Source organism: Podarcis bocagei (genome assembly GCF_964188305.1).
Source record: "Podarcis bocagei genome assembly, chromosome: 5".
Taxonomy (NCBI): domain Eukaryota; kingdom Metazoa; phylum Chordata; class Lepidosauria; order Squamata; family Lacertidae; genus Podarcis; species Podarcis bocagei.
Window position 1 is genome coordinate 24,611,984 of NC_138129.1, and position 121,896 is coordinate 24,733,879.

General features: G+C 46.2%; 5 protein-coding genes and 1 long non-coding RNA gene across 10 annotated transcripts in view; 4 read left to right on the forward strand and 2 right to left on the reverse strand.

Annotated features, from left to right (window-relative positions):
- The window catches only part of LOC308588320 (neuritin-like), an 11,278-nt gene extending 5,905 nt beyond the window's left edge, over window positions 1-5,373 (reverse strand). Inside the window, exons 1-2 of the mRNA XM_081196797.1 lie at window positions 5,160-5,373; window positions 3,626-3,791 (exon numbers count right to left, since the gene is read on the reverse strand). Coding sequence (XP_081052923.1) covers window positions 3,626-3,791; window positions 5,160-5,202 — 209 coding nt within the window. The 5' untranslated portion in view covers window positions 5,203-5,373. The remainder of the gene's footprint in view (window positions 1-3,625; window positions 3,792-5,159) is intronic.
- Window positions 5,374-11,967: 6,594 nt separating this feature from the next.
- Window positions 11,968-26,766, reverse strand: TP53TG5 (TP53 target 5). Of its 2 annotated transcripts, none has more exons than XM_081196767.1 (5): window positions 26,595-26,766; window positions 17,630-17,698; window positions 16,964-17,100; window positions 13,754-14,081; window positions 11,968-12,070 (listed from the first exon to the last, which is right to left on the reverse strand). In XM_081196767.1, exons 1-5 carry the CDS (start codon window positions 26,628-26,630, stop codon window positions 12,062-12,064), a joined length of 579 nt encoding a protein of 192 aa, XP_081052893.1. In that variant the 5' UTR covers window positions 26,631-26,766; the 3' UTR covers window positions 11,968-12,061. The 2 variants fall into 2 exon arrangements, with proteins under 2 accessions (XP_081052893.1, XP_081052892.1); XM_081196766.1 differs by having other exon boundaries at window positions 11,968-12,103.
- Window positions 26,767-26,838: 72 nt separating this feature from the next.
- On the forward strand, window positions 26,839-36,680 carry LOC308588373. Of its 2 annotated transcripts, XR_014008668.1 has the most exons (4): window positions 26,839-26,938; window positions 29,721-29,796; window positions 35,912-36,004; window positions 36,214-36,680. It is a non-coding gene; the product is annotated as an uncharacterized lncRNA (long non-coding RNA). The 2 variants fall into 2 exon arrangements; XR_014008669.1 differs by lacking the exon at window positions 26,839-26,938 and having other exon boundaries at window positions 29,301-29,796.
- A 20,717-nt stretch (window positions 36,681-57,397) lies between these two features.
- Window positions 57,398-86,889, forward strand: DBNDD2 (dysbindin domain containing 2). The gene is made up of 4 exons (XM_081196770.1): window positions 57,398-57,675; window positions 76,416-76,571; window positions 76,697-76,843; window positions 85,935-86,889. Exons 1-4 carry the CDS (start codon window positions 57,633-57,635, stop codon window positions 86,135-86,137), a joined length of 549 nt encoding a protein of 182 aa, XP_081052896.1. The 5' UTR covers window positions 57,398-57,632; the 3' UTR covers window positions 86,138-86,889.
- A 5,832-nt stretch (window positions 86,890-92,721) lies between these two features.
- PIGT (phosphatidylinositol glycan anchor biosynthesis class T) lies at window positions 92,722-105,169 on the forward strand. Its single transcript, XM_081196286.1, has 12 exons — window positions 92,722-92,940; window positions 93,713-93,890; window positions 95,122-95,249; window positions 96,423-96,523; window positions 96,772-96,858; window positions 97,126-97,213; window positions 97,299-97,396; window positions 98,431-98,596; window positions 98,893-99,093; window positions 101,486-101,651; window positions 101,952-102,035; window positions 103,417-105,169. The coding sequence occupies exons 1-12, from the start codon at window positions 92,769-92,771 to the stop codon at window positions 103,667-103,669; spliced, it is 1,722 nt and encodes a 573-aa protein (XP_081052412.1). The 5' UTR covers window positions 92,722-92,768; the 3' UTR covers window positions 103,670-105,169.
- Window positions 105,170-107,592: 2,423 nt separating this feature from the next.
- BLCAP (BLCAP apoptosis inducing factor) lies at window positions 107,593-120,559 on the forward strand. Of its 3 annotated transcripts, none has more exons than XM_081195555.1 (3): window positions 107,593-107,612; window positions 110,684-110,815; window positions 118,720-120,559. In XM_081195555.1, the coding sequence occupies exon 3, from the start codon at window positions 118,856-118,858 to the stop codon at window positions 119,117-119,119; it is 264 nt and encodes an 87-aa protein (XP_081051681.1). In that variant the 5' UTR covers window positions 107,593-107,612; window positions 110,684-110,815; window positions 118,720-118,855; the 3' UTR covers window positions 119,120-120,559. The 3 variants fall into 3 exon arrangements, with proteins under 3 accessions (XP_081051681.1, XP_081051680.1, XP_081051682.1); XM_081195554.1 differs by lacking the exon at window positions 107,593-107,612 and adding an exon at window positions 107,690-107,809; XM_081195556.1 differs by lacking the exons at window positions 107,593-107,612; window positions 110,684-110,815 and adding an exon at window positions 107,775-107,809.
- The last annotated feature ends 1,337 nt before the right edge of the window (window positions 120,560-121,896 follow it).

Below are 121,896 nucleotides of genomic sequence, written 5' to 3' on the forward strand. Positions count from 1 at the left end.
GACACGACTAAACAACAACAACAAATTCCCACGGCTCAAACTCCAATTCAGGCACAATGCCCCTTAGAGGTCACCTTCCCTTCATCTTTCCTCCCCCAAGGCTTTCTTGTTTCCTTCATTAACCTCCTGCCCAACCCTACAATATGTCTTTGCCCTCTCCCTAATCTGGCTTCTCCTTTTGCTGGTTCCCTATTCTTATTTATTGCTTTTTCTGCCTTTCTAATCTCAGCATCTTTTCTCTTGCGGAGCTAGCTGGTTTTATGCCTTCCCAGAGCTTCGCCTCTTCCTTGATTGCATTCCTGGACAATGGCACCCATTTATCTCAGCAAACTTTTTATCTCTTCCATCTCCCTTGCTCGCTTTTAATCAGGCCCAGACCTGCTCCGGGCTGAGGGGCTTGGTGCTTTGGAACCTGATTGCCTTCCCATCTATCCTGATTTGATTACAAGTAAACAAATGGCTGCATATCCACCTTAACCTCAAGCTTCTCAGTTTGAAGCTGCCCCTCCTTGGAAAGGCCAAATGGATTCAAGACTGACTTGTGTCTTTTTTAGGCCTCTGCCCCGAATCAGTGCATTTAATTGATTATTACTATCCATAATTATTACCACATGTTTTATTTATTTGCTTGCAAGCTCTCTGACCCACCCGTCACCATAAGGCCCGAATGTGGGTTACAACTATAGAAAATACAATTATAAAAACAGATAAAACAATGGCAATGATAAAAAAATATAGAATTGTTCTAAGTGGAAAAGAACAGATGCAGAGGACTTTATACATCCCAGAAATGCAAGGCATAGCTCTTAGTTCCTATTATCCTGATAAGCAACTGAGGGACAACCTAGATTCCTTCTTCTGCCAATGTCATTATCCCAACTTAAATCTCCCTCTCCCCTGGTCTCCCTGCAGAGGGATAAAATATAATTAATAATAATTTATTATTTGTACCCCACCCATCTGACTGGGTGGCTTCCAGCATATATAAAAACATAATGAAACATTAAACTTTTAAAAGCTTCCTTGTACAGGGCTGCCTTCAGATGTTTCCTATATAAATGCTATATAATTTCCTATATAAATGCTATATAATTACTCATCTCCTTAACATCTGATGGGGGGGCATTCCACAGGGTTGGTGCCACTACCAATAAGGCCCTCTGCTTGCTTCCCTGTAGCTTCACACATGGGTATCTATCTATCTGTGCCCCCTGCAGCTAATATCACCTCTGAAGGAAAGACGTGGGGCCTAATTTCATGATGCTCATAAATAAACAAACAGCTCAGAGGAATAAGAGTAAAATCTCTCCGGCCTCCATGTCACCTCTGACACCACAATGCTACACCCCTCACCAAGGTAATTATATTTATATCTTATTTTTAGAATATTTATAAGCAATCTTGATGAGCAGAAACCTTCTCAGTAGGCAACTTATTCATAAAGCTAAAGGGTGACCGACTCTGGGGTTGCGGCGCTCATCTTGCTTTACTGGCCGAGGGAGCTGGCGTACAGCTTCCGGGTCATGTGGCCAGCATGACAGCCACTTTTGGCAAACCAGAGCAGCGCACAGAAACACCGTTTACCTTCCCGGTGGAGCGATACCTATTTATCTACTTGCACTTTGACATGCTTTCAAACTGCTAGGTTGGCAGGAGCAGGGACTGAGCAATGGGAGCTCACCCCATTGCGGGGATTCGAACCTCAACCTTCTGATCGGCAAGCCCTAGGCTCTGTGGTTTAGACCACAGTGCCACCCATGTCCCGTTTCATCCTTATTCATAGGATCCTTTAAACTGTATTTCTGCACTTCCCAAATTCGGGGGTGGGAGGGAAATGCCAGGTGTCCCCAGCCCCACTTTCCTTGAAAAGAGGCAATGGGGGGGGGGGAGGCAGTGAACAACTTAGTAAAATCAGGGTGTGGTGAGATGGCAAGAGCAAGGATTTATTAAATGGGGCTAGGAAAAGAAGGGAAGAAACAAGAGGTGTATGGTGTACATGAAACTGCAGCGTCAAAGCAAGTGTTATCCCACACTTTCTGGTGTAGTTTTCCATTTTGGAGAACCGGGTTTGTTGCCCAAGAGCTCCAAATCTGCTTTAATGGTGCAACCTGAATTTGCCAGTGTGTGTGATTAAATCCCACTTGAAAAGAATGACTGTTTGCATGCAGTCTTGAAAGTTTCTCAGGCATATCTCTGCCTCTGGTGGAGGCCTCAAGCCTCTGTGAGGGTAGAACATGGCAGCTGGCTTCTCTGTGGTTCCTTCTCCCTTCCTCCTTTTCTATATGCTCCCCATTCCTCTCTCAATCTTTTCGGAATCTCCTCAGGCATGATCCTCCCTGCTCTTCCTTCAACATCTCCTCAGACCACCAATTCTTCCTTCTCGTACAATAGCTCCTGAGGGCTGCCACCCCTGGGCTACGCTATAGGCATCCCACAAGAGTTGCATCAGGGACTCTGCCCCATGTGCCACTGAAGCAGTCCAGGAGGGAATAAACAGGATCAGAGGGAAACACTTTTCCTCCTTTATTAATTACCCATCAGAGTGCTGTGAAGAGGGCAGAAATCCTAACAACCTTAGAAGGGGGAAACTGAGATTTGGAATGTGTGCATCTAATCGCAAGGCTCCCTGACCCCAATTTCTCTGGGCTGAAGGCATGCCACATGCTTCCTTTCAGCCTAACGGGCACATAGCAGATGGAGCGGTTATACCCATGCTCTTTTCTCAGACGTCCGTGTGTATATTAAACAAGCCATTGTAAGAACACACGAATCTCCTTTATACCAAATCAGATCACTGATCCACCAAGCTCAGCATTGTCTACACTGACCAGCAGCTGCTCTCCAGGGTTTTAAATGTGTCTTTCCAACCCTACCTAGAGATGCTGGGCGTTGAATCTGGAGCCTTTTTGCATGCAGAGCAAACTGAGCTATGGTGGTGCCCCTGGATATGCAGGAAAATGTGCCTGCTGTCTGTGTGGAGTCTCATTTTCCTGTCCTAGATGTGGAGTCACCCACTTAATTATGGGAGAGGTCTATGTTTGGAGTATTTAGAGAATATCTGGGGAATAATAGGTAAAGGGACCCCTGACCATTAGGTCCAGTCGTGACCGACTCTGGGGTTGCGGTGCTCATCTCGCTTTATTGGCTGAGGGAGCTGGCATACAGCTTCCGGGTCATGTGGCCAGCATGACTTAGCTGCTTCTGGCGAACCAGAGCAGTGCACAGAAACACCGTTTACCTTCCTGCCAGAGCAGTACCTATTTATCTACTTGCACTTTGATGTGCTTTCAAACTGCTAGGTTGGCAGGAGCAGGGACCAAGCAATGGGAGCACACCCTGTTGCGGGGATTCGAACCGCCGACCTTCTGATCGGCAAGCCCTAGGCTCTGTGGTTTAGACCACAGTGCCACCCATGTCTCATTTTCCTGTCCTAGATGTGGAGTAGATATGGAGTCACCCACTTAATTATGGGAGAGGTCTATATTTGGAGTATTTAGAAAATATCTGGGGAATACTTGACACCAAAATTCACAGTGGAGAACAGGATTTGGGGGAGAGTAGCACTGAATCTGGAAGCAAGATGTGTCAGCGATGGATGGATGGATGGTGTTATATGCATGCTCACCCGCAGACAGCATACAGTCCTTGCATCTGGTCCCTTTCATCTTCCTCCTCCTCCTCTTCTTCCTCATAGATGGCCATATTCTCTCCTAGTTTTAAGATGCAGTCAGATAAATCTTGGTAAATGTTTTCACACTGGGCTTCTGCAGTCAATGACCTGAGCAGGTACCCTGCAAATGGAAAGGGGATCCATGTAACTTAATAGAATCACAGAATGGTAGGGTTGGAAGGGATCCCGAGGGTCATTTAGTCCAACCCTCTGCAATGCAGGAGTCACAACTGAAGCATCTATGGCATGGCCATCCAACCTCTGCTTAAAAGCACAGTCTACCTCCTTCTGATTGAGTTTGTTCCCCTGTCAAACAGCTCATGATGCAAGGAATCTCCTTCGGGCACCCTCATTTCAGATTCAGAGCCAATGCCTTTGAACAATCCTCCTTCCCTAAGGTTTGGATCTGTTTAATAGGCATCATATGAGAGCCAGCATGAAGTTGCTGATAGTGTGCAGGTACTTAGACTTGGGGGTCTTGATGCAAGCTGAGGATCTGGGCTGCCTCTTAGAAACTAACCTATTCCGGCATAGCTAGGATTTATGCTAGGGAACAGACTTTATGTTATGGGTGGACAGAACCTCAGTTAATATTTTTTTATTGATTTGCTTGATTTAGGGAGACGCAGTTGCCCTCCTGCCCCCCCCCCCGACTATGCCCATGCCTTACAGAGGTGTTGTGAGGATAACATGGCAGAAAGGGGTCCATTCATTTTGCCCTGAACTCTTTGGAGATCAGGCAGCATAAAAATTTAGGTGAGAAATATTTACAGTGGAAGGCGAAATGTGACCTGCCCTGAATTTGGTTGTCTGCATTTGCAGAACCTTACAAAGTGAGTTCAGAATCACAGAATTGTAGAGGTGGAAAGGACCCCAGGGATTATCTAGTCCAACACCCTGAAATGCAGGAATATGTGGCGGTCCCAAACGGGGATCGAACTTGCAACCTTGGCATTATCAGCACTACACTCTAACCAACAAAGCTATCTAAGCCATGCAATACATGTCTAATACACGACCTGTTCATTGTGATGTTTCCTCTGGAGCTGCTGCCAAGTATTCAAACATGCCTAGAACTGGAGTTTGCCAACTTCCCTGCCCTGAGCTCCTATGCCTTTAACAACTACCCAAGATGCAGACATTTAGCAGGGGAAGCTTCTCCCATCATTTCCTCTCTATAGGAGGGTGTGTGTTAATTTTTTTCTTGAAAGGTTGTTGTTAGTAACGACACGGGAGCACTGCCTGGAAAAACAGTTGGCAACCTACTTAGGGCACAGTCGAGATTTTTATGTCCCCTTTTACCGATGTTCAAAGCAGACGGAGGCTCAAAAGAAATGCGAGGCGGTAGCTAACTAACCCTTAGAACTAGAGGGCGCGCACCTCCGGGATGGAGAGAAAAGACTTTCAGCTGGGCTAGTTACTGAGCTCCATGATCCGGACCCTCTCCAAATCGAAGCACGACCCCTACGCCGGGAAGGCTGGTACTCACCCAGCGCGACGAGTAGGAGCGCCGTGCCCATTCGCTGTCCCATAGCCGCCGCCTCCTGCTGCCGCCGCCCTGCTCAGGGGCTCCGGCTGGACTCCACCCCTGACATCAACAGCATGCCCCCAGGAAGCCCATTCCCCCGCCAGCAGCACCCACAGGCGCCTCTTTAGCCTTCCTCCTCCCGGTGAGGAAGCAAGACGGCGCAGGCGACCGCCGAGGTAACTTCGAGGGCTCAGCTGGCTCGGTGCGCCTTGCAAGCGCTCAGCTCCCTCCTCCCGCGCCCTCCCGGGGGGAGTCTGCTCAGCCCATCTGGAGACGCCACTTCTTTCCCTCCAGCTGCCTCCCGGGAGCCCAGACCCTTTCTCCTTTCTCCTTTCTCCCCCTGCCGAGAAAGGTGGTTTAGTCCAGGAAGGCGCAGCGACCGCGCTCACCGGGGGAGAAAACGGAGAGGTCTGTCCCTTGCCATGCTTTGGTGTTGAAGGGGCTACTTTGACGCTTGCAGAGTGGAAAGTGTCTCGGGTAGGGAGCTCTCTCTCTCTCTCTCTCTCTCGGGCTGCATGTGGGCAAAACAATCCTAGGAATCTCTCTGCCCTAGTAGGGCTCCCTTGCAAATCACTGTGCGCAGAGGATTTCAGCCTGAAGCATTTGAAGTGGAAATCTGGGCGGATATTTTAAAAATCCGGACTAGCCACATCTGAAAGGCCACAGACGCCTCACTACAATTCACACACGTGCGCCCTGGCTAGTAGAATAGAGAGGGACTTTCTTTCTCATTTGACAGAAGGTTTACTCCAGGAAGCAATAGTCATGGATGGCTTGAGATGGGATGACTTCTGCTAAAAAAGAAAACCAGGTCAGCTTTCTTCCCTAACCTGGCACTCTCCAGATGTTTTGGACTACAACTCCCATCAGCATCTGGAGGGCAGCAAGTTGGGAAATGTTGGGCTGGGTTTGCCTACTTTTAGCAACTTGTCTGTGAAACTGACACAATGGCAAGCCCTGCTTAAGGATATTAAAAAGTTCTTTGCTCAGCAGGACTCTGAAGATAATAAAAAAGTTAGGGTCTGGGTGTCGCAAAACCTCAAGCTTACCAGTTTTATATGTACTGTATTTTCTAGGATTTAACTCTTAACTTTCAAAGTCTTTGTGACTGCATTCTTTTCATATATCCAAGGTTAAAGGGGTCTGTCCCTTCCTGCCCAATGATTGCTCTCAGCTCTGAAGTATAAGAATGTTGGTCTCTGCTCCTATGTCCTAAACAGCAGCTTGATCTGTAGATCATGCTTAAACACCACAAAGTGAAAAGTTTCACTGGCTGATTTTTGCAGATCAAGCTGCTGTTAAAGACACAAGAGCATGCTAGGCTATTGTGATGTTTATTCCCTTTTTCTTTGCCAGCTGGCAGCCCTATTCTGAGGGTGTTTTTGCATAAGGTGCTTAAAATCACACTTGAGCTTCTTCGATGCTATTTCTGTCCCAAGTGAGCGATGCTGATGTAGGAGAGAAATCAATTGTACATTCTGGTCTAAGCAATCACATTGGACAAGGCAGCTATACAGGAAGCACTTTAGCTTCTCATGTGTAAATACCCTAAAATGCTGGGCAGTTTTGAAAGTGTTGTTGGAGACTTGGGACATTTTTGTCCCATTCATTTATTGATGAATAACATACACATTGAGCTTGGCTGTCTAGCGAGCACTCAGATGTGTAAAGGAGTATCAGTTCCCCAGGACAAGTGAAGTTACACAATCCCACAGCTCCTTCTCCAACGGTGGCTGCAAAACTCAGACTTGAGGCTCTTTGGCAACTACCAAGTGCTTTTTCAGCCCCTGCTTGAGACCTGACTTGTATGCCAGCCATCAGTCACCAGCCATCAGTGCTAATTGAAGAAAACACATTCTAACCATCAAAGTTCATTGAGCAGCTTCCTTGAGCTGAGCATCAACTTTATTATTATTTTATCTATTGCATTAATACCCCACCATTCTTCAAAGAAGTTCCAAGTGGTGTTGATGCTTTTCCCTCTCTAAATTTTATCCTCACGAAAACCCTGTGAGGTTGCTTAGGCTAAGAGATTATGACTGGTCCAAGGTCTCCCAGTGGGCTTCATGCCCAAGCAGGATTTTAACTCTGGTGTCCCAGTTCCCAATCCAACACTCTAACCACTATACCACACTACATCATCAACTGACAATAAACAACTTGGGACCTGGCTGTCTGAAGGACCACCTTCTTCCATACAAGCATGCACAAATCTCCAGGAAAGGCTTTTTTTCTCTGCCCTGCCGACTTCTGGGAGAGTACCGTATTTTTCGCTCTATAACATGCACCCGACCATAACACGCACATAGTTTTTAGAGGAGGAAAATCCGTAGGCATGCCACCCGTAGGCATTCCCCCCATAACACGCACAGACATTTCCCCTTACTTTTTAGGAGGAAAAAAGTGAGTGTTATGGTGCAAAAAATACGGTATATGGTGCAAAAAATATGTTGAGGACTTAGAAAGAAGGCCTTTTGGGTGGCTTGGGAACTTAGCCAATCTCTAGTGATCTAGTTCTGACAACAAGGCTTTTGGCCTGTCAGACTGACCTGTTTTATTTGTTTCTGCGGATGTTTTTAACTTGAATGATCTGGTTTTCTACCTGTTTATAATGTATACAGTTTTGCTTTTTTTAACCGTGCACATATGCAATTACAGATAATAACAGATGCACACTGCATTTTATAGAACTGTTTTAGATTGTATTGAATTGCTTACTAATAAACATTATTAAGCAAAGAAGCTAAACAAAAGGTGGCAATATCTTTACTTGGCATACTACATTTGTATGTTGCAAAGGATTATTGCCATCTGCTGGCTTTTTATTGTAGTCCACGAAGAAATCCAGTTACTTTTTTCTATATTGATTTGCAGGGATGGGTAGTGTGGTCTGTTGGACAGGGTTACAAGGTATACAGCAGGGTTGGGGAACCTGTGCCCCCCCCCCAGACTGCAACTCCCATCAGCTCTAGCCAGCATGACCAATGGTGAGGGATGATGGGAGTTTTAGTCAAGCATCATCAGGAGAGTGACAGTTTTCCTACCCCTGTTATCTAGTATTCTCAGTATTAGTTCTTATAAGTATGCCTTTTGTAGGTGGTATTGGTACTAAAAATGCAGTGTTTACAATATTACAGGGGTCTAGAAATCCTTTAGGCTTGGCCTTTCCATTATGCAAAACCAAGCAGACAATAAATAGCAAATTGTTTGCTAATTATTATTACCGACGTTCTTCTTTCTCAACTAGGGAAGAGTGTTTGTAGGATTTTCTTCCTTAGGTGCAAAAATAAGTTGGCCATCTTTGGGGATTTTGCATCTTGAGTCAATGGGGGTGGGGGACACCATTAGCCATTCTACCTCAGGCATCAAATTTTCTTGAGCCACTACTACTGAAAATATCCACCCCACCATACCCGGGGGTGGGCACTTGTCCTACAAGCCAAGATCAAAAGGCAGATTAGCTTTAACAGGTGGCAGTCACCTGATATCATTGTGACATTAAATGATTGACTGCTGGGTGGTCCTGCAGTTGGCCCACAGAGGCAGATCTGGATCATGGGGACAAAAAGTTTCCCCATTGCTGCTCCCAGGTTCAGTCCCCACCATCTCTCGTTAAAAACATCAGGTAATGGGGAAGATCTGTGTCTGAGGCCTTGGGAAACAACTGCTAGCCAAAGTAGACAATACCGGGCTGGAGGGACCTAAAACTGAGTTGTAGCAACAGCATCATTGGTATCACCATATAGGCTCCATCCTCTTAATTAAACGTTTCCTATCAGCCCACATTACCATGGAATGAATGAATACAGTGGTACCTTGGGAGGCGAATGGGACCCGTCCGGAGCCCCGTTCGCATCCTGAACAGAATGTAATACGCGTCTGCGCGTGCGCAGGTCGCGGTTCACTGCTTCCGCGCATGCATGTGACATCATTTTGACTGTCTGTGCATGTGCGAGTGGTGCAACCCGGCAGTAACGTGTTCTGTTACTTCTGGGTCACCACGGAGTGCAACCCAAAAATACTTATCCTGAAGCATATTTATCCCATGGTATGACCGTATAAAGAAACCCCTTCTGTGTCTCCAAGCCAGGGATTTCTTCACATCTGGAGTCCCCAACCCTGGAACTGCTGGGCACCATAGCACCCTCAGATGCACTTTGGCACCCTCCAAGGCCCCTGACACTCCTATTTTCTATATATTTTTAAAAAAAAAACATTGAGGCTTTTTGTTTTGTTTTGTGGAGAGCTGTTTGGTTGAGAAGGGATTACCAGCTTTTCCCCCTGATAGGTGGAAATCTAGGTTTTCTCCCTCTTTTGTGGGGAAGAATGTCTGAACATTGCCGGTTTTTCTTCTGTGAAATGTGTATTTTGTGGTGCCCAACACCATTTCTTAGATTTCCCAATGTTCCTCTGAGCATAAAAGGATAGGGGACCCTTACTCCGCACCATACAAGTGCTCACAGCTACTAGGACAGGTATCCCCAGACTCGGCCCTCCAGACGTTTTGGGACTACAATTCCCATCATCCCTGACCACTGGTCCTGTTAGCTAGGGATGATGGGAGTTGTAGTCCCAAAACATCTGGAGGGCCGAGTTTGGGGGTGCCTGTACAGGGATTTTGCTGTGTTTGTTTTTCCACTGGCAGGCTAGTTGAATCCTTCATCATTTGCTTGTGTTTGCTGTTCTATCTCTAATTAATGTACAGTGTTTTAACTGATGCTCCAGCAATATAACTCTTTGAGGAGGATTTGCAGCTCCTGACTACAATATCCAGGGATGACACACTGTCCCCATCCCTATTATTGTCTTTGTCCTCTCCTTTTCACCTTCATTACTTAGTTCCATCCTCTCTAATTAAAAGAGTGAGAACCAACAGAGTACGTGGAATGCATGATAAAGCAGGAGGTGATATATATTTTGTGGGGTCTGGAAAGAAGATTGTGAAAGGTGGAAAGAGACTGTGAAATCTGACTCAGAGTAAGACTGAGATGACATCCCAAATTACTCAGAGCTGCTAGGCAAAGAGCAGCACGTACATTTTAAAATGAAGAAATGCTTTTCTTAGGCATCTGGTTGGGCCACGGTAAGAACGGGATGTTGGATGTGGATGAGACATTGATCCAGCAGAATTTCATTTATGTTCTTGATACATTTGTAGATAGAACTTGCTTTCTCAGGGAATCAGATGAAAAGAACAGAAGGGATTTCAAAGATTTCTTTGATGTCATATAGTAACGACGGCCACAAAGTTTTCTTCAGAAAGACTGAGAAAACTGAAATTTTCTGTTGTGTTCCTGATGTCTAGGGATGAAATTAATTCACTTTGCTACAAGTAGGGTCCTTTGCTATGGCTGTGAATAAGAAGTGTTGACTAAGGTGAACTAACCACTAGTTTAGTGTTTCCCAAACTTGGGACACTGGCATTTTTTGGACTACGATTCCCATCATCCCTAGCTATCAGGGCCAGTGGTCAGGGATGACGGGAATTGTAGTCCAAAAACAGCTGGAGACCCAAGTTTGGGAAACACCGCTCCAGTCTCTTGCAAGATGAATGTGATTTATAGCAGAAGTCTTAGATCTTTCTCCTTACACACCTCCTCTTAACACTGGTGTGTTGGTGGGGTACATGGGTGGCATACAGAATGTCACACTAATACTAGTCTTCAGATACCCAGCCAAATTCTACTTTTCCACCAGTTTCACACTAAGATGCCATTGTTGATCCAAGCAAAACTCCCGTTACCTGAATCTCTTCGAAGTATCTCACATGGCTTCATGCCAGTGTGGTAATATGTGCAGTAGGTCGCTTCACCTTTGGGTGGGCCTTGGTGGGCAGTAATGGACAACTGCTTCAGAATACATCAGATTTCTGGGTCTAGCCACCATTTTAATTTTCCCACAATGCCCCTGAAATAGTACATTGCTCTGGAGCATTGTGGGAGAAATTTAAATGGTGGCTTAGCCCAGCCACCTGCTGCTCTCAAAGCACTGTTAGTGGTGGGACCTGCTGAGGTGCTTTGGTGTTACTAGCTGCCCAAAAGAAGCTGGGTGCTGATGCCTGCCCAGACTCTGTCTAAGTTGTGCTTCCATTTGTGTCATCCTCTGATTATATGGCTATTCTACATAGTCCCACCACCACAGACCTCTTGTAGAAGCCATTCAAAGTGTGAACAAAGGCAGGGCTTTTATCAATATAGCAAAGAACTGTGGTTCCTTTGTGGGTCTAAGGCATGGCTGTACGGTTATTCATTCTAGTGACATCATAACTACAGAGAGGGTGATTTCAAAATGTATTATATTGGCTGCTATTTCCCCCTTTCAAATCACCTCCCCCCCCCCCCGGGGTTTCTTCTTCAGTCTTACACCTGGAGATAATCAGAGGCCTTCTTTTTACAAATATGTAATGACAGGTCTCCTCTACTTGCAATGCATTGACAGCCCTTCCTGGAACATTAGCAAACCCCTTGGAGTTTTGAGTCTGCTTTCACTTCTTTGGGATCAAGCTCTGTAGCAGATGGAGGTTTATTGTGAACTAAAAAAGGCAATTTCTTCTGTATACAGAAGTCTCCCCAGGAGCAACCATGGGCAACTGTTGTTCCAACTAGATCTGTAGCAGCTGTATTGCTATATTTCTCCATGAGATGGGGAAAGTTGTCAATCTGTAGTTTTCATGTTTGCAAATGAAATGCATCTGCTTCCTTTCCTCGTTGCTTCTCCCTGCTTCTGGCACATACACTCACACACATGTTTATTTCAAGCCAGAGACAAGTTTTGTGCTTGAAGGATGCTCAATATCCCCTTTATTGCAGGAATATGAATCAACACGCAATAGATCTATGTCTTCCAGGCTCCTCTCACTATCTTCAGAACCTCTGAAATGAGAATCATTCCAGTCAGTCCCGGCTCTTAAAAGACAAGATGAATCAAGGATTTTCAAATGTAAGAACTCCCAATTTAATATTCCAAAATACTACTATTACTTCTGTGTGGTTATTGTTATTATTACTATTTATTACTACTGCTGCTTAAGAGGTTTTGGCCCCTTGGGATCTTCTGTTCCACTTTGGAAATTAAAATAGACTAAACCCGCTTCCTAGGGACGTGGGTGTTGCTGTGGTCTAAACCACAGAGCCTAGGGCTTGCCGATCGGAAGGTCAGCAGTTTGAATCCCCACAACGGGGGTGAGCTCCTGTTGTTCGGTCCCAACTCCTGCCCACCTAGCAGTTCAAAAGCACATCAAGTGCAAGTAGATAAATAGGTACCACTCTGGCGGGAAGGTAAACGGCATTTCCGTACGCTGCTCTGGTTCGCCAGAAGCGACTTAGTCATGCTGGCCACATGACCCGGAAACTGTCTGCGGACAAACGCCGGCTCCCTCGGCCTATAGAGCGAGATGAGCGCACAACCCCAGAGTCGTCTGTGACTGGACTTAACTGTCAGGGGTACCTTTACCTTTAAACCTTTTTCCTAGGCCTTGCCAGATGCTCATTCCACCCTGCTTGGCCTACAAAATGCCCTAATTATCAAGTTACCACCTTGCAGCAAGGCAATCCACCCAAGCCTTTCCATTTATCCCATGCTAAATAAATTGCAGGAATAAATAAATCGTGGAAAGTCTAAAGTGCAGTTTGGGCTCCTTTAGACAGTGTGTGCAAGAAAATTTTTGCTTCCTATTGCCAATGTCATTTCAGAAATCTGTTTACTGGAAATGAGAACAAACTCACAGCTCAGGGAGACAGCTAGTGGATTTCTTGCCGGGGCTTGTGACCTAAACTTTCCTAAACCTGATTTATCAAGAGTAGTGGAGGAGAGGGGATTGTGAGCTGGTATTCTGCCCCCCCCCCCGCGCCCCCGCTTACTCCTGCTCTATCATCATCTGCCAGAGCACTCGGTTAATGGGCAGATTCGCCTTGCTCTGGCCACTGAAGGAGGGGATGCTGAACCTTGCAAGTTTGTGACAGTTTAGCACAGTGAAAGTCAGAGGATGAGGGAAATTATGAAGCAAAGGCTAGATACTTATCTCCTTTTCTTTGATGAGATTTCTACTTCAGGCCAGCAGTTTAAACAGTAACGCTTCTTTGCAAGATTGTTTCGATATTTAATTAAAGGCTAAAAGTTGCATTTAAGCTGACTGAAGATACTTTGTTAAAGCTCACATAGGATAAGCCTGTGAAGTAAGCTCCACTGAGCTCAATGGAGTTCCCAGGAAACTATGAACAGAACTGAAGCTTCTAACAATAATGGATAGCACAGCTACCTCCATGGCAATGAAGGCTTCTCCCACTCTTCAAAATTTACCACTACAGCACTGGCTAACTGCTGTTAATCAGCCTAAATTCTGTGTTGAATTAAACCCACTTGCCTAAACTTCTGCCTACAGTTTCTGGATCCATGCAGCAGATCTCTTCAGGCCAAAGCAGGACTAGATCTGGGTTTAGATCTGGTATTTAGGAGAGACCCGATTGCATACACTCAATCGACCCAGAGGCAAACCCCCACAAATTTCATCTCTGCCCACCTCCCTGGCAAAAACAATTGCAGTTTTGCTTGCTTACTGGGTGCCGCTTCTGACATTCTGAATAAGGGATGGTGACGACATGCTCCAGAGTCTCACTACATGATCGTGTGCAGCACGGCTTGACCCATCTCAAATTCGATGGTCTACAGAGCACTCTGCGCGCAGGCATGTGAATCCGGTGGGGCAAGCCTTTCAAGGAGAGCGCCTCATACAATTCTGAAGAAGCCGCCTCTGGGGATGTTGCCTCAGTTGACGATTTAGGCTCATCTAACTTGTCTATTATAGCAACTTCCTCAACTTCCATGGCAGGCTCATCAATCACGCTGACATTAGGTGCTGGAGGTTCCTCAGAGGGGGTGCACACCCTGTCACATGAGCGGGGTAGAAGCATTGTTATGGATTTTCATTGTTTTAGTTTTTTCTTCCATTTACAGTCATACCTTGGTTTTTGAACAGCTTAGTTCACAAACAACTTGGAACGGAAAAGCTGCAAACCCAGAAGTAGGTGTTCTGGTTTGCAAACTTTGTCTCAGAAGCCGAATATCCAGTGCAGCTTCTGTGGCTTCCGATTGGCTGCAGGATGCTCCTGCTGCCAATCGGAAGCTGCGCATTGGTTTCCGAACATTTTGGAAGTCGAACGGACTTCCAGAACGCATTCTGTTTGAAAACCAAGGTATGACTGTAATTTCGGGCTCACCCACATCTGAGCATTATGTAGCTCTTCATCCACTCCCCCTCCCTTTAGAATTAAATGAATAGTTTAATATTTAATCTATTTTAAATTTGTACATGAGGAGCAATTTTGGCCTTTCCCATTCATACCAGGAGGCATTCCCCTTTGTGTTTGTCCCTGCCTTATAGTTTGTTGATTCTGTCATGCCAGTGAAATACTCACAGGGCCCATGTGCACCTTGTTCTGTTTGGTTTGGTTTTTTAAAAAATTCCCTGCCCAAGAAGAGTGGAAATGCATTCAGATAGGCAATGGTAAATTTGCTTGTGCTGTTTCCTAGTTTTGTACAAACCTGAGGGATGAAAAGACAAGAAGGGTTTTTCCTTTCAGGGCACACTGGAAATAAAAAATAAATGAAAGCACTTGAGAAGTAGTGGGCAAGGAAGAGGGGAGCTGCAGAAAGTGGCAGTTGATCCAACTAACCAAAAACATCAAAACAAATAATCTGTGACCCTGAGAGGAATTTGGAACCCAATTTTCCCCAACACTGAATTATCCCCATATCCCAATATCAGGTAAATCAAGGGGATGATCATCAAATTTACAGATGACACCAAACTGAGAGGGGTAGCTAATGCCGCAGAAGATTACCTTGACAGATTGGAGAAGGGGGCCAAAACTAACAACATGAATTTCAACAGAGACAAATGTAAGGTTCTGCACTTAGGCAGGAATAACTAGCTGCACAAATATAAGATGGGGGACACCTGGCTTGCTTGTAGTACATGTGAAAATGATCTAGGGGTCTTAGTAGATCACAAGCCTAACGTGAGTCAACAGTGTGATACAGCAGCAAAAAAAGCTAATGTTATTCTAGGCTGCATCAACAGAAGTATAGTGTCCAGATCAAGGGAAGTAATGTTGTTGTTGTTTAGTCATTTAGTCGTGTCCGACTCTTTGTGACCCCATGGACCAGAGCACGCCAGGCACTCCTGTCTTCCACTGCCTCCCACAGTTTGGTCAAACTCATGATGGTAGCTTTGACAGCACTGTCCAACCATCTCATCCTCTGTCGTCCCCTTCTACTTGTGAGGGAAGTAATAGTACCGCTCTGTTCTGCCTTGGTCAGACTACACCTTGAATACTTTGTCCAACTGGGGGACCACAATTTAAGATGGATGTTGACAAGCTGGAATGTGTGCAGAGAAGGGCAACCAAGATTATCAAGGTTCTGCAAACCAAGCCTTATGAGAAATGGCTGAAGGAGCTGGAAAAGAGGAGACTGAGAGGAGATACCGTAGCCACCTTCCAATATAAAAATGGCTGTCACATGGAAGATGGAGCAACCTTGTTTTCTCCTGCTCCAGAGCCAATGGATTCAAGTTAGAAGAAAAGAGATTCCAGCTCAATACCAGGAAAAACTTTCTGACCGTAAGAGCTGTTTGACAGTGGAATGAGCTCCTTTTGGAGGTGATGGATTCTCCTTCCTTGGAGATTTTTAAGCAGAGGTTTGATGGCCATCTGTTATGGATGCTTTAGATGAGATTCTCGCATTGCAGGGGATTGGACTGGATGACCCTTGGGATCCTGTCAGCAAAGCTCAGATGCTGACAGGAGAAGAAGAAGCAGGCATAGAGAGAGAACAGTTAAAAGCAGAAGGCAGAAAGGAGGGGGAGAGCAGCTGTAATCTGAGCTCTGAACAAAGGGGAGGTGAAAGACGGGGCCAGAGTGACAGGCTGCTGCATGAGAGCTCCAATAGTGAGTCAGACATTGGAATGCAGAAAGCATTCTCTCCCAAATCTCGTAGGATCTCAAAAGTGCTCTAAAGATCTAAAGTGTTATGTACTGAAGTTCTCACCCTGGGCCAGCAGGGGGATACTGTAGATAGTTTCCACTCAGGTCCACATATGCAAATAGGGGATTGAAAGTGACGTTCAGTGATTGGCTAGTTACAGAAAGTTGCTATTGTAGCGTTGTAGGGGAGCTCTATATAAGCAGGCTGGCTGAACCCTTCAGTTCAGTTCTGTTCTGTTCTGGCCAGTGAATAAACAAGAGCTGTTTTGAAGAATCGCTGTGTCGTCTGATATGTTCACCCACAACTTAACATAAAGAATCTAAAGAGCTCTAAAGAAGCTCTAAAGATACCGGAAGAGAAGGTGGGGGCTTTCGTGCTGGGGAAGGGGGAGGAGCTCAGTCCGGGCAACTCCATCTTCTGGGGAGGACAATGAGTAGAGGAGCTCCATCCTAGTTTGTTGTTTCAGCAATATACCGTATTTTTTGCACCATAACACTCACTTTTTTCCTCCTAAAAAGTAAGGGGAAATGTCTGTGCGTGTTATGGAGGGAATGCCTACGGGTGGCATGCCTACGGATTTTCCTCCTCTAAAAACTACGTGCGTGTTATGGTCGGGTGCGTGTTATAGAGCGAAAAATACGGTATCTGAAATAATTAACAGGCAGAGTCATCTCACGTTTGTGGGAGAGACCAAGCCATAACAGATCCCTTCCAGTTCTATGATTCTATGATCATATAGTCACACGCACACTTTCAGAGGGCCCTGTTTGTTATATTCTTACCCAGAGCAGGAAGCACCTGAATCCAGAGCACTCCCAATCGCTAACATCTTCCTGTACTTGTGCGCTAATTCACAAAGCCACTCGATTCTGCGGTTTGGACTCTTGAGCATTTTGAGGACAACCAGTTTCTTTATTATCTGTGCAGGTACAGAAAATATAGAGAGCACACAACATCTGAAGAAGTTGCCATAGAGTGAGCCCAGCCTGCTTCATTATTAGTATTATCTTGAGACTAATGTAGTTAACTGTTTACTTGTGTGAGGTCAACAGGAAAAATACAGAAATATTTTTAAAAATAAAAATTCATTTTTAAAATTTTGTTTCGATACGATATTATACACACATTCCAGCAGGCTCCAAAATGCCTAAGGTTTTTAGATTTAATTTTATGTTTGCTTTTGGCCTAGTTCCTTAAGGCTGGGTCCACTGTGGAGCTACATGTTGATATAATATGTTGGTTGCCTCAGATCATCTCTGTGTTGGGGTTGGGTGTGTGCTACTTTCTTCTTGGGTTAGCATTCCATCCCTGACAAAAAAATATATTGCACCAGTCTTTAAACTGGTAGACATGGTGGGGCTTTTGACAAGGAAGTTGCATCTCCCCAAATGATGCTAGCTAACTTTAGGCTTTAGACCTTGCAACAGGCAAACAGAATGGCATCTTACCCTCCTTAGGTGGCTCCTTACGTGTACCAAATTGCTTGTCTGAGATGCTCCACTCTCCACATCAATGATCTGAGAAAGACAGAGCAAAGTTATGGGGACAACAAAAGACGTCTTGTCCTCAACGCACTTCATTTGTGGCACTTTGTCTGCTTCATCAAGAGGAATTAAATGCAAATGGCCATTGAACTATACCCTTAGGATAAAGTCCAATTGATCTAAAATTGGGCCGGGTGGCAGTTTTAAAAATAATGCTATAATGTGGTATCGACTACTGTGGTGGGTGAATAAGCTAGACAGTGTGTAACAGGCCTCTGCTTGCACCCTGCTATTGTGGGATTTTATGGGGGGGGAGAGGGGTACCACAAAAACTGGCCCCATGCCCTCTGCTGTGTACTCACTGCCATCCTTGTGAAATGCCTGAAGTAGGGAACTTGTGGAGGAGACTGCATGAATTGGACTGCTGACTCAGCCACGTCAAAGCCACTAACAGAGCCTACCCTTTGAATTGCAGTGTTTTTATAACTTGGTTATAAAGAGCAAGAAGCAAATATTACACAGAATGCATGAGTCGCTCAGAAGGAGCAGCCTATTTATATAACTGTTAAATCATGTCTAGAGCCATTATTATTTAGGGATAGAGAGACTGCAAATAAAAATACATGTGAGAAAACAAAGTTGGCCAAAGGGCAAGATCATATACATGGGCCTGCTGAGTGCCTTAGAACTACGCATGGGTCTCCATCATGTGATTCAGATTACAGATCCCCCAAGTGCCCCTATATTCTAAGGACATCCCTGATTTAGAGAAGCCGTCCTGGTTTCTGATTTGATCCCGGAATGTCCCACTTTTCCTTAGGACGTCCCTATTTTCATTGGAGAAATGTTGGAGGGTATGGAGTTATCCAACCCTCAAGCTGTCTGAAGGCAATCCTTTATAGGGTAGGGGTGTTTTTTTTTTAATGTTTAATGTTTAATTATGTTTTTATATATGCTGGAAGCTGCCCAAAGTGGATGGGACAACCCATTAAAATGTGTGGGGTATAAATAGTAACATTATCATTATGGAATGAGACGTCCCTATTTTCATCTGAGAAATGTTGGAGGATATGAGATCATTGGCGGGGTGTGTGTCATGTGAGTTAGCCCCTCTCCGACATGGAAGGCCTGAAGGGGGAAAGCCTGGTGAATGTGTGGTCTAATTAACAAATAATTAAATAATTAGGCTTGTAGGCTGAAGGTTCCCCACCACTGAGGGTGGCTGGATAGCATGGAAGTAGGCCCAGTGGGGGACATAAACAGCAGGGGTAGGGCTAGTGTTCATGTCCCACTGCCTCTCTCCATGCAATCTGAACTGCATAAAGACTGTGTAAATATTATCACCTTCTCAGCCTCTAGCATGCTCCCAGCACTGGTGTTTAAAGCCATGTGGTCACAAAGAGTCGGACACGACTAGAACGACTAAACAACACATATGACATTAGTCATACGGCATCTAGCACAGAACATTAGAATTGCTGCAACAGGCCTGTATAAATTATTAAGTGGTCCACCAAAGACCTTCAGCAATTTTCAATTTGTTTATGCAGCAGGGAAGTGTGTGGGAACCACTTCAATAATCTACTTTGCTTTCATTGTGATTGTCTGTATGTTTTAACAGATCTCATTTATCTATCTATCTGTCTGTCTATTTATTAACGTTCAATCATTCTTTTAATGATAGTTCCCCTGAAGAAGAAGAAGAATCCTACAACTTCTTGAGAAACAGTCCTGTTTAATGTGATTGTTATTCCAGTAACTGTTGTTTTTAATTGCTCTCTGTTCTCTGTGTGTGAGAGAGGAGAATGGCTGCTGAGAGAGCCTTCTCAGGATACTGCTTTTTTTTTTTTTTTTTAATAAAGTTTTATTGCTTTTTTCCAGGGTAAAAGAAAGGTATATCATCCATAGCACATCAAAAGCAGTTTTACAGAAAAGAAAAGAAGTTATAAGAGAAAAAAAAGAAAAGATTCACATTTTTCACATCCATTTTCATGATCGATCAGACTTCCCCACGTCCCCCATCCCCTGTTTTCTTTACAATAAAAATAAACAGCAAATTAATACCTTATTTCATATGTTTTTGTGTTTTCCTTTAGTTATATAGTCCACAATTTATACATTTCGAAATCTTAACTTAATTTTCAACATTTACCAAATTCAATACTGAAGCATGTTTTTCCAGAACATTTAGCAAATTCTCAACATTCATATAGCTTATAATATTTTTGTAAATAGTCCTTAAATTTCTTCCAGTCCTCTTCCACGGCGTCTTCTCCCAGGTCTCGGATTCTGGCTGTCATTTCAGCTAATTCCATATAGTCCATCAGCTGCAAATGCCATTCTTCCAGCGTGGGTAACTCCTGTGCCTTCCAGTGTTTAGCTATAAGAATTCTTGCTGCTGTGGTTGCATATAGAAAGAAAGTTCTATCTTTTTTTAACACTCTCTGGCCCACAATGCCCAGGAGGAAGGCCTCTGGTTTCTTGTGAAAGGTGTATTTAAACACCTTTTTCAACTCGTTATAGATCATTTCCCAGAAGGCCTTCACCCTCGGGCATGCCCACCAGAGGTGAAAAAAGGTTCCCTCAGCTTCCTTACATTTCCAACATTTATTGTCAGACAAATGATATATCTTTGCAAGTTTGACTGGGGTCATGTACCACCTGTATACCATTTTCATGATGTTTTCCTTTAAGGCAGTACATGCCGTAAATTTCATACCGGTGGTCCATAACCTTTCCCAGTCTTCAGACATAATGTTGTACCCGATGTCTTGTGCCCATTTTATCATAGCTGATTTAACTATCTCATCTTGAGTGTTCCACTTAAGCAGCAAATTATACATTCTTGAAAGCACTTTCGTCTTAGGTTCAAGTAATTCTGTCTCTAATTTTGATTTTTCCACCTGGAAACCAATTTTTTTGTCTTTTTTAAAAGTCTCTAAAATTTGGGCATAATGAAACCAATCTCGCACCTTTCCTTTCAGTTTTTCGAAACTCTGCAACCTCCAAGTGTCACCATCTCTTTCAATTATCTCACAATATTTCAACCAGCCAGTCTCCATATTACGAAATTTTACGGCCTTAGCCTCTACCGGTGATAACCACCTCGGAGTCTTACTTTCGAATAAGTCTTTGTATTTAGTCCAGACAATAAGTAGAGCTTTCCTGACAATATGGTTTTTAAACAGTTTATGAGACTTTGCCTTGTCGTACCAGAGATATGCATGCCAACCAAAAGCATTGCTATGCCCTTCCAGATCTAGGACATCAGTGTTTTCTAACAAAAACCAATCTTTCAACCAGCAGAGGGATGCAGCTTCATAGTACAGTCTTAGGTCCGGCAGGGCAAACCCCCCTCTTTCCTTTGCATCTGTTAATATTTTAAATTTTATTCGGGGCTTTTTGCCCTGCCAGACAAACTTCGCAATGTCCCTCTGCCACTTTCCAAAGCATTCCACTCTGTCCACGATCTGAAGGGTTTGAAACAGAAACAACATTCTTGGCAATACATTCATTTTGACTGCAGCTATTCTGCCCGACAAGGTAAGTCTCAGTCTCGACCATGTTTCTAAATCCTTTTTGATTTCCGACCAACATTTTTCATAATTATCTTTAAACAAATTCAAATTTCTCCCAGTCAGGTTAACCCCCAGGTATTTCACTTTTGGAACAACATTTAATTCTGTTTCCTTCTGAAACCCATCTATTTCTGAAGGTGTCAAGTTTTTAGCCAAAACCTTGGTTTTTTGTTTGTTCAGCTTAAATCCCGCCACCCGACCAAATTCAGAAATTAGTTCTAAGGCTCTTTTTGTACTAGCTTCTGGCTCCTGTAATGTCAAAACCAGGTCATCTGCAAAGGCCTTCAATTTGTATTGTTTTTCCCCGACCTGTATTCCTTCCACCCGCTGGTCCTTCCTAATCATATTCAGCAACACCTCCAGGACAGAAATAAATAACAAGGGTGATAAGGGGCACCCCTGTCGTGTCCCTTTTTCAATTTTAAACTCCTCAGTCACCACGTTGTTTACTATCAATTTAGCTTTTTGCTCTGAATAGATTGCTTCAATACCATTTTGGAACGCCCTTCCCACTCCCATCCCTTCCAAATTTTTCTTCATAAATTTCCAAGATATGTTATCAAAGGCTTTCTCGGCATCTATAAATATCAAAGCTGCCTTCGTGTTCAGATTTGTCTGTAATAACTCCAAAACATCAATGATATTCCTAGTGTTGTCAGACATATGCCTGCCAGGGAGAAAGCCTGCTTGGTCTTTATGAATTACTTCATTCAAGACTTTTTTCAATCTGTTTGCCAAAATGTTAGCAAAAATTTTGTAATCCACATTTAGGAGTGAGATAGGGCGATAATTCCTGAGTTGAGTCTTTTCAGATTCCAATTTAGGAATCAAGGTGATGAATGCCTCTTTCCACGATTCGGGTGCCCCCTTTCCTTCCATAATTTGGTTACATACCTCCATTAATGGCTGAACCAAATATTCCTTCAATGTCTTGTAGTATTTGGAGGTAAGCCCATCTGGACCTGGAGATTTGCCTAGTTGCATGTTCTGAATGGCACTTTCAATCTCCTGTTGTGTTATTTTGTAATTCAGGGCTGTTTGCTTGTCTTGTGTTAATTTTTGGAGGCCATAACTTCCTAGAAAATTATCTATCTCAGTCTCCACTTGGGGTCCTTGAGTAAACAATTTTCTAAAATATCTCTGGAAGCACTTTCTAATATCTTCTGGTTTCTGAATACATTCTCCCTCAACCTCTAGATTGGTAACAAAGTTCAACTTTTGTCTCTTTTTCAGCTGCCATGCCAGCAGCTTCCCACATTTATTTGCCGATTCGAATGATCTTTGTTTCATTTGTTTAATTTTCCATTCAACTTCTTGATTTATCAATTTTGCATATTGTGCTTGATGGAATTTTATTTCTCTTAAAACTTCTTTTGATTTTGGGTTTAGTCTCAACTTTTTCTCGCCATCTCTTATCTTCTCCAAGATCTTATCCTTTTTACCATTCCAGAGTTTTTTCTTGATAGAGTTCTGCTGTATCAGAAATCCTCTCATCACAGCTTTACTTGCGTCCCAGATTGTTTTCTTTTCCACCAAAGTATTCAAATTTATTTCGAAATAATCTTTCAGCGTTTTTTGGGCCTTCTTCACAATCTCCTGATCTCTAAACAAATAGTCATTCATTCTCCATCTGAAGGATCCAGCTGGTGCCAGTCTTAAATCTATTTTCAAGGCGTTGTGGTCAGAGCAAGTTTTAGGGCAGATCTCGACTTTTTTTGTCTTAGGTGCCAGTCCTCTAGATGTCCAAATCTGGTCGATTCTTGTCCACGAAAGATGGGCCTCAGAGAAAAAAGTTCCCTCTTTACCTAGAGGGTTCTTTGTTCTCCAGATGTCAATCAAGTCCATATTGTCTGTAAGTTCAAAAAAAGTCTTTGGGAGTCTGCCATCTTTGGTCAAGTTCTGATTTTGAGACTTATCCATATGTGTGGAGACAACTCCATTCATATCACCCATCAGGATGATGTTAGTATAGTCAATATAGTCCAACATTGTCTCATGTAGCTTCTTATAAAATTCCGATTTCCCATCGTTTGGTGCATAAATTCCTACAATCAAAAATTTCTCTCCTTGTGCTTGAATTTCAATCGCCAAAATTCTTCCTTGTTCATCTTTAAAGATCAATTTTGGTGCTAGAGTCTCCTTTGCATAAATCACTACTCCTCTTTTTTTTACCTTATCTGATGAGATAAATTCTTGGCCTAGTCTCTTGTTAATTAATACTCTCCTATGGAGCCTAGTCACATGCGTTTCTTGAAGGCAAATAATGTCTAATTGTTCTTTTCTCAAAATATGAAAAATCTTTTTCCTTCTTTCGGGAGAATTTGCGCCATTAATGTTCCAACTGAGAAGCTGTAGAGACATCTTGGACTAATTATTTACCTGCTGGGGTGTCTCCTTTTTCGTTTTTTTCTGGGGGTGGAACCGGATTCAATCCAGGCGGAGGAGGTGGCCAGGCACCTGCTATTCCTTTCCGAAGGTCTTCCCCGTGGTCGTTTAGGAACTTTTCTTGCTCCTCTGCTGTTCTGATTCTTACCCTCACCCCTTTCAAGGTAAAAGATAATCCTTGAGGGAATTCCCACCTGTATGGGATTGTGTTGTTTCTCAGTAAGCTTGCTAGGTCTTTATATGTGGCTCTTAAGTCCAGAAGTTGTTTTGGTATATCTCTAAAAATTTCTGCCTTTTTTCCCTGGATCACCAATGGATTTTTAAAATGCAAGCCGAGTATGGTTTCTTTTTCTTGCCTAGATCTGAAAATGATCAGGCAATCTCTTGGTTTATCCTTCCTAGCCACTCTTCCTAGTCTGAAAGCGGTGACAATTTTAAAATCTTTTTCCTCTGCCACACCCCAGAATTTGGATAATTCTGTTGTCAAAAATCCAATCAAATCCTCCTTTTCTGATTCTGGAATGTTTCTAATTCTGAGGTTATTTTCCCTATTTTTCAGCTCTGCAAGGGACAGATACACTTGTTGTTCAGTCACCTGTCTACTCAGTGGTCTGACTTCGCCTCTTAATTCCTCTATCCTCTTTTTATTTTCGTCTGCTTTTGTATTTGCTTCCTGTGCCAGTTTCCGATTTTCTGTTGCAGTCTTTTCAATATTATCTATGGCCTGAGAGTTTTTAGAAACTTGGTCTGTCAATTTGTTAATTGAGGCTGTTACCTGGTCAAGTTTAGCAGCTTGTTCATCAAACCTAAGTGCTTGTTCATCCGCTTTCTTGTTCAGTGCTGCCAACTGCTCCAATATTTCTTTAGATACGGAGTCTATCCCTCCAGCAGCCATCTCTCCAAAAGTAGGCTGTATAGCTTGTCCTTCCTGCAGGCCTGTCACAATTGGGACAGATGATCTGCGTGGCTGCACAGGCAGAGTTAATTGCAAAAGTTCAGTTTGTTTTGCTTTTTTTCTTTCTGCAGCCCTTGTTTTTGCTGTGCCACTCATTCCACAGCTGTCCCAGTATCAAGGTCAAATTGTAAATCCCATGGGAAAATTAATTCCAGAAAAAATAAACATCCGGGCAGGAAAATTCCAAGACTAGTAGCAGTTCTCAAATACTATTAAGTCCACAATCCAGCAGGGGGAGCTCCCTAAAAATTAGGGAGAAGGATAGGAAATTTCCACCAAAAGTTCCCTTTACACACAAAAGAAAAATATTATCCAAAACAAGGGGGGGGAGCCCCTCTCCTTAAGCTTAAACTGCAGAGAATAAAAGTTCTTTACCAAGGTGCTTGCAACAGTTCCTTTTCCCGGTTACAAAGTAGCCCAATGTTACTTCTAACTTTGTCTACAGTTACTGCAGACCGATGTTACTTGTATCCAGTCAGACCGAGAACAGGGTTTCAAAAATTTGTAATCCACAAGGTAAAAGAAAGAGGAACATAAAATTGTCACTTATAAAACTGTTATGTCCTTTCTTTAACTTTTAATCAATCAAGGTCGAATTTGCAGATAAATTCCAACTCTTTTAAAATTCCTTTCAGCGCTTCAGCTTTAAAGGGGCTTTGCTCAATACTTTAAACAGAGCCGGGAGACTGACTTCCTTTTTAGCGTCTCCCGCTTTCAGCCAAATTTCTCCAAATTTAGTTCGTACAAAGCTTCAAATTTCCTACTCACGAGTAAGTTGTTTCAGTTCGATTGTTGAAGGAAGAAAGGTCAGCGCTGATCAGCAGCAGCCGCGCGGCTTCACTTCCGCGGAAAGAGCGATGGATCCACAGCACCGCTACCCCCTTCACGTTCCGAAACCCCTTACGGGGTCCCTTCTGCGTTTCGGAGGTCGCTCCTGGTGCCCGCCGAATCCCACGGCCACTGGCTCACTCTACCAGTGGTTTTTCTTCATGGGTCGTCGCTGTGCCGCAGCGCACGACCCTTTTCCGCGGAGCCCCTCTTCAGCAACTGAAGAGGACCGCCATTGCTGAGCGCGCCGCCTCCGGAAGTCCTCAGGATACTGCTGAGGAAAGTGTTGTGTCAGTGTGATCTGTCTGAAGTGAAACAGACAGAGGGAGAACTCTAAATCTGCGCAGGAGCTCTCTGTAAGGAACAAAGAGGATACTGCTGAGGTGAAAGCAAAACCTTTCATAAGAAACTGTCAGGCCTGAGTGAGGTGCAAGTTTCAATGCAGTTTTGTTTATAGGTCTAAGGAAGAAGACTACAATTCAAGTGAGAACGTACCCATGTTTGAATAAGCGTGAGATTGTAAATATTCATCTCAGTTATATGTTTATGAAAATAAAGCTTTTTTGAATATAAATAGTCTGGACATTGTATAGTCTTTACAGAAAGGCTATCACTCACCTAGAAGAGTTATTTAGCTTCCTAGCTGTAAGCTACTCTGTTACTTTGCATATCATCAAAATTTAATTTATATACATAACACTGCAGGCAGGGGGTGTCTTGTTTTTATCGATTAGCATGTAAGCCACTGCAGGAGCCTCCGTGGCTCAAGAGTAGCATACGAATGCTTAAGTAAATGAATAAGTAAATAGGCATCTGTATAGCCACTGTAGGGAACAAGGGGCTGGGATAGATAGGTCTATGGTTTGATCCAGCCAGGCTCTTTTGATGTTCTTAATAAAAGCCACGGCTTTAGAAGCTTTTGAACTCACTGCTGCTTTATCCTCTGTGGGATCTATAGCTGCTTACAAATATGTAGCACTTGGATCAGTATGAAAGGCTGCCTGCCAGGGAAGGATAGATTCTCATAACATTTTTTGTAATGTACCAGAAAATTCCACTACTTTCTGGGGGTTTTTTAAACCCACAGGCCAATTTTCAGCATTTCTCTCGCCCCCACTTCACCCCTCACTTTGAGCCTTGAGTAAATGATGCCAGCTCCTGGTTTCTTAAGAAGATGAGATACCTTTGGACATTGTTTCTTCTCCTCCAAGGCTTTCATATTCACTCAGGTGGTTTTCTAAGAGCTTCAACAACAGGGTTTGTAGCAGACAGGCAAGATATATGAGAAATAGGTGGCTGCTTTCTCTGGCTCTGAGATGCTACTGCCCCTTTCTGGGCTTGGGGAGCCATGAATGATGTGAAAGCTTAAGTGCTGTGACATAATTTATTTGTGATGTCAGAAACCAGGTGTCAGCAATGACTGGGGTGGGGAGAGAGTCACAGTCTTGGAGGCTGGAAGAGGGTTAGAGGAGGAGGATTGTGGGAAACCTATGTCTAAACAAGGGCTTTTCTGAGGGACCACAGAAGGTGTGAAGGCAGCAGCAAAGGAAGCAGAAGTGATCCTGGTTACTTCACATTGCATCAGGGATGTAGTATCCCTCTGCCCTTTGTGTCCACAAATCCTTGTAAAGGATCAACCAGGGTGCAATTGTGATTGTCAGAAGCTACTACTTCTCCCTGGTTTGAGATAATGGGAAATGCCTGCTGCATCAGAACAAAGGCCCATGGAGTCAAGTAATCTCTTTCCATCACCAATGATCAAGTCAGGGGCCTCTAGAAAGCCCCCAAGCAGAGTATGAAGGCTACAGCCCCTCCAGCCTTGAATGTCTGCTCTTGCCCCCAAACCGTCTGTGGGACTTTGACAGGTGGTTGGGACAACCAACATCATACCCACCCACCTGTCCCACTGGAGTAGGAAGAGACTGCTGGACCAAAGTTGGCCTGCTGGAACAAAAAATGTTCCCCACCCCTGTGCTAGACCATGATTTAGTGCTATGACCCTTGGGCTGGCACCCTCTCCCCCTCCTCCAGTGCAGCCATTATCAGAAGCTTCCATTTCCATTTTAGATTAATCACAGTTAACAATGGCTACTGTTCATGATGGCTCTGCTCTGCTTCCATGGACAGAGGCCGTGATGGTTCTGAATACAAGTTGCTGGAAACCACAGGAGGTGAGAATGCTTTTCTGCTTGGGTCCTGTTACAGGTTTCCCATGGGTATATCCACTTGGCCACTGTGGATTCTGGACTCGATGTCTGTTGACCTGATCCAGCCAAACTCTTCTCATGTTCTTAATGTCCTCTGCAGCATAGTCTCATCCCCCACTCCTCCCACTCAGAGTCCTTGTCCTCAAGAGCTTCTTGCTCCTGATCTGAGTCAGGGGGCTCAAAGAGACAAATATTTTATTGCTTCTCATTTGATGCAAAACATTTTCTTATTTTGTACATAAGTTGGAAAAATAACGTCCATGGTGGTGGACTTGTTTTTGAGGCAAAGTGAGGCAGCTGCCTCAAGTGACAGATACTGGGGGAGGCAGTGGCATCCAGCCAGCTTTCCCCATTCTTGGATCTCCAGATGCTACTCCCATCATGCCTAGCCAGCATGGCCAATGGTTAGGGACCCAGTATTGAAAAAGCTGCCCTGAGCTAGCCTGCTATTCTCAGGTGCTGTGGCCATCATCTGTCCAATTGGACATGCCAGTCCAATCCAATTATGTACTTACAATGGTGGGAGGGTGCTGTATGGTCCATTTTTAGCCACCCAAATTCTGTTGTGACATAGCAGGGCTGTGGAATTACCTGCTTTGGAATATAAGTGCACCAGACCTTCTCAGCGACTTCAGGGGCATGTTTTCAGCTTCTTTGCTCATGCTCATCGTTGAACATTGTGGTGGCTCCGTCTTTGTACCTAAGCTGGAAAAAAAGCACTCACATTTATTATGGCTACATTCACCCTATACATTTAAAGCACCTTATACTACTTCAAGCAGTTTGGGCTTTCCCCAGATAATTCTGGGAGCTGTAGTTTGTTACAAGTGCTGACACCTATTCCAGATCTCCAATTCCCAGAGTTTTCTTTGAAGAGGGATTGACTGTTAATTCTGAGAATTGTAGCTCTGGGAGGGGAAGAGGGAGTCTTCTAGTAACCTTGCAATGCAAGGTTAACAAACTGAAGCCTCAGGATTTTTTTTGGGTGGAAACCATGACTGTGGGATCATAATGCTTTAAATATGTGGTATGAATGTGGCCATATGTCTGCAGTGCAGTTCTGTTGCAAAGGTAGAAGTAGCATATGTAGCTCTTATATGAAGCCCTCTGTTTGAAGGAGTCCTCTGTTTGGAAGACTGTCTGGTCCAAGTTTGGTTTAAAGATGAACAACTATAAGAAGAGAGAGAGTGGCAGGAGCAAGTCGTGAAGTTGCCCATCAACTGTTATCACCTGACTAAGGAGGCACCTGGCCATATTCCTCCCCACTATGGCAAGTTAGGCTGTATATCTATTAAAATTATAGTAATTATTTCCAAATTTTGCATCTCTCTCTAATACATTAGCATGCACACATTTTTAATTTTTTAAATTCTTTTAGCTGTGCAAGTGGCCACCCTAGAGTGGGTGCCTGGGATTGTGGGTGCCATGCAGTGTGCATGGCCCTGGTACCCAAATTTGTGGGTACCTGGCCCCTTCATGGGAAATTATGTGGGTGCTTCAGCACCCAGAGCCTCAGGGAGTTGGCCCCTATGCATGGGGCTGATCCTTCTCGTCTTAAATGAAGGCCCAGCAGGGCATCCTCTACGAAGAATGGGATTTGGGTAGATGGGCAATCTCAGTTGCTGAGGTTTTAAGGATTCAGTGAATGGTTGAGTCTTATTTCCGTTTCACTTTGTGAGTCCCTGCTTTTAAGTCCCTCTTAGGGTGCTTCCTCCTTTCAGAAGAGGGGGAAAAGAAAGAAGGAAGCAGGCATGCAAGCAAATGGAACAGAAAACCCTAAAGAAACAAATGAGGGCACATATTGTCCTCAAGATCAGAGCAGTAAAAGGAGCAGCCACTCTACATCTATTTGTGGTTCCTACAGATGTGAAGCAAAATCACTAGTGTGTCATCTAGCCATATTCCCAATTAGGCATTATACCCCTGTTAAAAGGACAATTTGAAGAGAAGGGAAGAGTGGATCTCGGCATATTAGAATGGAAACGGATGAGCTCAAACAGGCAGTGCTTTGTTATGTAAATTGATTATGATTGAAAGCGGTATTTAGTAGACCACTGAGGCTCTCTGCTAAAACCGCAGAATGCTTCTCTATGTTTCATCAGCAGGGGGCAGTATTGCTCGGTTCTAAGTCTAGACCAAAATCACCATGGAAACTACAATGCTTGACTGGCAGATAAGGTAAAAAGAACGATGCATTTTTATTTTATTTTTTAAAAAGAGCTGTCATCTAAGTAAAAAAAAGAAAAAGTTCATTCAATCAGCTGTCTGGATTTCAACAGATTGGTTCATTATCAGTTCAAATTCGCACTACAGCTGATGCTTGAAAGACATTTAAGGACGTAAGGCGAGTCCTGCTGGGTAAGGCAAGGGTACCATCTAGTTACATCTGGGATGCGGGTGGCGCTGTGGTCTAAATCACAGAGCCTAGGTCTTGCCGATCAGAAGGTCAGCGGTTCGAATCCCCTCAACGGGGTGAGCTCCCGTTGCTCGGTCCCTGCTCCTGCCAACCTAGCAGTTTGAAAGCATATCAAAGTGCAAGTAGATAAATAGGTACTGCTCTGGTGGGAGGGTAAACGGTGTTTCCATGAGCTGCTCTGGTTCGCCAGAAGCGGCTTAGTCATGCTGGCCACATGACCCGGAAGCTGTACGCCGGCTCCCTCGGCCAATAAAGCGAGATGAGCGCCGCAACCCCAGAGTCGGTCACGACTGGACCTAACGGTCAGGGGTCCCTTTACCTTTACCTTTACCATCTAGTTCAACATTTTATCAGGCAGATGTTGCCAGGAAGCCCACAAACTAGGCATGAAGTTTAACACTCTTGCCCTGTTGTTTGCCTGTCAGCAACAGGCATTCAGAGTTACTGCCCCCTCCCCAAACGGGAGATTCCATAACTGGAGGTTTAAAAACATTGATTGCTTTTCCCTCCATAAATTTGTCATAAGCAGCTACCTTATACTGAGTCAGATCAACAGTCCACCTACTTCAGTATCATCCACACTGACTGACAGCATCTCTCCAGAGTTTCAGGCAAGGGATGTTCTCAGGCCTACCTGGAGGTGCCAGTAATTTCCATCTAGGTGACTGGATTCTAGTCCTTCTGGGGAGGGGGGAGGGGAATCTGGATAATTTTGTAAACTTTGCCATGCCCCTCCTTTGCTATCTTTCTCTACTGTCAAAAGCACCTAAAACAATAGCTTTGGGGTGTGTGTGTGCAGGGAACGTACTCTTCCCAACCTCTTAATAATTTTATTTGCCTTTTTCTAACACCTTTTCCAACTTAATGGTATCATTTTGAGATGGAATATCCAGAACTATACACAGTATTCCAACTACGCTCACACGATAGCTTTATGTTATAAAGGGCATGCTGGTTGCTTTGTTTTCAATCCACTTCCTAATACTATTAGCATGGAATTTGCCTTTTGGGCTGTTGCTATGCACTGAACCGAGGCTTTCATTGCGTTATCCATGACAACCATATGAGGTTATCTGGATCCTCACACCCACTTGAGACTCCATCAGTGTACAGCATGTGTGGTTGAGACGGAACGAGGATAACGTTGTGATGGCATAGGCAACCTTGTATGTGTTTATACTCTGCCACTGGAGTGGTATGATGCTGAAGCATGACATCACATCATGCTTTACATAAACACCCTCCCTATGTTCTTATGGGACGCGGGTGGCGCTGTGGGTTAAACCACAGAGCCTAGGACTTGCCGATCAGAAGGTCAGCGGTTCAAATCCCCGCAATGGGGTAAGCTCCCATTGCTCGGTCCCTGCTCCTGCCAACCTAGCAGTTCGAAAGCACGGCAAAGTGCAAGTGGATAAATAGGTACCGCTCCAGCAGGAAGGTAAACGGCGTTTCTGTTCGCTGCTCTGGTTCACCAGAAGCGGCTTAGTCATGCTGGCCACATGACCCGGAAGCTGTACGTCGGCTCCCTTGGCCAATAAAGCGAGATGAGCGCTGCAACTCCAGAGTCGGCCATAACTGGACCTAATGGTCAGGGGTCCCTTTACCTTTACCTATGTTCTTATACTATAGCACACAGGAAAAATAAGCCATGTCCTGAGCCCATGGAAAGTCAGGAAAGTGTACCAACACCAGGGCAGGCATCCTGTCTCAGGCATTGTTCCCTGATTTCTCCCCAGTGCTACCAATGACTGAATGGCAGCCTTGAAGCTTCACTGCTCCTGCCTTTTTGCAGCATTTTTCTGATATTGCATTGCACCGACGCAAACTTCTTTTTGCATAGGCAGTGACCCAGTGGGTTTCTCTAACCACAAGGCTGCTGATGATTATGAGGCCCCATCCAGCTTCCAGAACATCTTCAATCTGAGCTGTCTTTGTGACGTATTTTCCTAGTGCTATCTTTGCCATCTTTCAGGTTGCCAAGTGAAGTTTGGGTTTTTAATGACATTTCAAATCCTTTTTTGTGATTTTAGCTGTTGGTTTTTGTTCCTTTGTTATGGACTGCTTCTGCTGTTTTATTGTTGTTGCTCTTGTGTCAGTTGCCTGAATTTTATTGCTTTTATTGACTATTGTAAAAACCACCTTGAAGGTATTTCGTTGGATGCTGTGCACAAATCCTATGAACACACACTGATACACACACAAAGGTATGCTGACTGGGGCTTAAAGGCACAATGGCTGGTTGAGTCTTTTTTTATGAAAAGCATTTGTGGGGTAGGGTGATTTTAAGCAGAAGAGTAGGAGAAAGGCTGTGAGTCAGTGCTATCTAGGGAAGGCTGAATGCATCAGTTTTAGTTTTTGTCTGTTTCTCATTCTTCCAGTCTTAAGTTCAACTCTTCACATTTTCACATCAGTTTGTGATCTTTTAAAAAAAAATCTTGAAAATTAATCAGCATTTTTCTGCAGATTTCTCTTACTATATACATTTTATATGCAGTTTTGCCTAACATCAACATTGCTGCAAGATAATTTTGCAAGTTTTGTCCCCATCCTTCTCCCCGAAAGGACATTGCAAGATAATAAGGTAATGCATGTTATTTGTATGTTATTTTCACTGCTATATGCCTTTATTTGATTTGTATTCACCCTTTAATATATACATTTTTATACACATTGCTTGGCCAGAGAACTGCACTGCAAAATTTGGAGATGTGTGAATTTTGAAGGATGGCTGTGTTTCAGTTCGCATGTTGTTTCAGAAAAGTATGAATTTGTATGAATTTAAATATAGACTGCATCAAATTTCTTCCCACCCCCAGACGTAGTAGTAAAGGTAAAGGTAAAGGTAAAGGGACCCCTGACCAATTAGGTCCAGTCGTGACCAACTCTGGGGTTGCGGCGCTCATCTCGCTTTATTGGCCGAGGAAGGCGGCGTACAGCTTAGATAGATAGATAGATAGATAAATTTATTGTCATTGTCCGTATATACACAGTATACACAACAACGAAAATCAAACACCCACCCAAAGACCGGGTTCACATATACATTTGCACGTATCTCCGACACTCTCATCCTATTCAGACATAATCTATAAAACATAACATAATCCAGAATATAACATGACCTATTAAGGCATAACATAACCTAAGACCTAAAACATAACCTAAAACCTATCTCATTCCTTCCTACTCTCTGCTTGCTAAACCTTGCAACTGGCCCTGAGATCATTATTTAGTGCAATCAGAGCTCTTGGATAGAAACTATTCAGAAGGCGTGTGGTTCGTGTTTTCATTGTCCTATATCTTCTGCCCGAAGGCAATAGTTCAAAGAAGTTGTGAGCAGGATGGGTGGGATCTCTCAGGATATTATGTGACTTCTTCAAAATGCGAGACGTTAAGATCTCATCCAGGGTTGGTAGTCGGAGCCCAATAACATTCTGGGCAATTTTAATTGTTCTCTGTAAAGCTTTTTTATCCGTTTCAGAGCTGCTCCCATACCACGATAATATACTATAGGTTAAGACACTCTCAATGGTACTATGATAATAGGACAGAAGTAGGTGCTGGGATAGATTCAGTCCCCTGAGCATTCTCAGGAAATACAACCTCCCCTGCACCTTCCTCACAACCATATTAATATTTACAGTCCATGAGAGGTCCTCCGAGATATAAATGCCCAGGTATTTAAAACTACCAACCCTCTCCACTTCCTCGCCATTTATGTGCAATGGTAAAAATACACTTTTCTTTCTCCTAAAGTCAATTATGAGTTCTTTGGTTTTTTTGGTGTTAAGCATAAGATTATTTTCTTTACACCATTGAATTAACCCCTGTACTTCTTTCCTATAAGCAGTCTCATCGTTCTCACTGATGAGCCCCACCACTGTTGTATCATCCGCAAATTTGATGATTGTGTTGGACTTATACAGTGGGGTGCAATCAAATGTGTACAGGGAATAGAGAAAGGGACTTAGCACACATCCCTGGGGGACTCCTGTGCTTAATACTAGAGTAGAAGAATAGTAAGGTCCCATTCTCACTGTCTGCGGCCTATCAGTCAGGAAATTCCTTACCCACAGACAGATCTTCTGATGTATACCCAAATTGGTCATTTTAAGAAATAACCTGTCTGGCAGAATTGTATTGAAGGCAGAACTGTAGTCCACAAACAACAGCCTTGCGTAGGTTCCCTGTCGTTCTAGATGACTCAATACAGTATGGACAGCGATGGAAATAGCATCATCAGTAGATCTGTTTCTTCTGTATGCAAACTGGAACGGGTCTAAAGTGGATGGAAGACCAGCCTTAATATGATCTAGCACCAGTCTCTCAAAACATTTCATAACGACAGATGTTAGGGCTATTGGTCTATAATCATTGAGAGATACCACCACTGACTGCTTGGGGACTGGCACTATAATCGATGTCTTCAGGCAGGTAGGGACAAAACCCTGCACCAGGGATAGGTTAAAAATGTCCGTAAATACGCCAGCTAATTCTGCAGCGCAGTCCCTAATAACCCGTCCCATGATTCCATCTGGTCCAGCTGCCTTCCTAATGTTAATGCTCCGAAAGGCACGTTGTACGTCACAGGTCTGTAATAAAAATGGTTGTCTATCAGTAGTAGTTTCTGATGATGTGCTGGTGGCCAATGCTGTAGTGACGGTAGTTCCAGTTCCCTCCTCAAAGCGGCTAAAAAATTGATTCAGTTGATCAGCCAGGTGCGCACTGCTGCTAGCCAATTCGTTTTTAATATTTTGCCCTGTAATTTGTCGCAAGCCTTGCCATACTCGACGAGGGTCGGAGCTCTCAAAATGTTTTTCGATCCTCTGGCAGTACATAGCTTTGGCGTTCCTAATGCCCTTTTTCAATTTGGCTCTGGCTTCTCTATACTGTTGCGCATCACCAGAGTGAAAAGCAGCATTCCTTGCCTTTAACAGAAGATACACATCCCTGTTTAGCCAGGGCTTGTTGTTAGGGAACACCCGTATTTGTTTGGTGGTAGTGACAACATCAATGCAGCTTTTAACGTAGAACAGTACTGTTGAAGCATATGTGTCCACATTATTCTCCACAAAAAGCGACCACTCGGTGCTCCGAAAGCAATCTTGGAGTTGCTCAGATGCACCTACTGGCCACACTCGTATCTCTCTAGTTGATGGTCTGATTCTGCGTACGAGAGGTCTATATGATGGTATCATGTGGCCGGGTCATGTGGCCAGCATGACTAACCCGCTTCTGGCGAACCAGAGCAGTGCACAGAAACGCCGTTTACCTTCCCGCCGGAGCGGTACCTATTTATCTACTTGCACTCTGATGTGCTTTCGAACTGCTGGGTTGGCAGGAGCAGGGACTGAGCAACGGGAGCTCACCCCGTCGCGGGGATTCAAACCACCGACCTTCTGATCAGCAAGTCCTAGGCTCTGTGGTTTAACCCACAGCGCCACCCGCGTCCCTAAGACATAGTAGTAGAGCTCAGGAATTGCATGCAAAAGGCCCCAGTTTCAATTCCTGGCATCTCCAGGCTTTGCTAGGAGAGACCCTGGAACACCATTGCTGGTCAGTGTAAACAACGAGCTAAATGGACCAATGGTCTAAGTATTAAGGCAGCTTTCTATATTCCTATGAGAGGAGAATAGGATTGTCTAAACTGTTCCTTGGTGGGCCAGGTCTCTGTGTCTCTTCTCCAAATCATGGCCTTCTCCAATCCCCATAGCACCTTCCTCCTCTGACAGATGCCAAATGTGTGTTTACCCTTGCATGTAAAAAGAAGAAAAAGATTTGGAGCACAGCATCTGGCAAGGAAAAGGTTATGCATTTCTCTACCACCACCATTCCACTCTCCTCCTCCTCTTCACTTAGAATGTCTCCCTGCCCAAGGCAGTTTCTCCTTGCAGAAAGTGACCATCCGGGTGTCAGGACTGGGACATGGTCTGAGCTGAGAGCAGTGAGGCAAAGCAATAGCTAGGACCTGTGAGTATGTTAGAACCAAAGGATGAAATCTGGAGAAGGGATGTAGCTGGGTGGTAGAGCATCCACCTTACATGCCGAAGGTCACAGGTTCAATCCCTGGTGTCTCCAGGTAGCGGTGGGGAAGGCTCCTGCCTGAAACCCTGTAGAGATGCTGTTAGTGAGTTAGAGTGGACAATACTGAGCTCCAACAATCTGATTTTGTAAATCAGGAGGCAGAGTTGGAGAGCAAGGCAGAATCGGGGACGAAATGACACCAGAACTTGGGATGTCCTTGTTGCCCATGCAAGGGCTCAACTGGAACAGGAAGACTTCTTCTACTCCATCCTGCCCAGGAGGGTCCAGTAGCCCAATGGAGCAGACAGAGTCAATCCAGGAGACTTCACAGAGAAAATACCACCTGAAGTCCAGCAGTTGACCACCACCTGGGGTGGGCGTCCACAGATCTCAGCAGTTACCAACATGGGTGCTCATCTGAATATAACATGTAGCTCGCCCCTGAGCCAAAGGGGTCAATCAGGCCATCCTGCTCTCTGCCCCCTTTCCTGCCTTCTTGCTTCTTCAAGATCAGCACACTTAGCCTGAGGCAGCAAGGGAGGCTCCATAAGCTGCCCTTCCCCCAAATAATACTTAGTACACTGCCTGAATAAAAAAAGACGCAAATAAAAGACTTACAAAATTGTTTACGTCAGCACTGAACTTTCTCTTACAAAGGACAGCTTTGGTTAAAACCTGGCTTTAATTCCACCTTTTAAACCTGTAGTGAATCAATTCGTGGCTGGTGATTACTGCTTTTATGCCTTAACTCTTTCCTTGCCGTTGTTAAGAGGCAGATTCTTGGCATGCTCAAAAGCGGTCCCTGCCTACTCAGCTGTGTTTGTTGTACATCTCGGTTCAGAAAGACCTGAATAGGCCCAAACTGGCTCAGTCTGGAGACAACCCCTGCCTGCTCCTCTCCGTATTCTATCCAGCTTGAGAGCACTCATGAGTTTTTGGTATCTTCCAGTGGTGGCTGGTGCCCCCTGAGACTGGTAGGGCAGAAGGCAGGGAAGCCCACAGTAGCTGGCTCCCCCTACAAGCTCTGAGACTTAGGGAGAAGGAGGCTGATAAAGAGTGCTATCCGCTGGGCTTGTTGTAAGTAAGAAGGCAGACAGACAATGGTGACTGCCTGAGGGCAGACTGAAACTGGTGAGGTAATGCCCATTTGCCCTAAGGGCATCTTCACTTTGATCACTACACTGCAGCCATCTTCTTTCAAACATCCCCATTTATATCTGCAAGTAGAGACCTGGGTCCCTACTTTCTGAAGTCAAAGATGTACAGGCAGAGGCCAGGAGGGCCTAGGACCCACGTACCTATGGGACCACCTCTCCTGGTATGCCCCGCGGAGGACCTTAAGGACCACAAATGACAACATTTTGGAGGTTCCAAGTCACAAGGTGGTTAGATTGGTCTCAGCTAGGGCCAGGGCCTTTTCAGTATTGGCCCCAACTTGGTGGAAGGTTCTGTCACAAGAGACTAGGGCCCTGAGGGACTTGACATCTTTCCGCAGGGCCTGCAAGACAGAGCTGTTCCACCTGGCCTTTGGTTTGGACTCAGTCTGACCCTTATGTTTCCCTGCCCTTATGGTTTTGATCTATGGGCTATTATTTAAAATGAGTCTGCATTTTAAATTGTACTTTTAACCTGTATTTTAAATTGGCCCCCCCCCATTATGTTTTATTGTAATTTTACTGGTGATAGCCACCCTGAGCCTGGCTCTGGCCAGGGAGGGCAGGGTATAAATAAAATCATCTTCTTCTTCTTCTTCTTCTTCTTCTTCTTCTTCTTCTTCTTCTTCTTCTTCTTCTTCTGCTTCTTCTTCCCAATGCATTTTGCAGCCTGAGGCAAAGGGCAAGATGGTGCCCCAAACATTCCATGTACAGAAGCTGACTGGGCTGGAAGCCGACTCTTGCTTCAGCACGGGTGATGGGACAGTGTCCACCACTTGGGAGCAGCAGGCTAGCATAAGGGGTGCAGTGCCAGCTGTCCTCCAACAGAGGGGGCTCAAGTGGAATGGCAGGGGGCTGCCACTGCTGCATTCCCACCGGAGTTGCTACTGCCTGAGGCAGCCACCTCACTCTGCCTAATGATAGGGCCAGCCCTGGCAGCTTCATAGGAGCAAGCAATGAATCCAGTCCAAAATTAGGGAGGCAGCCTAAAGGAACAGAGTCGTACATAAGCAGGCAAGCAAGGAGGCACAGGAAACTCACAGGCAAGCAGATAGAAAAGAAATCTTAACCAGAGCTGGCAAAAGAGGCTGATATTATCAGGTACTCTCCAAGGACCACACACCTCAGCGGGGAACACCCAGAAGACACCACCAGAACCAAGAAGGACAGCAGTACTGGTAGATCACAGTTGCATGTATTGAAGGAACAATCAGGGGGATTTTAAATGCTTCTTAATACTAGTTGGGGCATAATACTAGTTCTGCTGTCTTTTTTATAACCCACAACCCACTCCCAGAGTCCCCAGGCCATGCTGCTGCTCCTTCTGCCATTGCTGCCTGCTTTCTCCCTTCTGGCCTAAGGCCAAACAGAACTACACACAGCCAGTGATTTCAAACTGGAACGTGTCCAGAGGAGGGCAACCAAAATGGTCAAAGGCCTGGAAACGATGCCTTATGAGGAACGGCTAAGGGAGCTGGGCATGTTTAGCCTGGAGAAGAGGAGGTTAAGGGGTGATATGATAGCCATGTTCAAATATATAAAAGGATGTCACATAGAGGAGGGAGAAAGGTTGTTTTCTGCTGCTCCAGAGAAGCGGACACGGAGCAATGGATCCAAACTACAAGAAAGAAGATTCCACCTAAACATTAGGAAGAACTTCCTGACAGTAAGAGCTGTTCGACAGTGGAATTTGCTGCCAAGGAGTGTGGTGGAGTCTCCTTCTTTGGAGGTCTTTAAGCAGAGGCTGGACAACCATATGTCAGGAGTGCTCTGATGGTGTTTCCTGCTTGGCAGGGGGTTGGACTTGATGGCCCTTGTGGTCTCTTCCAACTCTATGATTCTATGATTCTACCCAGGACACAACATGTTGTTGCTCTTACTGAAGGAGAGACCTACAGGAGACCTGGAGGTTGTATAGCAGGACACAGAGTGACATAGGCCTTCAATTGTCACATGACTCTCTGGCTTAGGAAGGTCCTTGGTTGGCAGTTTCCTAGTTGGCTTGTTTTGCCTGCAGCTCCCATCTTCTGATTAGCTATTCTGGCGGCATAAAGACTAGGGAGCCAACGCCTGGATCTTAGTCTAAATTCTGTAGTGTGACAGTGATGTTTCTATGTATGCCAACTAATATGGCAGAGAGGAGGGAGAAGGTGATCAGTGTGGAGTCAGAGCACTGGCCAGCAGAAGAGTGCTATGAGCCACTCTAAGATGCTGGAGCTGAAGCCTTGACAGTGAACCCCAGTGGGGCAGCCAGGCGATTTTAGACTTTATGGTTTACATAAAGTCCCTCTTTCGATGGGAATGTGTGTATAAAATGTGGTTATGCAGTCATGTTGCATTTTGGGAGGGAGCCCTGCTCATTCTACGCCCTTCTGCTCCAGAGCTTTCTTAGCTACTCATTCTTAAGTTAGTGGTGACACAGGTACTGGACAATAGGTACTGTGTATGAAAAGCATGCCAAATTCTTTCATTCTCAGATAGCACTAAGATGAATAGGGAATGTTTTTATTTGGGGGGGGGGTTAACATAGAAACAGTAATCTGAATGGACAATGACAATAAAAATGGATGTTGGTTTCTCAGTCGTTTTTAGTTTAATTTTCCATTAATTGATGCAGATTCAGGGGAGAAGGAGAGATTCCTTCCAAGACATGGTGGGGGATCTGAGCACCTCACTTTCTGTTCCCTCCCTCACTCCCCAATTCTCTCAGGCAGTATAGCTTTGCTTTGAGGGCACAGAAGGCTGTGGAGGAACATCAGCAAGGGTTTCTTGGCAACTGTAAATGCTCATCCTTCCACCCGCTTTGCCAATGAAAAGCCATAAATCCACATAGAAAACAGAAGTGGACATAATGGTCATGGGGCAGGGTGGCAGTGGGCAGCTTCATTACTCAGCAAAGAGTTCTGTATTGGGAAACTGCCACATAAGCCCCGGATCTGCTCCTTCTGAATTTCTGTATTAATTTGCAGCGTTCATTCCCACTGCCTTGCAAGATTCATGGAGCTAATGTGCCTCATCTGAGCCCAAGCAATTTCTACCATTCCAAGGCTGCTGCTGGTATACTTTTATGATTTTATGGTTTCCATTATTACACTGCACATTTCCTTCAAAGGGTGGTGTCAGAGCTGCTTCAAGATCCTAGCTCACAGAGGATCACGCTAGCCAGCGGTCATTAAGTAAAAGTCTTTATTGAGTTACAGTTTCCATTCTCAAGCTGCTACTTGCAACTCTACGTCTAATGGCTAGATCGGCGAAGCTCCGTCTGAGTCTCCGCCCCTTGTGCACCAACTTAATATCCTAGCCCTGCTCCACCTTTTCCGCCTGACTGTCCTCCTCTGGGTCCCTCTACCCCCCGGGGTTTCTTCCTTCCTGGATTCTTCTGACGCTGACCCGGACCCTCCTGCCTCCTTACGCCGGGCTTTAGGACCTGGTTCCCTTTCCGGGCTGCTTACTGCGCCGCCTTCCTCTGCATTTGAACTTGGCGCGCGCGCCCAGCCTTCCACTTTCCGCTTAACCGTTTCTTCGCTCCCCGATGGAGGTGTGGCCACTCCTGACTCATGCCCTCCCTCCTGTGGTGAGCTGCCAGCGCTTGCCCCCTGGCTCCCTCCTTCTTCCCTGCTCCCTGGCGGTGACGCTGGTCCCGATTTCCAACTGCTCTCCCCTGAGTCCCCTCTGGCTCTATCTTCCTGGGGTGCCCCCCTAGACTCCCCCCTTGCCCTGGCCACTGGTGCTCCTTTCTGTGAATCCTCTGATTCACTGGAAAGACTAGGAGATCTCGGGTCGTCGTCATCACTCATCTTTTCTTCTGCCTCCTCCCCTTCGCTCTCTGTTTCCTCCCTTGGCCTTGCCTCTGCTCCTAAACCCCTGACATCCATCCCCCCCTCGAAGCCCCCCATTCCCCCCTCCCCTCCTTCCGGTGCTGGAGCTGGGTGCTGCTGTTGCAAAGGGACGAACGTCGGATATCGTTCGCTTCCCGTGGCGGGCCTCCATCTGAAGTCTCTCGGGTCTTCCTCCCTGCTCTCGTCGACGACGGTCACCTCCGCTTCCATCTCTGTGCCGCCGTGCTCGAAACCAGGGTCGTCCCCGAAAACGTCCATGTCCGTTTCTCCCTCACTTCCTCCTGGCGGCGTTGCTCGTCCTGGACCTTCCTGCCACTTCCTGCGCCACTGCTCCTCTGGTCTATCGTCCCACCAATACGAGGGTTCTGAGGCAGATCCCGAGGGTGACCCCTCCGGGGAACGGGCGTCTCGTATCGGGTCCTCGTCCGAGTCAAACCCCCGGAACGTGCTGGCAGAAAGCGTTGGCGTGAAAAGCCAGTCGTCGAAAAGGTCTGCTGGCATAGGTCTATGTGGGAAGAGGGCATGAAACTCGTCTTTGAGTAGAGGTTCGTCCAAGGCGTAGCCCGGCACCCAGCTGTTCGCACTGGCCGGGGTGCCCTCCTTGGCGAGAAAGTATTCTACCCCCTCTTCCCCCCATCTGGAGTCCAAAATCTCCGTGACTTCGTTGATGCGCTCCTTCTGTGCCACTCCCGCGTGCCCTGTTCTGTCTCTGACCGGACTCGGCGCCGTTCCTGGTTCCTGGAACCTGTGCGGTGCCTTGTAGGGAGTGAGCACCGATCTGTGGAACACCGGATGCATTCTGGAACCCTCCGGAAGTGCCAGTCTGAAAGCTACCGGGTTGACCTGCTCTTCGACTTGGTAGGGCCCCAGTTGTTTATGCCCTAGTTTCTTCTTGGCCAACGACCTGGCCGGCACTGCGTGGGCTGCTAACCAGACCCAGTCTCCCACGTGGAGCTCTTCGCCAACCCTTCTGTGTCTGTCCGCTTGTACCTTGTATGCGTGTTTGGCCAGCTCCAGGTGGCGCCTCAGCTGATCGTGGACTTCCTGCAGCTCCGACGCGAACGCATCTGCCGTCTGCGGCTCCCCCTCCCCCATTCTTTCCAGTCCCGGGAAGGTTCTGGGGTGCCTCCCGTTGTTGGCGAAGAACGGCGTGACCCCCGTGGACACGTGCTTCGTGTTGTTGTAGGCGAACTCGGCAAGCGGCAGATAATCCACCCACGTCGCAGGCTGTTGATTCGCATAGCATCTCAGGTACTGCTGCATGATGGCATTGACCCGCTCCGCTTGCCCGTTGGTCTGCGGGTGCCTCGCCGACGCCAGGTTGATCTTGACGTTTAGGAAGCCCATCAGCTTCTGCCAGAAATTCGAGATGAACTGCCGCCCGCGGTCGGACAGAATAGACCGTGGCAGACCGTGAACCTTGAACACGTGGTCTATGAACAGTTTGGCGGTTTGCTCCGCCGTGGCCACCTTAGCACACGGAATGAAATGGGCCATCTTGGAAAACAGGTCCACCACCACCAGCACTGCCGTCTTGCCCCTCGAGCTGGGCAGATCCGTGACAAAGTCCAGAGCCACCCTTTCCCAAGGTTCGACCGGAGTTTGCAGCGGTTCCAACAGTCCGGCCGGCGGTCTGTGCACTGGTTTGGCCCTCTGGCAGGTGTCACACCTCGCCACGTAGTCTGCGACCTCCCCTCTCATTCCAGGCCACCAGAAATCCCTGGCTACTAATTCCACCGTCTTCTCCTTGCCAAAGTGCCCGGCCGTGGGCGCGTCGTGCAGCTGCTGCAGCACCTTGGCGCGAAGGTCGTCTCCCGGCACGTAGATGGCCCCTTTACGGATGAGCAATCCATCTCGTAGCTGGAAACCGTCGGCCACAGCCTTGCCCCTTTGCACCTCTGCCATCTTTGCTTGCGCGAAGGAGTCATCCTGCAATGCTCGTCGCACCGCCTCCAGGTCCACGGTGGCCGCGGCGCACGCCCATACTGTTGGTGCGAAGATGTGCATGGCTGCCGCTGGCGTTGCGTCCTCCAGATACTGTGGCTTACGGGAGAGGGCGTCCGCCATGATGTTAGTGTCCCCCGGGACATACTCTATGCGGAAGTCGAAGTTCGCAAAAAACTCAGCCCAGCGTATCTGCCTCTGGTTTAGGAATTGTGCCGTGCGCCAGTGCTCTAGATTCTTGTGGTTCGTGCAAACCTGCACCGTGTGCTTGGCGCCGATCAGGAAGTGCCTCCACGCTTTGAACGCTGCATGAATGGCCAGCAACTCCCTGTCCCAGATGGTGTAGTTCTGCTCGGACTTGCTGAGCTTCCTGGAGTAAAACGCTCCCGGTCGCCACACCCCCTGCTGGTCCTTTTGCAGCAGGACCGCCCCCACGGCTCTGTCCGAGGCGTCTGTCTCCACCCTCATCGGCCTGCTGGGGTTGACGTGAAGCAGCTGCTCTTCCGACGCGAAGAGACGCTTGAGTGCCTGAAAGGACTGCTCCGCCTCCTCTGTCCAAACGAACTTCTTTTTCTTGGAGCTAAGCGTGTCTGTGATGGCCGCTGTCTGCATAGCGAAGCCCTTGATAAACTTGCGATAGAAGTTCGCAAAGCCGACAAACCTTTGGACCTCTTTCCGGTTGCGTGGGCTCTTCCAGTCCAATACCGCTCGAACCTTGGCGCTGTCCATGGCGAGCCCCTTGTCAGACAACTTGTAGCCCAGAAAATCCACCTCCGTCACGTCGAATTGGCACTTCTCCAGCTTGGCGTAGAGCCTATGTTGCTTTAGTCTGGTCAGCACTTCCTTGACGTGCCTGTCATGCTCCTGCTGCGATTCCGAAAAGATCAGGATGTCATCTAAGAAACAGACGCACGTCTTGTAGAGAAGTCCCGCCAACACGTGATGCATGAAAGCTTGAAAAACGTGGGAGCCATTTTGCAGTCCAAAAGGCATAACTCTGTATTCGTAGGTACCCAGTGGCGTGAACATGGCCGTCTTCCACTCATCTCCCTCCCGCATGCGAATGAGGTTGTACGCCCCTCGCAGGTCTAATTTGGTGAACACTTTTCCCTTCCGCACCTTCGCCAGGAGGTCGTCGATTCGGGGCATGGGGAAGTCCGACGGCTTGGTCACACTGTTTAAAATGCGATAGTCCACGACCAGTCTTTTTTGGGGCGTGTCTCGCTTTTTAACAAAGAATACAGGACTGCCCCCCGCTGCCTTGGACTCTCGGATGAAACCGCGCTCCAAATTATGATCGATGAACTCTTTGAGTTCCTGCAGCTCGTCCTCCGACATGGAATACAGTTTCCCTTTAGGCAGCGCCGCCCCCGGCAGCAGGTCAATTTTGCAGTCATATGGTCTGTGAGGGGGTAGCCTGTCCGCCTCCTTCTCGCAGAAAACTTCCAAAAATTCTGCGTACTTGTGGGGAATCGCTTGCAGCGTGCCTAGCAGCAGCTGTGACTCCTCTTCCTCTCCTTCCTGCCGGTGCACGATGCAGTGTTCAGCACAAAAGGAAGAGCCGAAGACCAGCTGCCTCTGGTACCAAGCCAGCGTTGGGCTGTGCTTGTCCAGCCAACTCATTCCCAATACAATGGGCGTATCCGATAGTTGAGTGACATTGAAGCTGATGATTTCTTTGTGATTCCCAAGTCGCATCGCCATTGGCGGCGTCTGCTTCACCACTTGCCCCCCTAGCAACTCCCTGCCATCCACCGTGACAACCTGCAGGGGCAGTGTGGCCGGCAGCAACTGTATAGCGTGCTTGTCGACAAAGTCCTGCCCTATAAAGTCCGCGTTGCTGCCCGAGTCCACTGTGATGGGCACGTCCATGGTGATTCCATTGGGCAGCTGGAGAGATGCGGTGAGCCTCACCACTGGTTTGGGCGGGAGGGGGTTCACGGGCTGTAAAATCTCTGGGGACTGCGGCACTAACACGTCTGGCTGGGCCCCAGGGCCTCTTCCTCCAGCCAGACTGCTTCGTTTCCCTGCTGTGTTCCTCCTTGCTGCGTTGCTGCAGTCACCATTGCCGAGGCTGCAGTGAGCTTGTGGAGCCTCTGGGGACACTCTTTCGCCATATGCCCTGGCTCCCCACAGACGTAACACTTCCTGTTCCCTCTAGGAGGCTTCGCTTTCACTGCTGCCGGTGCTAGGGCTCTGGTTGCTGACTGAGCCCTTGCACCTCCAACCTCCATAGGTTCGGCTCCTCCTCCTGGCGGAGGCGTGGATTGCGCCCGCGCTGCTTCTCTGGGAAGGAAGGAGGGGCCCCTGGCTGGTTCGCGCCCTCCACGCCCTTCGTCCCTGCTCCACGGGCGTTCTTCCAGCCTCACCCCCACTGCCAGTGCCCTCTGAACGACCTCCTGGGTGGTTCGGGGTCTCTCCCCCCTCGCGATCTCATCTTTAATCGAGCTGTGCAACCCCTCCCAAAAGAGGTCTCTTACAGGGGCCGAATCTCTGTCCCACTCCAGGGCACTGACCAAGGCGAAAAAGCGGGCATGGTACTGCCTGACGCTGGCCCTCCCTTGTCTTAGCCCATGCACCTCCTTCCGGGCAAGATCCACGTCAATGCTTGATAAAAAACACCCATCCATCGCTTTAATAAAGGCATCTGCATTCTGGAGCGCCGGATCCTTATCTCTCCATAAATTGCGTAGCCATGCTTTAGCATCCCCATGCAAATGAGACATGATGAATCCCACTTTCTCTTGCTCATCTCTAAAGTCTTTATGCAGCAGTTGCAGTGTGCACAGTACGTCTGCTCTAAAGTTGGGATACTGTTGCAGGTTCCCATCGAAGTGAGAGACCAGCCCGCCTGTTCGTCTCGCCAACCCAATTCCCTCCTGCCGGGGTGTCTGCTTTGTCAGCACGTCTAACCTGACCTGGAGATCCCTGCAGGCGGCAGCTGCCTCCTCCTCTCTCTTCCTGGATGCGAGAGCCTCGGCAGTCAGTTGTGACACTGCTTTTCTGAGTTCCTCTATCTGCTGCTCAGCCGTCATGTTGTCTGCCGTTTGTGAGCTAGCTAGTAGGCACCTGCTTCTCTCCTCTCCTCGAGGCTGTAGATGCCCACAATTTTTGGGAGACGGAGCTTACTGTCAGAGCTGCTTCAAGATCCTAGCTCACAGAGGATCACGCTAGCCAGCGGTCATTAAGTAAAAGTCTTTATTGAGTTACAGTTTCCATTCTCAAGCTGCTACTTGCAACTCTACGTCTAATGGCTAGATCGGCGAAGCTCCGTCTGAGTCTCCGCCCCTTGTGCACCAACTTAATATCCTAGCCCTGCTCCACCTTTTCCGCCTGACTGTCCTCCTCTGGGTCCCTCTACCCCCCGGGGTTTCTTCCTTCCTGGATTCTTCTGACGCTGACCCGGACCCTCCTGCCTCCTTGCGCCGGGCTTTAGGACCTGGTTCCCTTTCCGGGCTGCTTACTGCGCCGCCTTCCTCTGCATTTGAACTTGGCGCGCGCGCCCAGCCTTCCACTTTCCTCTTAACCGTTTCTTCGCTCCCCGATGGAGGTGTGGCCACTCCTGACTCATGCCCTCCCTCCTGTGGTGAGCTGCCAGCGCTTGCCCCCTGGCTCCCTCCTTCTTCCCTGCTCCCTGGCGGTGACGCTGGTCCCGATTTCCAACTGCTCTCCCCTGAGTCCCCTCTGGCTCTATCTTCCTGGGGTGCCCCCCTAGACTCCCCCCTTGCCCTGGCCACTGGTGCTCCTTTCTGTGAATCCTCTGATTCACTGGAAAGACTAGGAGATCTCGGGTCGTCGTCATCACTCATCTTTTCTTCTGCCTCCTCCCCTTCGCTCTCTGTTTCCTCCCTTGGCCTTGCCTCTGCTCCTAAACCCCTGACAGGTGGCATATGTTCTTTTCTCTCCTCCTCCCCCCCCCCCATTATATCGTCAAAACTCCCCTGGCAGTTTACGCTAAGAAACAGCGACAGTTTACAGTGACTGGCCCAAGGCTTTATAGCCAACAAGGAGTTTGTCAGCCCGGGTCTGACATTCTAACCCAGGCTTCTTCAACCTCACCCTCCCAGATGTTTTTGGCCTACAACTCCCATGATCCCTACCTAGCAGGACCAGTGGTCAGGGATGATGGGAATTGTAGTCTCAAAACATCTGGAGGGCCGAGGTTGAGGAAGCCTGTTCTAACCACTACAATGCAGCGGCTCTTAATAGCTTTGATCATTAAAGTACTAAACAGCCTAGTACTGGGATTTCCAAAGGAAAACCTTCCTTCATATCAGCCTGATTGTGCATTCAGATCATCAGCTGAGGCTCTGTTTGAACTGCTCCATCCTTTGAGGAATGGGTGGGCTGTAAGTGGTTATCAGGGGCAGGGCTTTCTCAGTGGGGGTACCCTGACCACAGAACATCCCCCTTCCAGACATGCTCACTTGATTGCTGCAATTGTATGCTGCATATTTAATTTTGAGCTATTTGATTGATGGTAGTAATGCTGGTGCTGAAGGTGTGACTTTTTACTTGTGGGTTTTTATTTGGTTTTTAGATGCAATATACTGTAATTTATTTGTTCTTCTATTGTCTTAGAGGTCACAAGCAGAATGGAGGGGTATACATTACTTAAACAAATGAATAAATGAAACTGTACGAATCTTCTCCCGCCTCTTCCTAAAAAGTAATCTCATCAAAGAGGAGTAGAAACATTTTCACTGTGTTTCATATAGCTCTGGGCTTGATTGCACTAAATTGCTGTGCTGTGTTTTATTTTATTTTGAAGATTAATTCCCTGCCTTACAATCAAATTGTCTGCATGGTGGCTTACAACAGTCTGCAATAATAGAACAAACAAACAAATAAAACCCAGACATCTACCCATAAACCTCTGGCGGAGGGATGGAGTTCAGAGTGTTCTTCCCTTTGATTCTGTGGTTCCCCCAGAACAAATCGGTTTCAAATCCCATCTGAGCCATTGTTCACTAAGCAGTGCTAGGAAAGCTGCTCTTTCTCAGCCTCTCATATGCAATGTGGAAATTATGATTCTGGCCTATGTTGAAGGGTTGTGGTGGTGGTATTTATATGTGCGAAAGCTGCCCCAGGCCATTGGACCCTTGAAAAAAAATATAGTTCTCTTTTTCTCTCCTAGAAAAGACTGTGCAAGAGTTTAAAGCATAACACATTGATTTAGTTAGTATACAAAAACATATTTACATGTATTTTTATATATATATATATATATATATATATATATATATATATATATATATATATATATTTGCTTTCGTAGATTTTCACGGGTACAGGAATGCAGGTTTTGGTGTCTTCGGGTGTCTTCCCGTGTAAGAGTTGGGGTGTCTAGGCGACGTTTCGACGAGGTCTCACTCGTCATCTTCAGGCTGGTGCTTTCGGCTTCTTGTTACTAGAACAGAGCAGGATCTCAGTGTTTGAGTTCCTATAAATACTGTTGAGGGGGTGTGGTGTATAGCCTCCAACGTTCTGGGCAGAGAGGGAGTTCCCAGGTTAGTGTGCCTTTTCTTCTTTTGTTCCTTAACAAAAGAAGAAAGACCTGAGGAAAGACAACAACATAATCATTCTCCCAGCAGACAAAGGTAATGCCACTGTTGTGATGAACACATCGGACTACCAAGCAAAACTATCAAATCTACTCCAAGACCCTACCTACCAACCTATAAAAACAGATCCCACCACCTATCTGGAAAAAACCACCAAATCCAAAATAAAAGCCTCTCCTATCAGTGAAGAAATCCAGCTAAGAATCATCCCCAGAGAAAAATCATCCAGATGCCCCAAACTCTACGGTCTCCCCAAGATACACAAAGAAGGAACACCACTCAGACCAATAGTCAGCTCCATAGGCTCACCTCTACAAAATCTCGCTAAATTTCTCGCTAAGCAACTTCAGCCCTATGCAGAATCTATCGCTTCACACGTTACAAACTCCTTCCAGTTCATAGAAACAATAAAGAAGCAAAACCTACATCCCGATGACCTACTTGTGAGCTTCGATGTTGTATCTCTCTTCACACAAGTGCCCATTAATGAAGCCTTGACAGCCATTCAAAACAAATACAATCCCCCCGAATACATCCTGGACCTGACCAACCACTGCCTAACCAACACGTACTTCATCCACAATGGACAAAGATACAAACAGATAGAAGGAGCACCTATGGGATCACCCCTCTCTCCGGTCATCGCAAATCTGTACATGGAACACTTTGAAACCAATGCTTTAGACAAGTCAGAACACAAACCCAAACTTTGGCTCAGATATGTTGACGACACCTTTGTAATTTGGCCACACGGGAAGGAAAAACTAGATAGCTTCCTCACACATCTCAACAGCCTACACCCCAAAATACAATTCACTATGGAAATAGAAGCCAACAACCAACTTCCCTTCCTTGACGTCCTAATCTACAAAAAACCTGATGGCTCCCTAGGACACACTATCTACCGGAAAAAAACACACACCAACCGCTACTTACATGCACAATCACACCACCACCCTGCACAAATAAACTCCGTAGCCAAGACTCTCATCTCCAGAACCAAACGCCTGGCTGACAAAGACCACTTGACAACTGAGTTACAGAATCTCTCAAATGTGTTAATCGCCAACGGATACCAGCAAAACAGGGTTACGAAGCTAATCCAAAAAGAAACACCCCCCAAAAACCAAGACACAGAAGAAAACAATGGCATGGCCCTCCTTCCTTATATCAAGGGCACTACAGATAAAATTAGCAAAATCCTCCATAAACACAATATCAAAACAGCCTTTTGCACCAACCAAAAAATAGCCAATATCCTCAGAAACCCCAAAGATAAAATCCAGCTAGAAAACCAAGGGGTCTATGAAATACCCTGCAAAGTCTGCCCAGCCACGTACATTGGACAAACAAACAGACGAATAAATGCACGTATCGCAGAACACAAGAATGCCGTCAAAAAAGAAGAAAAAACTTCCTCTCTTTACCAACACATGAAAGAAACAGGACACGAAATTAATTTTGCAGATTCCAAATTGCTCTTTAACATGGAACATCACCACAAGAGAATAATCATGGAAGCCATCGAGATAGAGAAACACCCTCACAACATGAACAAGCGTGACGACACGTCCCGCCTGCCAGACATCTGGAAATTAGCCCTCCCCACAAAAACCGACACCAGAACCAGAGGCACACAGAACGCCATCTCCAATCAACCACACCAGACCCAAACCCAGACCCTCTCCACAGATAAATTACAGACACCATCCAGTAACCAAACCATAGTGGCACCTCCGGATGCTGCACCCCCCTGCAATCCCTACACAGATCTGGCTGGCACAGGGCACAAAACCACAGCTCGCCCCTATACACGAAGCCAAGCCAGAGCACAACTATTTGCAGTACAACCATCTTCTCAGAAAAACTATTCACAAGCTCAAGAGGTCAAGACACGAAAGCTTTAGCAACTAATCCACACCTAATGACCCTCCTAAGTGGTACTCAGAATATCACTCAAGAAATCACTCAAGATATCCCTCAAGTAATTAATGAACAAAAGAAGATAAGGCACACTAACCTGGGAACTTCCTCTCTGCCCAGAACGTTGGAGGCTATACACCACACCCCCTCAACAGTATTTATAGGAACTCAAACACTGAGATCCTGCTCTGTTCCAGTAACAAGAAGCCGAAAGCACCAGCCTGAAGATGACGAGTGAGACCTCGTCGAAACGTCGCCTAGACACCCCAACTCTTACACGGGAAGACACCCGAAGACACCAAAACCTGCATTCCTGTACCCGTGAAAATCTACGAAAGCAAATATCTCACCTCTACGGGGAGGAAACCTTCCAGCTGACAAGAACCTACGAGAAACTAGAAATCCGAAGAGCCACCATCTTATGTGATCTCTTGTTCCTACGCAACTGCCGAGACAACAACTTAATTCCCACATGCTTCCAACTTAAATTCCACTCTAAAACCCCAGCTACCGAAAGGATCCTGAAACGAGCTGAATTATCCCTAATCAGAAACGAACTACATAAGAAAAGATACCTACTAAACCAAACCAACAAAGATCTGCTCACTCTTCACCTCAAACTCTGTAACAAAATCCACCCTGCACTCTGGGACAAATGCAAACAACTAGCCGTTTGGAGAGCTGAAACTGAGTCCTCTCACAAGACAGACACACACACCAACAAACTCCACAAACTAGAGAAACGCCAGAAGCCCAGCCACCCTCCACAACAACCCATGAAACAAACAGTACATAACATATCAGACAGGATCCTCACCTCAACTGAAACCAAAGTACTCTCCAAAGGTTTCAACTTTGCAGTCGCCCCGAAACGCATCCCAACGGAAAACATCATATGCGGAGTCGAAGCTAGCCTAACCAAAATCAACCCAGATGAAGCCAATAAAATCAGACTTGAAGTCACCAACATCCTCTGCTCCAGCAAACCACCCAGAAGCAATTTACACAAAGAAGAACGGAAAGCACTCACCAACCTGAGGAAAGACAACAACATAATCATTCTCCCAGCAGACAAAGGTAATGCCACTGTTGTGATGAACACATCGGACTACCAAGCAAAACTATCAAATCTACTCCAAGACCCTACCTACCAACCTATAAAAACAGATCCCACCACCTATCTGGAAAAAACCACCAAATCCAAAATAAAAGCCTCTCCTATCAGTGAAGAAATCCAGCTAAGAATCATCCCCAGAGAAAAATCATCCAGATGCCCCAAACTCTACGGTCTCCCCAAGATACACAAAGAAGGAACACCACTCAGACCAATAGTCAGCTCCATAGGCTCACCTCTACAAAATCTCGCTAAATTTCTCGCTAAGCAACTTCAGCCCTATGCAGAATCTATCGCTTCACACGTTACAAACTCCTTCCAGTTCATAGAAACAATAAAGAAGCAAAACCTACATCCCGATGACCTACTTGTGAGCTTCGATGTTGTATCTCTCTTCACACAAGTGCCCATTAATGAAGCCTTGACAGCCATTCAAAACAAATACAATCCCCCCGAATACATCCTGGACCTGACCAACCACTGCCTAACCAACACGTACTTCATCCACAATGGACAAAGATACAAACAGATAGAAGGAGCACCTATGGGATCACCCCTCTCTCCGGTCATCGCAAATCTGTACATGGAACACTTTGAAACCAATGCTTTAGACAAGTCAGAACACAAACCCAAACTTTGGCTCAGATATGTTGACGACACCTTTGTAATTTGGCCACACGGGAAGGAAAAACTAGATAGCTTCCTCACACATCTCAACAGCCTACACCCCAAAATACAATTCACTATGGAAATAGAAGCCAACAACCAACTTCCCTTCCTTGACGTCCTAATCTACAAAAAACCTGATGGCTCCCTAGGACACACTATCTACCGGAAAAAAACACACACCAACCGCTACTTACATGCACAATCACACCACCACCCTGCACAAATAAACTCCGTAGCCAAGACTCTCATCTCCAGAACCAAACGCCTGGCTGACAAAGACCACTTGACAACTGAGTTACAGAATCTCTCAAATGTGTTAATCGCCAACGGATACCAGCAAAACAGGGTTACGAAGCTAATCCAAAAAGAAACACCCCCCAAAAACCAAGACACAGAAGAAAACAATGGCATGGCCCTCCTTCCTTATATCAAGGGCACTACAGATAAAATTAGCAAAATCCTCCATAAACACAATATCAAAACAGCCTTTTGCACCAACCAAAAAATAGCCAATATCCTCAGAAACCCCAAAGATAAAATCCAGCTAGAAAACCAAGGGGTCTATGAAATACCCTGCAAAGTCTGCCCAGCCACGTACATTGGACAAACAAACAGACGAATAAATGCACGTATCGCAGAACACAAGAATGCCGTCAAAAAAGAAGAAAAAACTTCCTCTCTTTACCAACACATGAAAGAAACAGGACACGAAATTAATTTTGCAGATTCCAAATTGCTCTTTAACATGGAACATCACCACAAGAGAATAATCATGGAAGCCATCGAGATAGAGAAACACCCTCACAACATGAACAAGCGTGACGACACGTCCCGCCTGCCAGACATCTGGAAATTAGCCCTCCCCACAAAAACCGACACCAGAACCAGAGGCACACAGAACGCCATCTCCAATCAACCACACCAGACCCAAACCCAGACCCTCTCCACAGATAAATTACAGACACCATCCAGTAACCAAACCATAGTGGCACCTCCGGATGCTGCACCCCCCTGCAATCCCTACACAGATCTGGCTGGCACAGGGCACAAAACCACAGCTCGCCCCTATACACGAAGCCAAGCCAGAGCACAACTATTTGCAGTACAACCATCTTCTCAGAAAAACTATTCACAAGCTCAAGAGGTCAAGACACGAAAGCTTTAGCAACTAATCCACACCTAATGACCCTCCTAAGTGGTACTCAGAATATCACTCAAGAAATCACTCAAGATATCCCTCAAGTAATTAATGAACAAAAGAAGATAAGGCACACTAACCTGGGAACTTCCTCTCTGCCCAGAACGTTGGAGGCTATACACCACACCCCCTCAACAGTATTTATAGGAACTCAAACACTGAGATCCTGCTCTGTTCCAGTAACAAGAAGCCGAAAGCACCAGCCTGAAGATGACGAGTGAGACCTCGTCGAAACGTCGCCTAGACACCCCAACTCTTACACGGGAAGACACCCGAAGACACCAAAACCTGCATTCCTGTACCCGTGAAAATCTACGAAAGCATATATATATATATATATATATATATATATATATATATATAGGGCTTTACAGGCTTATTCTGAGGCACATGGCAGCATAAAACAAACTTGCAATCTGAAGTAGTACAGTCCATTCTACCACTTCATTTTATTTATTTTATTTATTTTGGGATGCGGAAAGGAAGCTTTGGGTTTCCTGCTTATAAGCCACTAATTAGCATGTGATAAAGAAGGTTTCTCCTTTGCAACAAAAGCTGCTATATGTAGGGAAAGGTATGTAGGCAGTATTGCTGCAAATTGCCCTAGAGATCTGAAAACACAAGAAACGCATTCTGATACGGGTTTATAATGTTTTGTATTACATAAGTGTGTTATTTTAAGAAGATCGTTGCACACTACCCCAGTCTCTGAGTGGTGCGAAATTCCAGGCATTTACCCAGGGATCATGTTTCCTTTGGAATGAAGTACAGAAGAGACTGTGGTGTCTTTGTGAGACATAGTTTATTTAGACATCTATTTATTTGCCCGAGCCTACGATGAAGGGGTTTATGGCATTAACACCCCAAGACGGTCTTGCTTCTGCCATAGCCCTAGCCTTGGATTCAAGCAGAAATCAGGCATGGCTTTGTCTCCTAGTTGTCCAGCCTGCAGCCTTGCTTCTTTCTAGCTTCTAGCTCACCTAACTCAACTCTCCACCCTTGCCTTTGTCTTTCTAACTACCAGACAGTTGAGGGAAGGGGGGGTTGTCCACCCATTTGTACTCTGGCACAGAGCCACTTCCTTTGTTACCTTAATGACCTGCACTTGGGCCATTACCTCACCAGGAAGCTAGGCTGGCTATTCCAGGAATCAAATCTTTGCTTAGATTTTAACACTTGCTGGATCCAGGAACTAGAAGTGTCTTGGCAAACAGCCTACCACCTCCCCCAATTTTGTGTTATTTCACACATTAAAGCAGCCATTTTGTGTTATGCCACAAGCTCATGGCAGCCATTTTGTGACCTGTTGGCATCCATGTCAATTTCTAAATTTGCCCGCTGGCCTGTAAAGGCTTGCAACCCCTGATCTAGAGATTATCGGTAGTGGCTATTGTTATAACCCACACCAACACCCAGTGCTGCTGGGAGAATGGCAGTGCCTGTCTTCATCTTACAATTTCTGGAAAAACAAGAATGGAAAGAGGTTAACTTGACTGTGATCAGCTGGGAATGCGAAGCAGCAAGTCTCTAGGATGCAGGCATGGCTGGGATACAGTGCACCTGCCTGAAAGTCCTGCACTGCCTGTCCAACAAAGCAGGAGCAAATCATAGTGGGAAGTGGATTTCTTACATCCAAATTTTTAGATTTCCTTACAAATCTAAAAAAATGTAGTTAGCCAGATTTTTTTTTTTTTTTTTTTTTTGGCAACAGGCGAAGCCTCCAGAGGGGTGCCATTGAGGCTCCCAGTCTCTCTGTGTGCATACACAAATCCTCATGGGGGGAGTGCCAAATAGGGTCTTTAACCCATGTGAAATAAAGCCTAGTTTTGCCCCTGCAAAGAAGGTAGGGGTTCCCCTACCTCCATATTAGGCTGCTGAAATGGATAAAGCTTAACAGAAAACCAGGAATAGATTTAGGTGTAAAAAGATTGTTCTGGTATTAAAACAAATGCCTGGGCTCTGTATATGTGTGTGTGTGTGTGTGTGTGTGTGTGTGTGTGTGTGTGTGTGTGCGTGCATGTGCATACTCAGAGAAAACCTTAAATTTAACTGCATACCGCCCCCTGCCCCCCATTTTTAATTGAGGGACCTTGCTTGTGGTCTATTGAAAAACTAACACAATTTCTAGGAAGCATGAATTGTGTCCACCCCTATACTATACCACGCTGGTTTTCCATGACTTTGGGGGGATGGAGTTCAGGATTGGGCCCCAAGGCACAGATCCCAAACAGGGATAAGTACATAAGAAGAGCTCTGCCATGTCAACGGCCCACCGAGCCTAGAATCCTGTTTCTCTCAGTGGCCAATCAAATGCCTCTTGGTAGCCCACCAGCGGCTCACAGAGGCAGTAGCCCTCTCAGGCTGTTGTCGACTGGCATTCAGTGAATGCGACTGGCATTCAGCGGCTTAATGCTCTGAAAAAAGGGAGCCCATATAATAAACACTAATACCAATTGAAAGGCTTACAGTCCATTAATGTGTCTGATCTGCTTTGAAAGTGATCAAAGCTGGTGGCCATAAGCACAGAATCCTGTAAATTAGGCATGGTGGGAAGAACTTCTTCAAACCAGTCAATAATACGACTGAGGTGGTTTGTAACAAATGTAGCTCAGGAACAGGATTTCTAGAGCAGGTAGGCAAGACACAAAATAGGCGATTAGGTAAAAATGGACTCCCAAGGCTATTAGCTGCTTAGAACCATCACGTATCTATCATCACATGCCCCATGCGTTTTAAGCACTCAGCATTCTTTACCGATATCATCCTCAGGCAAGCGGACAGACCTTGATTTTCCACTTACAATGTGGCGCCTGCCCTACATGCTCGGATTCCCTCTGCAATGGGGTGTGAAGGTAGAAAGTGAATACCTCCCCTCTCCCCCGCGGTCACCCAATAAATGTGAGACAGCCTAAATCATAACTCGTGTGTGCTGCTAGGTCATTGAAAGACTGTGCAAAACAGCCCCGTGATGCAAATTTGCATAACGTGCACATCCCAATTTATATGTACAGGTGCAAATTTAGGCTGACTTTCAGAGGCAAAGCTGTCCTGTTAAGCAAAAGGTTTGTGTGTGTGTGTCTTAAAATGTAGTTTGAACAAGGGGCATAGCAAGGTATTGTGGCAGAGATGGGGAACATGTCGTTTTCTCATCAGCCCCAGCCAGTATGGCCAACTATCAGGGATATTGGGAGTTGTAGCCCAGCAAAATCCTGAGGGCCACAGGTTCCCTGTCCATAAACTGTGGTATACCTAGGAATAGTGTGAAGCAATGCTGTTCACTCATGGGCGCAGGGTGAAGGCTCACACTGGAAGCTGCATTGCACTGAGTCAGACCGCTGGGCCATCTAGCTTAGTACTGTCTACACTGGCTGGCAGCAGCTCTCCAGGATTCCAGTCGTGGATCTTTCTTAGTTCCTCCTTTAGATGCAGGAGATGGAACCTGAAGCCTTCTGCATGCAAAGCAAATACTCTACCCCTGAGCGACCGCCCTTGCAAAGAACATCACGCTGGCAGAACCACAACTTCGGTTTGCCGGGGTGGGCATTGTCGTCAGGCACTGACAGTAAATATACACCTCCACTAAGATCCCAATTCTCTAATGGCTGCTGCTTCTCCCCCATCGGCTCCTGCCTCCAGCTCGCCTCGTTTGCGTGAATCGTGGTTTCCCTTTCGCTGCTGCCTTTCTGCTGCCGCGGAGCCGAGTCTTTTCAAGTCGCAGGGAGTGGGTGCTCTGATGTTCTTACTTAGGGGATTTCTGCGGCAGACTCAACCGCCAGCAGTGAAACCAAAACACCCACCTCCTCCTCCCTGCCTCTTCCCTCTCGCTTCTGATCTTGCCAATGGTACAGGCAGCGTAGGGAGGTGGGGGAAAGCCCCTTTGAGAGCTGCGCCTCCCCCCCCCCCTCGCTGATAAACCACTTGGTACGCTCTGCCTGAAGTCCCAGCCAGCCCTTCCCAAGCCAGAGCTGGAAGGGAGACAGGCAGGCAGGCAGCGTGAGTTCCTCTGGCGGCCAGAGCAGCCCCTGAGTTGGACCACTCCTTGGGAAGATGAGAAGACTGCTGGGAGCTGCGGAAGGACCTCGCCTCTGACCTGCTGCGAGGGGCGGTTCAGGGGGATTCCCGGGACAGAGGCTGATTCACTGCTTGGGCTGTCATCCTCTCTGAAGGCGATGTCAGGACCTGAAGCTCACAGCCACGGCAGGAGGCTGCCCTGTAAGTCTGGGATTTGCTGAGGGAGAGGGGCAGGAGCTGGTGGGTGCATGGGGAGAGAGGTGGGACGGGGTGGGGGTGGGAGGGAAGGCGAAGCAACGCCGTTCTTGCCTTCCCATCCCAAACTTTTATCAGGCGTTTCTGTGAAATGGGCTGAAGCTTTTCCGCGCTGCCGTTGTCTGAGCTGAGAGGCAAGGCACAGGCGCTTGTCAGGCGCAGCGAGGGAGGCGTCGGGCATCATTCTACCCGTCTCTGCGAATTGTTCCAGGCTATAGACATGCAGGGTTGAACAGCAGCAGCCCATGGCTCAGCGGCCAGTTAGAAGCGCTTCTCTCCAGGTACACTGAAAGCAAAACAAGGGGGTTTGAACCCCGAGAAGAGTAGCTCGCTGGACAAACCTATACCCCCCACGGCTTTGCTGTTGGAAACGCCGGCTCATCAGCTTGGAGATAGATGTCAATTCTGCAGGGCTGCTCTGGGCACCGCTCAGAGGATTGACACCTCTTTGTAATGATCAACAGCTGGGAGCCATCCTAGCCATTGTCTTGTAATTGTAGTCACCCATTAGTATTGTATATCATGCGGCATTCCTTTCACAAGTTGAGCTGACAAGCATGCCTGCGGTTGTTGTCTCTCTCATTTCACACAGGCATACACAATCTTGTGGCTTTCACCTTATGAGCAGACCACTTGTCAACCTTGGCCTTCTGTCCCTTCCTCGTTAGCATTCTGAAAATACACCTTGGCAGAGCCTCCCCTGCAAGCCTTAAAGGAGCCTCGGTGTGTGCTTGAGCTGTATTTATGGATAAAATGGATGTGTTTGGTCATTTCTTGGCAATCATTCTCTCTCTCTCTCTCATGTTCCCACTAGATGAACAGGTTTTGTTCCAGGAAGGGAGAAACTGTAGCTCGGATAGGCAGGGGGAGCATAGGTTTATGTTTGGGTCTGCAAGCCACAAACTGTAGACCCCACTCGCCACTAGGGCTTACTGTTACCACCATGGGAAACGGGACGTGGAACTAGATGGGTTCTTGATCTGCTCCAGCAGGGTCTTCTTATTTGTGCTCTTCACTTCATTTGGTTTTGTTTTAAATACTCTTACTCATCCTTGGGGGGGGGGAGGGTTTAGGAAGCCCAAACTATATGCTCCTAAGCATGCTGATTTGCAGGGTTCCTGTGGTGGTGGTGGTGGGGGTTGCTTCCAAGTGAATGCTTGCATTATAACCAAATCACGCACCCCCAATAGCCCTCTTAAAAACAGCACCTAAGGAGGCCAAAGGTAAGGGCTTAGGGCATGCACCCTGCTGTAATATGACTGAGCATTCCTCTAGAGGTCATAATCCCCCTGGGCCCCACATGCCCATCAGCATTTTTCTTTAGTGAACATGAGAGCTCCGCTAGATCTGAGCAGGGGCATACCTAGTCCAATTTCTGCTGCCCACAGTGGGATTTTCCAATGGGAAATCCACAGGCAGGCCGTGAGCACAACAGTGGCATTGCACTGTTGCTTGTCAGCACTGGCATTCTGTATTCATGTTCCCTCTGATTTCCAGCCTATATCCATCATGACACAATGACTGTTATCCTCCATGCATGTTAAGCTGTAAAGGACGTGCCACAGCCACCCCCAACATGGTGCTTTCTCTATGTGTCTCGGACTACAACTCCCATCAGCCCTAGGTGGCCCAGGCTGGAGGTGATGGGACGTGCTATCCAAAGCATCCAGAGGGCACTACATTGGGGAAAGCTGCTCCAGCAGCTGTTGCCAGGGTACCGATTCCATTGCTTACTACAATAGCAAGATGTTTGCCACCCCCGCAAAGAGATGCCATCCTTCCTCAATTGCCCCGCTTGACACTTTCCCTTGTGAAATACGTCACCCACCATCCCCGCAGCCCACTCGCCAGTTCTGACACAGTCGCATGACTCCCCCACACACCTCGCGTTGCGCGCTGCCAGCTTCCTTTGCCACGCAGTGCCCATCTTCACGTCATTTCATGCACAGGCAAGCTCAGCACTCTGCCGCCTCCCCGTGTATCCCTGCACATAGAGTACATTCTGCTGCCCCATCAGATTTTTTTAAAAATAGGAGAAGAGACTGCAGATTAAATGCAATGACGTATTTAACATCGCACTGAGTGACGGTGCTGCTGGAATTATTCTTTGGTGTATGTGTGCGCTTGTGTATATGCACAGCCATCGGTTGTCAGCAGGGCTGATGTTTTTCTGAGATGGGTTATTGGGCATCTCTTCCGGTCCAGGCTGAAGGCCTATTCCTTGAAGGATAGGCTACAAAGAGGCGTAACACTGACACTGAGGGATCTACTGCTTATGTCGTTCCTGGAGAAACGTAGCTGAGCAAGAGAGGTTGCGGACTTCCTAAACAGTCTTCTGCTTCATGGGGATGAGGAGAAGGGGAACTTGGGAACAGCATAAAGATAAGAGTATTTGAAGATGAGTTGGCTTGAAACCAGAGGCCCAGCCAGAATCCATCAAAGACTCTTGTACAAACGCTCCACCCAGCCTTCCTCTGGGATATGATACTGCAGCAAAAGCATAAAATAATCCAAACCACTGTGGGAAGAATTGTAGGAGGGAGGAGGGAGGGAAGGCAATCGAGGCAGCGGCTTTTGGCACAGATAGACAGAGGGCTGAGAGGAAGAGAATGGGGGTGAGGAGGTGGCAACCCATGACTTTTCTCTCTGTCACAAATTCATAATAAAAAGCTAGACCAACCAATCCCCAAATCCCTCGAGTCTCAAAGCTAAAAATATCCCCACAGATCCCTCTCCAGCAGAGAATACATCATAAGACCCTGCTATTTACAGGGCCAGGAGTTGCTTTATATAGAACGACGAGTAGGATAAAACCATGAGAGCATTAGAGGGGATGACGGGAGGACAAGAGGCTCTCCAAGCACCAAGGACAACAAACTGTGACAGCTTCTGCGTAATTCCTTATCCAGACTGAATGAAGTCATCATCACCACCATCATTTGCACCTAAGTTCAACATAATTGCTGTTTACCTTCCCTGAACAGTTTGTAAAGGATACTTTGGGGCTTGGCTACTGAGCAAAAGAAGGTTTCAAATGAGTTCCCCTGTGGGAGAGATTTCCTGAATCTTGTGGTTCTCTTGAAAGGTCTTACACAGGCCACAGGAACAGCCTTAATGTGGATTAAACCAGTAGCCCAAATACTGTCTTTAGGGAAAGAATGGTGCCTGAACTTAAACTTGGATGGAAGCCACACCCTTTGGTGAGAAAAACCTTGACGTTTAATCCCAAGCACAAGTGGTTATGTGCAACGAGGGCAAGGCATAACTACTGCAGTTGAGCAGGTTAAATAAACCTGGCTGGAGCAATATAGGATGCTCCTCTAGATGACACATGATCTCTGAACTACATAGTTTCTGGAATATATTGTAGTATATTTTTGTGGAATATTCTCTGTGTGTGTATGGCTGTGTGTGTTCTGTAATCATAAGTTATGAGTGTCAAATCTGGTATGGAATGCAGAATTTACCAAATTCAAAGCAGCCCAGTTTCCTTTTTATTTTTAAAACAAGCTTCTATCTCCTTAGGTTTCAAATATAAACTTGAAAGTGCTTGTGCAATGCCTTGGGGGTTCTCAAAAGCCTGAAGTGGATGTGAGCAAGATGCTGGTACAGCTCTTTGCAATTGTCTTTTGACCAGCAAAAGAAGAATAAATCATGCAAAATAAATGTGCACAATTTATATATTACATGCACTTCTTGGTCCAGCTGCTGCTGAAACCAGTTGTTTGGCAGAACTACACAGAATATCCCTTTCATGTTCCTGGAAGACAGAGATTTATTTATTTTTAAAGACTTCTTTATTGAAAGTTAGAAAACATGGTTGTTGTTGTTTAGTCGTTTAGTCGTGTCCGACTCTTCGTGACCCCATGGACCAGAGCACGCCAGGCACTCCTGTATTCCACTGCCTCCCGCAGTCTGGTCAAACTCATGCTGGTAGCTTCGAGAACAGTATTCAACCATCTCATCCTCTGTCGTCCCCTTCTCCTTGTGCCCTCCATCTTTCCTAACATCAGGGTCTTTTCCAGGGAGTCTTCTCTTCTCGTGAGATGGCCAAAGTATTAGAGCCTCAGCTTCACGATCTGTCCTTCCAGTGAGCACTCAGGGCTGATTTCCTTCAGAATGGATAGGTTTGATCTTCTTGCAGTCCATGGGACTCTCAAGAGTCTCCTCCAGCACCATAATTCAAAAGCATCAATTCTTCGGCAATCAGCCTTCTTTATGGTCCAGCTCTCACTTCCATACATCGCTACTGGGAAAACCGTAGCTTTAACTATACGGACCTTTGTTGGCAAGGTGATGTCTCTGCTTTTTAAGATGCTGTCTAGGTACCATGCACTAAACATGGTAAGTAAAAGAGAGTAAAAGAAGAAGAGAAACAGCACCTGTGTAGAAGGCAAAGCAAAGGGAGAGGGGGGAGAGAAAACCAAAACTGTATACTTTACAAAGTTTTTATTGTAATTCACCAGATCTTAACCTTCTACAGTATTAGTAAGAATGGATTCCAAATATCATTGAATTTGCCCATGGCAAGTCTGCGATAATATGCAAGTTGTTCATATGTTGTGAGTGTGTTTAAGTCTTCAATACAAACGTAGAAAGGAGCTGCATTTTTATTTTTCCAATTCATCAATATGAGTCTTTTTGCTGTGGTGAGAGTCCACTCATATTGTCCCTTTGTAAGGTTCCACGTGCTGGATATATACAGTAATTCAAAAGGATATTTTACACTGTAAACATAAGATTATTCCGTACAGTTCTGCCAAAAATCTTTCCATATAGGACAATAAAAAAATGTTTTAGAGAAGACAGAGATCTTAAACTCTGAGCATTAGTGTTGTGGAAGCACTAAGCATGTAAGCTGGAAAACCCAGATTTCACTTCAGCCATGAGCTCAGAAGGTGGGTTCTTTATGCAAGTCACCATTGCTGAACTTCACTTTCCATCTGCGATATGAGAATAACAGTGCTAATCTACTTGCATAGTTGTTGTAAAGATTAATTTATGCAAGGTCCTTTAAATACCTGAAATGCAGCAATGTATGGTTACTAGATCCACTACTGCAGTCTCATGAGGTGCAACCTGGCAAGGATATTTCTGATATTTCTGATGCTGTTAATTTACATTGGTGCCAGTGGCTTCCTCCCTGCAAAGAAAATCTCAGCTGCAGATGATAATTTTTTTTATCAGAACTGCTGCAAGGGATAGAAGGGTTACATTTCTACCATGCCTTCTGCCATCCCTATAATTACCAGCTCTCAGCTAATGCTATTTGCATTTTCAAAATCCTGCTTGGTAAATTGACATCTTTGGAATGCGTGTCCGCTGTCTGGAGGAGGGAATATTTTTCAAAGGTGTGTTGTAAATGTGTTAAAACCAGATCATATGTGAGCATACAGCTCTCCAGGGGCCTGGAGGAAGAAGGAAGTAGGAAGAAAAGTTGTCCAGGTAGTCCTTATTTGCAAAATGAGAGGGGTAGGGCTCAAACATAATTTAGAAGCTGTTGCCTTTAATCTGCAAATATTTACCCTTTTCAATCCTAGATGTGCAAAGGCTGGCTGGTAGGCATTTTGTACATGCTCAGACGCTGTGGGCAGGTGCTGTATAGAAAACATTCCAGCAAATTGTATGGCAGCTATGAGTGCTGTTTTTGAATCAGAGTCCGGGGTTTGAACCCTGGTTCAGATTTAACACTGCATGAAGGGAAAAGGTCCCCTACACTAGTTCCTTTTGGTTTTTGAACCTTCCTATCTGAACATTTTCCATTTGTCTTCCATGCTTGAACCATGAGATCTAGAAACTTGAGGAAGCAAAATTCTGCACCATGTGTGTTGACTGTGAACTTTTATGAGCATCATAAAAAAAAGAAGGGCAAAGGGTTGCGATGGCAACCATAATGGAGTCTGGGAAAACAGTCTCTTTCTCACACATGCAAGCATTTTGTTTTACATTGTGGCCGGGTGGGCAGCCCATGAACCATGGGTTAGAAATCCAAATGTGGTTTGCATTTCCCATCCCAACCCCAGAATCTGTGGCCTTTGTTGGACCCAAAGAGTTACACCGCTGTTCTTCCAATCTTGCAAATGTGGTTGTGGCTGTTCCTTAGGCCCCAGCTCTATTCTGAGTTATTTACCCTTTTAAGCAGTTGGGAGCTTTTCGTGGACATTAAAGAGCCTGGAAATGAAGAAAAGCCTCCCCCCCCCCCATCTTCTGTTGGATTTATGCCTACATTAACAATCCTCCCCCTCCATCCCATTCTTTCATTTGCATTGCCTGATGCATAGAGGGCGTTTTGTATTCAGGATCCAGCAGGACAAGGGATAATGACAAATGCCACCACTCCCAGCAGAAATGCAACCAGACAATCCTGCCAGCTCTCTTGGCCAGAATAGGGCATTGCCTGCATTCTCCAGAACTCTTGGGTCCACCCCATCCTCTGTTCCCAATACTTCCATGTAGATTCTATCCACTGTCTGGCAGCATCTCCTACATCCATTCCTTTCTGAGACGACATAGAGAAGGTTTCTCATATAGTGGGATGCGGGTGGCGCTGTGGGTTAAACCACAGAGCCTAGGACTTGCCGATCAGAAGGTTGGCGGTTCGATTCCCCATGATGGGGTGAGCTCCCCTTGCTTGGTCCCTGCTCCTGCCAACCCAGCAGTTTAAAAGCACGTTAAAGTGCAAGTAGATAAATAGGTACCGCTCCGGCGGGAAGGTAAACGGTGTTTCCGTGCGCTGCTCTGGTTCACCAGAAGCGGCTTAGTCATGCTGGCCACATGACCTAGAAGCTGTACGCTGGCTCCCTCGGCCAATAAAGTGAGATGAGTGCCGCAACCCCAGAGTCGGCCATGACTGGACCTAATGGTCAGGGTCCCTTTACCGTTAACCATCTAGTGCCTCCTTCTTCAGAAGGAGTCGGCCACTAAATACCAGGTATTGGGGAAAACAGTGTGGGAGGGCTGTTGATTTCATGCCTGCTGCCTGTAGGCTTTCAGTTGATGTCTGGTTGCCCTCTGTAGGTAACAGGATTCTGGACTAGATCTGAACATTTCATCTGATCCAACAGGGCAGTAAGACCAATGAGTTGGAAGGTACCTCAAGGCTCACCTAGTCAGACCCCCAGCAATGCAGGAATCTCAGCTAAAGCATCCAAGACAAATGACCATCCAACCTCTGCTTAAAAATCTCCAATGAAGGAGAGCCCATAGCCTACTGAGGGAGACCGTTCCACAGTCGAATAGTTTTTACTGTCAGAATGTTCTTCCTGAGGTTTAGTCAGAATCTCTTTTCTTGTAACTTGAAGCCAGAGCAGAAGAAAAGAAGCTTGCTCCATCTTCCATGTGACAGCCCTTTAGATATTGCAAGGTGCCTATGATATCTCCTCTCAGTCTCCTCTTTTCCAGGCTAAACATACCTCATAAGGCTTGGTTTTCAGACCTTTGATCATCTGCACACGTTCCAGATTGTCTATATCCTTCTTAAATTGTGGTGCTCAGAACTGGGCTTGCTGTACTCTTATCTGCATGTAGCACTTTTAAAAGCGCAGAGCACTTTCTAAGACCACATAGAATTGCTGTGTCTCTTTTGAGGTATTTAAAGTGCCTTACATTATCCGAGTTATTCTGACAGCCTATAGCAGCTCATGGCTTGACTGAGATTTGAACCAGAGCGACTCCTAATTCATGTTCTTAACCCCCTTTGGTACACCAGCTTCCTTTGCAATCTCTTATCTTATCTCATGTGATTCCTGGTAGGTCACTCTTATTTCCACTTTACAGGTGGGAAGCCAGGAGATAAGCAACTTGCACAGCATGCCCAAGCAAATCCATGTCTAAAGTGGGACTTGAGTCCTCAAGTTCAGCTCTAGCTCTCCTTCCAGTGGAGTTCCCAGGCTGAAATGCTGTCTTGCGGGCCACAGTTATTACGTAACTCAAAATAGCCAGGGATTCCATATACCAGGGTATTTCAAAATGGGAAGCACACCATGTAGGGCTAAGAGGAAACCATTTCGGACATCTCAGTAGTAATAGGCAGGCAAACATTCAGGGCATCAGCAGGAGTGGACTTTGGTAATCTTTTGTAATATGATGCTCCGTGCAAGGCCAAAATTTGGCGCCCCAAAATGGATCTTCTCAATTTTGCACCCCCTTGGCTTGGTGCCCTGTGCTGGGAAACCACCCTAAATCCAGTGCTGACTTGGGAGGTGGGCAAGTATGTGGGTCAGCGCCCCACTAGGATTACTGAAATGGATATTTGTGGTCATATGCCCCATAACTGCCATAGAGGTCAGTTCCCAAGCACTGGAGTTGGGAGGAGGCACAGAAGGGAGACCAGTGCAGCGCAGTGAATTGTAAGAGTTAGAACCAACCTCAGATATAATATTATTTCAACCACCTGCTGATGCAGGAAATCTGCTAACTTCATCCTTTATTGTGGGACCGGCCCTACCATTAGGCAGAGCGAGGAGGCTGCCTCCGGTAGTGTAAGCTGTATGTGTGTGGATATGTGGCGAGGTTTCATTGCCTGCCTTGGGCCTTCCAAGCTAATCCACTGCCCAAGATACTATGGACAGCACTGTCTTGTTACCAGTTTTGAAGTAAGTTCTGTCTGCCAATCCACTCAAGCTTCTCTCTACGGAATGGGAGGGGACACCAACTTGCTCTTTGCCTCAGGGAGCAAACTGTCTTGGGCTGGTCCAACCCCCGATAGAAGGCCTTCCAGCCTCTTCTTAAGTGGTTACTGTGTTGAATTAGGATCAGGAAGAACTGGACCAGTAAATCCCCAACATCCATGGAGCTCACAGGTGACCCTGAGCTAGGCACCATCCCGACTTCACCCCACAAAGCTGCTGTGAAGATGAAAACGCAATGAATACCATGTACACCATCCCGAGATCCCAAAATCAGGAGTGAGGAAGCTCCAGTCCGGGGCTGAAATGCGGCCTTCTAGACCTCTTTGTGGCTCTTTGGAACTCTCCTCAGGCCACACCTTTGACTGGCGCTGCTTTGTACCCCAAGCATTTTTGCCAGGCTGGAATGTGTCCCCGAAGTCTGATAAAACTTATTGCTTGCCCAGATGAAGAATAAGGGAGCACTTGAGTAGATGTGGAAACTAGCCTACTGCACAAAATGTAAAATTTCCTTTGGTTGCTCCACTCATTCTCATCTCTGGCTCCATCCACCACTGGCAGGTGGCCCTCAAAAGCTTGCCCAGGAGGGAATGTGGCCCTTGCTCTGAAAAAGTTTCCCAACTCCTGCCCGAGAGAAAGAGCGCACTAAAAATGCAATCTTGTAAATTATAATATGATCTGTGTGGCACCGAGGAGGAAGACATGGCAGGAGGGTTCCTTCCTTTGATTTATTAAAAGAGTTGCCATTTTATAGCCCATCTTCCTATGACTCAGGCATCCAAGGTGGCTTTCTCCTCTTGTTCCCTTGAGAACTGATGGCGCAGCCAACCCACCTGCTTCCAACTTCTTCCCGTTTGCCAAAAATCTTCCCTGCGTGTACACTGAATAGAGGAATTAGGAGGGAAAACCTCAGGTCTCTTTTTTCCTTCCCTTCGGTCCCTGCACTTGCATTCAGGCCCCGTCTTCGTTGTGTAATGAATGAACCATGAGAGCCGGAAGGATTAAGCAGGCAGTGGGGAGCCCCTGTTGCCCATTTGATGGTCTCGGTGGCAGCCGGGTTGGGAGGTCGGCGTTTTCGGGGACAGGGATGGCGGGGGGAGTGGGGCTGCATTCTCCCAGCTGTGAATGCGCTCAGGCCCCCATTGGCTGGTTGCCATGGGAAAGAGACCCCAGCAGCAGGGGCAGGTATTTCTCTTTCCCCTCCCCTCCTTAAAGACAGCTTGTAGCACACAGGGGCAGCATTGTGTGTGGATGCCTAACAGTCTTGGCGAACATGCCATCCCAGTGAGGCAATCTCAGCAGCGGGTGTGAGATGGTGAGACCATCAGTCACAGGGGAAAAGGGAGAATGGTACGTTCTCTTCTTTTCTGCTCCTGTCTTAGCCTGCTTGCACACCATCTATTTAAAGCACATTCCCCCCTGCCCAGCAAGAATCCCGGGAACTGTAGTTTCCCTGTCGCTGAGCTATATTTCCCAGCCTCTTTAGCCAATGACGGTTCCCGGTATTCTTTGGTGGGGTATACTTTAAATGTGCAGTGTGTACGCAGCCTTAGCAAATAAGAAGGAAAAGTGTGCATACAGACCTCTTTCCTCCCATCCATAAATGGACAGAATAGTAAACATCGCCAGATAAAAGGAGGAAGGGAAGTGGTGAACAAGACACTGTCTCTGACCCTCCCTGTAGTCATGGGGCGGTCAGGACCCATCACCAGCTGCTCATCTCGCCCGCTGGCTATCTGTGCGAGTTACATAATGGCATTTCAGTGTTAGTGGCCGGCTGCCCAGATGGCTAATGAAATCTCATCAGGGAATTTATCAGCAGGTTTGTTAATTTACCCCGGGGAATCAATCCTGACACGTCTCTCCGATGCTAACATAAGACATTCTGTGCGAGCTCTGGCATGTACTGACACAGTACCCATCAGTCCCGTCTCTCTTTGTCTGGACGCCTGACCCTTTCTGTGGTCTGGCTTCCTGGCGCATTTCCTTGGTGTGTGTGTGTGTGTGTGTGTGTGTGTGTGTGTGTGCGCGCGCTAGGAACAAGGAAGAGGAGGAGCAGACACGGAGCAATGGGCCCGAATGCAATGTGAGCTGATACAGGATTGCACAATTGTGAAATAAGAACGGAGATTTAATTTCAGTTGCAGTAAGCCCACAACTTATGTGCATTAAATTGTGTGTGCATTACCAAAATATATCAAAAAATTAAAAGGGATGGAAAGGGAGTGGGGGTTCCAGGAAAAATGACTTTGGCAATCTCACCTGCCATTGAACCCAGTGGGCTTTGACAATACACAATTTTCTCTTTAGATGCGATCCCTGGACTGTTAACCCCTGTGTAATTTGTGGGTTTACTGTACTACGGTGGATAGAGAAAAGTTTTTCTTCCTCTCTCATAACACTAGAAATTGAATGTTGGAAGATTCAGGACAGATAAAAAGGAAATACTTATTCAAAGTTATTCTATGGAACTCACTTCCATAGAAGGCAGTGATGGACACCAATGGCTTTAAAAGAGGATTTGACAAATTCATGGCAGGCAAGGCTATTAGTGACTACTAGCTACAATGAATAGGTTTTGCCTCCACTATCGGAGGGAATTGCTGGGAATGACATGTGGGCAGAGTGATCTTGTTCTCATGTCCATCTTGCGCACTTCCCATAGGCATCTGGCTGGCCACTGTGAGATCAGGATACTGAGCTAAATGGGCCATTGGCCTGCTTAGCAGAGTTGTCTTATGTTTTCTGTTGCCCTGTTGAAGCAGAAAACTTGAATGTTGGCTGTATCAGAGTTCTGAGAACGGTGTGGTTGTTTTTGCTAATATTCTCAGCCAGAATTCAAGCCAACTGAATATGGTTCTTTGTCTGGAGTAAGACCGCGGATGCAAATGGTGCTACTTAAAGCAACGTGACCACATAGTGATGGCCACCAACTTGGATGTCTTTGAAAGAGGATTAGACACATTCATGGAGGATAGGGCTGTCAGTGGCTACCAACCACGGTGGCTATGCTGCACTCCATGGCCAGAGAGAGGATGCTTCTGAATACCAGTTGCTGAGAATTGCAGGTAGGGAGAATGCTCCTGCTTATTGGCTGTCTACAGGCAATGGTTGGTCACTGGGAGAAAAGGATGCTGGACTAAATGGACCTTTGTCGTGATCCAGCAGGGCTCATCATACATACACAAAGGTGCCTGGACACCCAGAAGGACACAGACACATAGCCTGCATAGGAGGGCTTAGAGAGGCCTTGGGCAAGATGCTTTCAGTGGAGCCATTACTGTTGCTACTGACCATTACTTGTTCTCCTGCTGGTTCTAATCTGCACTGCCTTCCAAAGGGGAGAGGACAAGGCAAATGGAGATTAGGAAGCTGCCTTATACCGAGCCAGACCATTGGCCAATCTAGCTCATATATGTTGCAATATTCAGCCTGTCTTGGTGCCGAATTTGGGTTACCATGGCTTGGAAGTTTTGATTTTTGTAGAGCAGAAGTCCAGTATTTGTCTCTTACTAGGTTGGTTCGATCTGGGAACTTCTTGTGGGAAATGAATGTCGTCGTCCCCCCGTCCCCCCCGCTCTGTTGGAATGAAGTTTTGTAGCTTTGCATTAGAGAACACACAACAGGTGTCCTGACCGAGTTGATGGCTTTGTGTGAAATCCAACAACTTTGCCTCCAGCCTTTAGCCTTGGGAGGGCCTGTTATTAGAGCAGTCTCTCCCCGCAAGCCCTTTTCATCACTCATTTGCTCTTGTTTTAATTGCTGGCTGTTTTCTGTGGGAAAACTCAGCTAAGCAGCTGACTGGTCTGGCCTGTTAGTAAAGGATTCCAGTTGTGATACAGCTGGGGCTTTGCTGGAATAAAAGGAAATGGCCCACCATGGTGGAAGAGGCATGTAGAAGCACCTCCTAGGCATGCTTACTTGGATATAAGAACATCCAAAACTTCTTTATTCCAGGTCAGACTGGAATTTTATCCCATTAATGTCAAGGGTGCTCCCCAGCCAAAGAAATGCACACAGGAGCTAGTTTACTCTTTATTGTCAAAGCTGACACAGTCATTTCTACTTCTCTGAATACCCATGCGAACCAGCCTAGCATCTGGGCAGCTATTCCCAGGTCTGCACTATACAGAGCAGTTGCAGCAACAGGAGGCCATGCTTATGCATCTTCCCCCGACGGCCTGTGCATGCAGCCGGAGACTATGCCTGCGTGTGAGCTGCCTCTGCTCTTTCCACTTCAATTCTCTCCTGCTTCTGGAAGAGTGTTGCAGGAAAGGGTGGGGAAGCACCCAGCCCTTCACTTGCCTTTCCTGCCTCTTCCTGCTGTGCTCCACCCTCCAGCTCTGAAGCTCCCCCTGCCTCTGCCTCTTGTCCCCTGGCTGGTACAGGTCCCCACAAACCACCCACCCCCTCTCCTGAGTCAGGCTCCTGCTACCCTTCCCCCAGTGCACACTTGTCAGTGTCCTGCCAGTCCTTGAAAATGAAGCACAGTATTGTCTATTCTCATTGGCAGAAGATTTTCCAGGGTCTTGGCCAAAGGGCTTTCCAATCATCTGCTCCCTTTAGCTCAGGCATGGCCAAACATGCCCCCCCAGCTGTTTTGGGACTACAACTCCCATCATCCCTAGCTAACAGGACCAGTGGTCAGGGATGATGGGAATTGTAGTCCCAAAACAGCTGGAGGGCCGAGTTTGGCCATTCCTGCTTTAGCTGAAGATGGCAGGGATTGAACTTGGGACCTTGTCCCTGAAAAGCAGGTGCTCTACCACTGAACTATAGCCCTTTCACATGCGTAAGTTCCATCCATGACTACTTCTTCATCGGGAGTATGCTGGACTCACTGCACAATACATACTTCTGCATCCTTACTACTGTTAGTCACTGTGTAAACTGCCAGGGGTGGCGATGGTGGTGGCTGGCAGAATAGTTTCCATGGGGGTATATATCTTCCCTTCCTCCCGAGTTCCCCCATTCTTGCGTCATGTAATATTTGGAATAAAACGACATGTTTACCCTTCCGGATCAGCTAGTTAGGAAAATAAGGAAGCGGACATCTATTGATTTGTGCTTCTAGCTCAGTATTGTCCACACTGGCAGGCCGTGGCTCTTCATGGTTTCAGACCAAGCACACTCCCAGCCCTACCAAGAGAAGCTGGGGGTTGGAACTGGGATGTTTTGCATGCTCAGCAGATGCTTTGCTACTGAGCTGTGGTCTCTGCTTCCTGTGCTTCAGCACACATTCCAGTGTTGACTGGTGACTTAGGAAAGCCACTGTCAGCAGCCAGAGTCAGGTGCAGATCAGCAATACATAACCCCACTGTGTCTATGAAGTCAACTCTTTATTCAAAGGAACCAAAACAACACAGGCCTAGGGATCCCATAAACATTTGCTTGTAGGTTTTGTCCCAATGAGGCAGTTGCAAGGACTGAAGGTCCCTGCCTTCCCACAGTTGCCCAAGTCCAGGGGTCCCCCCCCCCAAGCAGTCATAGACTGCATCTGAGTGCAACCAATCTTTCCTTTTCCCTTTTCATTTCTCACTGTGTTCTAGGTGACCAGAGGGTAGGGGAGCTAGTTGCAGCAGGAGGGGGAGACCCCCTGGATTCTTCAGCAACCTGCCTCATGGCTCCTCTCCTCTCCAGCCTCCTCTCCTGCCCCTGAGTCTGGACTGCTCTCTGCCACAGCCTCTTCCTGCTTACTAAACCCCGTTACCTCTTCAGCTTCCAACACCACCTCCTGCCAGTCTGCTCCCTCTTCTCCCTATGACCACTCATCTTCATCCCACCACCACTCCCATGGCTTTGACTCTTCTTTGGGGGTTCCCCAGCTGGTTCCTTCCACTGCTCATCTGAATTTAAGCAGTCCATGACTGCCATGCTTGTTAGCTGATGGGCCTGTGTTAAGAAGGCTGCATGAGCCTTGCTTAGCCCAGCAGCTGTATCCCCCTTTCCTGGTAGCTGCTGCAGCATCTCCTGAGTTTTCTCTTGAAACTTGGCACTGAATACCTTAGTCCCAGTAGAGAGACACAGCCTTGTCTGGTTCCTCCTACTTCTTTTTTTCCACAGCCAACACAAAGTTCAACAGTTGCTGCTGTTTGGCTGAAATTTCCCCTGAAGCAACAGACAAGGCTGCTGAGCCTGAGACACAGACAATTAAAATGTTCACTGTTTGTTTGGTTTCCTTGGTTATGGCACTGCCCAACTCAGTAATCACATTTTCCTTATACCAGACAGACTGGTCCCTGCCTCGATGGCTATTGAGTCAAGAAGCTTGGAGGTATCAGAGATTTGCTGCGGAAAATCTCAAAGGCAAAGTCTGGTGGCTACTCAGTTTTGTTGTTCCTCCTCTGTTGCTTTGATCATTGACCTCTGGATTTCTCCCCAAAATGGGAGATTGGCCCAACCCTTGTCCTGTTCATAACAGGCTGTGATTGATTGTTGAGCTTCTTGACTGGTATTTCCCACTCTTCTGTGGTTTTCATCATGGAAAGAATTAAAAGACTCAATTTTTTTGTTGTTAAGAAAAAAAACTGAGCAGGAACTGAGTTATCTGTGTTCAAGAGGAAATCTTTTTATGGGTTTGGGGAAGTATGCTGATGGACTGAAGAAAAGTGTGAGCATGAAACAAAAGAAGCAATAAGCAGACTTGGCAACTTTTCTACTTCAAGTGGGTACCCAAGAGCTCACCACCTTCCTTCCCTTTAAAATTATAGGGATGGAGGGGAAATTCATTTGGAAACCTACTTAATTCACACTTCTTGAACCAATTGTGAACAGAAATAAAGCTATCCTTCAAAATTCTCCAAATTTCACAGTGCTGTTCTCCAGGCAAGAAAACACATACCAAAAAAGCCCTGTATTTGATAGAGTTTTTATTTTTTGTGAACTGATGCAGAAATGAGGCGAATTGAATTTAAGATTGGAAAAATGAGAAACCAGAACTGACAGACTCGTTCTTCCCTAATCCTAATGCTAATTTTAAAAAATATTCTGGCCAGGTCCCTAACTCATATTATTGGCAATTTAGTTGCCCAGTACTAGATCAAAGTGAAACACTTTGGAACCCAGCTCTGCCCTTGTGTAAGTCCACTTAGATTACAAGGGAGCTGACTCTTTGCTTTGATCTAGCAATTTCATAAACCAGGCAGAACCTGGTTTGCTTTTTAGAACATATCTAAAAATACTGTCTGAACAAATGCAGATGCTAAATTTGCAAATATTAAAATGTCTACCACTGTTTTCTGCTTTCATCATGGGTCAAGGCAGTGGAAACTGGAGGTGTTGCTCCCACCTAGTACTGTGAGGGAAAGATTTAAACCTCTCCCCTTGATAATTTCAAAAATTGGTTACATATGGAACAGGGCTACCAGATAATGAACTGTGAAGATGGCGTAGATAGCAGAGGAGGGTGAATCTCTGTGTGCCCAAGCTTCCTTCAGTCTACTGAGTCACAGGATGGCTGGGTCTGAATCAACCTTCCCCCAACCTGAGTCCCTCCATATCATTTTGGACTACAGCTCTCATTATCCCTGACCACTGACCATTCTGGCTGGGGCTGATGGGAGTTGTGGTAAAAAGTATCTGGGCACCTGGGTGGGGAAGACTGGTTTCGAGCATAGATTCTCAAAATGTGGACTGTGGTCCTTTGGTGGTCCATAGCTCCATCCAAGTGGTCCACAGAAAGGAACACTTTAGAATATCTGTACTTGGCCCTGCTCTTTATTTATTCTTTTCCAATTGTGGAAATCGAGGACTCTTCTTTTGCCAAGGCTGGCTCACTTAACAAGGCATGTGATTTTCATAACAGAGACTTGGTACAATCTCCTAATTTTCCCCCAAAACAATTTGCTAGTTAAAGAAACCCTTCTCAGTGACTGGGTCTAGGGCTCATATTTTTCACAGTACTATATTGGTTTTGACAATGATGCCTGTGCTTAAGTGGGGGGAAAGTGTGGTTAAAATATGAGCTCTTTATGTGGTTTGACTGGTAGAACAACTGCCTTATTATGTGGCCTGTCAAGGTCCCCAGCAATTTCCCAATGATCCATGGAAGGAAGAAAGAAAGAATCCAGAACCAATGGTTTAGAATATACTTAAGCCTAATGACTGCTCTCCATGCTGCTTACAGTCAGGCTTGTTCAGAGCAGAGATTATCATTCTAGAACAGGGGCAGCCAACCAGGGGTCCTCCTGATGTTGTGCTCAGAAACTCCCATCATATAACACTGCTCCTGAAAGACCTACATTGGCTCCCAGTACATTTCCAAGCACAATTCAAAGTGTTGGTGCTGTCCTTTAAAGCCCTAAACAGCCTCGGCCCAGTATACCTGAAGGAGCGTCTCCACCCCCATCGTTCTGCCCGGACACTGAGGTCCAGCGCCGAGGGCCTTCTGGCGGTTCCCTCACTGTGAGAAGCAAAGCTACAGGGAACCAGGCAGAGAGCCTTCTCGGTAGTGGTGACTACCCTGTGGAACGCCCTCCCATCAGATGTCAAAGAGATAAACCTGACAATTAGAAGACATCTGAAGGCAGCCCTGTTTAGGGAAGTTTTTAATGTGTGACATTTTAATGTATTTTTAATCTTTGTTGGAAGCCACCCAGATGAGCGGGGTATAAATATATTATTATTATTATTATTATTATTATTATTATTATTATTATTAACCTTGATCCCTGACCATGCTGGCTGAGGCTGATGGGAGTTTCCACACACAACGTCAGGAGGACACCAGGTTTGATACCCCCAGCCTAGGAAACCTACAAAAAGCCTGAAATGCAAAAGGCTGTTGTCTAGAGAGGTTACAGTATGCATGGCCTCTGACAATTCTTCATAGGTGGGAGAAATGTGAAAACACACACCCAGGAAAGGGATACAAATTGTTTGTCAACTTGGAAAGAAAGGTGGCTGACAAGGGTAGATAAGAGCCCAATGCCTCTCTGTTTCCAATCACCTTTCTCCCAACTACCCTGCTATAGCTTTGCAGCAAGTAGTGTAGCTGGTTTGGTTAGACAGAAGCAGGAGGCCCCTCCTACCCCCAGAGTTAGAGGTAGTTTGAAAAACAGAATGCTGCCTGTGAACTGCATGGTCATTCTATTTTCACCTTTGGTAAACACGTTTTGCAGGTTTTGTTTAAGAAACCTACCCAGACCCTTAGATCTTCCTCTGAGGTCCTGCCCTGAGTCCCTCTTCTGAAGAAGTCTGGGGTGATGGCAAGGGAAATGGCCTTTTCAGTTGTGGCCCCCCCATTTGTGGAATGCTCTCCCCAGTGAGGTCTGTCTGGGGCTCTCACCAACAACTTCTTGGTGTCAGATTAAAACCCATGATGTTGGTTGTTAGTTGTGCTTGATGAGTTGTTGCTGATGAAATGTTTGCTGAGGTTTATTGGGGACTGTCAGTGGATCTTTTTATGAACTGCTACATCTTTTTATTATAATGTCTTCATTTTATGCTTGCTTGCTTGTTTATTTTGTATACCTCCTAACCAGCAGGTCTCATGGCAGTTCACACTTTAAAAAAAATGTGTAAGACCCCCGGAGACATTTTTTTTTTGCATAGCAAGTGATTAATAAGTCACTCACTGAGAGCCAGTGTGGTGTAGTGGTTAAGAGCGGTAGTCATGTAATCTGGGAAACCGGGTTCGCGTCTCCGCTCCTCCACATGCAGCTGCTGGGTGGCCTTGGGCCAGTCACACTTCTTTGAAGTCTCTCAGCCCCACTCACCTCACAGAGTGTTTGTTGTGGGGGAGGAAGGGAAAGGAGAATGTTAGCCGCTTTGAGACTCCTGAAGGGGAGTGAAAGGCGGGATATCAAATCCAATCTCTTCTCTTCTTCTTCTTCATAAGTTCAAATCATCGGTAATAATAATAAAATACTTCTTGAAGAGCAGTGACATTGTGGCAAAGAAACGCGTGCAGACTGAACCTTCTCTCAAAGCAGTTTAAACTCTCATTAAAATTCTGCTGCCCACTTAACCTGCATTTGGCTCTGGGAAGTGTTTCCCTTCAGATAAGCATTGAGAGGAAGCTGCTTCTGATTTCTTTTCCTCTCTCTGGTTCCTTTGTAGCCGACATGGACAATGGGCAGCGAGGGCTGGATGCAGAGCAGATGCAGCAACAGCAGCTCAAGCTACGGGAGAGGCAGAGATTCTTTGAGGAGGTTTTCCAACATGACGTAGATTTCTTCTTCCCAGTATCCCATCTGCAGATAGAGCACAGGAGACGTAAGTACCGTTGGGAAGGGCGTCATAGGCGGTGTGTTAGACTATGGAACACAGTTGCCCCACTCGCATGTAAAAAATTAACAGGTGATGGCCATGACATCTGATGGCTTCTGTCTCTTTGCTAGCTCCCTTAGGCAGCATTTCCTCCATGGAGGTGAATGTGGACATGCTGGAACAGATGGACATGATGGACCTTTCTGACCAAGACACTGTGGATGTGTTTCTTAGCTGCGGGACCGAGGACAATAACAACGTAGCTGCTCTTTTGCCAGGTATGTTCAGTTCCCATTAACTGACCCACATCAACTTCTAGCCACATTCAACACTTTCTGTGGCCTGTTGAAATATAACTCCTTCTTTTTTAAAAAAAATATATATTTTTATTGGTTTTACATATATTTTCCAAATAAAACATAACATAACATCTCTCATCTTATACCACATTTTGGCTATAAGCCTAGGACTTCCATCAACCACGTCTAGTGATTTTCGACCTTCATCTCTTAGTCTTGCATTTCCTTCTCTTAACTATTACTTTTAATAAACCATACTTTAGAATCCATTCTCCTAATTTTTTTCTGTAATATTTCATATAGTTCTCCTTACAAAACTTCTTGTAATCCTACAAGCGTAGTCAGCTGATTACAATTGTTTTTCAAATAACTCGCATATTTACTCCAGTCCTTCAAGAATTTCTGGTCCTACTGGTTTCGAATTCTTCCTGTCATCTTATCCAATTCTGCATAGACCATTGATTTCATCTGCCATTCCTCTTTTGTCGGCAATTCTTCCTGCTTCCATTTCTGTACCAATAATACTCTTGCTGTCGTTGTCGTATATAAAAACAGTTAATATCCATGCCTACAATCCCAAGTAAGAATGCTTCTGGTTTTTTTATAAATGTATATTTCAACATCTTTTTCATCTCATTATAAATCATTTTTCAGAAAGCTTTCACCTTTTTACATTCCCACCACAGATGATAGAATGTACCTTCTTTTTCCTTACATTTCCAACATTTGTTACTTATTTTATACATTTTAGCTAATTTCACTGGTGCAATATACCATCTGTACATCATTTTCATCACATTTTCTTTCAAGGCATTGCATGCAGTAAATTTTAGAAATATAACTCCTTCTTAAAGGGGAATGGCTGGAATGCCCACCCAAGGGATTTGGAGTGTGAATTGGACCAATCACTGTTCATCGCTGACATCAATGGAGGAAGCTACAATGAGGAAAGAACATATAGAGTGGCTGGGGAAAACCAGCCAGATGGGCAGGGTAGAAATAAATTATTATTATTATTATTATTATTATTATTATTATTATTATTATTATTATTATTATTATTATTAGGATAGGATTTGTGTGTGTGTGTCACTGTGTTTGTAAGGCTACTTAGGGTGTTCTTCTGATTTCTGGTAGGTAATTGCAGACCAACTAAATTGCAGAGCTACTAAAGGAGGTCTGAAGAGCTGAGATTAGTAATGAGCCTAGTGAGCCCTTGGACCATGACTAGTACAGAGAATTGATCTAGCCTATCTGAGATACTGGCACAGGCTAAACGCCTTCGAGGATCATACCCTTACTAAGCTCTGCTGGTTAGAGCAACTAAGGACAGGGGGCTGGCTCAAAAGTGCCAAGATAAGCTTAGGGTTTATAATCTTCAAATGGAGAACTACTTAGCCCACGTGACCTTAGAAATTGGATTTTTGATCAGGATGCCAACCAAGAAAGAGCACCCATCATTGCCGCCCATTACTCTGCTTGTTACACCCAAATTAAGACCAATCATTCAAGGCCCCATTACCTTGAGACTCTGACCTTCCCACAACTACGCAGGGCTTTTGTAGAACTAAGATTCCAACAGATGCCCTCAGCATATTGAGAGGGGAGATATCAGGGAATCCCCCATATTGATCGCAAATGTATATATAGATGCAATCAGGTAGAGGACATCACACACGACCTGCTGATTTGCCCCCTGTGTACAACGCCCAGAGGAAATTTTATATCACCAATTTTTAATTGGCTTCCAGGTCGATCCGCACAGGAAGTGATAGTTGAACTGCTAGCAGATAAACATCTATATATTACATACCAGGTAGCCAAATTTGCACTGACAGCCAAGAAGCTCCATTCCAGCTATGTGAATGCACTCCAATATTAAAATTTAATGTTGTAAATTTCTTTTTATGTTACACACTGCTACAGGCTATGTTGTATGATTTTAGAGGAAAGTTTTCCTTTTATTTTCTGTCATCCATTGTAAAGGCCTTTGGCTACATACAATAAAAATGGACTTGACTTGACTCAGGATCTTCTCGGGTCAAGTGGGGCCAAGGTTACTTCCTACAACAGCATCATTAACAGGCACATGCTAAGGTTGCACCTGTGCAAGTTGCTCCACCTGCATTTCTTACCAAGGCAAGGTGGAGCAGACTATCCCTCTGCAGCCTACTGTTTGCATTTTTGTGTGCAAAGGGTGATACAGGAATTACTTGAGAATAAGCACCCCAACCTACCATCCTGGGACAGGGAGAGTGGGATTCTCAGTTGACCAACTGCAGGTACTTACAAGTAGCTCTGCCATTGGGTCAGTCTGCCAGCTTGCTGCTTGGGAAGGAGAAGCAATAGTTTGGAGGAAAGCAAGAGAAATAGAGGAGAGACATTGAGCTAAGCAGAAGCCTGGTCTACTGCTTACTAGAAGTACTGCCTAGTGCCACCTTTAACTTGTACGCCTTTGGCAGATCATGCCAAATTCTTATTGTTCTTCATAAGCACGAGGGCTAGAGATTCAAAACTAGCTAAACTCTGTCTGATTTTGGAATATGGTTAGGTGTGATGGGGATCACACACACAAATGCCATGCTTTTAGGATTTATGGAACTCATTCAGGTACCAGCAGTACTCTGTTGCCCTGATCTGCACCCACACATACACCAGTGAAAAATAAAAATGAAATTTATGCACTTTCTACTTACCGGTACCCGTTTGGTATGTCATGCTTGTATCGGTTTAGCTTCTTTTTCTGTGCAATGTGCACATTAAATGTGACAGTAAACAATGGAAACTCTCTTTTATTATGTGTTTAAACGATGGTGGTGCAGGACCAGCTCAAACCAACACATTCCATTTCTGAGCATGTGCTCTTCAAAGTGAAATTGTGCTGCCTCTTAGTGGGATTTATAATTTAGGAGGTGAAACCATTGCCACTGCCAAAACAGATTATCAAACAGTCAGTGGAGAAGACCCAAACCTTTATGGGTTGTGTGCCAAAAAATTGATTGGCTTTTTCTCCGTAGCAGAGAAATCCAGATGCTTGAAATTAATCAGTGTGTTGGTGTGTTAGTTAAAAAGCCATCACAATATCAACGCAAACTCTGCTGCTAGCACACAGAAACAAATTTAGCCTTTCAGCCTACCTGCTGATTCCACCCCACCTGGACCTGTCCCTGCTCCCTATTACTAACTATTCTTCTGTTTTCAAACCCTTCAAATCCCAAGTCAGTGAAAAGTACATTTCCCCCCCTTCTCTGGGCCCTACATGCTCATTTGAATCTTTCCAAACAAGAATAGATGAGGGAGCAAGCACCAAATGTGACAGATCTAATGCTGGCTGATGGATAGATCTGACATTTTATTCAAATGTCACAGGGGTTCCCATGGATTGGGGGCTAAACAAGTAGCTTGCTTTGCCATTTACAGTGTTTTGGCTGTATGCTTTTCTGAGCCTGAGCGATGGGGACTTGGATGCAAAGATTCCTAAGACTGAAGAGGAGCTGTACAGGTGAAATGCTCTCTGGTTAAAGGAGCAGAGGGGAATGAAACTGAGACTAACCTCTGTCCACTACAGGGGTAGTCAACCTTTTTATACCTACTGCCCACTAATGCATCTTTCTTGATAGTAAAATTTCCTTACCGCCCACCAGTGCTCGATTGAAGGAGGATTCAGCTTGTGCCTTACAACCCCCTACCGCCCACCTAGAATCCTGAAATGCCCACTAGTGGGTGGTAGGGACCAGGTTGACAACCCCTAGTCTACTAGTAGAAAGGCTGAAAGAAAAAGTCCCGGAAGAAATCTGTGAAATAGGATGGCGATTTATGTCTCACCATGCAACAAAAGAAACATGCCACCAAAAAACACACGAGGGCACAGTCTTGCATAAAATTTGCATGAAATAACTTACTGTATATGTTTGGTTGCAAATTTAGAAATGAGTAATATAATCTGAATAAACATACAGTCCATCTTACTATAGTGGAGAACACTGCGCCTAGGGGAACTCTGCGTCTGCTCAGTCTCCTGCCCATGTATTAACAGCTGGTGGGTGAGACTCAGGGCTTTTCCATACCTCGACTTGCCCCCGGAGGCATGGAGGACCTTTATTGCTGAATCAGAACAAATGTCAATTGCCATTTGCTCTGATTTAGCGCAAAAGAGCTGGTTTTCCGGAGGAGAGTGGCAAGACCAAGGCAAAACAGTTAAGACCAATGGCTAGAAAGCATAGGGAAAGTGGGGAACTGCTTGGACCCATGCTCTCCAGGCACAGGGGAAGTGGAAGTATGGACAAGCCCTTGTACTCTTCGTTCTTAAAGTTTAAATCAAACTTGAACCAGGCAGTCTCTCAAACAGAGCAAGGGTGTCTAATTAATCACCTTCCAGAGGTTGTTGGACTACAACTCCCACCAGCCCCATCAGTATGGCCATTAGTCAGGGATGATGGGGCATGTAGTTGTAGTTGAAACGCTCCAGTTTAGCCACTCCTCAAAAAGGGGATCGATGCAAGGAGGAAGGAGAGGGGATCGTTCCATCTGCCAAGCTGCAATACTTGTGCATGCAGCATGGCTGGAGGAGCACAACTTTAAATTCCACCCAATGGATATACTGAGTAGAATTTACCATAGGCTGGGATTCAGCTAATGCAGGGGTAGGCAACCTAAGGCCCATGGGCAGGATGCAACCCAATCGCCTTCTCAATCCGGCCCATGAATCAGCGTGTTTTTACATGAGTAGAATGTGTGCTTTTATTTAAAATGCATCTCTGTGTTATTTGTGGGGTATAGGAATTTTTCTATGTTCACCCCCCCCCCAAAAAAATATAGTCCAGCCCACCACATGGTCTGAGGGACGGTGGACCGGCCCATAGCTGAAAAAGGTTGCTGACCCCTGAGCTAATGAGCGCCGTCCAAGGGAGAGAGAACCCTGCGGAAGAACTTCCGTTTGTGCAATGGGTTTCCAGGAGGTTTGCCTGCCCCACGCCTGACGTTCTATGATGTTAGGTGATACGGTTTGGGACAAACTATGCCACGGGTCAAATGTGGAGGTCTGGTAGGCTTAAATGGCCCACAGGCTAGATGTTTCCTACCCCTGATCTATCCCATCACCCTGTGACCTCAGCTAATCTTACTGCATAGTGCAATATGAATGCAGCACCATAACTTTTCAATAAATGTTCAGGGGTGGGGACAGGACAAAGAAAGACTGGCCACGCACCCCACTTTGTGAAGGTTAATGCCTTTTCTGGAAAAGCAGTACCACCCCCAGAAGGCTGCTTGTTCCCACTAAACGAACTAATTAAAAGAATTTGGGAAACGAATTGCCAAACCAACCTACCAACCAAAGCCCGGCACACCATTTAATCAGTTTTTATTATTCTGCAAGCATGGGCCAGTTGTCCCTAAATGGACAACATCACTGACCCGTCTCCCAAAGTATTTGAATTTATGTTGATTGCATTTTTAAAAATACAGCTCTCTGCATCCCCACTCTGTTCACTCTCAGGCTGGGAGGCTCTTTGCCCTGTGCAGGAGGTCAAAGAGAAGGCGACAAGACCCGGCTATTATGCAGTGATTCAGCCAGAGTGGGATTCAAGTACTTTACCGGCACAGCCTCCTGCATTCCAGTTAAACGGCCTCACTGATGATGTCTCCAAGCCACGTTATTCACAAGCCATGCACAAAAGCTCCCGTTGCCAAACATGGAGAAGGAATGCGAGGCACGTGGCTTGTACAATGACACGGCCAGGGATTCACGGAGGAGATCTGGCCAGGCCAGGCTCTTGACGGAAGGGGTTTACGGGGTCAACCTGCTCCCGCTGTTATGGAGTCACACGCTGCGCGGCATGTTCAGCAGTGTCTTTGGCTAATGATTTATTAGCAGGGCAGATAATACCATCCGCGCAAGGTAACTTTCGCGCAGAAGCACGGGGGGCTGTTTCTGAACAGGATCGGGAGTTATTGAACCATACGGCAGCCTGGGCTGCCAAGTTCTGTGCAGAGGCAGCGAAAGGGAAGATGTAAATTAAGCAAAATCCCATATGTTGTATTGCATAACTCATTCTAATTTGCGAAAACGCAAGTTGTCAAATAGTTGTCTTGTTGTCTTGGCAACGAGCGGTGGAATAGAAGGAAGAAGGGGGCCTGTAAACTTTATGAGCATTAGCAGGCATGGAGCATAAGAACCACAGCAGCTGCTGTGAGCTGATGGCCCCAACAAGGCCCTCCCACTGCTGATAGCTGTGCCAGATAGCTGTGTCTGCGAGTCCCCATTTTACGATGTTCTGGTAAGTTTTTAGAAAACTACCCTGCAGTCTCTAATATTCCCTTCTGGGGCAAGGTGACAGAGAGTGTGGTGGCTGGCCAGCTGCAGGTATGCCTGGAAGCATTTTATCTGGATCCCATTCTTGGTTTCAGGCCTGGTTTTGGCACCTAAGCAGCCAGATTGATGGCCTCTGTCAGAAAAGCGATGGGGAACGCAACCCTGCTGCTTTTCCTTGATCTCTCAGCAGCTTTTGGAAGAAGGAGCTACTCCCACCCAGAGCCATCTTTCCCATTGGCCTTAGTGGTTTGTTGCGCCACGGCGCTAGCCTCTCAGGGGCGCCCTAGCGAGTTTGGGAGCTGTGCGGCTTTGCCGGCAGCCTCCACTTTCCCTGCACGCCCGCCAGCTGCGCCCTGCCAACTATATGGCTGGCGGGCATGCAGCTTCTTTCCCAAGCCTCTGCAGGAGGAGAGCGATCCCTGCAGAGGCTTAGGATGGAATCTGCGCACAGCTTCTCTCCCAAGCCTCTGCATCTGCTAAAGATGGCCCTGCTCCTGGTCGTTGCCCTCCTCCTGTTTCCTGGAGAAATGCGGCGTGCAGCCTTCCCAGGCTGCCTTCTTGGGCACCCTGATGCCAGAGAGCATGTCCACCAGCACGTTTTCCTGCTTGATCGCTGCCACCAGGCCAGGGATCGGGGCGGTGGGGGAGGCAGAGGACATTTTCCACTGCCCCCTCCCTTGTTTTGGAGTTGCCATGGGGGGGGGGGAGAGCCAGAGGGATCTTTGTACCACAGCACCAGATATGCTTAAGACGGGTGCTCCCACCCCACCCCAGAGGGTGTTTTGTCCCGTGTTTTCTAAAGCTTCGAGCGAACTGATGGAGCAAAAGGGAGCTACTGAGCGTTTCATGTTGGATCCCTGGGTGCCCTGCAATCTCAAATTTTACCCAAATACCTCTCTTGTTTTGCAAGCCTTTCTCCAGAGTCATAAGGGAGAAGGGAGAAGTTTCCTTTCTTCTTAAAGTGAGATTGCTGTAGAGCTAGGTTTTGCACTCTACAAGGTTGTGCTTGTGTGGCAATTTCAGTGGCATGCAAAAGGTAGCCACATTTCTCTCTGTCCCTGCAGCTGCTCCAGAACAATTATGTAGTGCCCATTTTGAACTTCAGCCAATTCCACACCTGAAATCTCCTCATTGCAAACAGCGGAGTCAAACTGGTGGGCAGCAGTCAGCTGTATTAATTTGCAGGCTCCAGCAATGGGAAATATAGCTGCTCAAGGTACTGGGCAAATTTTAAAAGTAACAAAATTAAACAAAATAGAAAGGCATTCTCTGGGCACCTTCTCAGATTACATTTTGCAGTTTACAGTCTCAAAAAAACTGTGTGTGTGCAACAACCAGAAAATGCCCAGAGATGCTAATCTTTAGAATACCTTAAATTAGGTCAGGCATGGTGAGATGCACAGAGAGTCTTAACTTGTGTCTGACTCCTCTGACACTACAAAGGCTTATCCAGGCAGCAAGAAGCCAGCATGTCCCGCCCCATTTTAGGCTTTGCAGAATGGCTGCAAGAAATAATCGTTCAAGATCCTTGTGTTTGGGTAGCCTGTCTGTGAGATGAAGGGGTGAGTCTTGTGTGTATATGAAACTGGATGCATTTTAATGCGCTGTTATGGAATTTGCCCCCACAAGAAGCAGTGATGGCCACCAACTTGGATGGCTTTAAAAGAGGATTAGACAAATTCATGGAGGATAAGGCTCTCAGTGTCTGCTAGCCATGATGACACAGTTGGAGGTAGCAATGCTTCCGAATACCAGTTGCTGGAAACTGCAGGAGGGGAAAGGGCTCTTAGGCTCAGTTCCTGCTTGCAGGTTTCCCAGAAACATCTGGTTGGCTACTGCAAGCATAGGATGCTGGGCTAATGGGTTGTTTGCCTGATCCAGCAGGCTCTTCCTATGCTCTTATGCATGTGAGGCATTACCCTAGGACAGGCATAGGCAAACTCGGCCCTCCAGATGTTTTGGGACTACAACTCCCATCATCCCTGACCACTGGTCCTGTTAGCAAGGGATGGTGGGAGTTGTAGTCCCAAAGCATCTGGAGGGCCGAGTTTGCCTATCTATGCCTGCCCTAGGATACCTAGAATATCACCGTAGGTGTTGATATGTTGATGTTGTGCTTACAATACCCAGGGCCTTGCAGAGCCAGGCAGAGGCCCGGGCCAGGTAGATAATGTTCCCCCCTCTTTTTTTTACCTGGCGCCCGTTCCGCGCTCCTCTGCGGAGCCGATCACAGGCCCTGCCCCGGACGCCAGGGAAGCTTTACTCTCACGCTGCCAGCCATGGCCCCAGGGAATCCGCCCACCACCACCGCCGCCTTTGCGCCTCTGTTTGCCCCAGTGCATCCCCTGCAATTGTGAATATGCTGACCGAGGCCCCCTTGGAACCGGAGGCCCTCCTGTGTCTGGGCTTGACAATACCCTTGCAGCAACTTGCATGCAGTAAATTTAGGAACAGAGCAGGGGGGATAGACATGTGGCATCATACTGCCCTTGGTGCTGCAGACATTATAAAAAACTTGAAACACTTGCATTTTCTATTATAATGTGGCATGCATGTATCTGCTAACTAGTTGCAATAACCATCGGTGGGAAACAGCAGCAAAACTTAGGTTTTCTTCTGCTCTCCTATAGGGAGAGCCAGCATAGCTTAAGAGACCAGAAATATTACAGAAACAGCTTCACATCGGTATAGAGGGCAGCAAAATGTTGCCCAGCCTCATCAAGCGCTTGTTCTCTTTTTGTCTTCCTCCTTGGCCAGATTCCAACCGTTACGAGGAGGAAATTTCTCTGCAAGTGCCCAACTCGACCGAGATCAAATCCCGGATCTCATCCACATCCTCTGCCTCTACAGACCTGAACAGCCTAGACACCAGTGAGGAAGGGGCCGAGACCCCCGTGGTGCAGTCAGATGAAGAAGAGCTGCAGCAAGATGGCCCCGAGGAGCAGGAGAGCAGCAGCTAGCGGTGTGTGCGTGTGCGTTTGTGTGTATGTTGCCAATCCACCGCATTGACTCTGCCAGCTGACATGATGAAGAAGGAATGTGGCTGTCTGGCTCAGTGACTAAACCTCACAGCGGTTCCCTATCTCATTTCTTGTACTCGGGGAGAATTAGAAATAAGCCTTCTCCCTGCAGGATGGTCAATGCATTGAGAAGCATAGGGAGAAAGGCATGAGGAAAAGGGACTGTAGTTTTTTGTTTTTTTCAACTAACTCTCCAGCCTTTTACAGCTAACACTCTTGGTTCACTCACCCTGACTACGCAAGTTAGCCATGACCTCGGCTGCAATTATTTCAGGCAAGGCATTTGTGCAGGCTTAGAGTCTCTCCGATTCCAGCACACCACATACACACAACAAATGTCTTAGTTGTTAACATAAAAAAAAAATTGTATTCCTTTCAAGCAAGCAGATGGTCATGTATGATCTATTTGAGACCCCTACATTACAGGGGTTGGGCCAGACGACTCTTGAGATCCCTTCTAACTCTGCAATTCTATGAGTCTACAACTGGGAGGATGTGCATTATTGGGGGGAAAGGGCCAGTAAGGCACTGTGGTTCAAGAAGAGATGCCTGAACAGGATTAGATTCCTGGGGGAGGCACTGATAAGCAGTGGAGCATGGTTGTTTATTCTTACTCCCCTACAAATATAATTTTGCATTCTTACACTGCAAATATGCAGTGTATATTGGGAAGGTGAGAAGCAGAGGAATGACTAATGAAAAGAAAAATGGGCTTCAAAAAGGGGGTGTAGCAGTAATAACATCTATTTAGTGTGGGCCCACATAACTTCTGACACACAGAGCAGAATGCAGCCTACCCCAGCCATGTCTGCCCCCCCCTTCTGATGTTTCCAAGTGATTACAAAACAGGTTCTCACGCTTCTGGTATGCTGTAATTGGTGGTTGGTCCTGGCATTCAGCTTGATGGGTGATAAAGTTGTGTAGACCTTCCCTAGGTAGAAAAGTTGCCTTGGGCTGCTGCTGTGTGGCTAGTTTTTCAATGACGCAATAGAATTCACTTGGTGCAGTAGCTAAGAATACAGGATGCATGAGATTAGTCTCAGTCCTTGGTTCAAATCTTTCCTCTGACATGAACTTGCACAGTGGCCCTGTCCTCCTCCTTCAATAGGGGGAATAGCAGCAATGACCCACCTTACAGGAACATTGAAAGAGTTTCTGAAACAATGTACATGAAGAGCTTTGAACACTAAATGCTAAGTATTCTTATTATTCATCATGTTTCTCAACTGTCAGGCTCAACACTAATTCATGGGGAATGTTCAAGAGGCACACCTGAAAACGAACTGATAGCAAAATGGTGGTTTAGGGAGGAGCTACAGCTTTTCAGTAGAGTACAGGCATTGTATGCAGGAAGCCCTTTTCCAGTTAAAATGATCTCGGCTAGCAGCACAGGGGAAAATTTCTGCCTATGGCTTTTCCATGCAACTGCCACTAAAAGCAGACTGCATGTTCAGGTGTGTTTGTCCCCCACCAATTTGGGGTTCATGGTGCCATCATTAGACACTACTTAAGTCACACTTACTCATAACTAGATCTCTTTCTTACCCCCTTCTAACATTAACAGTGAGCAGTCTGATTGTAAAACAGAAGCCAAAATGAACCAGGATGCAAACATGCATAGGAGATGGGATGATGAATCAAAAGAAACATCTCATGGTGCAGAATAAATAGTGGAGCTCTGAATATCCATGACATTTTAGGTCAGAGATGGGGAACCTGTGCAGCCACTTCCAGATGTTGTTGGGACTCCCAAGTCCCATGGTCAGGGATGATGGGAGTCGTATCCCAACAACATCTGGAGGACCACACATTCCCCACCCAAGCTTTAGATTACTTGCCTAATGTATTTTATCTGTGGATAACCTCACTGTGTAAAATTGCTACTATCACAGATGGCGCACTACATATTATCAATGAATTGGTTAGATTAACTGATTAAACATCATGATTGACTAAAAAAGAAAGGTGCTCCCAATTAAATCTTCACTGCATCAGGTGGTTTGAAAGCAGATGAATGGCATCTGGGTTGCAGGCTGGCAACACTACTTGATCACAAGCTATCGGTTGTGTGTGCAAGACACAAATATTTGCACAACCTAACTTCTAGCATCCCCTTGGTATATGCAGTAAGAGCTGCAAAAAAGTGAGCAAAAAAGTGTGCAATAAACTGAGAGGTTGGACCCAACTGACAGAATGGGGGGGGGGGGGGAGCACAGGAAAACCACATGGACAATACCAAGAATAACCATCCATGTGGCTCATCCTCAAGTCAGTTTTGAGGACAAGTAATTATAATGTCAGTTTACAGGTGGGTAATTGAGGTTGAGAAGCAGTGACATTTTAAAAGCCACCTGTTCTCAGCTGAGTTTCCAAGCTCAAGCCTAGTACTGTTTTCCGTATAGTGCAGCTAAACTGTATACAAGTCTAAAATTGTCTTACTACTCTGGCCAACTTGATTGGGTATACAGAAAACAAACCATATAAATATATGGCCATCCAAATGTTGTTGGGACATCCATCCCCCACCAGATTCCCCATGCATAGCTTGTATCATGATCACAACCAGATTTTGTTGGGTTGCTATACAGTGGGAAGCTAATTGCAACTTTCCAGCCTCAGCGGAAATACACGTGTATGCAATTTTCATGCCTTCCCCTACACTGTAAATTAGCATGTCAAATTAATGTTGGGAGCAGCACTCAAGTCTTCAGTCTGCTTTAAACCAGACAGGTGCTGGCCCTGTTGTAAACTGAACAAGAAAACCACTCTGATTGTGAAACTGGAAGAATCCCAAGAAGAAATAAAAGGAGCCTGGTGTATAAATAACCTTGGGCCGGCCCAGTTCCTGGGGAGCTCCCTTTAGCTGCCTGGCATCGGCATTGACTCAACACATCAGCCAGCCCTCTTGGGTCCTGGCAATAACATCTAGCATTTCAGCTTCCATCCAGGTGCAAGTGAGTCATAGTTTCTCCATTTGCAAACAACTCCAGCAACTGCTTTCCAGCGAGAGGTCTAAATAGAAGGCGAAGGACTGAGAGGAGGAAGTGACTCAGGAAACTAACAGCACAGGTGGGTGGGGAGAGAGACCAGTGATAGAGATCTAGCAGCCACAAGGACAACCCACCCTAAGCAATAAAAGAAACCAATGGAAAAATACAACTGGAAAGAGGGTGAACTGCGAACACAGAAAACAACTCTTAGCAACTGTGCAGGGGGGGGGGGGAGAACTCCTGACAGGAACATGTTTGAGCACCGAGTGCACTGCTTTTCACAGAAAAACAAAGTCTTATAGCAACTTAAAGAATAACAAATTTATTTATTTATTATTGTGGCACAAGCTTCTGTGAGTTCATGTCTGTCCATGTCATCCGATGCATAAAGTGTTATCCTCAGTCAGGTTTGGCCCAATACCTTTTGCTGCCTCAGGTGAACCAGAAAATGTTTAATGACTGGGTAGCAGAGAAGCGCTCTCTCCTCTGAACACAAACAGAAATATGCATCCCCCCCCCAACTCGGAGTGGAAATTTTCAACTGGACGGGAATTTTCATTGCTGTTGATCCAACTAGGGTTATCATCCCCTTTTCTGGACATGCTCCTGTGCCTTTAACAATAAGTGACAACAGAATATTCCAGGGATTGGGAATCTGTGGCCTTCCAGAAGTTGTTCCAACTACCAATCCCATCATCCCCTGACTATTGGCTGGGCTGACTAGGAGCTATAATCTATCAGGAATTAGAGGGGCACAATTCTGAAATTTAAAACCAGTGGGACTTCTCTGGCTATTTCAAGTGAAGCTTGCACTTAAGTATGTGATTAGGAGTTAGATAAAAGGAAGGAAATTCAACTCTGCATTCCTGGGCTCTAGAATCTGAAAAAGGTTGTGCCTGCCCTCTAGTGGGCAGATTTTCCTATCAAGTTGCGGGAAATTAAGCAACTTGGTTAAGGCAAGAGGCCTTACCCAGCCTTATAAGACTGGCTCAAAACAGTTGACTGCCTGAGGCAACCAACAAGATGGTACCCCCACCATCCCATGTGAAGAAGCTGACAAGATTGACAGTCAAATCTTACTTTAATGCTGGTGACTGGGCGTCTGCACTGTATCTAGGGGCTGTGGGATAGCTTAGAACAGGCATGTCAAGCCGGTCGATTGTGATCTACTGCTTCGATCGCAAGGTGGTGTTGGTTGATCCCGACCACCAGCCCCCCCCCCCAAAAAAAAACCCTCTGTCCTCCTCCCCCAAAAGATCAACAACTCTGGGCAATAACAATGAGTAGATCACTGCCAGTTTTATTATACTGGGAGTAGACCGCAGTCTCCAGAGAGTTGGACATGCCTGGCTTAGAAGGTATAGGGCAGGTCATGTGGCAAAGACTTCTGTTTTCTAAAACCTCAGCACTCCTCTCACACCCCCAAATCTGCCACTTGAGAGCCACCTCATTTCCTCCTAATGGTAGGGCCAGCCCCACTATCAGGGATGCAATAGCAGATTTCCTGCCTAAGCAGGAGGCTGGAATAATTAGTTTGGGAAGTCACTTCTAACTAGGTATATGTTTCGTTGCACTGTGTTGGCTTCTCTTCTGTGCCCACTCCCAACTCGTGTCAGATGCCTGACCCACAGAAGTTGGGGTCTTATGACCCCGAATGCCCATTTCAGCAGCCCCAGAGACAGCTGGAGATGAACATGGTGGTTTAAATCCCATTTCAGACTTGGACTCACTTATCTACTGGAAATAACAATGCATAAGGATTGGCAAGATAAAATATTGCATAGGAAGCTGGTATGGTTTAGGATGTTAAAGCAATGAATTAGGGGTCATTGGGTCCCTAGTTCAAATCTCTGTTCGCTCATGAGATGCTATACTAAAGGTTGTCAGAACCACTCACATAGAGGGCACATTTCCTGAAAATGATAAGCCAACCAACCATATTGTGCACAAACTGCATACTAGAGCACACTGATTGCTGTCACTTTGCTTCTACCTTTGCATGAACAAGTAAATGCACCACAAAGGGGAACATGGATTTTTTCCTTCTGAGAAGCCAGGATTGCTAGTTTATTTGGCTTATTGTCACATGTGAGTAACAAGACTACATAAACTCTACTTAATATTAGGAAGTGTTTACACTTCAAAAATGCAACGTGTTTAATGAGAAGGACATAAGAAGAGCCCTGAGAAATCACATCAACCATTTATCTCGTTCAGCATCAACCAGTGGCCAATCCGATGTCTATGAAAAGAGTCCTCCCAAGAAACTGACACCAATTCCAAACGAAGAGGCTCCATTTAGCCATCACAGCTTAGTAATAAAAAGCACTGGGTGCAGGGAGGTTACAGTAATGGCATCTTTCAGAAAGAAATGGTTGCAGGGAACCCTGCCAGAAAACTACTTAAGCCATGGCCTAGCTTTGACATAATTAAGGCTGCAGTTCTCAATAGTTTTGCCAGAGAGACAATGGAACAAATTTGCTTGCTCCGGAACAGGGATGGGGAACCTATGGCCCTCCAGATGTTTTTTGGACTACAATTCCAGTCATCCCTTACCACTGGCCACACAGGCTGGTGCTGATGGAAGTTGCAGAAAAAATAAATAAAGAAGGGCTAATAAATAAGCACTTCAAGCTTGCATGCACAAAGGAAATAGTTCTTCTGGCCTATTCCCTTGTCCTGAGAAACAACGTCCTATACCTCTGTCATCCCCAACACATGCCTGTAAACTAAAGTAAAGGGGTGGCTAACCTGTGATCCCCTGTGTTACTGACTATAACTCCCATTTGTCACGACTACTGGTCAGGCTGGCTGGGGCTGGTGAGAGTTGTAGTCCGACAACCTCTGGAATGCTACAGCTTAGCCACCGTTAGTCTTGGTGTATTATTCTTACCTTGGCTCCAAGAGGTCCTGGGTTCAAATTCCCAGACCAGGAGAACTGGGGCCAGTGTTTGAAGGAGGGGCTCTAGCTCAGAGGCAGAAGACGATGCTTTCCATGCAAAAGGTCCCAGCTGCAATTCCTAGCATCTCCAGGTATGAGCTAGGAACAAACCTTGGGAGTGCCAATATCCAGGTAGAGAAGAATCAAAAGTCTGGCTCAACATAACGCAACTCTCTCTGTGTGTTGTTTTTTTAAAAGAAATGATGTTATATGTTACAAAGCATAATACTTTTATATTATTTTATATTATATTAGGCATGTAAAAGGATATTAAACGAAACGGGGATCAAGCTACAAAGAGCATGTCGGCTCCCCCTCCTCCTGCTGTTACTTCTATTACTTTCTGCCTCTGTCTGGGCACGTGGGGCGCCCAATCGCAGCCACAGCAGTAAACCTGCCCCTGCAGGCTCCTTCCGGCATCCCTTGCCTCCGACCCGGAAGCACATTCCCGAACAACAACAAGGCCACGGGCAGTGCCGCTCTAGCCTCGTCTCTGCCCCTTCCTGAAAAGCCTCCATTGGCTCACAGGGTGAATGGAGGCGGGGTTCCATGGTACCTCCTTTCTCCGCTCCCCATTGGCTAACACGCGCCCGGGGCAGTGGGCGGAGCTGCTCCCTTTTGCCGCGAGCGCAGCGGAGGAATGGAGCCGCTCGGGCCGCTGCTGCTGCTTCTCTTCTTGGCGACGAGCGGGGCGAAACAGCCGCGGGACTCCCTGCGGGAAGAGCTGCTGCTCAGCCCGCTCCCATCGGGGGACGTGGCCGCCACCTTCCAGTTCCGGACGCGCTGGGATTCCGACTTGCAGCGGGAGGGCGGTAAGGGGCGGGGCCTGTCGCGACAGAGGGAGTTTTTTTTGGGGGGGGGGAGCGAAGCATTATCTGGAAAGGGGGTCCCTGTGAACCCCGGAGACCGGGCTTCTCCGGCGCCAGTTGTGTGGGTGGTTGGACTACAATTCCCATCAGCCCCAGCAAGCATGTCTAGTAGCAAGAGGCGATGGCATTTGTAGTTCCACAAGGTTCCCCCTCACACACCTGATGCCTTTCCCCTTTGGAAAAGAAAGAAAGAATGAATGAATGAATCCATCCGTTATGGGTGCTTTATAGTCGAGGTTATTTCATTGCAGGGGGGGGGTGGACTGTTGGGTTCCTTTCTAACTCTACCATTCTGGGATTCTGGCGCATGAATGCAAGAGCACTCTCCCCTCCCATGTTTTCCAGCAACAGGTATCTGGAAGCACTGCTGCCACCGACTGCGGGGGTAGAGAGGATCATGTCTAGTAGCCATTGGGGAGCGGTGGGGACTCTGAGCTGCCGGGGGTACAAGCCAGTCTCACTGGGAAAGCATAAAAGGCCTGAGGTAGCAAATGGAAAAATGAATGCAGCAAAGGGTCAAGGAACCCTGGTCAGTAATAGACTGAGGGATAGGCTACTTACTGGCTTACTTGCATGGGTGCTAGCAGGACTGCAGCAGCATTCCTCTTCAATGGAGCAGGAGAAGGGAAAGTGAATTGGGGAGCGGGGCAGGTGGAGAGGTTGATGTGAAGATATGTTGTTGTAATGCTCCTATTTTTCCCCCTGCTCCCTACAGTGTCTCATTATCGGCTATTCCCCAAAGCCCTTGGCCAGCTCATTTCCAAGTACTCGGTGCGCGAATTGCATCTCTCCCTCACTCAGGGCTTCTGGCGGACACGGAGCTGGGGACAGCCTTACTTGCAAGCTCCGGCTGGGGCTGAGCTCTGGGTTTGGTTTCAGGAGTCTGTCTCTGAGTAAGTAAGCCTGAGCTGATTTTACTTGGTTGAAGGGCTCTCTGGTAAATCGTAAGAAGGCTGTTGCACTCTACTTTTCTCGCCTTCCCACCTCCTCATGGCATAAGTGCATAAACAAGATAAATTTCAACGGTCCATTCCATGAAGGCAATCATATGGTTTAAATAAGCAGACTTTGTTCCTTCACCTTCAAATGCCGATGTCTCTTGGGTCTTTCCTTTGCATTGAACAATTTTGCCAAAGGCTGCCAAGGCCCACTGGGACATCCCAACACCTAAATCAGTGGTAGCCTCTAGAAGGGCCATAGTTCTTCTCCCTTGCTGTTTCATCAGAATAGGCATTGGGTGGTGGTCCCTGGACCCTGGGGTGCCAGTTGTAGCCCTCTAAGCTTCTCTGTCTGGCTCTCAGGACTCTCGGTGCCAAACAGCCAATTTTCAGGCCATACCCCTCACAGTCCTTGCTTCACAGCCTCTTTGAGTGCTTTTTGCCAGACTGGAATGTGCTCTTGGAGTCTGATAATACATCTTGCTTGCTTGGATGAAGGAAATGGTGGTATGTGTAGAAAGTTTCCCACAATGCAAAGGTAAAATGTGTGTTTGTTTCTCTGCCCACTTTTGCCTCTGTCCTCACCCACAAGTGTGCGACCCCCAGAAGGGAATGCAGTTCTTGTCCTGGAAAAGGTTCTCATTCTTGGAATAGGCCATCAGGTGCTAGATAGTGCTTGTAGCTGTGGGCTGTGAACATGGCTCATTTCCATATACTAGTGCTGCCATGTTAATGCAGTACTGAAGCAAAGCCCAAGCTTTTCATTATTTTATTTTTGAATTTTATATGAAGCATTTCCTGCCACTAGAATGGCACCTGAAGTGATGTACAACTGCAAACACAGTCTGCGACTTGAAAACACATTTGTTTTCCAAATGGCATCTTGCAAGTTTCAGGCAAATCATTCACAGTACAGTGGTGCCTCGCAAGACAAAAAGAATTCGCTCTGCGAGTCTTTTCGTCTTGCGAAACACGGTCCGTCGCAACTGCGCCTCTTCAAGCAGCTTTAAAAAAAAAGCGCAAGATGTTTTCGTCTTGCGAAGCAAGCCCATAGGGAAATTCGTCTAGCGAAGCAACGCAAAACCGAAAAACCCTTTCGTCTAGCGAGCTTTTCGTCTTGCGAGGCATTTGTCTTGCGGGGCACCGCTGTAAATGTTTGTTAAATATGTTTATTTTTCATCTTCAGCGTTGACAAAGCTTGGAAAGATCTCAGCAACATCCTCTCAGGAATATTCTGTGCCTCTCTGAACTTCATTGATTCCACCAACACTGTTGTTCCAACAGCATCCTTCAAACCTCTGGGATTGGCAAATGGTAAGAGATTGGGCTATTCTGGCCTGGAAGGGCTTGTTTTGCAAGAAGGGGCACCACTGAATTGCAGCTTGTTCTAAATACTTAAATGACAAAGAGTTGTGTCCAGTGTAGCACTTAAGTTGTCCCATCGGTGCAATGCTATTTCCCTCCCTCTACCCCCTGTGCACCCCCCTAAATATTTTCTCTGGGTTCCCAAACCCTCTGGCACAGATTTGGTGAGTGCAGGGTGCATGCAGAGGAAGGAGAGAGAAAAGTCACATTCTACAAGTGGGAATTCTTGTGTTGTTGGTATGTATTAGTTGGGGAAATTAAAGGGAGACCGGAACTTCTTAGAAACACCCAAGTATCTTGTGGCATCTTAAAAATTAACAAATGTATTCTGGCATAAGATTTTCAGAAAGTTTTGGGGGTGCTGAAAGGCTCGACATTTTTGGAACATCTGCCCATCTCCTTGTTTGTTATCCTGATTAGGGTTGCTGGTTTTGTAATTAATCTCTGTTTCTTGAGAGCATTGTAAGGATTGTTTGAGCTGACAGGGTAATAAGAATTAATTGGCATTGGAATTAGGCTAATGCCATAGGTTTTGACTTAGTTTTTAAATGTGTTTATTGATTCACTTTGACTGTTTTGTTTATGTTACTTTGAACCATTAGGATAGTGCAGACAATAATTCATTAAATAAGTGCTTTGTGTGATTGAGTCTACTATTAAAAGCTAGGTATTACAAAGAACTGTAGAGTTGGAAGGGACCATGAGGGTCATCTAGTCCAACCCCTTGCAAAGCGGGAATCTCTTGCCTGACGTGTGGCTCAAACTCACAACCCTGAGATTAAGAGTCTTACACTGTACAGTAGTTCCAAGTATTCCACACTTGTGACCTCAGTAATCCTTAAAGGAATTCAATCTAGTAGTACCCTTTATGTCAGATGCCTGCTTTTCTTAAGGCTAGCTAGTGAATTCATGGCGGAGGCAAGATCTGAAGGCGGGTGATTTCTAGAAGCTGACTTCCATTATCATATTGAGAGCATTTTATTTTATTTTAAATTTTATATACCACCAATGGGCACCCAATCATTTCCTGGAATTCACCATGCTGGCTGGGGCTGGTGGAAATTTCAACAACATCAAGAGGAGGAGGGCCACATGTTCTAACCCTTCCTCTCCCTCCTTCAGTTACAGACCACCATTTCCTACGATATGCCGTCCTTCCCCGTGAAGTTGTCTGCACTGAGAACCTCACACCCTGGAAGAAGCTGCTGCCATGCAGCTCAAAGGTGAGGCACATTCCTGTGATCATGCAGGTGGCGCCTTGAACCAACACGTGTCATTGCTCTGGATTCCCTCATCCTAGCCCCCCCCCCCCCGCAAGCTTTCACATCTGAAGCTTTGGGGCCTTGTTCACAATTGGAGCAAGTACTCTGGAGGAGAGCGAACTACGTGCGCACTGTTGCATGGTGCTTGGGCTTGTTTCTAGCTATACTACAGAGCAAAAGTTAAGCCTATTTTCTTTTTTTCTTCCTAGGCTGGCCTGGCTGTTCTGCTGAAGGCTGAGCGCTTGTTCCACAGCAGTTACCACTCCCAAGCTGTGCACATCCGCCCCATTTGCAGGGTGAGTCCTTGAAGGATTTGGTGCTGTGTCTTAAATTGGTTGAAAGAGTTGGAGACAGGATCCCCACCCCCCTATGATCTGCCAAAACCTATGATCACATTTCACAAGCCTTACCATCTTACTCCCATCTTCCCTAGCTAACAGGCCCAGTGGTCAGGGTTGATGGGAATTGTAGTCCCAAAACATCTGGAGGGCCGAGTTTGGGGGTGCCTGCCTTAGAGCTGCCGTTGCTCCTGCCATTTCTGATGCTCTGTCCTTCTCTCTCAGGATGCCTCGTGCTTGAGCATGTCCTGGGAGCTCAGACAGACCCTCACGGTTGTCTTTGATTCCTTTGCCAGCGGCCATGGAAAGAAAGGTAACTGCAGCCCATCACCACTCTGCTATGGTTACAGCGGTTTACTCACTTCTTAATAATGACCTTTGTGCCATTCTCCCACCAGATTGGTCCCTCTTCAAGATCTTCTCCCGCACTCTTACTGAAGCGTGCCCACTGGCGTCTCAAAGCAAAGTCTACGTTGACATTTCCAGTAAAGGCCAGGTAACCTATCCTTTCCCCAGTAACCTTGCAATAGGACATCAGGACCTTTAGGAGATGCCCACTTTACTCAGAGCTCTCTCTGGGTGAATGAAGCTTGACAGAAACCCCAGATGTAACTGAGCGGAATACAGTCATACCTCGGGTTACAGCTGCTTCAAGTTGCGTTTTTTTCGGGTTGCGGACCGCCGAAACCCAGAAGTACCGGAATGGGTTACTTCTGGGTTTTGGCGGTCATGCATGCTCAGAAGTGCTAAATCACGCTTTGAGCATGCGCAGAAGCACCAAATTTCAACCCGTGCATGCGCAGGCGCGTCGCTGCAGGTTGCAGTCGTGCATCCCACAGGGATCACTTTCGCAACCCGAGCATCCACTGTATATATAATCGAGAGAGGATTTAACCAGATGCTTACAGTTCTTTAGGTGCTTTGTGTCTCCAGTAATATTACAGAGTCTTGAGAGTAGAGGGCTACTCAAATAATCTCCATGTGTATATCCAGTGCATGGATAATGGAATGGGACCCCCACCCCACTGGCTATACCCTCAAACACCAGTGTTTAGCAGTGATTGGGAGGAGAAACTACATGCCTGCATCCGTAAGCATGTAGGTTATTCACCTAATTAGGAACCCTCTGCAATTGTGAATACAGCTTTATATAGGCTTTCTTTTCAGTTGTGCTGGGTACACAGATTGCTTCTTTCTGGGTGATATCCAGTGTTAGTTATACTCAAGAGTAGAGCCATTGAAATAAATGAACCTAAGCCCTTCGCCAACCTGGGCTCCTTTTGCAGGGAGGGGTGGGATATCGCCCTCTGCATTTCAAAGTATGTTATAATGCGCTCTGCAGAGATGTTTTTATCCTGTAAAACAGGCCAGAAAGCTTTTAAATAAATATGAGAATTGGGGTCAGTTGAAGGTAGTCTCCCCCACGCACCCTGCCCACGTGCTGAATATATACAAAAATATAATATAGATGGGCTGGTTATCTTTTTGATGGCTAATAATGATTTTACTTTATTTTGTTTATGTTTCCAGGAGAAAGAGTTACTTGAAGTTTCCCCAGCTCCCTTGTCTGTACATGAAGCATCCGTCCAAGGAGACAGGAGAACATACGCAGTCTATGATCTCCTGAACCCAGGACTTTTTAATGGCTCTCGCAGCCTCAATGTGCAACTAAAATGGAAGCGCCCTCAGGATGGCTGTGAGTTATCAATGGCTTTCCTGTCTCTAATGTGTTGTCCTCTCTTAGATCACTAGAAAATGGACACTCTTTGAATGCGAGAGACTCGTGCTGTGCATCATTTAAGCTTATTCATTTATAAACCGGGACACATCTAGTGGTAGTCACAGCAGAAAAATAGTGCATCTACTTTTCTGCTGGGACTGCTACCAGGCTTGTCTTAGTTCAGAACTCACATTATCTCAGGGATAATATTCTTGCATTTGGTGGTGCTCCTGTAGTTTGACTCCTAACCTGGTTTCATTTCCTTCCTGCAGTGGATCTGGCAGTACCTGTGCTCCATGCCCAGCGCTATGTGAGTGGCTATGGCCTTGAGACAGGAGAAATCAGCACCCTAATCTATAACACACACCCATACAGAGCTTTCCCTGTGCTTCTGCTGGAGACTGTGCCCTGGTATCTGCGACTCTACATCCACACGCTGACCATTATCACCAAGGGCAAGGAAAACAAACCAAGTAAGAAGGAGCCTCCTAGTAATACACCCTTTCCCAACCTGATGCCCTCCGTATGTTTGAGATGGCAACTTCCACCAGCCCCAGACAACATTGCAGTGAAGAGCTTCTGCGTGTCAGTGCAGGCAGCTTTCTGTGTTCCAATATATGTACCGGATCATGTTCTAAGTTGATATGCCAAGGAAATGGAGCAGATTCAGAAAGGGAGGCCTGAGTTGAAAAGCATGAAGTTTTGTCTTCATATCTATACCCCTTAAGGAGCATCTCTTAAGTACATCTGGCATTACATATGCATTTCTCAACAACTGGATATGTAGGCTAGCCATAGTAATTTGCTTTTTCTATGTGTTCAGTGATTTGGCTTGCTGAGCTCCAAAGCCCATACCCACCCCCCTTTTGATGCAGTTTATCATTAACCTATGTAATAATAATAATAATTAATAAATAATTTTTTAAAAAATATCTCGCCCTCCCCAGCCAAAGCCGGGCTCAGAGCGGCTAACAACAATAAAAGTAACACAGTTTACATAAAATCACAATCAATTGATTGAAATGCATTCTAAAATCAATTCAAAATCAAATTAATGGCAAACATTGGGCTAGAGTTCTATGTGGATTACCGAAGGAGGGGGTCAGGCTGTGCCCTGGCCAAAGACCTGATGGAACAGCTCTGTCTTGCAGGCCCTGCAGAAAGATGTCAAGGTCCCGCAGGGCCCTAGTCTCTTGTGACAGAGCGTTCCACCACAGAACTGAGCCGAAAAAGCCCTGGCTCTGGTTGAGGCCAGCCTAACCTCCTTGTGGCCTGGGATCTCCAAAATGTTTTTATTTGAAGACCATAAGGTCCTCTGTGGGACATACCAGGAGAGGCGGTCCCATAGGTACAAGGGTCCTAGGCCGTATAGGGCTTTGAAGGTTAAAACCAACACCTTAAACCTGATCCTGTACTCCACCGGGAGCCAGTGCAGCTGGTATAGCACCGGGTGAATGTGATCCGGCGGTGAGGACCCCATAAGGAGTCTCACTGCGGCATTCTGCACCCGCTGGAGTTTCTGGAACAGTCTCAAGGGCAGCCCCATGTAGAGTGAATTACAATAATCAAGTCTGGAGGTGACCATCGCGTGGACCACAGTTACTAGGTCAGGGCGAGAGAGGTAAGGAGCCAAAGCTTAGCATGATAATATACCATGGGATGTAGTAGCAGAAATGTGTATTTGGAAGGCTTTGTGTAAGCCGTAAATGTTTGACTTCCTTAAAAGGAAATGAGTTTTACTGGTGGCATTTACAGTCACTTCTCAAGGAGAAGTGAAGCATGTTACCCTGTTGATGGTTTCTTATATTATTTGTTTACTTCAGTGTACTGTCCGAGGTTCTGAGAGGCCCACACTATGTATATTTATTCAAAAGAAGGTCCCATTTTATACAGTGGGTGTGCATAGGATTGCAGCTCTGTAGTGCAATCTTGTGCATATCTATTCCAAAGTAAGTTCCATAGAATTCAATGGGGATTTCTCCCAGGTAAGTGGATATAGGACAGGGGTTCCCTGCTATTAACCCTGCTGAGGCCCCTGCATTAGCTGTTAAGCAGTGAGCGTCTGGCAGAGAAAAGGGGCATTGATGCTGTGCAAAGTTTGCAGCTGCAGCTCCTTTCTCTGCAAAAGCTGCTGCAAAAAAAGTAGAGGGGGGAAATGCTTCAGCAGAAAGGTAGGCCTTTGTTCCTTGCAAATGTGCAAAAAGTGGCCTTGCAGCTTGCAGTTGCATGCTTACAATTTTGAGGATGCAATTGCATTTTAAAACTTAAAACTGTGAATACCTGAAAGGCTGTGCTTGCAGCAATTGAGCTGCGCATTGAGTAACTTGCATTCTTCTGTTAGGATTCCTGAGTTCTTCCTGCCTTTTTCACAGTCAGAGCTAATAAAGGGTGCAATAGAGCTGCTGCTTCTTTTTAAAGAAACTTTGGTTAAAACAACAACAGAAGGAAAATGGAAGGTGAAACTTGAGTGGTTATGAATTATATATGTCTCTGTTCCCATGGGAAATGGCTGTGTGTTTGTGAGAGATTGTAGATGGATCTGGCCTCATCCACCACCGGAATGCAGCTTTTATTGGTAATGCTGCCCTTTGGCCAAAAACGGTTCCCCACCCTTCGGATACAGGACTACAGTCTTAACATACAGTATTCTGACTGATCTTAGTGCGTAAGAGCTCGTATTCCAAACAAGGGAAATGGAGGCGGTTGGAGAAATATTTTGTGATCTGGGTTTGTTTTCCTCCCCAGAGTTGCTGGGGAGATCAGTCAGGCCTAAGTTAAGAGTGTTCCTCAAGGCATTATGTAAAGGGTTTTATTTATTCATGTTGACCCAAGTGGTGTGCGATGATAGCATGTCTTTGGTGCTAGGTTACATCCACTATCAGCCGGCTCAGGACCGACAGCGGCCCCATCTCTTGGAAATGCTGATTCAGCTGCCGGCAAACTCTGTCACAAAGATCACCATCCAGTTTGAGAGAGCCTTGCTGAAGTGGACAGAATACACTCCTGACCCCAACCACGGGTTTTATGTGAGGTAAGGCTGCAGCTGTCCTTGAGCCACTCGCCATCAGAGTTTGTCGGCCATGGGTTTGCCTGTGTTGCATCCCTTGTGACCAGGTTCATAAACCCCCTCCCCTCCAAGAGGGACCCATGAAGGGATGGGAAACCTATAAGGATCTCCAAATGTGGTTGGACTCCAGCTCCCATCAGCCCCAACCAGCATGACGAGCAGCTGGAGATGATGGAAACTGGGAGCCCAGCAGCATTTAAAGGGCCACAGATTCCCCATCCTTGGGCCGAAGCTCTAAGTAATTTCTTTTTGTTTGGTTTGTAGCCCATCTGTTCTGAGTGCCCTAGTGCCCAGTGTCATTGCGATGAAAGAGGAAGATGAAGATCAAAGTCCACTCTTTGCTTCACTGTGAGTGCATTTGATGACTGCAAAACAGAGAAGGGTGGGAATGAGAGGTGTGGGATTGGTATTGTAGTTCTGTTGATTATTGGAAACAGCTTCATACCGGACGTTTCAGATTAACCTAGCAAAGGCTGTAGCTAGACCACCATGACAGAAGTCTGTGCAAACATAGATATCAAAGACTTTTTATGAACGGTTTTCAGAAATTACAACCTTGGTTAATCTGAAATTTAGTTCTGAACTGAATGTATATTTTTGAGCAGATTCAAGAAGTAAATTATTTATTTGGCTGCTTCTACACTGGCATTTAAGGGACGTGGGTGGCGCTGTGGGTTAAACCACAGAGCCTAGGACTTGCCGATCAGAAGGTCGGCAGTTTGAATCCCCACGATGGGGTGAGCTCCTGTTGCTCGGTCCCTGCTCCTGCCAACCTAGCAGTTCAAAAGCATGTCAAAGTGCAAGTAGATAAATAGGTACCGCTCCGGGCGGGGGGGGGGGGGGAACACCTTCTGAAGGCGGGCGGGGGCGAAAGTCTTTGTCCCCCCCTGCCTGCCTTCCCAGGGGCTTTTAAATCGCCCCGGACAGCGGAGAAGTCCTCCGCTGTCCCGGGGCGATTTTAAAATGCCGCCCGCCAGCATTTTAAGATCGCCCGGACAGCGGAGAAGTCCTCCGCTGTCCCAGGGTTTTTTAAAATGCTGGGGGTGGGAAGAAAAGCCCTTGTCCCCCCCCCCCAGCCTTCAGAAGAGGTCCGGGGACAGACTGTCCCCGGACCTGGTCTGAAGGCGGTTTCCCTAGGAACGCATTAATTGATTTTCAATGCATTCCTATGGGAAACCGTGCATCGCAAGACGAAAAAACCGCAAGACGAAGAGACTTGCGGAACGAATTAATTTCGTCTTGCGAGGCACCACTGTAGCAGTGATCAGTTAGTGCTGATTTTGTAAGCAACCTTTGGATTCAAATAGTGCTACGGTTGTGGTAAGTTTAAGATTGTACGGTTGCATGAAACAGAGGCATTAGCCGAAGTTGCAAGATATTGGACTTCTGCATGCAAGTATGGGATGCATGGAAATGTGTGTTGTGTGCACATGTAGTTTTGCAGGGGAATCTGCATAGAGGGAATTGCAGACGACAGAGAACCAGTTGAGTTCTTCATGTGGCACAGTGTCTATGGGGTGTTGCTTATTTGAAAAGCACTTGCGCATCGAAACCTTTCACATGAATATTCCGTTTGTGATTTGCAATTTGAGGCTGCCCTCAAAGATGTGGCACTCCTTCACTCTTGCCTAATCTCCTGATCTGATATGCTTGGAGACAAGGGTGCTAACACATCATTATCTGAATCAGCCCTTTGAGCTCTGCTGATCTCCTCCTTCCTTCTCCCCAGGTTTCCTTCCTTGGACGGCTCCAGCTACTTTGTGCGCCTCTACACAGAACCGCTGCTGGTGAACCTGCCGACGCCAGATTTCAGCATGCCGTATAATGTCATTTGCTTGACCTGCACAGTGGTAGCTGTTTGCTATGGCTCCTTCTATAACTTGCTGACCAGAACCTTCCATGTAGAAGAACCTAACAGGGGAGGCTTAGCCAAGCGACTGGCGAACATAATCCGTAAAATGAGAGGCGTCCCACTTCTTTGAGGGAAGGCAATGCAGCCGCTTCGTCAAGGATCTCTACTGCCAAGACTTGCTGGGACAAAGCTGCAAGAAGATAGGTGGGCTTAAGGCAGATGTAACACCTGTTTTGCCCTCTAGTTCCTTCACAGCCAATAAATCTGCTGTTTGTGCCTGCCTGCCACCAGCTAGGGAAGCAATCACTGGTACTGGGACTGCAAGAGCAAAATGCCCAAGGATGAAGCTTGCTAATTTAAGGGGAACTTCCATTTGCCAGAAAAACACTGGAAATAAACATGACCTGTTTCTGAACTATGATCACCTTGGCCTTGCTCAAACGCTAGAGCCTGCACCACTTAACTCACCAACCTGTTTTTCATTTTCTTCCACAGCAACTGATTGCTGTGCTAATTATAATTTTTTGAGCTGCCGTGTAATGGATGTAGTTGGAACGCTGAACCTTTTTTCAGGTCAGAGAAAAAAAGCTCGCAGAAAAAATGCTTGGGGAAATGGCAAAACTGAAGGCAACTAGAGAGAGTGCAACAGAGAGAATAAATAGCATTTTAGGCCTCAGACTATCTAATTTTAGCATGCTGTCTCTTGCTGTTTTGGAGAAGAGAGTAAGTGAGGATAGGAGGCAGCTATGATTGAGAAAATTACTAGGGGGGGGTTCATTTGGGACTGTGGGGTTTGGGGTGGTCAGGCTGGGCACAGGGGACACTATGAAATAAAAGGGAAACCATGCTGTGTGAGTCGATGCCAATTTGATTTGCCTTCGTATCTGCTGGTGATGGGAATAACCACTGTTTGCTGCATAAGAGAGGAAGAAGACAAAAAAACCCAACTGTCAGAGATGGATAAGGAATTCAATAAATAAATGCTGTGTGGTGATTATGTCTTCCGTAACACAGGTTTTAATCAGCTTTGTACTTAACATGTCTCCTGGTAGCTATAGGTAGCCAGGTATTCCATGCAGGTGAATGCATAAAATTCCATTCAGGTAAGTTAATGGGCCAGCACTGGTGGAGGAAAAACAGAGAGCCTCACACCTCCACTTTGCTTTCTGTGCAAATTGTGTCAGATGTGTCAGGATAGTGTCAGATGATGATGGGGTAACAGGACTTAGTGAACTGGGGATGGCAGACAGAAGTCGAGAATCGGCAGAAGATAAAGCAGGTGAGTGGGAAGAGGGAGGCCAAGAGACAGAGATGAGTCAAGCTGGTGAAGAGTCGCAGGTATCTCCCCCTCCTGCGACAAGCTGCCCACCTCCCTGTCTCCCAGAACCAGGAGAGGGCTGAAATGGTTTGAGCAGCGATAGGCTGTGTGTAGGCGCAGTCTCTGATTGCTTGGGAAAACCCCTGAGAGGAGGAGGGGACTTAAAAGAGCTGTGGGAAGGTGGGAACTTTCAGTCTCAGCAACTGATTTCATGGAGGAAGACCAATGGGAATGAGCTGTTGTGCTGACACTTAGCCAAGTCTGTGGAGATCGTGGTTTTGTTTTGTTTTGGTAATAAAAAGTTAACTCCTTTGTGAACTGTGTGATTACTAACTGGCACACTGTGACATATAGCAAGCCCATTCATGACTCCCGAAACGGTTTGAAAACCAAGGCTTCCTCTACTCAATCAGTAGTTGTGTCAGACGTTTGGCTTCCAAAAAACGTTCGCAAACTGGAACACTCACTTCCAGGTTTGCGGTGTTTGGGAGCCAAAACGTCTGAGTACCAAGGCGTTTGAGAACCAAGGTACAACTATCTCTGATTTAATGCCTTTTTTCTGCTCTTTTTCTAGTTGTGTGCAGTGTCTCTTCCTAACCAGCAGGTGTTCCTAAATCACTATCATAAGTAGCATTTGTGGAACACAGGAAACTGCTTTATACGAAGTCTGACTTGCTGCATCTTTCTCAGCATTCTGTTGTACACTGGCATTGACTATTAAGGATTTCAGAGAAGGATGTTTACCAACCTTACCTGTACCTGACAGGGGTTCAACCTGTGTCCTTCTGCATGCAAAGCATCTGATCCAGCACTGACCTATAGCCCTTCCCCAACCCTATTGTTTTCCACCATAAATATATATTTATCTTGGGGACTCTTAACATTTTTTAGCACATGCATTTTACAATCCAGCTAGTATTCATGCACAAGGCTGAGTCCTACGATGAAGTGCATGCATACCATTGAGTTCAATGGAACCTACTCACAGGGAAGCGTGTAGGTTTGCAGCATTAGGCTGTGGAGAAATGTTGCAAGACTTGAATGTCCATGTCTTTTGCCATGGTGAAGATTCAGCAGTCTGGAAAAGGCAACTCTGATTGGGTGCTCCTAGTTGGTACAGTAGTGCACAAACCCAAATGTGAGAAGCTGACTGACAGAAAGGTACCCTGCTGTGTGTTTTATTATACAGTGGTACCTCGGGTTACGTACTTAATTCGTTCCGGAGGTCCGTTCTTAACCTAAAACTGTTCTTAACCTGAAGCACCACTTTAGCTAATGGGGCCTGCTGCTTCCGTGCCACCGCTGCACGATTTCTGTTCTCATCCTGAAGCAAAGTTCTTAACCTGAGGTACTATTTCTGGGTTAGCAGAGTCTGTCACCTGAAGCGTATGTAACCTGAAGCATATGTAACCCGAGGTACCACTGTACTGACTGACCTGGGGTAGAATATTGCACTATTTTCATCGCCATCTGCTTTCATTGCCATCGCCCTGTTGCAGATCAAGCAGGTGCTGCCTGTGTTCTCTACTGTGCTGATCTGGAGCTGCTGAGTAGCCTAAAAACAACAACTATCGCCTGAAGGCTTCTCGCATTGCATAAACATGCCCCCACCGCAGGTGTATTGGTGTTACCATAGCTGCTGACATCAGCATTCTTGTCTGATAGCAGAGGCAGCAAAAATATTTAGCTCATATATACGATGTGCAATGATGGTGGCTTTTCTTACATGCTTTTTGCAAGCTGACTTGCAAGAATACAATAAAAATAGGTTTTTTTGAACATGGGGGGGGGGGGACACACACCCGAGGCAGAAAGACCTTAACAATAAAAATTCAGCCAGTTTGAAAAGTCTACTGAAACCCGAATGTCTTCCAATTGCTTCTGAAAACTATATATATACAGTACAGCGGGTACCCGTTGCATCTCAGAAGGGGATGCTGTTCTACAAAACCGGGAACAGGAAATAACGGGTCCACGCTCTCTCGCTTATAGACACGGGTGTGAGGGAGCGTTTGCAGCACTCCAGACTGCAGGTACCGCGTTTCCCATCGCTTCCCGCTTCAAAAAGCTTCAGCAACCAGAACAGGAGCGCGCCAGGCAGAGAGAGGGCTTGGTTAGAACCGTGTGGATTCACCTTTCCCCCCCCCTTTTTTTTGCAAGGTGGGGTTGTTTTTTTTGGCACAGACAACAGAAGCATTCAAAAGTAGATGATGCGGCTACGAGAGGAAAAGATATGTTTGCAACAGGAGCGGGAAACCTGAATTTAAGAAATTGTAATAAATTTGGTTTGATTTGTAATAATTTGGAAGATTAATAAAAAATAATTTGAAAGAAGCATTCCAAAGCACCATCTATGCCTGCCTCCTGAAGTGGTCGGAATCCATCCTGGGCCCAGCCTCTGGGTAACAAAATTACTTTTCTAGGAGCGCAGGAGCAAAAACTTTGGCTGCTTATCCAGGCTGTTGCTTCCGCACCCGTGTAAACACGAGGAACCAACTTCGGCTGCCAGTTTCGCGCACGAGCCGCCCTCCTGCCGGCAACCAAGCCCGGGCCCCGCCCCCTTATTGCATATTCATCATCGTGGAATTGTCGAGCCACCGGAAGGCCCGTTACGCCGACGGGCTAGAGCCAAACTGAAAGGGCTGTCTACTGCAATGCCTGTTTCAAACACAACGGGACGGTTGAGCTGGTGAGCAGGCACGGCTTCGCAGGCCGGAACAAGATTCGCTTTTAAAGCAGGCCGCCCAGCCCTTCGGTAAGGGGTAGTGGGTGTGTAACGCTGCTTGCGCCTTGAAAGGAGGCAGCGGCGCGGGCGGCCCGGCTCTGGTCCTGAGTGGGCAGTTGGAGAGGAGGAGGGGTCCTGCGGGGAGTGACAGACGCAGAGACGGAGCCGAGGGCGTCGGGGAGGGAGAGCGGCCTAGCGGCGAGGCAGCGCTATGGCGAGGAGCGCAGGTAATGCGGATGAGGGGAACGGAGAAGGGGCGCCTGAGGGAATGTCTTGGCGGCAGAGGGGGCAGCTCCTGCCGGGGTGGTTCTGCTCCGCGCGTCAGCTCTGAGGGTGGAACCGTCCCTCGGGGTGGGGGTGGGGAAGTGCCGTTTTTCCGAACCCCAACGAGGAGCCCGCGAGGGTTCGGCCGTGGGGGGCGGCGAGGAATGCGCAGCGCCCCCCGCTGAATGTCTGCCTCCTTTCTGTTCGCTTCTCCCCATCCCCAGCCTCGTCTTTTGTGCCCCATGGGGAGCGCCACCCCCTCAATCGCCCCACTGGTGTTTTTGAACCGAGGCCTCCTCATTGGGAGCTCCGCCGTGTCCACAGGTGTGGGCCGGACACGGCCCAGGCGCCGATCCTGCCCCCTCTCCGCCCGCTCTGCGTCCAGTGAAAATTGGCATGCGGTGTGTCGGGGTTCAGGGGTGGACCAGAAGAATTGCTCCTTTGCCCTCCCCCCCCCCCTTTTAAAAGTGACGATCGGCTCCTGTCAGGTGTTGTGTGTCAGGAGTTCCAGGAATTCTAACATCGTGGACCCTCCAGGTGTCGTTGCCCTGTGGACTCCTGGCCCCTTGGATGTGCTGATAGAGCCTGGTGGGAATTGGGAGTTCAGCAGCATCTGGAGGGCCACACACAGGTTAGCAACCTCTGGCATATCTAATTCCCGACTGTGTGCTTGGATTATTAAGTCCGCTCTCTAGCTGGTGGAGAATTCGTGGCCTTCCAGGGGTTGTTGGGACTCCCATCAGCCCGCAGCCAGCGTAGGTGATAATAATCAGTGGTGCTGGGAGTTGCAATAGTATCTGAAGGGGCTGCAAGACATTGCTGCTTTCCCATTCAAAAGAAATGGCTCAAGTAGCTTGCATGGGGAGTAAGATAAACAGCAGCATGCCAGTATACTACAGCTGCCTAGATTTCATTTAAAACACAAATTAAATTGTAACATCTAAGGTGTTTGTGCATGTGTATTTAAATATGTGTTTTTTTAAAAAAAAAGGAATAGACAAAGCTGTGTGTCTGTCAGTGCCTGTTAGCCAAGATAGTTAAATGGAACCTTGATGTACCAGGTGCTGGAGAAGAGCAACATCTTCATTTAATGCCTGTTTGCTGTTTAGAGGCATCTAGCAGGACAATGATTAAAGGAGGAGGGTGGACTGTCACTAGAAGACTATGGTCTGATGTTGCCAAGTAGCAGTACTTGCCTAATCCTAAAATATTACTCTCTCATTAAATCAGGGGTGGTGAGTCTTTTTTCAGTTGACCAAATTCCATTGTGTGTGATCTGTCAGAAACTAAATTCCAGTAGTGGGCGGGCCTGAATGAACAGTGGGTGTGGCACCACTCTTCTCTTTTCCTCTGCCCTGTTTTTTCTCTCTTTTTTGCCATCCCTCCTCCTCCTCTCCCCATTTCCCCCTCTCATGGCCATGCATGCATGGCATTAGGCCAAGGACTGCAAGTTCTCCCCCCGCCAGTAGCGGTGTACCTTACTTGGATGGTGTGGACCAGGCATAGGCAAACTCGGCCCTCCAGATGTTTTGGGACTACAGCTCCCATAATCCCTGACCACTGGTCCTGTTAGCTAGGGATGATGGGAGTTGTAGTCCCAAAACATCTGGAGGGCCGCGTTTGCCTATGCCTGGTGTGGACATAGGGCAGAGTGACAGCTAGTCTGAGCCGCACAGATAAACTGATGGGAGCACCAGCGTAGCTTTGTCAATGCATCTGTGTAGCCCCAACCTCATTGCTGTCATGCCCCACCCTAAGACTGTCTAGGTAAACTGCAACAGCACCAGTGCTGAGCTCCATAGCTCCACCACAGTGGCTGATGCTGCCCCCCCATAAATTATTGTCTTTATTCATAGTAACTTCCTTTCTGATCACTATCTATGTTCTGTACAGGACCCCATGCACAGTTGGCACCAAATATTTAAAAGTATGAATACTTCAAAACTAAATGGATTGTAGAAATAGCAGAATCTGTTTGGTAAAACTTTCCTGTGTTGACTCCAGAACACTTGATTTTGGCAGCCTTTGCCATAATGAAGACCTAATTGAAGAGCTCGCTGAACATTAGATTTGCTTCTACCTCATTTTCTGAGTACTTTTTCTTCTCATCAGAGTGTGTATGTGGCTCAGTAGGTATATAATGGGTTGGGTATGAGAATACATTTTTAGTGCCCCCACCTGTTCAAAAGCACTAAAGATCTTAAAAGGAAGAAATTTTCCTTTAACTGTAAATTGGCAGTAAACAGCTTTCTGCAACTAGGGTGACATGTGGCTTTTAGTTCTTTGGCTGGTAAGTCTTAATGCTTTCTTGGAAACATAAGAAGCATGAAGTAACTATTCTGCTACATCTTCATTCCATATTGGTTCATTTTGTGGTACCTGTGTTTTAGCTAGTTATGTGTGAAGCTTCTATGCAAAGATGATGGATAAACAGCCTGAAGCCTATACAAGAGTTGCTGTCTAAAATGTTGCTGCTTGTGATAACTGGAATAAAATTCTAGAGGCCACACAAGACAGTTTAGTTTGAAGTGGTGGGCTTGAACCTGGGAGATTTAAGTTTGATTCTCCATCATAAACATCCTTGGTGATATTTTCTCAGACTTGGTTCTTTAAAATGTGAGGTGGACAAGCCTCCCTCTCCTCCTAAGTTGCTGAGGATGAACAAAGTAAATACTGTAGTGCACTTCAGTAGCAATTCTTTATTATTAGAGAGTAAAATAATAATAATCTGGAATCTCACTGTTTGCTTTACTTCCTTTCTGAGGAGAAATCTCCATGTTTGTGCAATTCCCATTCAGTTTTTAAATTACATTTACTTTGTATATTTTCTCTTCCAGTTTCCCTTGCCTCTTTCGCCCTCCCCCGAGTGACCTTCTTCAGTACAGAAGTATATCATCCTGCAAAAATCTCTTCCTTGGATGCCAGGTTGAAGTTGACAATTGTGTAACAGTTGTCTCTCTCCTCCTGAGGTACTCTGAAGCAGCACTTTTGCTGAACCATGCGCTTAGCACATTCAGTAAATCAGCCTTTAGCAATCTGGTGCTCTCCAGATGTGTGCTATCCTGGGTGGGACTGATGAGAGTTGTAGTCCAAAATATCTGGAGAGTATCAGATTGCTGAAGGCTGCAGTACATTAAAAAAAATTGTAGTGGTGGTCAATGTGGTGTCCTCCAGATGTTATGGACTACAACTCCCATCAGTCCCAGATAGCATAGCCAAGAGTTAGGGATTAGAGTTTGTCCACCTCATCTGGAGAGCACCCAATTGCCTATTTTGATAGCACAGTTATTTTGTTGGTGATTGTCACAGAGTGATCCGGCCAGTAAATCACACAATTCAAATTTGGAGCTAGCTCTGTATTAGGAAAACATGATCTCCGCATGATCTCTTGGCTAAGTGTCAGGTCTAACAAACACAGCAATTCATTCACTGTTTGTCTTACTCCATTAAAGCAGATGTTGAGACTGAAAGTCCCTGCCTCCCCATAGCCATCTAAGTTTGCTCCTCTTCAGGGTTTTTTCCAAGCAATTGGAGACTGCACCTGTGGGCATCCTGTCACTGCTCTGCCCCTTTCAGCCCTCTTCTGGTTCTGGCAGACAGAGGGGGAAGGGAGCTTTTTGTAGTAGGAGAGGGAGACAACCATGACTCTTCACCAGCCTGGCTCATATCAGCCTCTTGACCTCCCTCCTCCCACTCACCAGCTTTAGCTACTGATTCTTGACTTCACTCTGCCACAGACTCCCCCACCTCGCTAAGCCCTGTTACCCATTCAGCTACTGACACCTTCTGTTCCTAGTCTTCTCCCTCTGACCACTCATAGTTGTCCCACCACCACTCCCATACTGGTTCCTCCCATCAATCCTCTGCATCTAACTACAATGCTACCCCCCACAGCCAGCAAGCACACTAAGCAAATTGGAGGTACAAATCTCTCTATTTTCCCTCCACCTGTGCCAGCCCATTAGCTTACCTTCTTTCATTTTGACACAGGTAAACTACTTTGCATTATGCCACTGTCAGCTGCTACTATATAAATGGGGAAAATGTGAAGGGAAAATTCAACTTGCCTGTAAAGCCTTGAAGTCAATCTTGGTATAAAGCCCATAGGATTCTAAGCATTTCTCCATTGTTCCCTTTGAGGTTTATCTGGTGAAGAAAGTCACTCAAGATAGCTACTTCACTGTAATTGCAAAGCAGGTTAATACAGGTTTTTGTTCTCTTTTATTCAAAAAATTTATATTGCTGAATAACGCAATGCCCTTTTTTTTAGAAGGAATGCTTTACTAACTAGTGATCCATCTTTCCTTATACAGTAGTTCATAGAAATTAGAGAACAGTTATTTGGGTATTAAAGTTCACATATTGCACCCATAATTGTTCTTCCTTCTTTTTCTGAAATCTCGGTCTCTTACTGTGTGGTTGTCACAGTAAAACAGTATCCTCTAAACTTCTAAGAATGCAATTGCTAAAGGGAAAAGGGGAAAACCTTTGAGGCTGAATATCTTGTTTTGCTAATTGAAGTATATTGACATGAAAACCTGTAGAGAGAATGTAGTAAAGGCTATGGGTAATCTCAGAGTGACATGACTCCCAGAAACCTCACCAAAGAGAATAGGGAAATGGAAGCAGCAGGGAAAGAGACATCATTTATGATGAAGCTGAGCATGCTTTTATCTACCTTGTCTACTCCCCTGCTACTATTAAACATACTTTACTTGTAGTCCAGGTGACCTTGGTGGTAGATTTTAATAAGTGGCCTCCAGCTACAATTGCTAAAGTGTTTTTTTATTTATTTATGTATTTTTACAAGCTGCATAAGAACAGCAAGGTTTGTTCAGATGATAATTTTTGGAGCAACAGGGATTATTTGAGGGCTGTAGAGGCTCTGTCCTTTGCACATTCCTAGTGGCTGAATTTTGTTTTGACAGAGTTGTTTCCTGTCATCAGTTGTATTTATTAATGGTGCATGAAGGGGAAGATCCTAATTTCTTTCATCAAGCCAGCAGTGAATAATTTTAGTTATCAGCAAAACAGTCATCTTTTTATTGTTTCCACATTAAAGTATTGAAAGTGCCGAACTGGATTTGTGTGTGTTTCGGAAGTGAACAGGATGTCATTTTTTAGGGCTTTGTTGTATCTCTTTTCCAGATAATCTGGAATCAACAAGCATGGTTGGTTTCTCAATCCTCAATTTCTCTTTCCTCATGGATATTGAGTGTGAGAGGGCTGCTACAACCTGTTCTATATCACTCCCACATGCTGCTCTCACGTAGTTGGCATGTAACTGCTTCTAAATGGAAGGGGAATAGAGAAGTGGTTCTGGGGAATGGTGGGATAAGCGTTGAGGCAGAAACCTAAAATTGCCATTTTCAGTTTCTTGTACTTTGATGCTATTGCAGTTGTGGGAGCATGGACATCTACTATCATATAATTTTTTCTCAGTGATTTGAATGGAAGGGTTTGATTAAAATGCAAGTCATAGCCCTAATATGTGCTGGCCAACATAGCATAGGCAATATCAGTGACAACTGGCAAAGGTTACCATGATGGCACCTAGCACCACCATGATCTTGGCATTAGCAGGAGATGAGGTTGTTCAGTGTATTTCTTACTTCTCCTACAGCACTTGCACTCTTAACGTTTTTCATTCTCTTGTTTGCCCTTTGCCCTTATTCCATACTGAAAGCTGTATAGATCTAAACCTGAAGGTGTGCCTTGTGCCTTTTATATAATCAGCTTTGCATTAAGTCAGTCCATTGTTCCAACTAGCTTGGTATCATCCACTCTGACTAGCATTGCTTCCCAAGGGTCTCAGGTGGAAGGCCTTCCCCACCCTGTTGTCAAAGATCCTTTCATAACACGAGATGCCTGCAACTGAACATGGAACTTTTGCATGCACAGTATGTGCTGTACCACTGAGCTGTGGGTCTTCCTTTCTCTAAACACAGCAATATATGGGAGAGTGGTAGACAGTTTTTGGCAAGATGACTAGAAATAACTGATTTAAAGCCTACTGAAATTAAAATGTCGTATGCCAAGGGAAATAATACAGCCTGGTCAAGACACTCAAGCCAACAAAAAGTGCAGTATAGAAAGCATTTATTTTAGATGCTGTATAAATCTGTAGTGGATTAGCCTATATCATATATACAGTGGTGCCTCGCAAGACGAAATTAATTCGTTCCGCAAGTCTCTTCGTCTTGCGGTTTTTTCGTCTTGCGATGCACGGTTTCCCATAGGAATGCATTGAAAATCAATTAATGCGTTCCTAGGGAAACCGCCTTCAGACCAGGTCCGGGGACAGTATGTCCCCGGACCTCTTCTGAAGACTGGGGGGGGCCAAGGGCTTTTCTTCCCACCCCCAGCATTTTAAAAAACCCCGGGACAGCGGAGGACTTCTCCGCTGTGCCGGGCGATCTTAAAATGCTGGCGGGCGGCATTTTAAAATTGCCCCGGGACAGTGGAGGACTTCTCCGCTGTCCGGGGCGATTTAAAAGCCCCTGGGAAGGCAGTCAGGGGGGACAAAGACTTTTGCCCCCCGCCAGCCTTCAGAAGAGGTCCTGGACCTCTTCTGAAGGCTGGCGGGGGCGAATGTCTTTGCTCCCCCCTGCCTGCCTTCAAAAGCTGTCTGGCCAAGGCTTCGCGGATCTCTCCGCTAGCAGCGCTGCCGCTGCTGGCGGAGGGTTGCCGGCATGCCGAAGCCTGCGCGCGCTGACATCAGCGCGCCCAGGCTTCGCGGACCTCTCCGCCAGCAGCGGCAGCGCTGCCGCTGCTGGCGGAGGGTTGCCGGCATGCCGAAGCCTGCGCGCGCTGACATCAGCGCGCCCAGGCTTCGCGGACCTGTCCGCCAGCAGCGGCAGCGCTGCCGCTGCTGGCGGAGGGTTGCCGGCATGCCGAAGCCTGCGCGCGCTGACATCAGCGCGCCCAGGCTTCGCGGACCTCTCCGCCATCTCCCTGCAGCCCCTTGCTGCAAAAGACGATCTCCCTGTAGCCCCTTGCTGCAAAAGACGTCCGGGGGAAGCGGGGAAGAAGCGCGTCGCTTCCCGCTGCCCCCGGACCTCTTTTGAAGCAAGGGGCTGCGGGGAGATAGCGATCTCCCCGCAGCCCCTTGCTTCAAAAGAGAAGACCCGCTGTCCCCGGGGCAAGCTTCGTTTTGCGAAGCAAGCCCATAGGGAAATTCGTCTTGCGAGGCAACTCGAAAACGAAAAAACCTTTCGTTTTGCGAGTTTTTCGTCTCGCGAGGCGTTCGTCTTGCGGGGTACCACTGTAAACTGCTTCTTATTTGGGGAGCAGTCATGTAACGTATGACACACTCTCATTCCCACTTCAGCAGTCTCCTGCCTGTCAGACCCTGGATAGCAGCATGATCTACAGGAACAAGCAGCTGCATCTCACAAGTAGAAAACTAATTCAGACTATGTTCTTATGAAAAAGATGTATCTCAAGACAGCCCTCAAATCAGATATACTTTACACATATGAAGAATGATAGTACAAAGAGCCAACTCATGGAATCCCTGGCAAGAGAGAGAGTACCTGGGAAGACTGGTATTACAGCTGAGGTTCATGGGAGTGGAAAAGTCAGACAGTCCATTATAACTAGTTCTGCTGCTGGAGGAAAGAAGTAGTTCTACTGAACATGTGGTTCTAACATTATCATGCTGTGTAAGAATGAAGGCAACCCCAGAGGCATTGGAATCTCTCTCATCTGCACCCTAGGGAGAGTATTTGCCAGAATGATTTTTGAGGGTACTCCCAGTAACTTTATGCTTCAGTGCTTTGGTAGGCACAGTCCCACTTCTGTGCAAGCAGATCAAAAACAAATATGATCTTTTGTCAGCACCAGCTATGAGAGAAATGCAGAGAACAAAGTAAGCCACTCTACCTCAGTTCTGTTGATCTTAGCAAGGTGTTTGATGTAGTCAGCGGAGTAGGATTCTACAAGATCGTCAGATGTCCTCAAGCTAGTCTTATCTGATGTTTCCATGGCAATGTGCATAATACTGCACAGCTCAACAGAGCCATGTATGATAGCTGTTCAACTGAGAGTTAAGGGAAACAGCATTGCATCCCTTTGCTAGTTCTTTGTCACCTCTCTCTCAGTGCTCCTGAGAGGCACTCTTTGCTGCCACAAAGGAGAAATTCCTATTCACAAAGTGTTTTGCTACTTACCTACAAATAAATCTTGGGCAGATTTTGCCATGTGTATCTCATGTTTTGTTATGACTAGCATTAAGAAAGCCATTGTCAAGGAGCACTATAAAATTTCTCCTGAAGTTGGTAACTTTGCTCTGTTAAATTCATGAGGACAACTTTACACCCAAACAATATTTGCACTCAGGCAACTGGACAATATTGTTGTTTGTTCTTCTATCTCGCCCTTTCTCCCATGGGAACCCAGGCTGGCTAACAACAAGCATAAAATACAAACATGATAAAGCAATAAATAAAACATTAAAATCTATATCAAGAACTGAAAACAGTACAAGGACAATAAAACTTTGCTGGGGTAGAGTCCAATGCATAATGTTCCAAGCCCAGACAAAGAAATATGTTTTCAGTTGGCACCTGAATCTTCTAAACATGTGGGATAGTTGAGTTTTCCCTGGATGGGAGTTCCACAATGCTGCATGAAACTACTGAGAAAACTGTATCTTGTGTCACCATCCAATTAAACTACCCCATTTATTAAACTATGGCTTATTATGGTTAAAGTTTCATTAATTGTAGGATGGGTTGTCATTCCTTTTTTGTTGCTGACAGTACTGGTTTGTGTGATGCATCAAGAAGGCTGTACAAACCTGATCCTCCATGTTTAGTTCCCTTCATTCATGCCACATACCTGATAAAGGAAAATTGAACCCATCCCTGGGTGGGGAAAATTTCACTGCCCAGATTCTACAAATTTATGGCTAAATTCTCTTTAACATGGGTTTTCCAAAAGACCTTTGCCTTTATGTTGAGCTGTAAATCATTTTTCAGATAGAAAGAAATACTTCTTGATTAGTCTGTGTCATTTAAAGTTTTTTATTCCTTCAAACTGAAGTACTTTAGACACAGTCCATGATTATCTTCGTCTATGTGTCTCCCAGCAAGCATGTGACATCAGACAAATTCTTCACAATGGAGTATATATAGAAAATCCACCTGGATTGAGCCCAGCGTGACCTGATCTCTCTGTTTTCCAATGGCTGGCCTTCAGAAAATAAAGAGTTATTCTTTTCCTTCCTTTCTTAACAATTAGCTATTTGCTGGTAGGGCTACAGTAAGTTTTCCTCTTAGTTGCTCAACATTCATAATGCAAAAACATTGTTGTTTCCTCTTGTCTGAAGCTCAAGTGACAGGGTATGCAGTTCTAGGCTTTCCTTTGCATTTGTCTCTGCAGTGGCCATAGCCTTAGTAATACTTGCATTTGGGGGAGCTGTGTATTATTTGAACTGGGCTTTTTCAGTAGTTCTCTTTCCAACTCTTGCTTCTGCCTCCTGTTTGTAGATGGAGCAATGACGACTGAGAGCTACAGCTTATCTGGAGAAGGCAAGAAGCCTTTGATGGTGGGGAGGGCAGTGAAAGGTGTCTGAGAGTAGGACGTTCCTCTGGATACAAATGGCCAAGAATGTAGGGTTCTTAATCAGGGCTCTACAAATCTCTGGTTTACCCACTAAACATATTTGATAGGGAATGTCACTAGTTGAAAGTTCTTCATATACATTTTCAGCGGTCCCTACAACAGAGTCAGAGAGGTAGTAACATTGGGCAAGCAACTTGGTGAATTCAAGACTGAGGGAAGATTTGAACCAGATACAGTGGTACCTTGGTGCTCGAACGACTGGGTTCCTGAACAAATCTGCTCCTGAATGCTGCAAACCTGGAAGTGGGTGTTTCGGTTTGCGAACGTTTTTCGGAAGCCAAACGTGCACCACAGCTTCCGCTTTTTCTGATCGAGTGCAGGAAGCTCTTGCAGCCAATTGGAAGCCGCGCTTTGCTTTTCGAACTGTTTCAGGAGTCGAACGGACTCCCAGAATGGATTAAGTTCAAGAACCAAGGTACCACTGTACCTTGTGCTCTCACACTTGGCCAATATAGCATAACAGTGGTCTCAAAATATGAAGAAAATAAAATCAAGAAGAACTCTGAAGGTGTGCTGATCTTTTCATGTTCCAACTTTATTGCAGCGTTCGTGTAAGTGAGGGAGAGAGAGGAGTGTGTGTGAATTAATTTAGTAGTTGTGTGTGTTCAGATGCTGTGTTCACAAGTACTGACAACATGGTAGAATGAAATTGACCTTGGTTGCCTAATGGTTCTCAAACTACATAGGAACACCTGTGACAATCACCTGTACATGAGATAGAAGGATGCCACAATAGATTCATGCATCTTCTGTCTCTTCCCCCATAGGCTACAAGAAGGAACCACTAGAGCAGGAGTAGGCAACCTAAGGCCCAGGGGCCGGATGCGGCCCATTCGCCTTCTCAATCCAGCCTGTGGACAGTCCAGGAATCAGAGTATTTTTACATGAGTAGAATGTGTACTTTTATTTAAAATGCATCTCTGGGTTATTTGTGGGGCATAGGAATTTGTTCATTCCCTCCCCCCCAAAAAATATAGTCCAGCCCACCACATGGTATGAGGGACGGTAGACCGGCCCACGGCTGAAAAAGGTTGCTGACCCCTGCACTAGAGCTTGGGATTGCATGAACCCAGGAAAGTGGCAGCTGGGGGAATGAGGCTTTGGGATTTGGAGTGTGAAAACTACAGTAGGGTTTGGGGAGCTGGGTTGGATTGCTACACAATGCAAATCTAAAACACTTGGAAAATCCAACTTGCTGACTTGTCCCCTCTTTTTTCCCCTCCCCCCCCCCCACCTTTCTGTTAAGACTTGCTCATATATCACCACACGTTTTTATGAAGTCAGCCCATCTGATTCTGGAAGAGTTGAATGCGCAGAGGAGACGTTTTACACTGCCGTTTTGGATTGCTGCCATCACTGTGACATCCTGATCACTAGACACCATGTACTGCCTCCAGTGGTTACTGCCTGTTCTCCTCATCCCAAAGCCCCTCAACCCAGCCTTGTGGTTTAGTCACTCAGTGTTCATGGGCTTCTACCTACTGAGCTTTCTGTTGGAGCGGAAACCTTGCACAATCTGTGCCTTGGTCTTCTTGGCCGCCTTGTTCCTCATCTGCTACAGTTGCTGGGGGAATTGTTTCTTGTATCACTGCTCTGGCTCCCAGCTGCCGGACTCTGCTCATGATCCCAATGTGGTTGGCACCTAAAACCCTCTACCTGGTTGCAAGCTCCTTATTTCTTTTTCTTTTAAAAGGACGGTTTTATGGGAAGGAGGGGTTATAAGGCATGTGATTAGAGTACAAGCAACCTGTTTGTATGTCTGGATTAAAGTGTTTCATTCATGATCACCTGCCCTTCCACAATCTGCCTGTAAAATTTTACAAAAGCTGTTTATGGTGATAACGTTGTTGTCCTGGGGTTGAAACAGAGCAGTTGGTGGGTAGCCTTTTCCCACCCCATTTTTCCTGCCCTGTATTACCTGCGTTTGGTCCTTCTATTTCTGACTTGGTGGTGAAGAGACGTTTTGAGTATTGCCTGACGCTGGAGTGGTCTCACTCCTTGCCTAGTTGAGGACGCAGCCATCAGTACTCTGGAACATGTGTCATCTGATCCTGTTGAAATTGGAAAGCCTTCTCTCCATTTTGCTTTTGATAAAGAGCTAGTGTTCCTCATTCTGAACATCGGGGGGGGGGGGGTTTGCAAATGGCTAATAAAGTTTAAAAGCTGTTGGAGCCAGGAGGCTGCTGATTCATCACAGCAGGCCAAACTGGAATGTGTGCACTGCCTGAGTCCTTTCCAAAATACTTATCTGCATAGATCATAGCTCAAAAATCCCAGAGTTGTCATGATGCCACTTTTACTACACAGGCACTGGAGCCTGCCTCACCACCCCACCCAGCCAAATATCCACAGTTTACCAGTGGTCTTGAATTGAAAAGAAGCATGCTCTGTTGTAATGTTTCAGGATCCCTCTTATTATTTTTGCTGTTGACTTTTAAGCTCTCAGTGTTTCTAACCTGAAAAGGCGAACGGCAAGTGCAAGTAGAGAAGCTTGTATGTGCTAAGCCTGACGAGAGGTATGGGCTGCTTCTGGATACTGGATTGGAGTTGTCACTTGAGTGACTTGCTGCTTTCTTTCTTTCTTTTTTTCCCTTTTGAGGCCAAGAGTATTATTACTATCGCTCATCACAAGTAAGTGAGCCTGTGCATGAATTTATGGGAGGAAGAAAGCAACTAATGGTTAAGCTGCATCTCTTCATGTGGTTCTGGGAAACCTTTTTGTGGTGATGCCTGGATCGTAGCTTTATCCCCACCCTCAAGCTTTCACTCTCTTGCACATCAGTAATTTCCAGAAAATAAATATGTTTCTTCCTTAGGAAACGTTTGTTTCACTGAAGCATAAGCTAGTCCTTTGGGGGAAGCAGGCATACACTTTTTGGATAACATTTCAAGGTTATGCTCTTGTTTTGCCACCTGTTTAGCTCTGCACAATCTTTCCCTGGAAGAGCATTGCTGAAAATGCTTTTTCTTTCCAGGGGAGTTGGAAATGAGAAACCAATCGTGAAACCTCCACAGAGATTTTTTTTTATTTTTTGTTTGTTCATTGCACAGCTGTTCAAAAGGTTTAATAAAGCTTTATAAACTTTGGTCTGTGGACTAGTGCCATTTATGATGCAGTCACTCTCGTTGGACTAAGGCCTTCGGATTTGCAGCGTTTTAACTCCTCTTCCCCCTACCTGCTTCTGTTCCCAGGACAATTTGCTTGGAAGCCAAAGCAAAGAATAGAATTCATCTTGTTTTATTCACTTTCATGTGGCAGTTCAGACACTGACCTGCTGACCCTTCTCACAAAGTGTTTTGATGACCATTTTTCTGAGTTCAGAAAGCACTATATTTTTTTGGGGGGGGAATAACTTACCACCTGGGCTATGTCAGTGCTTGCAGAACTATAAAATTGGAATGGAAGTGGGAAACAATAAGCAAGAAACCGGAGGGGAGGGTACAGTGGAAAGGATAGTTGGGGAAAGTGGCAGCAGCCAGGCTAGATGACAACACAGCTTAAAAGAAAGAAAGAAAGAAAGAAAGAAAGAGAGCACACCATTTCTGAACTGGCATGGGATGAGGTGATTTGGGGTGAAGATGAAGCTGCTTTTAGTGCATTGAACCCCCAAGTAGTCACTGGGCTTCCCCCCCTTAGTAGAATAACACAGCTAATGTGCAAGTCTTTGGAACTTGTATATATGGGTAAGTTCTGTGTTTTAGACTGCTGTACTCCTGATTGACTTTCTGAGCTCCTATATCTGATACTGCAATTCTCTACACACAAAAGAACTGTGATCCAGCTGGGAACTGGCAACCATTTCTATTACTATTGTTGGAGCTGCATTCTTTCTTAGTTGCAAGAGATGATTTTACAAGCTAGTGGAGGCGGTGGAGATCAAAACTGTTTGTTTGAAATGATCTATGGCTTCAACACCAAGCGGCTTTTCTCCCTCTCTGCTCCCCACTTTGCTTGACATTCATCCTGATGAATGTGTCCTCACTAATTTGTGACATTTTGGTTGGCCCTAATAAAGGAATTGTCTGACTCTGGATTTTGGCATTTTTCTTATGGATTTACCCATCTAACTTTTATGTTTTGCTTTCTGTGTATGGTTTATAGTTATGCTTGGGTTTTTGATTGCAGCCATTGCCAAGTTTAGCTTTCACGTTTTGTGTTTCTCTCCCCATTGCAGTTATATTTCCTGGCCATTGGCATGGGGCACTCTGGGTTTTTTGTGTGCTCTATCTGTTGCTGGTTACTATCTGGACGCCATTGGATCAGTTCGACATTATGTACGATCAAAGCTGGGCTGTGTAAACTTCCTTTAACATTAAAACCACACACATGTGGAACCCAAAACACAATTTGTGTTCCTGAAATAACAGGGCAGTTTAACAGAAAAAGTAAGTTTAATGTAAATGCCAAAATCCAGGAATTGGA

What these genes read in the sequence shown, in the direction of transcription:
- DBNDD2 (XM_081196770.1), top strand. Translation starts at nt 57,633, where the DNA reads ATGTCAGGACCTGAAGCTCACAGCCACGGCAGGAGGCTGCCCT. An exon ending in CCACGGCAGGAGGCTGCCCT is followed by an intron (nt 57,676 to 76,415) that starts GTAAGTCTGGGA and finishes GTTCCTTTGTAG; the next exon opens with CCGACATGGACAATGGGCAG. An exon ending in CGTAGCTGCTCTTTTGCCAG is followed by an intron (nt 76,844 to 85,934) that starts GTATGTTCAGTT and finishes CTCCTTGGCCAG; the next exon opens with ATTCCAACCGTTACGAGGAG.
- TP53TG5 (XM_081196766.1), bottom strand. Translation starts at nt 26,630, where the DNA reads ATGAAAGCCTTGGAGGAGAAGAAACAATGTCCAAAG. An exon ending in TAAGGAGCCACCTAAGGAGG is followed by an intron (nt 17,101 to 17,629) that starts GTAAGATGCCAT and finishes GTACCTGCACAG; the next exon opens with ATAATAAAGAAACTGGTTGT. An exon ending in TCAGGTGCTTCCTGCTCTGG is followed by an intron (nt 14,082 to 16,963) that starts GTAAGAATATAA and finishes CTCATGTGACAG; the next exon opens with GGTGTGCACCCCCTCTGAGG.
- PIGT (XM_081196286.1), top strand. Translation starts at nt 92,769, where the DNA reads ATGGAGCCGCTCGGGCCGCTGCTGCTGCTTCTCTTCTTGGCGACGAGC. An exon ending in TGCTGCCATGCAGCTCAAAG is followed by an intron (nt 96,524 to 96,771) that starts GTGAGGCACATT and finishes TTTTCTTCCTAG; the next exon opens with GCTGGCCTGGCTGTTCTGCT. An exon ending in ACATCCGCCCCATTTGCAGG is followed by an intron (nt 96,859 to 97,125) that starts GTGAGTCCTTGA and finishes CTTCTCTCTCAG; the next exon opens with GATGCCTCGTGCTTGAGCAT.
- BLCAP (XM_081195555.1), top strand. Translation starts at nt 118,856, where the DNA reads ATGTACTGCCTCCAGTGGTTACTGCCTGTTCTCCTCATCCCAAAGCCC.